The sequence below is a fragment of the Macaca fascicularis genome, chromosome 5 (genome assembly GCF_037993035.2).
Source record: "Macaca fascicularis isolate 582-1 chromosome 5, T2T-MFA8v1.1".
In the NCBI taxonomy this organism is placed as follows: domain Eukaryota; kingdom Metazoa; phylum Chordata; class Mammalia; order Primates; family Cercopithecidae; genus Macaca; species Macaca fascicularis.
In genome coordinates, this window is record NC_088379.1 from 135,307,862 (window position 1) to 135,452,040 (window position 144,179).

Sequence of the window (144,179 nt, forward strand, 5' to 3'; positions counted from 1 at the left end):
CACTCTCTCAAGTTTCTTAAATGGCTGCTGGTGATTCTCACAACTGTAAATTGTCTGGTGCAGAATTTGGTGGTTAATAGCTATGCTTTGACTGCTTTCTAATTCCCCTTTGTTTAAAAAAATTAGTTTCCTATATTACAATGACAATGGGACAAAGACTAAAGGTAAGAAGTTTAATACTTATTGCATAAGACTTGAAAGTACATAGGTCCTTAAAGCTATTGAAACTTAAAGTGTTTTAATTCCTTATGAGTACATTGGAGTCACTTATTGATGGAAGTAAATGGTGACAGCTGTGCCCGTTCAGTTTTACAGTTTCTTGCGTTTGGACTGTCACCTAGCTAATTTCTTATTCTAGACTACATATGATTACTAAAAAGAAATCATTTAGAAACAAAATGACAAGAACTACTCTATTATTTGTAAGGCTGTGCTAAATCAAAAACAAAAGCATGTACTCTTCATTTTGTTCTTGTTTGCATTGGTGCTTTGATTTTCTTCAAAATAACTCTTGAAGTTTTATGTCACTATCCTCTGATATGACATGACAATTTATGGAAGCTAATTTAAATAAATAAATGACATGTCTTTACACCATGAATGCAGTTTATAAATAATTACTTATAGGCTTAGAAAGTAACACTACAAATTTCCATATTTTCATTGCCAGGAATTTTTATTCCTTCAGGATCTCTTTTTTTTTTCCCTTTGTGAAAGCACTGCTAATACATCAGTGATTTTTAAATATTCCAGACCCCGAGGAAAAAATTTCATTTTAAATAGAAGTGATCTAAATGAAGATTTTCAGGAAAGACAGTGTCTATGAATATTCTCTGATGATCTATAATCCAGGAAAATATCAATATTCTACTTTGCCATTCTTTTCAATATGAACTTGCAATGTTTCTGGAAACTCCCCATTTAAAGCATTCTTCATCTGGGACTTTGAAGATGTCAGTGAGTTGCACTGTTCATGTGGATTTTTACTGGAAATGTTTCACAGGAAATAAGGCATCATGAAGTTAGGTCTGATGACAACACATACTTGAGAAAGGGAGGAATACGTCTAATCACAATGCTCCATAGCAAATGTGAGGGATGAAAATCAAGGAGGAGTTGACAAGGAAAAGTAATATTAAAAACATTATTATTTTCAACCCAAAACAAATTATAATTCTACCTATAGTAATAACTGAACTTCTTTGTAAAAGCAAAGAAAAGCAAAAACTTAGAAAATAGTTTTGTGCACTCCATTCTCATTTACAGATTCTACACACAGCTGAGGAGTCCTGTCTTTAATGTTAAAAAGTATCTATGTACCTGGCATAAGAATACGGGGATTTTGATGATTGCTGGTTGCCATCCTTGACTTCTTTTTTCAAGGAGGAAAAAAATCAGTGGCTTCAGAAAGAGGTGACAGGGTTTTTGTTCTTCCATTGAAATGAGGCTACTATATAGTCAAAAAATAACCAGAGAATAAAAGGGTCAGGACTACTTTGAATTCCCATGGCAAGAAAAATTTTGCTATTCTTGGTTGAAACACATCAAAAGAAAGAGTATAAAATTTTAAAGTAACATTATTTTTCCATATTATTTATGCATCATTAGTCTACTTTAAAACTTGATGAAGATAATCCATATACACTAACTCAAGGCAACAATACAGAGTAGTTTTTAAATATATATTTTATTCTTATAAAGTTTTTGTCCAGCCAATACCAGAACTTGAAACAAACACAAGAAGTAGTTCTTAGCAGTATTAGAGTATTATAGAGAGAGATTAAGGATGATTTCAGTTAAAATCACTGTGCCAATAATAGGTACTTATTGCATTTTGCAAGGAATCATCTTCATATTTGGGCTCCTTATCTACATTTAATAAAAGTATACCTTGATTTCTGAAATTTTAGAGAGAGGAGCAACACCAAGGGAAGCTTATATGAAAATGGAGATTGCTTTTAATTGTACCCTGAGTATCACAATAAAATTATTTAATTCTAATTTAAAACTTTGAAAACTAATAAAAATATTGTAATTTCTCCCTTGCCTTCTATAAGTAATAAATATTACTTTTCACTTAGTTTCTCATTGTAACTTGTCTCACAATAAATAGCATTTACCTCTTTATCAAAAGAAATCATTGTATGAATTACAACTGAGCACTAACAAAAAAATTGCTTCATAAAATGTATATTCTACATCTCCTATAAGGAGAAGTGAATCTTGTAGCTGTGGATGAGCCATTTAAGATTATAAATGCAATTTAAATTGCAAATGTAAACTATCAGAAGAAAACACCTGTAAGTTTTCAACCAGGCATCCACTGATTTTTAACCGAATCAATAAATTCTAGCAGGACAATGAATTTGCACCACCCAATCAGAACAAATAAGGACTATCTTCTTATTATCATAAAAGCAATAAAAACCGCTTGCACAGCATTCTTCCCTTAATTTGTCTTTCACTCTGCACCATAAAGATAACAAAGTGCTCCATTTCGGAAGAACATATTGTTTCACTATGTATATTTTTCATCACTGAAGTCTAGAGAGTATTGTTTTTTAATTTGTTGATGGAATCCATCAATTCGAATGAGTCTAAATGTTTTGGGAGGATAATGACAATGGATATGAAGAAGAGAAATGTGTAACATGAATTAATGTTGCTTTTATGGTACTTCTCATTGGATTCACAGCTGAATTTATCTGATGAGTAAATAATTTGTGGATATGTCAGAGTTGGGGAAGGAGAATGTGGTTAAAGTCATCTGATTAGAAACATTCATATAAAGAAAGATGGAATCAACCTCTGTGTTTAATGCTTATTAAAAATTCTCGGCCGGGCGCGGTGGCTCAAGCCTGTAATCCCAGCACTTTGGGAGGCCGAGGCGGGCGGATCACAAGGTCAGGAGATCGAGACCACAGTGAAACCCCGTCTCTACTAAAAATACAAAAAATTAGCCGGGCGCGGTGGCGGGCGCCTGTAGTCCTAGCTACTCAGGAGGCTGAGGCAGGAGAATGGCGTGAACCCAGGAGGCGGAGCTTGCAGTGAGCCGAGATCGCGCCACTGCACTCCAGCCTGGGCAACAGCGTGAGACTCCGTCTCAAAAAAAAAAAAAAAAAAAAAAAAAAAAAAATTCTCATATATGAATGTTGTTTTTAAGTAGCCATATTATCTTGAGATCCTTGGCCTGAGTGTTAGTTGAGCAAAGCTTTAATTATTGTCTTCCACTAACAAACTACATAACAAGGAGACATTCACTGAAGTGAAATTTATGAATCTTTATGTTATCTACCATGAGAAAAAAATCTGTATTTTCATCCATCTTTAAGGCTCTGGGATTCTAGATATTCTAATAGATGGTTTATATAACCAAAGGTGACCAAAGTTCACTACATGCAAGTCCTGATTACAAGTATTGACTGTCCTGTCTATCATCGTAGAGATGTGCTGACGTAAAAGTAGAAATAATTCCAATGTGGTTCTCTAAACTGGAGAGTTTAGAGAGGTGCCTATGATAGAGTTTGGAGTGAAACTCATTACTACCAAATTTAAAATATTTTCCCATTGCCCTATGTTCTGAAAACTTACCAGTATTAATGAACATTATCAAATAATTATTTCATACATTACATAATTGATGTAAGTTTTGAGCAGTCTAGAATATCTTGGGTATTTTGTCCTTGAAACAAGAGTTATATATAAAAAGGTAAAATTGGTGAGCAAATAACAAAACTCTGAAAGTAAGCATAACACACACACACCTTTAAATGCTTGGTAAACTCATATAAGGTCCAAACTAAGATCAACTGTCTGTGCAGATTCTTTCAGCATGGCCAACAAATTAATATAAACAAGATGAATATAAACAAAATCTTGACCAAATTTGAAAAAGTAATTATTGTGTGCAAACAATGGTATTCTTCATTCATTATGTCTTAGCATACACCTTTTCTGGACCACAAATAGTTCTTAATTTAGAGCACAGAAAAAATTGTTCATAAATATAAATGAAATATATAGTTGAATTTAGCAAACAAATTAGACCATCATTTTGCATTTTTACACATTATGTCAGTAATCTGTGGATTGTGCCATTATTTCAGAAAAGAATAGTAAGTTTTGCATATTTTAAATTTATCAAAAGAATAAAAATTTCTATTTCAACCCAGTATAACAGTATAATTAAGTCAGTCAGATTGAATTAAAACAGCTAAATTAACATAAAGCTTTTCCTGCCATCCTCTGTAAGTCTGAGATTTTTAATTAATGTTTAAAATGTAGTTTGCTTGTAGTTGATATTTTATTCACAGCTATAAACAAAATGTGTTATATTCTGGTAATTTGAATATTTTCCCCATGAAAGATTCTTTTGGTCTTAAAATGTTAGAAAATGAATACAAATATGATTTAGTTCTTTTGTAATTAAAATAAATGTTTCCCTTTCTTGTCGCTTTACTTTTAAGTAAATTAAAACTTAATATACCATAAACTCAAATAACTGGGTATTAATTATCTTTAAAATAAAGTTCAGAAATTATGAAGTCTGAGAGAAATGGTTTCCAATTTCCCAAGCATCCTATTTGATATTTTAGAGCCATTTGATGTCATAGTCATAATAAATTATGAATAAAATCATGGACCCTCTGGGAATTATAAATTTATCAGTATACATATAGTGTACAATATGGGCCTTGTTTCTTTGGAAAAGGCCTAAAGTTATTTATGGGTATATTGTAAAATCTTCATTGTAAGTGAATTATAATATTGAATATTATATCCACATTTGGTTCACATAATGTAAGGAACATATAGCTTATCTTATCATATCATGATTTGTATATGAATATGCTTAATTTCCTTATATATGTAGGTATAAAGAATGCTTTTGAAGAAAATAATTTTTTTTTTTTTTGAGGCAGAGTCCTGTTCTGTCACCCAAGATTAACTGCAGTGGTACCATCTTGGCTCACTGCAACCTCCGCTTCCTGAATTCAAGTGATTCTCTTGCCTCAGCCTTCCAAGTAGCTGGGATTACAGGTGTCTGCCACCACACCCGGCTTTTTTTTTTTTTTTTTTTTTTTGTACTTTTAGTAGAGATGGGATTTTACCATGTTGGCCAAGCCGGTCTCGAACTCCTAATCTCAAGTAATCCGCCTGCCTTGGACTCCCAAAATGCTAGGATTACAGACGTCAGACACTGTGCCCGGCCAACAAATATATCTTAAATTGGAAAAAAAAAAAAAAAAAACTACAGAAATGTCAAAAGCCTCAAATCAAACTAAAAATTAGCTTATGATTATTTTATTCATTTGTTGTGCTATTGGAATCTGTGAGACGTAAAAAAAAAAGAAAGAAAGAAAGAAAGAAAGAAAGAAAGAGAAAGAAAGAAAGAAAGAAAGAAAGAAAGAAAGAAAGAAAGAAAGAAAGAAAGAAAGAAAGAAAGAAAGACACAGTCTTCATTATTTTGGCCTAATAAACTTTAGAACATGTCACACAAACATATAAAGTATGTTTATATTAAAGGCATATATATATATATTCTTTATCTATTTTTTTAATTTCTTAAAAAAATTATAGATTTAGCAAGTACAAGTGAAGTTTTGATGCATGGCTATATTAGAGGAAGTCTGGGTTTTCAGTGTAGCCATTACTTGAATAGTGTACATTGTACCCATTATGTAATTTTTCATCCTTGGCTCCCTCCTACCCTCCCACTCTTCTGAGTCTCCAGTGTCTATTGTCCCTCTCTCTATGTCCATGTGTATACTTATTTTGTTTCCACTTATATGTGAGAACATGAGGTATTTGACTTTATGCTTCTGAGTTATTTCTCTTAGGATAGTGACCTCCAGTTCCATCCATGTGGCTGCAAAACAGATGTTTTCACTCTTTTTAGATCTGATTAGTATTCCATTGTGTTTGTGTCTGTGTGTGTTTGTACACCACATTTTCTACATCCAATTATTCATTGATGGACACTTATGTTAATTTCATATCTTGGCTATTGTGAATAGTGCTGTGATAAACATATGAGTGAGGCACCTTTTTGACATACTGATTTAGTATCTTTTGGGTAGTGGGATTGCTGGATCAAATAGAAGATTTATTTTTTGTTCTCTGAGAAACAACCATACTGTTTTCCATAGAGGTGGTGCTAATTTACATTTTCACCAACAGTGTGTAAGCACTTCCTTTTATCCATACCCTTGCCAACATCTGTTTTGACATTTTAAATAACACCCAATCTGACTAATGTAAGATGGTATCTCGTTATGATTCTAATTTGCATTTCTCTGTTGATTGGTGATGTCTAGTATGTTTTTTCATATGCTTGTTGGTCATTTGTATGTCTTCTCTTGCAAAATTTTTGTTCATGTCCTCTGCTTACTTTTTAATGGGCTTATTTTATTTGTTTTTTGTTGTTATTGAGCTGTTTGAATTTTTTGCCAATCTCAAATTGTTAGAAACATGAATGTCATATAGAGATCCAGTGGAATCCCTACTGCTGAATAGGCACAGCTGCCTATATTTTAAGAAACTTAAATTTTAATGAAGTGTTAACACAACAATTTCTATGCCAGGTACAGATGGAATGTGTATCTTTTTCAATAATTTTAATATTTTGACCCTATTGGAAGGTAAGTATATTTAAAAATTAAATATCTCCTAAGCTAACATGTAAAACTCTCACTAAAGTTAGAATACAACTAAAGTTGTTGCCTTTGAAATTAAGAAAATATTTTTATATTTGAAAATGAGTTTTGAATATTCAAGAATTTTAACATTAGAAATGTTTTAGGAGTCACCTTGGTCATACATGGTGGCACGTGCCTATAATCCCAGTACTCTGGGAGGCGGGCGGATCACTTGAGGTCAGGAGTTTGAGACCAGCCTGACCAACATGGTAAAACACCATTTCTACTAAAAATACAAAAAGAAAAAAAACACACACACACAAAAAATAGCCCTGCATGGTGGCACACTCTTGTAGTCCCAGCTGCTCAGGAGGCTGATGCAGGAGAATTGCTTGAATCCAGGAGGCAGAAGCTTCAGTGAGCCGAGATTGTGCCATGTACTCTAGCCTGGGTGACAGAGCAAGACTCTGTCTCAAAAATAAATAAATAAATAAATAAATAAATAAATAAATAAAATCACTTATTATCTTCTACCTACGACTTGTTTTTTTTTTTTTAACTCTTTTACTTATGACGTTATAGTTGAATAAAATGCTTCCAAATAGCAACAAAAAATTGTTTATGTGTAGATTGAAGTATTTATATTATCTTCTCAAATAAATTTTGAATAGTGGTCCTTTAAAACTTTCTATGATGAGAAACCTATTCCGAGTATGATGGTATACTTTAAAAGTACAACTCACTAAAAGTTATTTAATCTTTCTTTGATTGCTGAGAATTTCAAGATGCTCAAGAGTCATCACTGTGAATTGTAGAGTAGCATAACTGAAGATGTAGGAGGAAATAGACCTGTACACAGACTGCCAAATTTATTTAGCTCAACACTTTTTATATTACATATGGTTCTCTTCATGATTCCACAAACATGTCTTGATTATTTCTACTACAACTAATTCCCTGGAAGTGACACAGGATCTCACTTCCTCATCACCCATTCAGATCCTACATATTCTTTTTCAGTTATTTCAAGTATCTTCTTCTCAGAAAAAGTTCTCTCCATGATCATAGCAGTCAACGCTTCTTAGAAACTCTGTATTTTTAGGCACTTCTTTGAAACCTTGTATTTTTCCTTCAAAAACGTGCTCCAATATCTTCATAATTTATAATCTATTTACAAAATAACATTTTTAAGCTAACAGAATGTATTTAAAATAAATGGAAGAGATATTGGTTCATGTATACTTGTGATAGGGTGATAACAATACCGAATCTCCCGGGCTCATATGAACACATTTTTCTAATAGGGACATGGTGAGAAAAGAAATGAATCTTCCCTTATTTAATTTTATAAGTAGAACTGATTACTCACATTTATCTGCAAGAAATTTTTTACATTTTATATTTAAATTAAGACTAAATCCATTGAATTTTAAATGAATGACATTAAATAATATACTGGCAATATGTTCAAGATTATTTTATAAAGCAACTAAGAATGTTGTTAAAGTGGAAACGTTTTAGGTTTCACTGTATTTTCCTCCTTTTAGTTAGTCAACCCTCTATAACTATGTTGTATTGAATATTAAGTATTACTGAAGCAGTTCTTCAGTAGATGATATAGTATGCATCATCAGGTATGGTTATTCTGTATACTGTTTTTTAAAAATTTTATACAGACTTAATTTACTCTTAGGCCTTTTGAAGTAGAAGTCAAGCTTATCAGTTATCATTTAAACTTGAGTACCTCTTCTATAGTTTTCTGGGTCTAAATATTTTATTTATAACTAAATGCATATATGTATGCCTATATATGATACAATTGATTAATATATTGTATACTAAAACATGTTTATGTTAACAAACTATACGGTACCTGTCAAATGCAGGAGAGGAGAACTTTAAATATGTTGGTCAGTGGAGGACCTTATACAAAGGCAGCACTTGAGTTGCATCCGCAGGATAGTATTAGGTTAGAGGAAATATAATTGCAGTTTTTGCATTGTTGAAATTTGCCATTTGATATTGGAATACTTTCTTTTAAAAATATGGTTATGTTATACATTATTTTAATGTGCATTTCTTGCTTTATTTTTTGTTAATTATTACTTGCTGTTTATTTTATATTTATTTTAGACTACGGAAATCATGTTAAACAAAAAGCAAATTTGAGTGATTTTCTTATTTGAGTTGAATATGAGTGGTAAAGCAGAGGAGACAACTTGCAACATCAACAACTCATTTGGCCCAGGAACTGCTAGTGAACATACAGTGCAGTGATGGTTCAAGAAGTTTTGCAAAGGAGAGGAGAACCTTGAAGATGAGGAGTGTAGTGGCCAGCCATTAGAAGTTGACAATGACCAATTGTGAGCAATCATCGAAGGGGATCCGTTTACAACTACAGAAGAAGTCGCTGAAGAACTCAATGTCAACCATTCTACAGTCATTTAGCATTTGAAGCAAATTGAAAAGGTGAAAAATCTTGATAAGTGGGTGCCTCCTGAGTTGATTGGAAAAAAAAATCGTCATTTTGAAGTGTCGTTTTCTCTTATTCTACAGAACAAAAACGAATCATTTCTCTATCAGACTGTGACATGCAACAGAAAGTGGATTTTATACGACAACCAGAGATGCCCAGTGGTTGGACCAAGAAGCAGCTCCAAAGCACTTACAAAAGCCAAAGCACTTACCAAAGCCAAGCCAAATAAAGGTCATGGTCACAGTTTGGTGGTCTCCTACTGGTCTAATCCACTACAGCTTTCTGAATCCCAGCGAAACCATTATATCTGAGAAGTATGCTCAGCAAATGGATGAGATGCACTGAAAACTGCAATGCCTGCAGCCGACATTGGTCAACAGAAATGGCCCAGTTCTTCTCCATGAAAACACTCGAAGGCATGTAGCACAACCAAGCTTTAAAAGTTGAATGAATTGGGCAATGAAATTTTGCCTCATCCGCCATATTCACCTGACTTTTCACCAACAGGGTGGGTGGTCACTAGTTATTGCACTTACATTTTCAAAAGATCTATTGGATAGACGGACCATAGTAAAGCTTAAGATGAAAGAGCTATTAAAATTAGAAATGGTAGAGTAATATCTTAAGACAGTCAATATTTTGTTCAAATGCTATAATAACATCAAATATTTTGTGGTACTATGCATGAGACCCTATTGTCAATAATTCCCAGGTATTAACTCATCTAATTTTTACAACAGTATGTCAGGAGGGTACTATAATCATCCGCAATTTACAGATTAAAAAAATTAGGCACAGAGAGGTTAAGAAAGTTGTCTAAGAATGTAGTAGAACCATGAATTGAACATATAATATTTAATTTCCTAATTTTAATTTTCTAAATTAGGAAATTAAATTAAAATTAGAATATTAATTGTAAGATTGTTAAATAATTACCTTCTTTCTAAGCATGTTAGATTCTAAACTATTAGTAGGTAAAGACTCGCTTTCCATTCTTTCCATACACGCTATCAGAACTCTGCCATATTGAAGGTACTAGACTAGCTACCCTACATGAAGAGCAAGGACTTTGACATTTTCTTTACTCACACACCGCACCAAAATTTGGGAACCAAAATAAAGAACTCATTAACTATTGTTAATTGACTGGTTCAATATGCAGTAAGCCAAAATATCTCAGAAGTGCCTTATAATATATAGATAATTCAAAATATAATTTAGATATTTATTTTCAATTAATTTTTCTCTCAATATTAAATGAGAAAGTTAAATACATTTGATTTTAGATTATCGTTTTACTTATAAGTGATTCCTACAGCTAAGAATATACAAATTTTACAGATGAAAAAACTGGAAAACAGTGACTAAGGGACCTGCCTAAGTTTTTGTAGGCACAGCAACACAGTCAAAAGCAACAGATTAAAAGTGTGAATGGACTATGGAGAAAAAGAAACTTTTATGCACATGGGCATGTGAATTTGTACAATCACTTAGAAGAGAAATGTGGAAATTATTGTTAAGTTGAAAATATTATAGTTAAAAGCAATTCTGCCCACATATATTAAAAATATATTGTCCAGGTGCGGTGGCGCAAGGCTGTAATCCCAGCACTTTGGGACGCCGAGACGGGCGGATCACGAGGTCAGGAGATCGAGACCATCCTGGCTAACACGGTGAAACCCCGTCTCTACTAAAAAATACAAAAAAAAAAAAAAAAAAAAAAAAAAAAAAACTAGCCGGGCGAGGTGGCGGGCGCCTGTAGTCCCAGCTACTTGGGAGGCTGAGTCAGGAGAACGGCGTGAACCCGGGAGGCGGAGCTTGCAGTGAGCTGAGATCTGGCCACTGCACTCCAGCTCGGGCAAGAGAGCGAGACTCCGTCTCAAAAAAAAAAAAAAAAAAAAAATATATATATATATATATGTGTGTGTGTGTGTGTGTGTGTGTGTGTGTGTGTGTATGTGTGTTTATATATACACATATATGTTTTTATTATATATACAGACATAATAAAAAATATATTCCCTAGAGAAAATTTTGACCATGAAGAAAGGCTATTCATTGAAGAATTGGTGACAATATAAAATAATTAGAAACAATGTAAAGGTCCACCAATATAGGAATGGATACAAAGTTGTGATTAATTTATACAATGGAATAATTTAGAGCTGTTGAAGTGGAAGAACCTTGACCAACTATCTATCAACGTGGATAAATCTGGAAAGAATAATGTTGCATAAAATAAGATTGTTACAAAAGATGTATAAATCAAGATAACCTTTATTTAGTATCAAAATACATCAAATAATAAAACATGAAATTAAGTAAATACTTTAAAATGAACCAAAAGTATAGATATCAGCTTTAAGATAATGATTACTTCTGAGAAGTTAGAAGTGGATGAGATAAGAGATTTAAATACATCTGTATTATTTTCTTTGTTTACCAAAAAAATACAATATCTATACAATATCTACAACAAGTATGAGAAAAATACTAACATGTTTACATGGGTGTATTTATAGGCCTCAACTTGTTTTACTGCAGTTTGAAATGTATCACAAATAAAAATCCTTTCACCATTTTCAAATTAACTGAAAATGTCAATTGAATGATTCAATAAATATATTTGAAGGGGTGCAAGCAGTCCTAATACTAAAATCTGTTTTTGATTTTTGTAAAATGTATTTTTCTTTTTCAAAATTAATACAAATTGCTGTTTTATATGTGGATTTATAGATAGCCTCTGATTCAGAAATTTATACTAGAAAGCATGTCACTACTCTAAGTGACAATTTAGAAAGAATGTCAGAGACTGTTTAAGGAGAACATTATTATGAAGAGAGTTATGCACATAGTATTTAACCAGTCCTAAAAGTCCATGATGCCATAATTACCAACACATACAACATTTCCAGATGGTGTCAAAATACTGTTCAAAATAGGATGCCATTTTCATTGACAAATACCAATTTCAGAGAAGCAGAATTTTCTTCACTTTATTTCTCTTCTGCCTCTGAACTATTTTACTCTAATCAGTGCCAACTTCAACCAGAGAGCTTTTGCCCCTTTCATTGTATTTCCTTCCAAATATGATAAATAGGATACTCAAACATAATAATACTGTAACATCATCATGATAAATGCATATAAAGCAATTAAGTGAAGTATACTCATTTTCCTATAGCAACCCAACAACTTCCCTATAAAGCAAAGAGGTATTTTTAGCACTAATACAGATAAAGAACCTAAGGCTTAGAGAAATTAAGTAATTTGACCACATTCATATATCTAGGAAGCAACAGTGTGCTTCCCAACCTAAGTCCATCAGATTTCATAGTTCCCAAACTAAGCAACTACACCAGACTGCTTCACAAGCAGAAAGCTCCAGGCATTGTTTGGTCCACTTAAATGTATATGGTTAATACATCCTCAGAGTATACTCTTTAGTTCTTTGTATCCGGTGCAACTCAAATCCTGTTTATGTCTATTAACTTAGTAACCCATTCAAAGAGAGTGGCTAAAGCAATTTAAATTTTTCTCAAAAAATCAGATTAATGCAGAAGAAAATTCAATTTTGAGAGAAAATGAAAACTGAGTGGTATATTTGAACATTTGGATTTAATTAATATTCACAGAATATCCATTTCAAAATGAGGAGCCAAATGGAATATAGAATTACACAATATAATTGACATTTAAAAATATGTTTTCTGGTTATATCTGAATAGTTGCAAGATTTAAAAGTGTCTATAATCCTTATAGTAAAATTCACTTTTAAAATTCAACTATTTACATTGCATCATATTAGAGATACTGTGGGGAAGGTTAAAGAAAATAAATGAAAGTTAAAAGTTTATACAAAAATATATATACATACATATGTGTGTGTGTGTGTGTGTGTGTGTGTGTGTGTGTGTATATATATATATTTTTTTTTTTTTTTGAGACGGAGTCTCGCTTTATCGCCCAGGCTGGAGTGCAGTGGCACGATGTCGGCTCACTGCAAACTCCGCCTCCCGGGTTCACGCCATTCTCCTGGCTCAATTTTTTGTATTTTTAGTAGAGACGGGGTTTCACCGTGTTAGCCAGGATGGTCTCGATCTCCTGACCTTGTGATCCACCCGCCTCGGCCTCCCAAAGTGCTGGGATCACAGGCATGAGCCACCGCGCCCGGCCTATACAAAAATAAATATTTATAAAAATTATGAAATGATGATATAGAAATATATATGCACAAATATATTTCAGAAGTTGTAACATTCTGATATTGTTTATTTTCATTCCTTGTTAGAAGCCTCATACTATAAGAATAGGGTATTAATATTACAAATAACACTATTTGTAATTATTTTACTTTCTCATGTATAAATACAAATACTTCTATATTATAATTAACTTGCCATTTATGGTTATATATACTATAATAAATAAAAAAGCATATTTAAAGTGAATCTAATACATATGTACCTTAAATGTGTCATATTTAGATTCATACAACATAATTAAATTATTTAGAAAATTATATGGTGTATAGTCACATAGAATAATAATCTGAAGATAATTTTCATTTGTAATATTATTAAAATTCAGTATAATAAATTTATGCTACTTCCCTGTAGTCAGTCTAATCTGTGTGTTTTGCTTTATGTTTATTTTTAGACCCGTTTTTGCATCAGAAAGAGATTTGTGATGAAACATTACTTATTTCCTCCTGTCTGGCAGCTCAATTTACAAGTAGAACACTTAGATTGGCACATTTCTCTTTCCTTCCCTTGTTCTCATTAGCAGGGAGTCTTAATCTCCTCTTTCTCTGCCTTTATGAATAATCACAGTATATCACTATCCCAGTGGGATCTAAACAAAGATTGAGTAGAAAATTAGTATCACAACCAAGTAGGCTTAAGCATAAGGTCAAAATAATGAAAAATCAATATAACATACAAAGAGGCATTTTAAAATTGGTTTGATGATTGTGCGTGAGGTTTGTGTTACAATTTCCATGATTCCACTACTTTTTGATTTAAATCTTTGACAATATGGTCAATTTTTTCTCTCCATAAAACATATCAAATCGAGCTCTATAGACCCCCTAACATTGATTGGTCTTCATGAACCTGGTCAGTACTATTATTCATGATCACATGGAGTCCTCCTGCATTTATAGATGAATCTATTTGTATACAAATAACTGTAGTGAGTTATGTAATTGCTTCTACATTTTTGCCTTTATTCAGAGACATGGGTAAAATAATAATGCAGGAAAGGTAATGAGTTTTCTTTACTACAATTAGGTTGACATTGAAGGTCTTGGGACATTTTCCTACAGCCATGTAATTGAAAGGATGAAATGCCTAAACAACATCCTGACCTGCTGTCAGAGCAGCTATTGATGATATTGTACTAGAGATACTCAGCTGGGTGCCAGAGAAGTTGAACTCAAGGTTAAAGATAGCAAGTAACAGCATTGTTCAAGTCTTTCATGGATTGGCCATCCAGGAAGACAACAAGGGTTTTAATACACAATTTGGATTATGCAAAGCCTTCCATGAAAATCAAAAAATAAAGTTTTAGTTTTTAAATTAACCAGCCAACTAGCATTTAAGGTTCCACACACTAAGAATATTGCAATAAGAGCCCTCAAATGGGGAGAATAAAAACAAAAGTCCAGACATAAGAAATAAGAGCATTATGGGGCTTGCAGAAGAAGCATCAAATAATTTGAAAGAAGAAAAATGAAATTTTGATTATAATGAAGTGCTGGCAGCATGGTTTTCAGTTTCTTGGGATGAACAGTAAAATATTAACAGATCCAACACTTACGAAACATTTGTTAATATTTGAGTGGATATTAACACTACATCAAGCAGTGAAGTATTTTACTTTCACAATTTTATTTGATTATTTAAATAATCTTATGATAGAATATTGAATCTCTAATTTTAAAAAATGGAAGCATACTCAAAGATAAAAAAGAGCTAACAAATGGTTGAGTCGTGAATCTGTTATCAAAGTAATCAGATTATATTGCCTAAAATTATACTAGTATCAACATCAAATCTCTCTCAACTTACTATGACTTGGACAGTCACTAATATATAATCCTTGTAGCATAAGACTATAGTTATTTTTAACAATTTTTTGTCAGCTTGATAAAATTCTAGATTTAAAAAGCTTTCAGTTAATGTGTGTGTGTGTACTTCCATGCATGTGTGTGTGTGTGTGTGTCTGTCTTAATACTTACAACTTGGCTAATTTTACTTTATCTGGAATTGAGATCCAAAATTCTGTGGACCACAGTAGGAAAACCTGGCAAATAGACTAGTACTCTGATATATTCATTCATTTCACTCACTCCTTTACAAAACATGCTAGTGATGTGAAATGCTGTGAACCATAAAAACATAGTTTCTCTTGTCATAGATACTATAAAATTTTAATAAAATAAAAAAAATCAATTCTGTTTTTGTCTGCAGTAAATCTCAATAACACATTAACATTATCATACAGTTAAAAGCGTAATTCCTTTGCAACAGGCTCTATTCTGTATTTAGCATATCTGTCAATTGCATGTGAGGAAATCAAATATGCAGAGATTGTAGAGCTCAGAGAAAAACTATCAGTCTTATGGACAGAGAACCAAAACCTGCAACTTACTGCCACAAAGAGTCACGAGAGCTATCTGGGGATTAAACTATTGCACATTGCTAAGCACATGTGGGAGAGACCCAGAAAGACAGTACAATGAAAGATTGAGATCTTTTCACTAAGGCCCTCTTATGTTCTTGTTCCCTGCAGCTATTCCTTTCGATCCCCATTCCAACTTTGCACATGATAGTTAATCCCCAGTTGTGGCTTGCTACTCATCTGAACGAAATTCTGATTGTCCAATGAGTGGTACTTACAAGATAATACTCCTGCTTTCCAAACCAGGGTGAACTTGTTTGGGGGAATAGGTGAATTATATTATAATTCATTGGACATTCTGAATTTTGGATAAACTTTGAATCTCCTGCTAGAACCCTATAAATTATCCTGCCCTCGGGCACTAGTTAGAACACTCATTAGGAGCCTTCTCATCTCAGCATTTTAAAATATTTTGCTTGGTTTTCTTCTATTATAACCGTCATGGAGACTCACACATTACCTGAAAAACAAAAATTAACAAAAATTACTGAAATGTTACTCCTGATTCTTATTTCCACGTGAGACTTGGAGTTATTTTCTTGTTAGAGCAAGTATTTTAGGGCCCCTTCTCTTATTTTCCCCATAGTGTTTGGAGAAGTGGTTCTTAAGCAAGTGTGATTCTCCTCCCCTGAGCACACTTGGCAATGTCTGGAGATGTATTTTTGGGTCATATCTGGGCAGGGGCAGTGGTACTGGCATCTGGGGACAGAGTCCAGGGAAGCTGCTAATAATGCTGCTGCTCTTATAATGCAGAGGACAGCTCCCCACAACCAATAATCATTCCCCTTAAAATGTCAGGAGTGCTAAGGCTGGGAAACACTGATTTCAAAGAAGATTCATTCAGTTACTAGATATGAAATAAAATTAATACCAAATATTTAAAACTCAAAGATTTAAAACTTTTATTTAAGACATAAAGTATATCTAAATGTGGTTTGTTGTTTAAATGTCCTTTCCCAGTAATAAACCACAGGTGATCTTCGAAAACATGTATGTTAAAATAGAATCCTAACCTTTAAAGGAATTTTAATATTTTCAGGGTTCTTATATATTTCTATTCCATTTAGCACATCTCTATAATTAGCTCCAATTTTTCCAAATATACAATGAGATTGACACTAGTGGTACGACTTATTTGCACTGATAAAATTGTCTCCTAATTACAAAAGGCCAAAAATAGAACTAAAAATTCATTTTGCATAGTTACAGATTTTTTATGTAATGAAACTGATTTTTTAGTTCAAATTAAAAATATTTGCTTTTCCTTTTGATTGAACATATATATATTTGAGCTTTCAAAATTGTTTGTATTAATGTACATTGGCATTAGAACCTTATGTCACTTATAAAGAATATATGTCTCATTTTCTGATATCTATATTCATGCTTCTGACTAAAAGCATAACTGGCCATTACATATTTTTAAACTGTCAACTTTGTGAAAGTTTAAAAACTAATTAAAAATTTAAAACTAATTTTAAAAACTAGTTTAAAAATGTAGAAATGATGCAGATCTGAATGCTGCATATACTCTAAAAGGTCAATAATATTTTAAACTAAAATTTTATATTAAAATTTGAGAAAATTATCACTAGTTTAAGAACAGAAAATTTAATCAAAGCTAAGAATGGCAAGGCAAGATGTCTGACAACTAAGAACTCTTCTCCAGAATGTAATCCTCATTCTAGATTTTGATAAAAATATAGTTACCAGTCATTCATCTCTGTAGCTATGATGTTTTCTACCAACTAACCAATCCAAGAAATAAAAGTTTATCTCATACAAGAAGGCTCTAGAGAGGAATGAATTAAAATCCCTCTGATGTAATTAGGAAACAATCCCTCTGATGTAATATTTCAAGGATCCCCTCAAAAGATTTTGTGTGTGTGTGTGTGTGTGTGTGTGTGTGTGTGTGTGTGTGAAAGAAGCTACTTCATGTTTTCAAAATGGAGTAGATAATGTGTGTGTGTGTGTGTGTGTGTGTGTGTGTGTGTGTGTCCTCTTAATGTCCATTATTATATTTCAGAGTGACCCTATGTCAACCTACAAAGGAACAGGGTAGGGAAGCAGAGACATGACTCAGAGAAATAAGAGTATGGAAAATTGGATAGACTCAATCTCCACATTTAAAATCTGTTCATAGCTCTTAAACTGAGTTTCTTTGGTGTGGGATAGATAGATGAGTGACATGCATCTTAGTTTTTCATTGAGTCACATGGTTAAGAGTTTTGTGAAGATGTAATTTTCGATAGGGGTCACTACTTTATGGACAATGTTTACCAAGAACAGGGGAGCAATAGTAGCCCATCCATGCTGCAGGGAATAAGAGATGTTTATTATTTGGGGAATATGTGAAAATTTTAAAGCAATAATAAAGCCAACTAAAAGTTGATCTGCTTTCTATTATCATAATGTACTGGCAATTCTGAATGTCAATGATAGAATATTTCTCCCATGAGGCCAACTATTCCCACTGATACTCATCTCCTTTCGTAAGCCACTGCTCATAAACAACTTCCACACTGGGCCAGATACTCATGATCCATTGCCTTACAACTCTAACTTTTATCTTAGTGGGTCCCACAGTTAAAATAAATAGTTAATTATTTGATTAATTATGACATCTTTTTCTCCTCTAGATTATTATCTCCAAGAAAGCAAACCATTTTTCATACTCTCCAATATATCTAGTGTGCCTCATCTTCTGAGACGTACATATGTATTACCTAAATGAATATTTATGAATTGAATGCATGAATGATAAATTGATGAAGAATGGATAAATTAATGAATGAATAAAACACAATGCCTAATTTAAACATTCTTGAAATTTTTCAAGAATTGTGTCTAAATTGTAAAACCCTGAATTGTAACTATCATTTATCTGGGCACCTCTAATGGATTGGATAATTAATTCTCTGCTAAGCCTTTATTTAGCTGAGACACTGTCAAATGAGTATGACTAAGCAACGTTCAAAGATTTCAATGGTCTCTACACTCTTCTCTGAAACTGAAGGTGAAAAAATCTGACCACTATACTTTTTTCTTCTTTAATTTTTCTACTGAGAACATTAAAATAAAATTGCTTATTAATGTTGCTTGATAAACAATTACAATATCACATTTTTTAGAATTTCTAGAATTTCCTTAGCTGAATTCTTATTAACATTTTAAATGATTCATGACTTGCATAGTGCTACTCTATCTCCAACAGCTTCCTTGCTGAGTTAAAACCAGTTATATTCTTAGCTTATCAGCTATCATGTCCTCCATCACAAGTCACAGACACCAGTGATATTATATATTTTTTCATATATGCAAATGTTCCTAGGCATGGGAGGTGGGAAGGTTGATGATACTATGTATTGCATTTACATAGAAATGTTATGTCCATCTCTCTGCTTTGGCCTTTTTGTTTGTTTGTTTGTTTTTGTTTTTTGTTTTGGCTTTGTTTAGAGGATATTTCTCTTCATGCTTGCAAAATGGTTGTGGCACATCCCAACATCACCTCACAGCAATCTTCACAAAACATAGCTTTTCAGAAGCCTCAGTACCAACTTTCTTTCAAATCTTATTGACCAAGATTGGTCACACATCAATCCCTGTCAATCATTGGCAAACGAGAATGTGGTTATTATGACTAGCCTAGGCTGATCAGGATCTCTTTAATCAAATTTGAGATTACCCATCCCTAAGTAGTGTGACAAATGAATAAATTTCTGGAAAGATAAAGTATTTCTTTCCTCAATATAGAAAGGTTGAGGGCTCTCCTAAATAGGCAATAAAAAATTCTGCCATACTAAATACCCAGAAAATCTTTCTTACTGAATGCATTATATAAAGAAGCTTAGAGACCATTATTCATACATTACAAATAAATGATATAAATCTTTATTTGCATCTTGGTTTCTTAATTTTAGAACAATGTCCTTATTCCTACTGTTTAGTTGATATTTATTGTGTTTAACATTATCTAAGTTTATCATAAAAACTTTTGAAAATATGAAATGTGAGTGAAAAACAGAATTAACTTTAAAGACTTTACATATAAAAGAGAAACTATTTGTCATTTTTAAAATGGCCATTGAACCATTTCTTCCTATTTTGATGGGCTTGAATCTCCTTTATTGTGAAATATTTTAAAAGGTTTTTGGTGCTTTCTCACAATTAGTTTTTCAAAAGATAATGTTTTTTATTTTAGAAATGGATTTTTGGAATGAGGTCACGCTTAGTAGAATGATTCACTCTCTGGGCATTGTTTCACTGCATAATTCAGTCCCTTCATGGTAATGGTCCTTGTACTGAATGGGAGACTTCAAATTTCACTAGTGGAGAATTTATTATACTTTTCTTAAAAGCCCCACTTCCTCTGATGTTTAAAATCATCTTGCTTGAAAAATTAAACTAAAATATATTTTGTGTTTACCAGTTATTGAAATGTTGGATGATGTTTAAAGTGTCCACTAATGCATAACAATGTACATTCACATATACAGTGATACTTCTCAGAGCAGAGTAATATTATCCAATACAAATCCATTAAACAGGAGGCTTGCTGAAAAATGTAAAAAGAGGTCTTCTTTGGGAATGCTAGAAGTACCCAGTTTCCTAAAATATCCCAGGATAATAACACTATAGTTTTTTAGGGATAGTAATATAATTACATTCCTTCCTTCCTTCCTTCCTGGTTCTAATCAATGAAGAATAGGTAGGATGCTGAGTGGGTGAAAAGTTTATCTTTAATAATGTAGATAAAAAAAAATAATGTAGATAATAATGTAGATTAAGGTCCAGTAATCCTCCAAATTTGTAGACATGAGATGACAATTTATTTCCACAACTGAAACATCCCATTTGAAAACATCCAAGAACCCACACAGGGACCATGTACTTAATTTAAAACCAAAGACAATGAAACTAGAGGACCTGGGAAAATAGGCCCTGCCTGGTGTGCTTATTCCAAGAAAGCAGATGCTCCTCTCCCCTCCCCTACTCTCCCCTCCCCTCCCCTCCCCTTCCCTCCCCTCCCCTCCCCTTCCCTTCCCTGTCCTTTCCTTTCTGCTTCCCTTCCCTTCTCTTTTCTTCCCTTCCCTTCCCTTTCTTTTCTTTTCTTTTTTCTTTTCTTCTCTTCTCTTCTCCCCCTCCCCCTCCCCCTCCCCTCCCCTCCCCTCCCATCCCCTCCCATCCCCTTCCTTCCCCTCCCTTCCCCTCCCTTCCCCTCCCTTCCCCTCCCTTCCCCTTCCTTCCCCTCCCTTCCCTTCTCTTTCCTTCCCTTCCCTTCCCTTCCTTCCCTCTTTTCTTTCCCCTTGTGAGCTCAGTGAGGAATGGATGCTCTCATGAGGAGAGGGGACACAATCCCACAAAACTGGGTGATTAGTAAGGAACATTGTATAGCTTCAAGATGCAAGAGAAATGAGAGGTGCATTTTAGATTTAAATACAATGCAAAACTAACATTAATTTATTTGAGCGGATTATGATGCTTTTCTATTTATGATGCCTTTCTGCGAAGTGATTGGGAAACAGGAAAACAGACACTGTTCTGAGCTGGTATATTCATTTAGGAAAGACTAACATTATTTTAGGTCAGTGTGGAATAAGATCCAGTGTGAAATGCGTAACAAATGTTTTAAATTTAAAAAGTAAAACATTTTATGAAGCAGCTTTTTTAAAAAACCAGTAGAATTTGACTGTGATTAACTTTCACTCTTATAGCAACATTTATTTGCTTGGCCAAACCCAAGTTAGGCTCTTGAAACTTCTGTGCCCCTCTGTGCACTTCCCTGTAAAATCTAGTTTCAGTAAAGAATCTGCTAAGTCAGTTGAAAAAAAACCTTTCCTGTCTCATTACCTTCCATATATGACAGGTTCCTCATGCTCCACCATCCCCCAGCTGATGTCTGATCACTCTATTCTGTCTTCAGTAAGAATTCTGTTAGGCTAGTTTGCCCAAATTCCCTCTCACCCCTGAAGCTTCGTCTTAGCAATATTCCATCCACTGAACCCACCCTGCCCTTTGGCTATATATTTCTGCTTGTCCAGGCTACATTTGGAATTGAATTCAATCTCCCTCCTGCACTGAAGACCCCTTTACAGGGGTCCCTGTACCTATTGCAATGGTCCTGAATATGGTCTTCCTTACCACACTTAAACAAATATCTTAGAATATTTTTTTATTTAGTACTGAAGTAGAATAATTGAACAATAGAAAATTGGATCCAAAAGAGATTAGAGATTAACACATCTGATTCTCTTATTCAAAAATGAGACAACTTTTTCTTAGGGGCTTTAAATGCTTTGCTTAATGTTGTGACAATCAGACAAATTATACCAAAACTCTCTCTTCTGGGCTGACACCTTATCCACTCTGTACTCCTATTTAGCTTACATCTTTAACACTGGAAAAAGTGTACTTGGAAAAAATGATCATTTTTAACAGATATATCTTATGTGTTAAAATATAATGTCTTATAATAATATAAATTGTCAAGATTGTGTGGCTTTTATGCGTCATGATGATTTATTTATTTTTACAGTGGTCTCTAAAATATTACATAACTAGTGCTTAATTTCCTGCATTTGATTATACATTTTTTAAATTTTTTAATGTTTTTCTGTGATATACAGTAGAAATTGCTTATATTACTGCTTATATTATTTTTTTCCTAGAACATAATATCTGACTTTGATCTGGTGTCAGATGAACATCTCTTTTTGATATTATTACATCAAGTGATAATAGCAATAATGACAAAGATCTGGAAATGTAAATAGCAACCGCCTAATAAATCTGATTGTAGGATAAAGCTGAATGATTGCATATCAAGGAAATTTATTTGGAGTAGCTATTCCATGTCAAGTACAGTTAATTGTGGGGATGCTAAGTTTTAGAGATGCTAGGTATTGGATCACAAAACTAATCTGAATATTTTATTTCTTTATTCATAATCTACATTGTATCTCCCTGGGACTTCCAATGAGATAACAAAATTAAGCTACATGCTTATCCCCTATAGTGTCTCATCATAAATTATAAAATGCTCAAAGTAAAATGAAAGCCCAGATTAAAAATGACAGGGCTGAGTATGCTCTTTTAATATGTAATTTCAAAAAGAGAAATTGGGAATTAGAATAAACAAAAGAAACATTCGTTTCTGTGTCACCCCCTTTTTATTCTTTCTCCTTGTTCTGTGGTCCCATATTCAATCTAAAACCTTGTAAATGGTGTCACTTTTAATAGAAAATAGAAAGTACGAGCAATTGTACAGATGTACTCTGAGGAGTAAAGCCTAAAGTAAAAGAAGACTTTTTAGTGCTGTACTTAGAGTGCTCATTAAAGCAAATAAAGCTGCTTCTATAGATTTGTAACCAACGAAGAAAGATTGTGGCTTGGTGAGAAGGAGTTGTATGTGTCTAGTGTTTCTCATTCAAGAATCAATCTACCATTAATCCTAAGCCATGTTGGAGAAACAGAGAATGCAGTTGGCTTGAACTTTCAGGCCACTAAACAGCAAAATATTGTTTCTCACAATGGGAATGACTGTAATTCAGAATTTTCATTTTTTCTTGTATAAGCCTCAGTTTCCTAACATTACAAAAATGAGAGTAAACATAATATCTATTGGATAGTACCATTGTGAGGGCTAAGTGTACTATGTGAAAATGTTTAATCAATAGCTTTCCACAAAGTAGGCACAAAATATTTTTCATCTACATTATCATTTTCATTGTAACCTATTTAAGATATACTAAACCATCTCTATGAAATAAAATGTTTAAACTGAAATGTAGAACTGTATTTTTCTTCTTGATAAATTATATGCCTTTATCAAAGTTTAATCCTACTTGATTTGGGGAATATTTGGATCTAATATACTAGCTAGGTTATTCCAAACTGTTCTATTTTGCTCATTTGATGTTGTTGCCATGTATGTATCATCCAAGATACAGAAATATCCAAAAGTACAGGAGTAAAATATCTTATTCTACTGATATTAATTAATTGCTTAACACATTTTGGATGTGGCTATAAAATTGGCTACAGATTATTATACCCACATTGTTATTTAGTTAATTCAAATTTTTTGTCTTTTCCAAAGGAAATAGTAAGATTTTTAAAGGGCTTTGTACAATTATATGTTGAGTTCTTACGTAGTTTTTCATGTCCTATTTTTAATGAAGCTGGGATAATTTTTATAATCTCTGCTTGTTTCTTTCTCTTTACAACTGTTCATTTGATAAAATGGCCAGAGAGTAATGTCTCAATAATACATAGTGCATTTTTAAAACAACTTCTTAGAAAAACTAAGACTTCAGGAATGTTATTATAAAGTGATTTAATTTTTGTTTTGCAGGCTTTTCAAACCTAGTTAGTGGGTTTGTGCTTCTCTAACAAAAAATTAGGCCAATTCCTAGTCACTCTCAAATGCTAAGTGTTCCTCTTTAGTAACTAATATGGCATTTCTCTCTTTGAATCTGCTAATGAGTAAAAGGGCTTTGGTTAGATTTTTATTTTTCCCATCCTGTTACTTTTATTTCTTCGAGACTAGCTTGCTTACCAAAGTTTCTGATCTTTCTGGGAAGGGTCAGGGCATATGAAGCATGGCAAAGGACACTGAAGGTTCCTACTTGATTCATGCAGTCTAAGAGAGTCTAAGCAGTTTTGTCCTAGAGAGTTGCCTTTCTCTCCTCATTTGCTTTTGTGGGATCTTTGCAGAATTGCTCTTATCTTTGGAACTTTCAACTGCATTTCCTTTGATGCCAGGGCTGCACTCTCCCTGAGTAGTTGCTGTGGCCTTTATTAGCCCTTAATCATCCATCGGTATTTTTTTGCTGTGCTCCATGTAGCCTTCTAAGGATTTATTACAAATAAATTAGATATGAGATAAGTTCCAAGGCTGAATGAGAATCCATGTGTCCAAATCAAAATTCAACTAAACGTCTAACATAATAAAAGAAAAAAAAAAAAAGATTTAGACCTAAAACATAAGTTTGTAATTTATAACCCTAGCATTCAAAAAAAGATTATAAATATTTACACATAAAAATAGCATTCCACCTACAAAAGAGAAACAGTAAAACTGGCATCAAATGTTTTTTTCAGGATCCCTAGAAAACGTGTTTAAGATGGAGCAGATGTAAGATGAAAGGAGACTTGGTCCCTAAATGACCTTTTGAAGAAGAGCTGCCTACTCTTTACAGGAACAATACACTAACCTGTATTGTGTCATACTTTGAAATACAGACATTTACTTTTTATAGTTAGCCTTACCTAAGTAAGGCTAACAATATAATGTTTTTTTTGTTTTTGTTTCCTACAATGAATTTCCTTTTTCTCCTATGCTCGCTGCATTTTGTGAAAATGTGTCAGTAGCAGCAACCTCTTGGTTTGATTTCCTAAAATTTGGGCCATAGCTTTGCGTGCTCAATTTTCATCTTTAGATGTGATAGCCTGTGGAATGGCAGTTTCTGGTATAGACATAAATAGGTTCACTAGAGTGTGATAGGGTTGTCAGCACTCCCACAGTGGACTAATTATGAATTTTTCTGGAAGTCATTGGAATGGACCCATTCACAATCCTTCTCAGCCTTTTCAACAATGTGCACGTTCTTAAATCCCCATTATTAAATTTTTTCCTGCTTAGTATATATATAATATCTGTATTTTAACTTTCGTCAATGTACCAATCTATATAGTTTCCAACTTTCACAATAAACTTAAGTAATTACAAAGAATAATTAAAGTAACAGAACAGAATATTAGTGTTAGTTATGATTAAAAAGTGAAAGTAGAGCTGATGTCTTGAAAGGTAGAAAAATATGGGCATGAGAAAAAGGAAATATGGAAGATGTGAGTGTATTATAATTTGTTAAAAACAACTCTGGGACTTCAGGTTCTTTACATAACAAAATTTCATTTCTCCTTATATCACAATCTAGCGTGCATTGGTAAGAAAAAAAAAAAAAAAAAAAAAAAAAAAAAAACCTCTGCTTTCTATGGTCATTCATAGACCCCACATTTTCCCCTCATTTTTCTGTACACTCCTCAGTATCCTCAGCAGATTGGTCAGCTATCCCAATTTGCCCAGGCAAGCCGGGACAATTGATCTTGGCAGCCTCAGAATCCTCTCCATTTAATATGTGGATGGAGAAAGATAAATACATTCATGCAAGAATGGTTTTCATGGACCAGACTTGAGAGTGGCATGTGTCACTTCTGTTAACATTTCACTGTACTGAATGCTGTCAGAAGGCTATACCTAATTGCAAGTAAAGCTGAAAAATATAATCCTGTGGTTCCTAGGAAGGCTAGAAAATAATATTGAACAACAGAAGCAATCTCTGAAAAATCTACCCCTCTTTTCATGAAAATAGAGTTCATACTCTACTCCACATAAAAGACCTTCATCCGTCCTTCAGGGAAGATTTTGAAGTTCCATCAAAGTATCTCATTTAGCAAATTATCCAAGATTTTTCGAGGATGAATTTCAGGTCCTAAGATTGTCCCTTGGCAAATTCGTGAACTAAAGAGACAAATTATCTGTTTCACCATTTAAAAAAATCTAGCAGTCATAGGATGACAATAATAGAAATTTACTGTCACTAGGGAGAATAATGATTCAAACAATAGTTACTTATTCATAGTAATGTGGTAACTTTTTGAGCAGCAGTGATAGAGGACCCCTACTAATGGAGCTAACTGGAGTTCCTTGATGAAATTTTGATAAAAGAGGAAGCTGGACGTTGGTATTTTATGTTTGTTTGTTGTTTTATAAGTCATTGTATTAGTTGCCTAAGGATGCTGTAACACAATATCCCAAACTAGATGGCTTAAACAACAACAAATTATTGTCTCACAGTCTGGAGCCTGGAAGTCTGAATCAGGGTGTTGGAAGGACTGGTTCCTTCTTAGGGTGATGAGGGAGAATACGTTCAGTGCCTCTCCCAGCTAGCCTCTGGGGGTTTACTTGCAATCTTTGGCATTCCTTGGTGTGCAGGTTTCTGCTTCCATCTTCACATGGTGTTTCCCTGTATAAATGTTCATCTGTCCAAAGTTTCTTTTTTTATAGAAAATAAATCAGACAGAATTAGGGTTCAATTCTATTCCAGTATGGTCTCATCTTTACCCATTATCTCTGCAATGGCCCTATTTCCAAATAAGATTACATTCTAGGGTGCTGGGGGATAGGACATATGAGTCTTGAGAAGACACAATTCAACTCATACAGGCATAACTAAATAAAGGCTTTTTATTTTAAACTTAGGTTTATAACATATTTGGATATGAATTCCCTTTAAAAGTAATATGGTTCTAGGATCTACATGTTCATTTCCATATGTCAGTAGCCACATCTAGGTTACTCTTCTACACCTAACCCTCAAGCCTGGTTTATGTCTTTGCTTTCTCACCTCCAAGAATCTTTCTTAACTTAGTGAAGTTCACAGTGAAACCATCAGGCTTAGGTGAAAAAGCCAGTCTCCTCAACTGATTTTTGCTGCAATACTTGATTTTAATAGATTTTGTTGCTTGAATGCAATTTTAACTGTTATTTCTTCCATTTTAGATTTAGAAACAGTCAGCTTTTCAAATCCTTTAGAGCTCCAACTGTCTCAGCTCTCTCTGCTTTCTTTCATTTTTGCTTGTAAGCCACCAATCCTTTTCCTGAGTTTACTCCTTTTTAATGATACATTACTAAAGTTGGCCAGTTATAATCAACACACTATTATTATGTCTCTTTCCAATCACTTCCCATTGAGCTGGTAAATACGTGATCTGTCTTCAAAGATGCTGTGGGTTATAGCTTTACCAAACATTTGGCTAATGAGGCTCTCCAATACACCAATATCCCTTGATCCTTTCTTTCCAAATGCTAGCAAATGTTTTTGCTTGGTAGTATTGAGCTTTAAGTTGTGATATTTCTATTGATCAGAGTGGGCTAAGTACTGGCACAATAATTCACCAATTTCAATATTTAAGCAAAATGAAAGTTAGTTTCTTCTTCACATCACAATTTGGTAGAGAAAGGGGCTTCATGAAGTATTCCAAAACAGACTCCCTCTTTTTCCCAAAATCTACACTTGGATTTCTTTCTCTTCAGCCTGTGAGCATCGAAAGAGAACAAAAATATATGGAAAGGTTTTAGAAACCAGATTGAGCCTGGCATCCCCTGTTTGTGGTAACTTTTCGTGGCTAGAAGTAAGGTAGTCACATGGCAACACCTAACTTAAAGGGAGACTGGAAAATGTGATCAAGATGTGTGCACAAGAAAGAAGTGGAAAAAATGGGTGCTGGTGACCACAAGGAGTCTCTCACTCCCAGGACCAGGGCAGGAAGCTAATGTTTGGCAATATTTACAATCTGGGGAACTGGCATAGACAATTGTTGATGGAAAAATAAGTGAATGTTTTAGTATACTATTTGGTGTCCGGTGTTAATGTGCAGCGGAGCTTAGAATCTTGTTATAACAATAGTGTAAGATGGAAGGATGATGAGGGCTTATGTAGATGAATTCAACTCTCATCTAGCATAGCAGGAATGCCTACAGATATTCAATATTAATCAATTAAAGAGCACTATTACTACATTATTCAGAGACGTATCTGTTGCCATAAGAATTAAAATCAGAAATTTTTAAAGCTTATGGCTTTTGGAGATGGGAGTCTAGAGAAAGGAGAGGTTGGGCACGAGAATATTGCTTCTCCTTGTAAACTGTAACATTTGAATTATTGGATGGGACACATATATTATTCTGATAAAATAAAATATTAACTGTACTTTTTTGTACATTCTGTATAATTTAAATTGATAATGTTACTTTATGGTTTTAAATAGTATTTTAATACAAAACGTATACTCATGTTAACAATGCAGGCTGGGCGCGGTGGCTCACGCTTGTAATCCCAGCACTTTGGGAATCCGAGGTGGACGGATCATGAGGTCAGGAGATCGAGACCATCTTGGCTAACATGGTGAAACCCCATTTCTACTAAAAATACAAAAAATTAGCCGGGCGTGGTGGCGGGCACCTGTAGTCTCAGCTACTCGGGAGGCTGAGGCAGGAGAATGGAGTGAACCTGGGAGGCGGAGTGAGTGGAGATGGCACCACTGCACTCCAGCCTGGGCAACAGAGCAAGACTCCATCTCAACAAAACAAAACAAAACAAAACAAAACAAAACAAAACAATGCAGTAGCCCTACCTAATGGATTGTTACTAATAGCTTTGGGCAGAAGCATAAAGCTTTGCCTAGTCATTTACTAGCTAACAACTTCAAGTTTTAACTTCTCACCCTTCTCCAAAAAACCATGTTTCTTTTGCCTATGCTGTGCCTGTGCTTACCAACAACATTCTAGTCATTTTAGCTTGAAACTACTTTGCTTCTCTTTACTCCATTTCTACATTTCATTTATTCATGAGATGAAGTAAATTTTGATTATATTTGTCTGTCTATACTTAACTAACTTTTTACTATTTTCTTAGACTATACTTTTATCTCATAACTAGATGATGTTAGTAACTACTTATGCCATTTTTCTGACATTTACCCCAATACCAACTCATTCTGCATGCTATTGACAGAATAGTCTTTAAAATCTCTGATGATGTCTGGCTCCTAAAACAGCCATGGTATCTATTGCCTTCATGACTTTTAACACACTTTATAATTATGTTTCTAATTAACTTTCCAACCTTTTTCTTATTATATGACTTGAATGCCTGCAACAATCTGAATGTGTTTTCCAAAATTCATGTCAAAACTGAACCACCCAATGTGCTAGCATTAAGAGGTGAGACTTTAAAAGGTTATTAAGTAATGAAGATGGAGTCCTCAAGGATGGGATTAGAGCCCTTATAAAAGGGCTTGAGGGAATGAGTTTGCTCTCTTCTTCTCTTCTGACATGTAAGGACACAGCAAGAAGGTCCTCACCAAACACTAAATGCTGGTGCTTAGATATTGGACTTTCCATCCTGTGTAAGTGTAAGAAATAAATTTTTGTTTTCATTGTTTATAAAGTACTCAGTCTCAGGTACTTTGTGATATCAGCACAAATGATCTAATACAATGCTCACAAAAAATGATTAATGCATAGCTTCTTAATTGTGCTTATTATGCTTTTGATTTATAAATCTTTGTTTTCTTTTCTTTTTTTTTTTTTTTTTAGATGGAGTCTTGCTCTGTCACCCAGGCTGGGGTGCAGTGGTGCGATATCAGCTCACTGCAATCTCTGCCTTCTGGGTTCAAGAAATTATCTTGCCTCAGTCTCCCAAGTACATGGGATTATAGGTGCCTGCCACCATATCTGGCTAATTTTTTTTGAGATGCAGTCTCGCTCTGTAGCTCAGGCTGGAGTGCAGTGGCACTATCTCGGCTCACTGAAACCTATGACTCCCAGCTTCAAGCGATTCTACTCCCTTAGCCTCCCGAGTAGCTGGGATTATAGGTGCACACTGCCATGCCTAGCTAATTTTTTTGTATTTTAGTAGAGATGGGGTTTCACTGTGTTGCCTAGGCTGGTCTCGAACACCTGAGCTCAGGCAATCCATCAGCCTCGGCCTCTCAAAGTGCTGGGATTACAGGCATGAGCCACCATGCCCGTCCTAAGTTTTGTATTCTTAGTAGAGACAGGGTTTCACCATGTTGTCCAGGCTGGTCTTGAACTCCTGACCTCAGGTGATCCACCCGCCTCGGCTTCCCAAAGTGCTGGGATTACAGGCGTGAGCCACTGCTCCTGACATGATTTATACTTATTTTTGCTTATCCTCATTCAGGTTTTTGAACCTGGAAAATGTATACTTACAACCATTCAGTAAAGCCTAGTCTTTCTTAAGAGCCTGACTAAAATACCATGGATTACAATTTTCATTAACTTTAATTGAGATCTTACTGTACGTCAGCCTCAATTTTAAGCAAATAAAGTTTTTACTGGTTGCACCAACCTGTTGTGATGATGTTCTGTATTTATCAGTTACACTTTTATTTGTAGCTAGTTGTGCATACAATCTTAAAGTTCAACATTTTTAATACACTTACTCTCTCATAAAGCTGTAGACTCCTTCATAAGAAGAACATACTCTAAAGACTTTTTATTAAAAACCAAAAATATTTTATGAGTGAATAAAGGTACACAAAAGTATGAAATAAAAGGAATTTAAGATACTGTTCTACTTTGAAACCATTTATACTTTTTCAGAGTTGCAAAAAGTTACCATGATTAATTTTTTTCATTTGTGGTATGTGCATAAAATCACATGGAATGCACCTGGATGATGGCTTTGGATAAGGAATTTTACAGAAAAGAATTAAGTATAACATGAAGCATCATATTGTCCAACATATTATTCAAGTTAGGTAGTTCGAATTTCATGAAGGTAAGTTGTGTATCGTTTGTGAGAAAAATAAGTATTGTTTTTTCTCAATGGTAACTGAAAATCTTTAAAGCAAAACATTCTATTATGAAACAGTTTATTGAATATAATGCAGTTATAATGTACAAAATGCTCCAAAATACATATGGAAAGCCCCACAAGTTTGGTGAAACTACTTGTCTACAAAAGAGTAAGAAACTATAACATATAACATCTAATTGTGTGTATGTTACGTAGAATGAGTACACAATAAATGTTATTCATCATCTCTTTTAATTATGAGTTTTTTGGTTTTTGTTTTTGTTTTTTTGAGATGGAGTCTCGATCTTTCACCCAGGCTGGAGTGCAGTGAGGCCATCTAGGCTCACTGCAACCTCCGCATCCCGAGTTCAAGCGATTCTCCTGCCTCAGCCTCCCGAGTAGCTAAGGTTACTGGCGGCCAGCACCATACCCAGCTAATTTGTATATTTTTAGTAGAGACAGGGTTTTGTCATGTTGGCCAGCCTAGTTTCGAATTCCTTATCCCAGGTGATCCACCCGCCTTGGCCTCCCAAAATGCTGGAATTACAGGCATGAGCTATGACTATTTTTAGAAGTACATTTCATAATGTACACTTGATGTGAGAGGCATTTGTGAAATAATTTGCTGAAACATTTGTTTACTTAATTAATAAATCTTTGATACTTTTGTTGATTGAAGAAATATTTATTAGTCACCCATTTTAGACAATCTATTGCTTCAGTACAGTTTCTAAACCTTGGCATTATTGACATTTGGGGGTGGATCTTTTGTTTTAGGGGGCTGTCCTGTGCATTTTAAGATGCTTAGCAGCATCCCTAGCCTCTACCTACTAGATGGTGGTAGCACCCCCAGGCTGTGACAGCAAAAAGGGCAAAATGATGGATGTGGGGAGGGTGAGAAGAGGTAAGGGTTTGGGAGGAGAAGGCAGGAGACAACACTCCCCTCTCCAGTAATTTAAGGCAGTGGATAATATAACCTTTAAAGTTATAGAAAAGGAGAGTCCTAGAATTTTAAGGGAATTATTCTCCAGCTCCATGACATGGTAATAAAAGTGGAAAAGAATTTGCTTCAAAAAGAGTAGTATGTGAGGTACTTGTGTAATAGAGTAGACTATAAACTGGAAAAGTTGCTAAACGAATTGTACCATCTTAGAATAAAAGGGATTGAGATAGTTCCAAGAAGTAAGAGAACTCTAGGCCCCCAATTTTCCGTAAGAAAGGAGCAGCCTGAAACCACGCAAATATGAGCCATTTCTTAAGAAACAGAATTACTGAGAGTTCAGCCAGCACAGTGGGAAAATCCAAGACCCTCAAAGAATAACAGATTAAGGACCTACGTCTATGGAATAGAATAGACCACTGCTTTATTTGGTTAAGAAAATGTAAAGATAAATGTACATCTTATATAAATTCTTTCAAATAGAACAAATATAGGCGCATATAAGACCTGAGAGGGAATTCTAGTAATGTCATCTCCCATAAGAAAAATCCACTTGCATTTAATTATTTTGCCAATTTATAAAATAGAACTAGAGTGTAAAAACAAAGAATATACTTTATAACTCTACACATGTCTGTTACTTGACTCTGAGGCCTAGTATCTCTGTTAGAAAATTGGCCAACTAGCAATTTATAGGAAATGCTTTGTGAAACAACTAAATTATTGTCCTCAAATTCCAGTTTTTACTAAAGTTTTTCAGATAAAACAGATCCACAGAATAAGAAAGCAGGGAGGAAGTGTGAGAGACTGTATTAAGAGTGGTTTCTTGATTTGTAAGGGCTGTTTTCTACAAGTAAGGATGGGCAAAACTAGCAAATAGTCTGGTGGCCATTCATTTGTGAATAATAGTTCATAAATTTCCTAAATGCCTAATATTTGAGAATGGTCTACTGTGATATGTAGAATCATCCTGTTTCGTACATTTCAAATGATTGTCATAATGATATGACTGTCAAGAGAACAATTGGATTAAGCTTGAAGCTGAATTGAGCTTATCAATTCTGACATTTGTGAAATTCTGACATATATACATATATGTACATATTTTACTTTCATGAGATTTACTTCATTTTGAAAAGTTTCTACAGATTATTATAGCCATTAAAAAGTTAATAAAGAATACTATGAAAAATTTTATGCTTATTAGTTCAACAACCTAGAAGAATTGGATGAATTCCTTGGAAAACACAAATTGCCAAAATTCAGCTAAGATGAAACAGACAATCCAAATAGCTATATAAGCACTAGATACACCAAATTTATAATTTAAAAACTCTCAAAAAAGTTATCTCCAGGGCAAATAGCCTCACTGGAAAACTCCACCATACATTCAAAGAAGAACCAACACTGATTCTACATAACCTTCTTCAGAATACAGACAAAGAGGGAACAACCCCCATCTCATGCCAGGAGGCCAGCACTAACCTGACACCAAATGAGGCAAAGACTATACAAAAACAAAACAAAGTCCCAAAATAAAATCCCCCGTAAACTAGGACAAAAAAATTCGCCCAAATCACCAACAAAGATAATTCAGAAATATCAAAAAAGAGCTATACACCATGACCAAGTGGTTTCCATTCTTATGGACGTTTAAGCATTAGCTGTGCTCATTCAAAGGAGCCAAGAAGAATTAATACACTCTATTGATAATTGCCATGCCTAGCTAAATCTTTCTGATTTCAGGAATGGTTTTACAAAAGAAAGCTTGTTGTTATTTAAAGCCATTAAGTTTGGGGTAGTTTGTTATGAAGCCATAAATAAGTGAAACAGGCACTGATTACAGAAGTAGTTTCTGATATAAAAATATGAAATATTTGGCATTTGTTTTGAGGCCATCAACAGGTAAAGGCTGGAGAGAGAAATCATGGTTCACTCAGGCACTATTAGTAGAAGTGGGGGCAATGGGAGTCTGTGTCATATAATGACAGAAAAATTAGCAAATCTGTCACCTACAGTAAATGCCTCAGTGAACTATTGAATCTTGCTAATAAGATTTTCAGGCAGAATGTTTAAAGTACCAACTGGCTTATTTTAGATGTAAATGATCAGACATTGCAAAAGAGAGGTCAATTAAAGAAGGAAGTGTTCCGTTTCTTAGCAGCATTTAGAGAAAATAAAGTGAGTACAGGATAATATCATCAGCCAGAAAAGCGTTCTAAAAGTAAGAAATGAACTCTGGGTCAAGATCAAATCAAGGGTATGTTACAGAGTAATTTAAGGCAGTGGATAATAGAACCTTTAAGTTATACAAAAGGAGATTCTAAGAATTTTAAGGGAATTATTCTCCAGCTAGCTCCATGACATGGTAATCAAAGTGGAAAGGAGTTCGCCTCAAAAAGAGTAGTATGTGAGGTACTTTTGTGATCGCATAGACTATAAACTGGAAAAGTTGCTAAAGGAATTATACCATCTTAGAATGAAAGAGATTGAGATAGTTCCCAGGAATAAGAGGACCCTAGGCTCCCAATTTTCCGTAAGAAGCAACCTGAAACACACAAATATGAGCCATTTCTTAGGAAACAGGAAGGATTACTGAGAGTTCAGCCAGCCTAGAGGTAAAATTCAAGACCCCGAAAGAATAGTAGATTCAGGAACTACATCTATGGGATACAATCAGGCTCTAACTGAGGAACTGTTCCTGGTCCCAAGAGTCTGAGGATGGCAATGGATTTGTATCTATTCTGGGTAATCTTCCCCACTCCCTTGATTATTTTTGAAGGATAGTAGTATCTATTGAAGTTATGTCCTTATCTTACCATTTTATTTTGTGTTGTGGGATCGGGTAATTTTTCTGTTCCGTTTACAGGTCATTGGATTAATAAGTATATTTGAGAGGCAACACCTGGAAAGTACATTCAATGGGCCTCATCTGCATCTGGAACTGATTTAGAGAATGAGATCCAGAACTCTGAGACTAAAACAGTTGCTGTCTTTGGCTGAAACTTTACAGACCTGAAAAGAAGTTGAGTATATTTTGTATTGGGAGCTGAGTATTAACTTCAGTAGATAATTATAATTCCCCACAATGAATTATGCTTGTCCACACCCCTTTGCAATGTAATATTAAAACAGTCCACTCATCAAAACATGGTGTCATTTTTTTTTTTTTTAGACGAGTCTCACTCTGTCACCCAGGTTGGAGTGCAGTGGCATGATCTTGGCTCACTGTAACCTCCGCCTCAAGGGTTCAAATGATAGTTTTTCCTCAGTCTCCCGAGTAGCTGGGACTACAGGTGCACACCACCACGTCCAGCTAATTTTTGTATTTTTAGTGGAGACGGGGTTTCACCATTTTGGCCAGGCTGATCTTGAATCCTGACCTCGTGATTTGCCCGCCTCGGCCTCCCAAATTGCTGGGATTACAGGCATGAGCCAAGGTGCCCAGCCAGTGTCTATTTTTATCACCCTCTTTAATCTGAACTGGAATTGGGATTTTCTTTTTTCAGTAGAATGTGCTGGAAATGACATTAAGTGAGTTTCAGATCTCAATCTCTGAGAGCCTTGCTTCCTTTCTCTCTCTTTGGAAGTCTTGAGATAACCATAAAGCAAAGAAATTCTGCCAAGCCTACTGGCGGATGAGAAGTCACATGGAGGAAAACAGAGACACCCAAGCAGAGAGCAAACACCAAGGCTTCAGACACGAAAGTGGAGACATCTTGAAACTTCTACCACTGCCCACGTACCAGCTGAGTGAAACAAGCTGCATAAATGAGCCCCAGTGGGACAAGCAGAAGCAATGAGTAAATTGATAACATTTTGAGAGCTAACATTGCTGTTTTAAACCAGTAAGTCTGGGATAGTTTTCCATGCAGTGATAGATAATTAGAATATATTTGAACTTCATAAATTGAGAATAAGTATTGTAATCTAAAGGCAGCCATTAAAGAATACTTAAGAATGTGTAACTACCAACCAGGGTAGACAATCTCAGTGCACAAAACAAACATATAGCACACCCAAGATTTTTTTAAAATGAATATTTATGTAAATTTAATTTAAGGTTCCTTGTATTACTGGCTTGTTATAACAAAAGACTTTTTTAGCATATAATTGTGTTTCATTTACTATTGTGTGAACTAATTCCAAATTCTAAAGTAAGTTTGTCAGAAAATGCAGAAAAATTACAAAGTTTGTACAAGTATCCACTAACCTTAATTTTTCAGGGGACATATTTTATTTCATTAGGAGCAGGCCCTGGATTTGCGGTTTTTTTTTTCTTTTTTTCTTTTTTTTTTTTTTTGATAATAAAACTTGGAATCTCAGAAAATAGAAGGAAAATGTGAGAGTTGGCCATTCAAATTAATGTGTCATTCTTAAATGTTAGTGGATGATGAGGTAAAACAGAGAAGTTTAGAAACTATCAAACATAGTTATAGTAAAAGCAATGACAATCTCATTTAAACATATAATTGACTATTAGTCTGTTTTGTATTGATGTAACAGAATACCTGACTCTGGGTAATTTATTTACAAAAGAGGTTTATTTAGCTCATGGTTCTGCAGGCTGAGAAGTATGAGATACATGACACCTACGTCTGCTCCACTTCTGTTGAGGGCCTCGTGGTAGGCTTGGCTTTGTAGAAACTCACTCTGACAGGAACAAATCAATTTCCTCTGAGAACTAATCCGGTCTTGACAGAGTGAGAACTCAGTATTATGAGAACAGGACCAAGCCATTTATAAGGAATATGGCCCCATAACACAAATTCCTCCCTCTAGGCCCCATCTTTCAACACTACCACACCAGGAATCACGTTTCAATGTGAGTTTTGTTGATGACAAATGAACCATAGCCAAACTATAGACACAATGAAGAAGGAAAACATTTTGTAAATGTAAGATTGATAACCACCTCCTCTACATCCAATTTTCATTGTATTGCCTGAAATTTCATCATATGTTGCTTAAAGCAAGGGTTGGAAATAAGCATGTTAGTAAGCCTTTTTCCACTAGTGCTTTCATGAGCACGGAATGTTGATATATTTTTTTCATGTTGGTTTTTGTTTTGCTTTTGACAGACTTAGGCTCATAAGACTTTAGAATTCTTTGAATTTTATAATTCTAGAGAGATGAGAAAGAATCTTTGTTTAATTTTTGAAGAACGTAATTATGGAAGAATATTTAAATTTGACAGTTAAAGGCATGATATTAAAGAACTCCGACTTTAGTGTAGACTTTTTTTTACATATAAATATGAACATATGCTATGTTTATGTAAACCAAATGCTCTCCATATTCCTCTTCTTTGATTTGTTTACAAAAAGGATCAAAAAAATGACTAAAAACTTTGACAATTACTCGGAATTCTTTGTTATAAAAAATGTCTAAAAATAAAGATGAAATTACTGATTTCAAAATGTATACACAAGGTAAATTGAAAAATGCGTGCAACTACATTATAAGAAAATCATGCAACATCTTAATATAAGATTTAGAAAAATAATTATTTATCTTTGTGTGTTTAGATATAGTAAAAGATTGACACTATTAATACATTAAAAATTGGAGGCCAGGAGTGGTGGCTCATGCCTGTAATCCCAGCACTTCGGGAGGCTGAGGTGAGCAGATCACCCGAGGTCAGGAGTTCGAAACCAGCCTGACCAACATGGTGAAAAAATCATCTCTACTAAAAATACAAAATTAGCTGGGTGTGGTGGCGCATGCCTGTAACCCCTGCTACTTGGGAGGTTGAGACAGGACAATTGCTTGAACCCAAGAGGCAGAGGTTGCAGTGAGCTGAGATTGTTCCACTGTACTCCAGCCTGGGCAAAAAGAGTAAAATTCCATCTCAAAAAAAAAAAAATTGGAAAAGATTTACATTAACAGATTTTCAAGCAGTTGAAATAACTACTATTGGTATTGATTCCTTCAAATTTCAGAAAATGATAGAATCTTGGATTTGGAAGTGTAGTTTAAATCAGAGGTCCACAACCCCAGTCCAGGGATCAGTACTGACCTGTGGCCTATTAGGACCAGTTGAGCAGCAGGTGAGCTAGTGAAGTTGCGTCTGTATCTACAGCTGCTCCCCATCACTCGCATTCCCACCCGAGCTCCACCTCCTGAGCCATGGCATTATGTTCTCATAGGAGCATGAACTCTATTGTGAACTGTGCATGTGAGGGATCTAGGTTGTGCACTCCATATGAGAATGTAATGCCTAATTATCTATCACTGTTTCCCATCACCCCGAGCTGGGACTGTCTAGTTGCAGGAAAATAAGCTCAGGGATCCCAGTGATTCTACATTATGGTGAGTTGTATAATTATTTCATTATATATTACAATGCAATAATAATAGAAATAAGGTGCACAATAAATGTAATAGGCTTGAATCATCTTGAAACCATCCTCTCAACCCTGGTCCATGGAAAAATAGTCCTCCATGAAACCAAGTCCCTGGTGCCAAAAGTTTGGGAATCCCTGGTTTAAATAATCTCTTCTAATCCATGTAATTGAAAAAGTATATAACATGTGTCCTATATGGGGAGATTATGTGACTCATCCTAAATCACAAAGTATTTTATTAGTACCCACCAATTATGTAGTTGCAAATACAGAAATGGCTAGAGGTAGAAGCAAGGTATTAGAAGCTCATCAAACAGCACATAGAACACGCTCTCATGTGACAGATTTCCTAACAGCTATGATATTTGTTAAGGAAACTCTTCTGGTAACTTCAAATAGTGAATTTGAAGTTAGTCAAACATCCCATTCAAAAAAACAATATAAATGTGAATAATTTCCCTGGAGAATAGGACACAGAAGAGAAATTCACTTTTGCCTGCAATTCTTAATATTAGAGTGATGCATAGTCCATTCATAAGGAATATTTCATTTATTAACTTATGTCCCTTGATATTATGTCATTCTTTCAGCAGATAGGACTCATTGCCAAGATAATTCTAAAATAAAAATCATTATGAACTTATTAATTAATTACTGTTGAAATTAAAGAGCTTCATTATCCCTAATTTAGGTTCGTTTCACCTAAGTTTCTAATTGTTTTTACAGACACATTTAAAATGGAAACTTAGATAACTGGATTTCCAGTTTTTTATTACATTCAATTCAAAGAACACTCAGTTTGTGATATTTTGTTTAAATGGTAAATCTTGAATTGATTTCAATAAATAACTTCATTCATTATTAGAGCTTATTCTGTTCTCATCTCCTTTTTGTCAGTTTGATGTCATTCTTTTCCTTATCTATTTTGAGATTCTATAGGAGTTATTCAATTTAGCATCTAGTATTAATCAATATTTTCTCTATCAAACATCCCCATCCAAACTTGAATGTTTTACCTACCAGGTTTGTTTCTTATATTCTCTTTGAAGGGAACTCTTATTTTTACTTCTGCAATACCAGAGGAAAAAAAAATTATTCCTTTCTCTTATTTGCTATTATTTGAAATATATTTATTCATTTCATTAGCAAACATTTATTGAGCAACCAATGTCTTGACACAGGTAGAAACATAAACCATATATTTTTATGTGCTTTATTTATTCAGGTTTGCAGAATTTCAGAGTTCAACTACAAATATGGAAGAATGAAACAAAAGGATACAGACATGTGTCATAATACCTAGCAAGATCTGGCCTTTGGTGGGTGCTAAGGAATCATTTTTCACCACTCTTTCTTGCTTACTTCAGCCTTGTTTCTTGACACCTCCAAGGATTAAATTTATCTGCACAGAGTCCTTCTCTGCAGATTCTGTGAGAGCATTCACCTCCATCATTCTCTCTCCCTTTTTCTGATTTGCTTTTTCTCAGATCACTACTTGACATTATATGATATTATATATTTATTTCTTCTTCCTTTCTACAATGTTAGGCTTACAAAGTAGAAAATTTCCCTGCTGTGTTTATTTCTGTATCACCACTGACTGCTCTTACTCTGTCACCCAGGCTGGAGTGCAGTGGCACAATCATGGCTCACTACAGCCTCCACCTCCTGGGGCTCAAGTGATCCTCCCCTTTCTGCCTCCCAAGTAGCTGGGACTACAGGCACACACCACCACAATTGGCTAATATTTTTGTATTTTTTTAGAGACTGGTTTTTGCCATATTGTCCATGCTGATCTTAAACTCCTGGCTTAGGAAATCCACTCACTTTGGCCTCCCAAAGTGCTGAGATTACAGGCGTGAGTCAATGTGCCTGGCTAAAACAATGATAAATTGTTGTTGATTAAATGAAAGAAAGGTTACTGTTTTCTATTCCAGTCAATAGGTCAAGAAAAACCTTATATTTAAGATAAGGAAAATAAAGAGTTAGACAAATAATGAGGCAAACCAAGAAAAACAAGGATGTAGAGGGCATACACTTTTTTAAAAACTTCAGCATAAAAAAATTGTTCTAACTAAATATTTTCTGCATCATCAATCCTAAAACTGTGGAGTCATCAGTAACATGGGACTACGTTGAGAAAGGTACGACTTGGAAATTCACGAGCAATACAAGTTCATAACTGCTTTTCCACAACTGCAAAGTTCAAAAAGGCATGTAAACCTGGAGTTTGTGGTTATTTGTTTATGTGACACAAAAACTCATTTGGAAGGCCTAGCATGAACACTTTATACATTTTACTTCAGAAGTTAACGTGTTTAGTTATGTGATGCTGGGTGAAGGGAGATGTTTCATTATGTATGATTAAAAATTTTTTCCTAAACTTGGAGAAAATTCTGAATTCTGAAATTTGGTTTTTAAAATATCAAATAAAAGATTGTGTGCTCGTATAAGGTTAAAACACAAATTAAAATATTGATCTATTGTTTAATATACAATTATAAAGAAAACTAAAAATGCTGGAACTCTGACATATAGATAAAATATATTAGGATCATTTAAAGTAAAGGATAAAATCATTATAGCACACAATGGAAATTGAAAGTTAATAAGGAAGGAATTTTAACATATAATATATGTAAATGGAAATTGTCTTGTAAATGTGTAAAAAAGATTCAACTTTACTAATAATTAAAATTAAAGTAAGATGACGTATTTTACCTTTCAACTATCATGTTAATACACATTTTATATAAGGAAAAACTACCAAAAAATTGACAATTAGTTACCATTACAAATAGTTTCTAAGAGTTTTTAGTTAGTGTCTTATAGTCATATAATTTTGAACTTAAAGGGATCTTGGATATAATGTAGTTTGACAGCCTTAATTTATTATATGTAATTCATTATTTATACATAATGATTAATGTTTAATTATTAATAATAATTAATATGTGTAATTATTTATCCTCCTCAAACATCTTTATCTAGAGTCTACTTAGTGTCAGGGGTTAGTTTAAATGTATTTGAAGATTCAAAGGCCAGACAGGTTCTTGAATTACTTGATCCGAAACACAGAGTTAGATAGAAACCATCTATAAGATAGAAGCCAATAATAAGATAATTATAAGTATACAACAAAGGTTACAAAGAAAATGAACAAGAAATTGAGGTAACCAATAATGGTGGTCAACAAAGTCCTTCTCTGAGGAGATGATATTTAAGATAATTAGTTTAAAATCCAAAATCAAGAAGCAGTTTTACAGTGTGATCTGCCACTTAGCAGTTAAATCAAGTTACAAACTCAGTTCCTTGATTCAAATTAATTTATATTTAAAATAACTTTTATTTTCATTTTGTAGTTTAAAAAGCTCAGAGTGGATAATATCAGGATACCTGATGTACTATAATGTTGCTACTAATTCAACTGCAGTCAATATTAAAGTATAAAGATTCAGGGAAATAAACTCTCATCTAATTTTAATTCATTTCTTTTGTGAGTAAATAGAGATTTTAGTAAGTCTGCATAGTGCTATAAGCAATGCAGCTTCTTAGGTGTTTCAGCCCCATGACTAAAAGAGTTTGATGACATATTTGACCAAATGAAAATCTCTTTGGCAATCTTAAGACGTTTAGTCCTTCTTTCTATTTAGGCTACCTTTTTTTTTTCCTTTTTAGATTTCAAATAATACGTTACCAGAGTCCTTAATGTTAGAAAATCTCTTGATATAAAGTTCAAAATGCTAAAATATTTGGTGCCATTATCTTGAAACCAGAAATATATGTCTTTCATTTGGGTTTTCTATAGCCATTTTCTTTTTTAAAAAAAAAACAAAAAAGCTTCAAAGAAATTAAGAAGGAAAAGATTATGAAAAGAATATATCCATTGTCATGTATTTCTCTTTATTTCTCTTCTTGAATAATACTCTCTCTGTACTCCTTTTGCCTTCTCTTTCCTTGTACCAATTAGATCAGAGGCAATTCAATAGGATGTCTTTAAGCCAGGCGGGTTAGGTTTAAAAAAAAAAAAAATCATTCTCTTCTTATAGCAGCTCTGCATCCTGTACAGTTTGTATTCTCACCATAAATTCCCAAGGATGAGCTTCCATCATGCCCATCATGACCATTAACCCACTTGGTGTAGAGTAATTTAGAGAGAAATCAGAAAGCTAACAAAAGATTGGATAAAGTACAAAAGTTCCTTTCATCTTATCATGAAAATAGTACCCTCAGGAAATTTGAAGCCATGCTTTAAGCCAGCATTGTCTACATTTATAGCATACCTTCTTATTTTCTCAAAGGGCACATCAGTTATTTTAATTTTTTTTTCAAAGGAGAAGAGAACTGAAGGCTGGAGAATAAGTTTTGGAATATGAATAACCATAACAAAATAAAATAATACGTATTTTATGACTTAGTGCTTGCTCATATAAATTTTATATAACAATAACGGATGACTGATTTTTTTTTCCTTATGAGTGCTACACTCCCAGAGTGGGATTATTGCTTCATCAAAATATTAGAAGTTTGTTAAATCCCATATAGAATGATAACATAACCAAAAGTATCTCAGTGCTGTAAAGAAGTGGAGGGTAACATTTCTATGATTTATTCTTAGAAATAGGTAATGCACTGAGATGCATCATGCATACATATATTATAGAGGTGGAATTACTCCACATAGAAGAATACAGAACATTTTGAAGAGAAGTGTAATTCTTACCAAACTTTATGGATACGTGGCTAGAGTTAAGATTTGGGTGAGGTTTCCATGATCAACTCTATTTTTTTTGGAGCTTCTATCTCAGCTCTACAAGAAATTTAGAAGAAAACATTATGTCTAGAGAACTTCATGAAGGGTATTAATTAAATCTTAAGTGATTCCCAAGTAGAAATGAATCCATATTTCAATTCCATTTGTGTATGAAAAGGTAGGCCAGATCAAAAATTGTGACTCTGATTCCAAAACTAAACAGATTGATGATTCCTGCTCAGTCTATGGTTGCTTTCTAGTTAGTTTAGTAGTAGACTGGGAAACAGAGTAAAGGATGTAGTCAGGAAAATAACTGTTGTGACTTGGCACAGCTTCTCAGAACTTCTTTATGGACCAATGCACTGAATTTTGGAGATTAGTGCAATCCAAGCAGAGTGAAACAACTTCCAGGCCAGAAGAATTCAGAGTCAAATAGGTAGCGGGGTGGGATGGGACTGAAGCTTCCATCTTCTAACACTATACTCTCCAGTACAGTAGCTTCTAGCCACAAGCCACATGTGGCCAATTAATTTCAATTAGATTAAGATTAAATATAATTAAAGATTCAGTTCCTCAGTTTCACTAGCTGAATTTTAAATGCTCAATAACTATGAGAGGCTAGTAGCTATCACTTGGATAGCACAGATAGAACATTTCCATCATTCCAGGAAGTTCTGTTGGATAGCACTGATCTAACACATGAAGCAGTTATCACTATGCAATGGCAACTTGTTCCTGTGTTCTTTTTCTTATTGAGTCATTACGTCTTCAGTAGGTCTGGCCATTTCCTATGGTGGAGTATTGTGAAACTGTAACACCAAAGAATATATTTATGAATATTGTTTAGATTTTTTGTGGACAGCACATACGTTTCTGTTCCTCGTGAATTAGAAGGCAAAGTAATTCTTCTAATGATCCAGATTAATAAAAATTGTAAAGGACACGAGAGAGTGGCAAAGGTTAAAAGGAGTCAGCAAGGAGAGTGAGAAGGGGACTACCCAAAAAAATTTAGAAAAAAATTCTGAGTACCACAGTGGTTCAAGCACACGGATATAAATCACTTATTTTATACAAATTGGCTCAATTTCTAATAGAAAATTCCCATGTTTTTAGGGATATTACACTCTGATTGATATAAGCCTTTCCACCATAGAGTTTCTTCAAAAATAAATTTTGCTTCCTTTACAGATTCATACATTTGAAGGGATATTTGAATTATGTTAACAAATGCATAGAGATAAGATTATAAAGGACATTAAATATGCAGATTGTGATAGAGTAAGTAATGACTCCTCCAAAGATGCTCACACTCTAATTACTAGACCCTGTGAAAATGTTACAATATGTTACTAAAGGGATTTTTGCTGATGTAATCAATATTACAGACCTAAAATAAGGATTTATCATGGGTTATCTGGATGGTCCTACTCTAATCAAGTTCTTAAAAGCAGTGGCATTTCTCCAGTTGGAGAAAGGAGAGATGCAACAGAAAAGATGAGAAGAAGAGATGAGGCAGAAGTGATCAGAAAGATGAGAAGTGTCACAAGGACTTGATACACCATTGTGATTATGAAGAAGAAAGGGGACCACGAGCCAAAAATTGAGGTTGGCCTCAGTTATAGAAGCAGAGAACACCTGGCCAATATTCAGCAAGGAAACAAGCTGGGCCGTATAAGCAAACGGAGCTAGTCTCTGTCGACAACTTGAATAAGCCTGGAAGTGGATTCTTCCACAGAGCCTCCAGATAAGAGCTTAAATTGGCCAATATATTGATTTTAGCTTGCTGAGACCATGAGCAGTGTACCCAGACAAGCTTAATGGACTTCTCACCTTGAGAACTATGTGATAATTACTGGATACTGTTTTTGTTTGTTTTGGAGATGGAGTCTCCCTCTGTCGCCAGGCTGGAGTGCAGTGATGCGATCTTGGCTCACTGCAACCTCCGCCTTCCAGATTCAGGCGATTCTCATGCCTCAGCCTCCCGAGTAGCTGGGACTACAGGCGGCATGCCACCACACCCGGATAGTTTTTTGTATTTTTGGTAGAGACAGGGTTTCACCATGTTGGCCAGGCTGGTCTCGAACTCCTGACCTCATTTGATCCACCTGCCTCGGCCTCCCAAAGTGCTGGGATTATAGGTGTGAACACTTTAAGCTGCTAAATTTGTAGTAATCTCTAATGGCAGCAACAAAAATCTAATAGAAGTTTACATATGAAAGCACACTTGTCCACTGAACTTATTTTCCATGAGTCCTCTCAAGTATGACAATCTGCTCAATTCATTAAAAGTAAGTCTGTAGAATCATCCTGTTTTTAGTTGTCCATCTTCTTATTTGGAAACCCCTCATCTTTCATAACTACTTTATGTTCTCATAACTTGAAGGACTTAATACTTCTATTTCATTTCTTGTCCACACATAACCTTCCTCACAAACATTAGTGAACAAGTTGAGTTTTCCTAATATTTTACAGGGGAATGTGGCTTTCACACAATCCCCGTAAGAGTATACCCTTAATCAATTCCCTCTCTTCATGTATCCACCCACCAGACTGTCTACAGCCACAATGGCAACCTAAATTCTCCTTCTTTGACTTTCAACACCCCCCTCGCCCTTCCTGGTTCCAGGGCTCCCTGATTTTATATCTTTCCACAGTTCTCTCTGCCTCTCCTTCTTTCTAGCTTGGAGCTATTTATCTGTTTTTTATTTTTAGAATCGCATATTGCAAGAGATACTAAAGAACAAGACACTGAAAAGCTGAGAATTTTCATTTGTGGCCCTCATATGTCCTTGTTTTCCATAGCTTTTTCTTCCCATCCCCACTTGTACATGACTTTAACCTCTAGCTGCTCCTCTCTTCCCCGCTTGATAAAACTCAAATTGGCAAAAAAAAAAAAAATTGGCTGTACATACACAAGCACAATTCCTTGTTTCCTGAATCTTACTTAACCTCCTCTTGCTAAAGCCCCGTAAAATAATTCTGTTTTTCTTCACATTCCCTTTGGAATCTTCTCATACCTGAATTTAGTTTTCTTAGAGTACCAGGTTCTACATGTATGAGCCCCAAGAAGGTCCCACAAACCTCCCATGCCTTAATAACTTAGATTAGTCCTGAGAATGGAAGTAAAAGCTATGGGGAGCAGGTATAAGGTAAGGCATTGTTTAGTAGTGTCTGCATAACGTTCCTCGGAGCCCTTACAGATTGGTTTGCCTCTGTGCTGGTTGATGCAAAATACGTTAATAGGAACCTTGAAAGCAGTAAGTCTAAAAGAAGCAGAAGTGATGTTTATGTCTGCTCTGGGTTTCTACCGAGAGGAATTTCTTATTAAATTTGGTGTCTGTGTATGTTGCAGAGAGCGGCATTTCTACAGTATGGCTGCTTTTTTTTTTTTTTTTTTTTTATCTGCCCACATATATCTCTTATAATTCTGACTTTTTTCACTTCTGGAAAGACACCTGGGAAATAACACAGCTCTCTACTTGGCATAACAAATTGACTTAGAATAAGCCTTAGGTCAGATCTGTGTAACATTTTAGCACAGCCATCTGAGCAATTTTAATGATGTGGGATGCTTGTTGAATAATTGAATTAGCCATAGCAATTAATATTAAGAATCTTGGACCAAATTGAGAGGGTGTGTAACAGTCTTTTCTGATTTAGTGGCCAGATATAGATCTGACATTTATCATAATGATTTTCATGTAGTGTCCTCTACCTCTCAGCTCTGTCTTACTGCATTTGACTCGATAATGCCACTGCCTGTTCCAAGTTATCAGTGTGTGAATATATAACTTGTTATTCAAATTGGGATTCTTATGCAAATAAAAGGAGGCACTATTCATAATTAGGTTGAACAACAAGCATAAATCAGAGTGATACCAGCAACACCAGAATGTATGATGATCTGTCTGCCTACACATTCATTCAAGAATCATGACCAAAACCCTCTATTTGACTAGTTTAATAGGCAGAAACTCCAAGACTGATTTTAACAACTGCAAATGTAATGTCATTAATATGAATTAAAAATAAACTCCTTGCTAGAATATGATAAGTAGGAGGGAGACAAATCCAAGTGCAGATACAATATCAAAAGCTCATCTTGCTATAAGAATATGATTGAAGGATAAACCAATTGGTTGTTGGTGGTAGTTCAGATAAGAAATTTGTGTTGGGTAGGAGTCTCTGCCAGTCAATGATATTTATCTTAAGTGAACGAAACATAAAATGAATGAGGACTGTAGGTATAGTGGTATAGCAATAAACAATTTTGGAAGATTTTGTATATTTCTCAAAAGAAAAGAAATATATAGATAACATTTAAGCATGCAACATTTAAGTATGTCAGATGATCAGAAACCACTATAACATTTTAAACAATATGAAAAAAATAAAAAATAAATGTAGCCTTGGCACCAATAAAAGACTGAAGATAAAGGTAGGTGATGTCCACTCCATTTTTTTACTCATCAAAGCGTAGCTGGAACAACTGTTTCTATAAGAATACTAAAACAGACTTGACAGGTTCCTTAGTTTCCTCTTTTATTTCTATGTTTGCTTCTTTAAAAAAAAAAAAAAAAATTACTATCTACCTCTCCAATCCCATAAACTTTGACTATCCAGAAAAATCGCAAGCATTGCAAAAATAGTTCTTAGAAAATACTGACCTGTTGGTTGTTGGGACCTCAAGCAAGGGGCATGATAACAGGAACAAATCTCAACTTTGAATTTCAGTGTAAATTAAAAATTGCTGCTTAAGCCAGACCTGCAAGGACACGTGCACATTTCTGATCCCTCAGAACCCTGACCCTGCTTCAGTTGGGGAGTCATCTGGTTTTTAGGAGTTCCCTAATGCACATTAGCTTAACAAAGAACTTAACTTCTCTTAATGAATTGCTATAATCATTTCCTTCTGACAGTTCTATGTTTTAAAACAGAATGCTGACAAAGTAGTCTGTCTAAAGTTAAAAAGCTCAGATGGTATAACAACTACTTCGAGGAATGCTAGAAAAAACAAATGTCAATCTTTAGATGAGAAGATTTGTTAAAAAGGAGAGATGTGATTTGTTTATTACTGTAAGGATTGCAGACAATCAAGAGAAACACTATAGGATAAATACACGATAACTATAAAACTGATGGAATATAGAAACTTATTTGCAAAGTTGTGAATTTCCAATTTTTGTGAATGTTCAGAAAGATGTTGGCCAACTAGTTTTCAAATATGCTATTTAATTGTTATATTAGGTAAGAGATAATCTTTGAATAACCACCTATATTCAAATTTCTCCAGTTATGTTCTTCTCATGTGATGAATTCTGGACATTTTTTAAAAATAAGGGCTTACCACTTATTTTCTTTGAAAATTTTAACAGAATTTTTTGTTAAAGAGTATTTGTTTTTTAAAGTGTTTTTTAAACATTTGCATATATATAATTTTGGGGAAAATGATTCTATCCAGGAAATTTCTCTATTTACTACTAAGTACATTTCAAAATGAGATACATACTCACAACTATATTCATCCTCAGGAAATAATTTATGAATGAATATTACTTGAGGCACACAGGGAGTGGTGACTCTGCAAGACATTTTCCATAAAATATATGTATATTTTTCTTGTTTTATGAAAGATGACAAAAAAAATTTTAGAGCTCTATAATGTTAAAAATATATACAAACATTTTTTTCTCAGGGGACACTGATGACAAAATTGGGTTAAAACCCACACTAATTCTCCATTCTGGAATAAATATTTTCTCTCCTTTCAAGCTAGGTGGTAGTCTTCTCTCCATGGACATTTTACTTAGTAAGAAATAATTATGGTGGATAAAACATATTTACCAAGAATATTTGTGTACAGTCATGCATCACTTAATGCCAGGGGATACATTCTTAGAAACGTGTTGTTTGGCGATTTCCTCATTGTGTTAACATTATACGGTGTACCTTCGCAAACCCACTACACAGCTCGGCTATATAGTATAGCTTCTTGATTTTAGGCTACAAACCTGTGCAGCATGTTACTGCATTGAATACTGGGGACAATTGTAACACAATGGTATTTGTGTAATTTTTCATATAAAAACATGGAAAAGTAAATACAGTAAAAATGTGCTATACAAGATTAAAAAAAAGATATTTTTCTGGCAGGGCATGGCAGCTCATACCTGTAATCCCAGCAATTTGGGAGGCCGAGGTGAGAGGATGGCTTGAGCCCAGGAGTTAGAGGCCAGCCTGGGCAAAATAGGGGGACTTTGTGTCTACCAAAATTTTTTAAAATTAGCCAGATGCAGTGGTGCACACCTGTGGTCCCACCTACTCAGGAGGCGGAAGTGGGGGGATCGCTGTAGCCTGGGAGGTCAAGGCTGCAGTGAGACATGATCATGCCACTGCACTCCAGCTTGGGTGACAGAGCAAGATCCTGTCTGAAAAAAAAATCTGATACACACACACACACACACTTTTTTTTCTTTCTTCAATAATCAATTAACCTTAGGTTACTGTAATTTTTTTTTTACTGCATAAACTTTTGAATTTTCTAACTTTTTGACTCTTTTGTAATAAAAGCCTAAAACACAACACACAGGTTTCTATTGTACAATTGTACAAACTATTTTATTTCATTATACCCGTATTGCATAAATGTTTTGTTTATATTTATTTATTTATGAACTTTATTGTTAAAACTAAGACACAAGCATTCCCATTAGCCTAGGCCTACACAGCGTCAGGATCATCAATATCACGGTCTTCCTACTTCCACATCTTGTCCCACTGAAAGGTTTTTGGGGCAATAACACACATGGAGCTGTCATCTCCTGTGGTAACAATGCCTTCTTCTGAAATATCTTCTGAAGAACTTGCCTGAGACTTTTTAATGGTTAACAATTATTTCTAAGAAGTAGAAGGAGTACACTCTAAAATAACATAAGAAGTATAGCATAGTACTTACATGAATCAGTAATATAGCTGTTTATTATCATTTTCAAGTATTACAAACTACACATAATCATGTATATGTGGCATACTTTTATATGATTGGCAGTGCAGTAGGTTTGTTTACATGAGCATCACTAGAAACACATGAGTAATGGGTCATGCTCCAACATTAGGATGTCTATGATGTCACTGGAATATAGGAATTTTTCAACTCCATTACAATTTTGTGGGTGTATCATTGTATATGTGGTCCGTCTTTGATTGAAACAAAATTATATAGCATGTAGCTGCATGCCATTTGAAATCCCATACACATGCCTTTAATTAGTCCTCATCTTAATAGAAAATACATTTGCATACATGTTTTCACTGCATCTACTATTCTCATCATATTTAAATACGGGCTTAAAAGAATATGTGTTATTTTAAATCACAATTTGTTATCCAGCAAGTACGAATTTATTTTTGAATCTAACATGTCTGTCCCTTTGCTCACACTGTTTTCCTCACCCAGAATGTCCGTTGTTACCCTGTGTTTTTCCTTTTCTACTTCAATTCATTTTTTGACCCCTGGAACTTTTTAAAGTATGTCCATGAACTTTTAAATCTGTTTTGCCTGCTTAATGGCATTTCCAATGCTTGCAAGTTAACTTTAGGATTTAGTGTTCTTGTATTATACTTTTTCTCTTTTTAACTGAATTCTGTGTTTGCTTTTTAGTTGTGTTTTTTTTTTTTTTTTTTTTTTTTTTTGCCAAATGGCTTTTCCTTTTAATTTATTGTCTCATAAGAATATATTGCCTTGTTCACAAAGATAATTAGTATTTGAGAATTGATTTTTGTCATTTACACTATTTATTAAACAAAAAGAATAGGAATTTTATTGTGAGAAGCATGTTAAGTTTTAAATGTTTGCAGGAGAGATTGGTTGTCTGGAGAATTTACCGTAGACCAGGCTCAGGACTTCAGCCAGTCTGGGAAAAACCAATCTTGCCTGGCTCCCAGATTTAACTAGAATTCAGTTAATAGATTCACTCTGAATTGAAGAAAAGCAGGAATGTATTAACCAGAATTGAAATAATTAACTGCTACTGAGAAATTACTATGTGAGAATTGGATATTTTATCTTCTTTTTTTTGTGGTATCTTCTCCTCTGGAGTATATTCAGTTCACACAGCATAAGTGTCTTCTACATACGTTACAGTTGCTGAATGAACCTCTGTGTTACTGATACAGTCTATCTTTAGCTAAATCAATATTTTATCTCTTCAATTCTAAATTACTAGAATTGTTAGTAACCCCAAAGATTCAGCATTTTTTTGGTAAAATAAATTTAAAAAGAAAAAGACAAGTAAAAATACATAACACAAAAATTTAAAACATATTCAGGTTATAATAAAAGAAAACTTTTGAAAAAATGTTTGTTTTAGTCTAAGGCAAACATTAATCGTTAATCAGCTTTCTCTCAATTCTTGCTCCTGCTTTGATAGTAATGCTCTTTTTTTAAATAACAGAAGCTGCACCTTGTCTTTTCTGTTGCCCCATGGTTTAACTCGTATAGGACAGTCGTATTTCAAGCTTTTGGGGCCACTTGATTATTGAGCGCTGTTTGTCATCAAACTGTAGCTAATATCATCATAAATAAAATTGTACATAGTTTAAATGATTTATTTTCCCCAGTGGCCCTTTGCTAAAGTTTCTTAATTTTTCTGTGATGTAATTTTATTTTATTTATTTATTTATTTTTATTATTATTCTTTAAGTTCTAGGGTACATGTACACAACGTGCAGGTTTGTTACGTATGTATACATGTGCCATGTTGGTGTGCTGCACCCATTAACTCGTCATTTACATTAGGTGTATCTCCTAATGCTATCCCTCCCCCCTCTCCCCACCCCACAACAGGCCCTGGTGTGTGATGTTCCCCTTCCTGCATCCAAGTGATCTCATTGTTCAATTCCCACTTATGAGTGAGAAGATGCAGTGTTTGGTTTTCTGTCCTTGCGATAGTTTGCTGAGAATGATGGTTTCCAGCTGCATCCATGTCCCTATAAAGGACATGAACTCACCCTTTTTTAAGGCTGCATAGCATTCCATGGTATATATGTGCCACATTTTCTTAATCCAGTCTATCATTGATGGGCATTTGGATTGTTTCCAAGTTTTTGCTATTGTGAATAGTGCCGCAATAAACATATGTGTGCATGTCTCTTTATAGCAGCATGATTTATAATCCTTTGGGTATATACCCAGTAATGGGATGCTGGGTCAAATGGTATTTCTAGTTCTAGATCCTTGAGGAATCGCCACACTGTCTTCCACAATGGTTGAGCTAGTTTACAATCCCACCAACAGTGTAAAAGTGTTCCTATTTCTCTGCATCTTCTCCGGCACCTGTTGTTTCCTGATAAACTTTCTTAATTTTGACTAAAATCATCTGTACTTGCCAGATTTTCTTTTAAAAAAATATTCTGAAAATACGCAATGTTAAATCTACACAGCAGTCCTTTATGTCCAGCAACTATTTTGTTAAGGTTCTGTAATTCTCCATTCATTTAAAAAGAGAAGAGCATTGTTTTATGTCACTATTGTTACTTAATTGTGCCTTTTGAGTACTTCATTTGGATAATCTAGTTTATAATATTTAACTTAATAGATATTTTTAAATAATTCCTTATAGTTTAATAGATATCTTTGTTTGCAACTACTGTATACTGGGTTAAAGAGAGCGCTGGGTTCAGAATCAATTTATTTAAGTGTAAATACTCTGTCAACAATAATGGTACTCTTATATATAAAACCTAAGTAAACAGTCCTGGCCTTGATTGCTAAATACAATAAGAAAATCAATTCCAATATGCATCATGTTTTAATGAACTTATTATTAAACAACATTATCAATGTTTATTTTTCATGTTCTATGGAGTGGTACTAGAATATAAGATTCCTGTCTCCAAAATTTAAAGAACTGGATCATTTGAAAAGAGTTTGACTATATCTCTTTATCTCCTCCTTTGACAATTTGCATTTGCCATTTGATGTACTTTTCCACTTCCTTGCACTTTTAGCACTAATGCTTTTGCAGAGGAAAAAAAAAAAATTTGCAGTTATTTTTAGTGGATGTCTTAGTCCATTTTGTCCTGCTATAACAGAATACCTAAGACTAGGGCATTTAAAAAAGAAAAAATTATTTTCTATTACAGTTCTAGAGTCTGGGAAGTTGAAGATCAAGACCCTGCATTTTGTAAGGGCCTTCTTGCTGCATTCTCACATGACAGACAGTGGAAAGTTGAAAGGCAAAAATGGGACAAATGTTGTTGTTCTCACATGCAAAAGAATGAAAAATAGTGAAATGACTCCTGAAAGCTCTTTTTATAAAGAGATTAATTTATTCATGAAAGTAAAGCTATCATGATCTGAACATTTTCCAAAAAACCTCAGCTCTTAGGACTATTGCACTGGGGGTTAAGTTTCCAACACATGAGTTTTACAGAGGACACATTCAAACCATAGCAGTTGCGTTTCAAAATTACTTTTTAAAAATTTTGCTTTAAAGGGCAGGAGTGCACTGATCTAGTCTTTATCCAATCAGAGAGTTTCTAGTTTTTGTGTTCCAAATTGCATTTTCTGGTTTTTATTCTTCATTTTGTAGTGAAAAAGTTTACACTTATTTAACATACTGCAAATGTTATAACCCATACACTTCTGTGCAACATTTTTCCTGTCTTGTAAACACCATATAATTGTGAAAATTGGAAATATTTTCAACTGTTACATAATGAAACTCTATTATCCATCTATATTTCATATGAATTGAGTAAATAAACCATTTTTATATAAAAAGGAAAATTATCTGAGTATACATGCTATTTATGTGACTTTTTATTATGTGCATGTAGTTAAATCATGTAACCGTGAGAATACATAAATTTGGAAAAAATAATTTATATTTCTCTCAATGATAATTGTCGAAATATTTTACAAATTCTGGAGGTACATGTATTTTCAAAAAAAAATTCTGTTATATATTTCTCTTTTAATCCAGTTCATGCCATTTCTTATCCTTCTAGGAATTTTTTCAATCTGTATATTTATTTTGCATATGTAAGAATTTTGCAATGATATATTACTAAAGCATGTTTTCTGACAGTGCAAGGAAAGCGTGATGTTTGATCATTATCAACTGTGTTCTGAGGATCAATTTAGATTTAGGGTAGTGCTGTAGCAGATAAACAAATGTCGTTCTTATCACTGACTTTATTAACAGAACTATTCTACAGGTTTGTCTCTAACACATTTGGATCCTTCTTTAATCAGCAAAACAAAATATCAATACTCCAGTCATTTGTCAAATAATTCAATATTGGACTGACTTTGAATCATTACTTGCCAAAGGCTTAACTGAGTCACTTGATATTTAACTCTGTCACACAAGCTAACTACACATTTCATTACATTCTGTACTGTCTGAAAGAAGTGAGTAATGTAAAGGAAACACTTGGTTTCAGTTGCATGAGAAATGCTTTCATCATCACCACTCTCTAATACAAATACTAGTCAGATTAAGTCAAGGTCACTCCAGGGGAAAAACAAAGTAGGAAGGAGAGGTATTCTGTGCTTTGCAATTATCTGATTTACTTTGAAAACATCTTTTTGAGTTAGGTATTAGTATTTTCATTTTACAAAAGAGGAAATTAAGACTCTTGAGATATTAAAAATAGTACACACATCACATGAGTTATAATAGAATGAGTGCCCCAAAATATGCATATACCACAATCCCCAGAGTTTTGCAGATATAATTTCGATTATATACCTCCAGAGATCAAGATTATACTCAATTTGGCTGATGAAAACAATCTAATGTGGTGAACTCTGAAATGCAGAAACCATTCTCTCTGGCTGAAGTCAGGAGAGATGAAATATAGGATGAGTCAAATAGATTTGAAGCATGTATCACTATATCATGGCACTCGTATGTGCTTTATTGGCACTCAGCTTATTCTCTAACATACTATAATTATTATGTTTCATAATTTTATCTTTCTCTCTGAAATTAAAATGATTTAGTGGAAAAGGGACTACCTTATTCAAAACTTTATGATCTGCAGTATTAAATAAATTTTCAGACAGAGTAGATACAAATTTTTTTAAGTTGCTCTTTTGCAAAGAATCCCCATAATATCTTTTAGAAGGTCCTAAGAAAGCTTTTGCAATAATTTTAAAATGTTATTATCAAATATGTAATAATAATTTCATATGTGTGTATATATGCATATATACAAATACATACATGTCGTTTTATATATACACATACACACACAAATATATAAAAAGAGCAAGAGAGACAGAGAAAAACGGAGAGAAATGGAGGGAGACAGAGTGAGACCATGAAGCTTCCAGATCAGAGACACAGTTCATTACTCACAGAGTAGAATCTCATGTCAGGTCCCCATGCTATGAATCCCTACAGGGTGACATGAATGAGAATCACATTTTACCTCGCATGCAGTTAGTTTACACCATAGGAAAGCAAATACTAAATTATGAGACTAACAGCTTACACAAGTGCTTATAAGACATCTGCCCAACCTTCTGAAGAGAAACTTAACACTGGAACATAAACAAAGTCTTCCAGGAGAGGAAGGAAGTATTTATCCTTATTTATTATTATCTTGGAATGGAAGCAAATATCTCTGGGAAGACAAATCTCTAAATCTCTACCTTTGCAGGCCTTTGCTATTCAAACATTTTTTAAAAATTATTTTTGAAAGGCTTAGACCATGCAGAATCATGATATTCATGAAATATTCATGGAAAGTTCTGTTTCAGTGCACAATCATCCTGAAAATTAGTAAACATGTCCAGTTAGTGTATGCTGAACTAACTAATCAGATAGATCAACATATCTGTTTTCTACTTCTGTTTTATTTTTTTTATGTTCAAGGACTCTTGTCAAATCTCCATATCTAGGTTTAATGTTCAGTTTAGATTTCTAGCATACATGTTTTATAGACAGCAATCTCATTATTATGCGATAACTGATATAAAAATTAATTACACTAAATAAGAATATGTATCACTGCTGGGCTTAAGAAAAAGCTTCAGAACTACAATGTTGGGAGTTCTGCGGGACTTTCTGCCCTATTCAAGTCCACTTTTGTCTCAGCTACAATTTGGTCCCTATCTGGAAGTGGTATATACTCCAAGTTAAATATTGGCATAAATAACTGTGGGGCAATGGCCAGTCAAGAATTCTAGAGAGTAATTTTAAGACTCTCCCAGGTGGTGGATACCTGTGTTATTATCATTGATTGTGCAGGGCTCAGGACAGGCAGTGTTAATGATAAACAGTCATCTTCAGAATTTCTGAAGTGGTATTTTTCCCTGCCCTTAAAAATCTCCCTTCCGCCTCCAGGATCCCCAAACCTAATATAAGTTAAGAAATGTAATTCACCCATATCAGTTAGAGCTACCAGAGAAACTGAAATTATATATATAATAAATACTGTATATATTATATATATAATAACATAAATATGTGTGTGCACATGCATGTGTGCGTGTGTGTGTATACATATACTGTATAGGAGAGTTAAAAGAAAAACTTTAGCCAAATTTAATTTAAAAGAGTTTAATTGAGCAAAGAACAATTTGCAAATCAGGCAGCCTCCTGAGCCAGAATGGGCTCAGGGACTCCAGTGCAACCACATGGTGGAAATTTATGAACAGAAAAAGGAAAGTGACATACAGAAAACAGAAATGAGGTACAGAAAAACCTACTTTTTTTTACAGCCCAGCATTTGTCTTATTTGAACATGGTTTGAACAGTTGGCCACCTGTGATTGACCAAAACTCAATGATTGGCACAAGAGTAGACTACAGTCTGTTTACAACTCCTTTTAAGTTATAGTTCATGATGTACAGAGAAACCTTTAGGCCGAACTTAAAATGGAGGCAGCTTAAGGTTAAGTTTAATTTAACGCAACTATATACATATTTATAAGTGTGTGCATTTATATTCTATATATGCCCAAATATACATACTGTATATGCATATATGTACTAGAGAAAGAGACATCTATTTCAAGGAATTGGATTGCATGATTGTGGGAGCTGGCAAATCAGAAATTTGCAGGGAAGGCAGTCTTGGCCAGGAGCTGACACCATACTTAGTCTTGAGGCAGAATTACTTCTTCCTCATAGAAATCTGTTTTGTTCTTAAGGCTTGTCAACTGATTCGATGAGGCACACTCACATTATTAAGGATAATCTCCTTTACCTAAAGTCAACTGATTGTAGATCTTAAAACACCTAAACAGTAAGACCCAGGTTAGTGTGTGACTGAAAAACTGAATAGGATAGTCTAGCCAAGTTGACATCTAAAAGCAATCATACCACCCCAGTTTGTGAATGAAGTCTGGGTAGAAGACCTAATTCACAGTCAATTCATTTTATATATAAATTCTCTATATTGTGATGTTATACTATTTTTGTTGTGATTATATAGTTTATGTTGTTCAAAACAGTGGGAGCAGCTGACTCTGTATGCCTCTTCTGTTTTCGTATGCTTTTTTCTACACTTAGGTCTATGCATATCATCCAAAAAATTACACATCTGCCAAACAAGAAACATAACAGGAGGAGATTTAACTCCATTAAAAAGTGAATGTTCTTTATTATTTATGAATCATATATCCATAAATGCAATTCAATGTACATGACAAAAGGTTACAAATGTATACATACCTAATATTCCTGGAGTATAGTCAAGACGAGTAATGATTAGAAGACTAATCCTTATAATAACTCTATGCTATTTATTTAGACAACATTTTACACTTTTTAGAAACATATTACTTTTCTTTCATTGACAAATAACATACTATTTAAAATGGAAAGTTCGGAATTTTTAGAGTCACTCAAAAGCTTTGAACATGCAAACCTCCTATCAGAAAGCACACAATATTTTTCTAGCATAAATTGTTTCATAGTAATTTCAGGATTTGTATATTTGAAATATAATAGTGAGTAATTTTATTAGCATGTACTCTACTTTTACTTAAAATTGTGAATCATAGTATTTATTTCAGGGAAGAGTTGTTAAAACTCAAATTAATACTCTTTTTTGTATAACTCACAGCCTTCCCTTTTCTTTGTACTGCTAATATTAATAGTTCAAATATAATCTCCCCATTTATCACAGTCTCTTATTCCCTTAATATTATTAATTGTTAGAAGTACTCATCCCCAAAGATTTAATTTTTCATTTTATAATTTTATCTAAACCCTGACTGTTAACCACAAAATTAAGCATATATCATCTCTCAGAAATAGTCCACAGCATGGTAAGAATGTGCATATTTAAATTGTGATGCAATACTAATCTATGAAAGTTACAATTGGTAATAATCATACAAAAGCCAATGATATATAGAGACCAATTTTATTTTCCTATATTTTATCAAATAAACAATCAAACTTTATCAGAATTTGGAAAAATAATAAAGAATATGTTTCTCGCTTTGGGGAAAAGCACACCAAGGACAATAGATATGAATGAAATTTTAAATATCAATCACCTTATATACAGTTTCATTGTAAAAAAAAAAAAAAAGCTTTGAAGCATTGTTCTTCTCACTCTCAAAACAAGATTATATTAAAAATGTTGATATAGTGTTTTTTCAAAAATATCGATGAACTCCTGTCATAACAAAAGAGATCTCCAGTGGCATTTAACTCAGTAAAATAACTAAAAACCTCCTATACACTGCAATGATAGCACCTCCTCAGTGGGTGCCTTTTCACCCCTTCTTGAGCTCTGAGAATCCTTCTGTCAAGAAACAAATGACAGACAAACATATACTTGGTTGTTGTAACTGACAACAAATATCTCATTGCCTGTTTTTTTTTTTAATTGCTTTTCCTGTTGTAGAAAACAGCACTTGAGAATACAATAGAAAGATAATCTGTCCTGTCATTATAATGTGTTTTAAATTTCTAAAATTATTAATCTATTTGTAAATATCCAGGCAGAATCTAATCCCCTAATTTACATGCTATTAATAGATAAAGTTGGTAAAAGGAGGATAGGATGGGTACAGCCCACAGAATGGAAAGAAGAACGGAGGCTACAAAATCTACCTGATTCCCCTTATGCTTTTCTCTGAATGCCTTTCTTTTTCAAATTCAGAGTACCTGACACAAGTGCCCATTCTGTAATGTAAATTTATAAGTTTAACATTTATTTTCTCTTCTTAAAATCCAGAGAGTTAACACATTTTTGTCGTGGGTCGTGTTCCCCAGAAGTAAACCCCGAGACAAAGATTCCTATGGAAATAATCTATACAGAATGTACTTTCAGGAGAAACCATAAAAGAGTGTAGGACACAGGACGAGCAAGTTGAAGCAATAGTAGCAAAACAGTAAACATTTGATACAAAAAAGCCACACCAAAATCTAATAATTTTAAATAGAGGTCATTTATTAGTCTATGATTTCGGGGGTTAGCAATTTGGACTGGGTTCAGCTGAGTGGTTGTTTTGCTGGGCTCCATCAGACTTTAGTTAGCTGCAGTGTGGTTAATCTAGGATGGGCTTACTCACATATCTGACCATTGGTCTTGGCTCCTGGTTTAGGTGCTGGGACCATTTGTCTCCAGCAGATTAGTTTAGCCTTAGTCATGAGGTAATGGTTGTAAGGTCTTCAAGAGGATTGAGAGAGGACAGGCCACAAAGTACAAGCACTGTTGAAGCTTCTGTCTGCATCCTGTCTGCTAGTGTCTTCTAGTCAAAGAAAGTTTTGTAACTCCCCAGTTGGTTCACCTTGTCCGCTGGCTAGATAGAGTTGATTTATCAGGAAAGGGAATTATAGTGGAGAAAAAATAATTCACGCAGAGCCGGCTGTGCGGGAGAATTGAAGTTTTATTAGTCCTCAAATCAGTCTCCCCGAGCATTCAGGGATCAGAGTTTTTAATATAATTTGCCAAGCCGGGGCTTGGGAAGTGGGGAGTGCTGATTAGTCAGGTTGGAGATGGAATCATAGGGGGTCGAAGTGAGTTTTTCTTGCCATCTTCTGTTAATGGATGAGATGGCAGAACTGGCTGAGCCACATTACTGATCTGGGTGGTGTCAGCTGATCTATCGAGTTCAGGGTCTGCAAAATATCTCAAGCACTGATCTTAGGTTTTGCAATAGTGATGATATCCCCAGGACCAATTTGGGGAGGTTCAAACTCTTGGAGCCAGGGGCTACATGACCCCTATACAGGAATTTCTAATCTTGTAGCTAATTTGTTAGTCCTGCAAAGGCAGATTGGTCCCTAGGCCAGGAGGGAGTGTTATCAATTTCATTTCAGAATTAAACCATGAACTAAATTCCTTCCCAAAGTTCATTCGGCCTATGCCCAGGAATGAACAAAGACAGCTTAAAGGTTATCAGCAAGATGGAGTCAGTTAGGTCTGATTTCTTTCACTGTCATAAATTCCTCAGTTCTAATTTTGCAAAGACAGTTTCACTTTCATAGTCAAACCATAGTCAATGTATGTAGGGATTATCCAAGGGCATAAATAAGGGAGAAGCAAATCATTTTGGGTCATTATTTCAACAATCTACCACAAGCAAAGAGCTACAAAAGGTAGCACTGACCTGAGCCAAAGGGAAGTCTTAAATTTAAGTAATATATCAGAGATGTACTGTCCTCATGCAAGTGAACTTGGCTTTCAAATTGATGTACTGGGTAAGCACTGGTCCAGGGTACTCTTGTTATAGTAGGTAGTTTGGCTGACATGAGCACGAATGGAGAGGTACCCACCCTTTACAGGAATGTTAGGCAACCGCTAGGTGATGGTCAGGCAGTTGTTAAACTGTCCCTTGAAAATAATAATTTGTTGCAGCCGGTGCTAGGGAAAAGCAGTTTCCCAATAGATAGAAAACATGTGATGAGCAGCTTCTAGATAAGATCTCAGTAGTTGGGCAAGTGGACACAAGCATGAGCAGTAAGAGGCAAAATGGCAGAGTTTAAGTGGTATATGACCTTCCTCTAGGAACACTCGACTGGTAAGGGAAAAATGCCACAGATGAGCACGTGCACAACTTCAGTAAACATACTGTGCATGCAGCCCCTCCAAAGTCCTGGCAGGCCACTGGGTATGTGGCAGCCCATAGCAAGGAAAACTCAAAGGAGGAGTGATGCAAGATCCTGGAAGCATGCCAATGTGTAAGATCCCATGTCAAAGGTAAAACCAGGCACTTGTATCTCTCAAGTTGCCTACTTGGCCCTCCTTCAAGTGTACTTTACTTCCTTTCATTCCTGCTCTAAAAGTTGCCTCGGTCTCTCCTTATTCTTTACGAACTTCAGATGAGTTCTTTCCTCTGAAGGGGCCAGAAATGAGTTGCTGCAGACACATAATGGTTCACTGCTGCTAACACTATCTCCAGGCACTTGCAGCTATCTTCTAGAATGGACAACATGGGTCCTCAGGTGCTGGCTTTTGTAAGTGAAGGCACACATATGCAGAGTGAGCTATTTGATGAAAGAGGGAGGGACTCAAAGAACAACAAGGTATCTGCAGGAATCTGGACTGAGCACCAACATTGTCTGCTACAGTGTCCTCTTGCATTGCTCAGATTCAATGTTTTTGGTTTGAGGATTAGTTGATATGGAATTTTCATGATGGTGATTTTCCAGGAGAAGTATAACAGTAGAAGAATTATTTTTTTTTTTTTAATTTATTTATTATTATTATACTTTAAGTTGTAGGGTACATGTGCATAATGTGCAGGTTTGTTACATATGTATACTTGTGCCATGTTGCTGTGCTGCACCCATCACCTCGTCATTTACATCTGGTATAACTCCCAATGCAATCTCTCCCCCCTCCCCCCTCCCCATGATAGGCCCCGGTGTGTGATGTTCCCCTTCCTGAGTCCAAGTGATCTCATTGTTCAGTTCCCACCTATGAGTGAGAACATGCGGTGTTTGGTTTTCTGTTCTTGTGACAGTTTGCTAAGAATGATGGTTTCCAGCTGCATCCATGTCCCTACAAAGGACACAAACTCATCCTTTTTGATGGCTGCATAGTATTCCATGGTGTATATGTGCCACATTTTCTTAATCCAATCTGTCACCGATGGACATTTGGGTTGATTCCAAGTCTTTGCTATTGTGAATAGTGCCACAATAAACATACGTGTGCATGTGTCTTTATAGCAGCATAATTTATAATCCTTTGGGTATATACCCAGTAATGGGATGGCTGGGTCATATGGTACATCTAGTTCTAGATTCTTGAGGAATCGCCATACTGTTTTCCATAATGGTTGAACTAGTTTACAATCCCACCAACAGTGTAAAAGTGTTCCTGTTTCTCCACATCCTCTCCAGCACCTGTTGTTTCCTGACTTTTTAATGATCGCCATTCTAACTGGTGTGAGATGGTATCTCAATGTGGTTTTGATTTGCATTTCTCTGATGGCCAGTGATGATGAGCATTTTTTCATGTGTCTGTTGGCTGTATGAATGTCTTCTTTTGAGAAATGTCTGTTCATATCCTTTGCCCACTTTTTGATGGGGTTGTTTGTTTTTTTCTTGTAAATTTGTTTGAGTTCTTTGTAGGTTCTGGATATTAGCCCTTTGTCAGATGAGTAGATTGCAAAACTTTTCTCCCATTCTGTAGGTTGCCTGTTCACTCTGATGGTAGTTTCTTTTGCTGTGCAGAAGCTCTTTAGTTTAATGAGATCCCATTTGTCAATTTTGGCTTTTGCTGCCGTTGCTTTTGGTGTTTTGGACATGAAGTCTTTGCCCATCCCTATGTCCTGAATGGTACTACCTAGGTTTTCCTCTAGGATTTTTATGGTATTAGGTCTAACATTTAAGTCTCTAATCCATCTTGAAGAATGAGTTTCACAAACGGTACTTAGCAAAACTTACGTTAAGCATCTCTTTCCTCTACAACCTAGTCTAGATCACTCTTTCCCACAGCTCCTCTTTCTGCAGGTCCACATGACTTACTTGGTGGTAATGATGGCCCAGGCCTTCATTTTTTAGGAATATGGGCTCTTTATTATCTTGCTTAGGTAGATTGTGGTAATTGCTCATACACAGTTAAAACTGGATATGCCAGTACTAAGAAATGTCCTTGAATTATAAACATATTCTCCCTCCCCTCATTATGTAGCAGCGTACCTACCTTCTCAGGAGATTTAGTGTCAATTCTCCCTGCCAGTGTGACAACTCTTTACTTTGCCTATTATTTTCCACAAGATTTAAGTACATACGATAAGGTAGTAGCTGTAGTCTTTGGCTTAGTGGGACCTTTATAGTGTCTCCTGATGAATGTATCTTCTCTCTGGAAACTGAGATCTTTAGACAAAAAGAACTATAAGAATTGAAAGCAGACATCATCTATTTCCCCAGCAGGGTCACCGGGAGTGACAATAAGCAGGACCACTTATTACACTCCTTGCCTCCCAGATTTCTATCTGTCATCAATCATTGTCACAGGTCCTATGATGTTTGGTTCAAAGCATGCATCACGTCTTGAAAGGCAGAACCTCATTCATACACATGATTGTTTCCAAGCTGATGCCTTTAGCTACACTTGTAAGAGTAAATTTCAATACTCTAAAAGGATGCAGCTTCTGGTGATACTATATGTGATAGTACTAACGCGAATCCATAGTAACGTGTCCATGGTTGCTCTCTTCTGTCTTAAATTGAGCCCTTTTGTCTAAATGATGCTATGTAGCGTCTCTGGTTGGTAAATCAGGCAGCCTGTGAGCCCGCAGACAATGATTTGACCAAGACTATGTGAGCAAAACTATTATTGAATTTCCTTAGGAAAACCCAGATCCATTAAGTGTTATCAAGAATCTTGTGGGACAGTTTCTCTAGCTGCCACTCTGAACTGGCTGCAAATTAGAGTAATTAAATCTGTCATTATTTTTGAGACTAGAGAGCCCAGTAGCACAACAGTGTCTCCTACTGTCAGCACCAACTTAGAGAAAACAGCCACTTACTGGGCTGCTCCTTGATGCATTCCTTATCATCTTTGAAAATAAAATGTCCTCTGGCTCTCGTAAGGACCATGATCATCAGGGGAGAAGATTTTGGATTTTATGTAACAGAGTCACTCTATAAAGTCTATTTCTGTGAGCCTTAGGAATCGGAATCCCTTCTCAACATTCTATCAAGGCAAATCTGACATCTCCATTTTATTTAATACATACCATCATTGTTTCCAAGAGTCACAGAGCCTAATATGCCCCCTCAGCATATTAGGATCTAATCCAGATGCCTATTCCAGTGTATTAAATCCTGAGTAGTGTATTTACTCCCATATAAAATCTCTCCCTTTCTCCCTTACTCAGCTTCACAGTCTTCGTTTACTGAACCAGATCTTTCAAGATCTGTACTACATATGATTCACAGTTTCTATTGGTCATAAAAGCTTTGTTTTATAGCTTCTTTGGAGATTAATTCCTTTCAGATCTTTGTAGGAGCAACATTCAATTGGATCACGCTCAGACTTGATGGCAAGGACACTGTCATCTTCTAGCAAAGGCAAAATAGGCTAACCTTTATGTTTGGTTTCCGGAATGTTAAGAGGAAACTTGAGGTTCAACGTTCTTAAGAAAATACATGAAAATGTCCCTATCTCAAGATTCAGGAGACTTACACAGCGTGCAAATTTAGCCTTCCCTAAGGTTCTTCTATTTTTACATTAGTTCTGGGTTTGGTCTTCAAACAGCTTGCTCTCTGGCTCTGAGATAAAGGTGTTCTGACTTCTATATTGTGCCTTAAATTGCTGAGTGATTGCATTGAATTTGCCAGTTTTTTCCTTCAATAGAATCAGCAAAAATCAATTTCTCACTTTTTTATAATTATTATTCCCCCCATGTATCTCAGCTGCTAGAGATATCATAAATCAGTGCATCCTCTTCTACCTGTATTCCATTCTACTTCGCCACAGGTGAAAGTGTTACCAGCACTGTCAGCATGTCAGAGATTATCCATCCTCCATTTATCACCACAATCAGTCTTTGCTACCATCTAGCCTGTGAGTGATTGCACGTCAGAATCCCATCTTTAGGACCTGCTTTTTAGGATCGCTACTGATTTAAGTCAAGTTTCCCAAGCTGACCTAAGACAAATATTCACATGCAAATGATACATTAAGAAAGTGTTCCCAGGGGATGCTGATTAGTAAGATTGGGGAAACAGAAGAGAAAGTGAGAGAATGACCAGCAAGGGTGCAATCTCCGGCAAAATTTAACAAGGATTAGCTTCATCCTGAACTCACAGCGGACCCAGAACTGTGAATATGACTCAGAGTTCCCCACCCCAAGTCAAGGAGGTTGGACTTTTCCACTCCTAAATTAGCATTTCCTGCAAAGGGGGACATAAACTATGAACACTTCCAGCTCTTTCATGTGTGGAGAAAGTTACCAAGGTAACCCAAGGGCAGACCTCCAAAAAAGAGCTTGCAGTTGATAGCTGTTGAAAGCAAAAGTCAACCAAAGCCTAAGTAAGGAGGGTGATGTTGAGTTGCCTGGTGGGCGAGAAGTTCATAATGTGGTGAAAATGGATTCTCATTCCCTAATAATGTCTTAAAGAATACAAGGTCATTTCCTGTATTCCAAGTGGGAATTTACAGTGCACTTGCTCATAGAAATGATATTTTAACTATTTTAAATAAAAAGGGTCTAGTACTACAATTTCACATTTGCATAACATATTTGAAAAATTTGTAAACTCTTAGGAAGTACAAAATGTTATAATAATGCTCATTAATATTTCTTAATTCATTATGAATGTTTCTGATGGTTGGCACAGTTACACAGCCACATTTTAAAACATTGTTTCTAAGGGAAAATGTGTTGCAAATTCTCAACCAATAATTAAGAAAAGTGTATTAACTCAACCCATTCTATGATATTCTCTTGCTGTCAACAGATAATTTATTCTGCTATTAACCTTCACCGGTTCCAGTCAACTAACTTAAAATTGTTGGTACAACAGATTCTGAAACACTAATACAAAATTATTTTCAATAATCCTTTAAAACATAGCTCATATTCTTATATACAAATATCTTTACAAACATTTTAAGAAATTCATAATTTATTTTAAACACCTTAAAAATACACTCATTTGATTATTTCTCCCACATTCAATATTCATATTATCAAGAGGGACTACATCAAAATAGCATCACTTTTGCTTTTGTTTTCTATACAAGTTACTTGCTTACATTTTGAGAGACACAAAAACAGTACCACAACAAGACAGACCATGATTGAGAGTGTAGCATAGGAAAAGATCAGGCTTTAAAAATTAAACAGTAAATTGTCCGCACTTTTTGACCATATTTTCTCTTTTGCAAAGTAAAATAATAATAGATATGCCATACCATTGTGTAGAAGAGTTATTGAGTGTATCCATATAAAAACATAGTATGATAATTGATGCATATGATATACTAAGCATATGAAAGCTCTTGTTATTGATTAAAGGCCTACACAAACTACTCATCACTCCAAGCTGTAGAAATCTGAGTCCATCATCAACAAAAAAAGCTCTATTTTCCCAAGATAAATATTGAATGAAGTGTAGGGTCACATTGACAAAGCTTTTCATCTTAACTGTTGAGATGATGAGAAATACACCACCATTTTTTACCGCATATCTAGGTGATCATATATCTCAGCAGTATTTAGTTTGCAATAATAAGAAAGAGTTCCCGTTCAAACATTGCCTATGACATATAAAACACTTCCTATTATTCATTCCTCTCATCCCCTTATCTCTTTCTCTTATCAAAATCTGTATTAGTTTTCTATTGCTGTGTAATAAATTACCACAAACGTAGTAGCTTAATTAGAAATGCCCATTTATTAGCTCACAGTTCTGTAGCACAGATATCTACACACAGTTCCCCTGGGTTTTCTAATCAGAGACTCATACTATGTTCTCATAATCAGTGTGTCCTTGGCCAGACTGCATTCTTACTGGAAGCTCTAGAAAAGAATCGGCTTGCAAGGTTATTGAGGGTGTTAATATTCACAACCTTTATTTTATTATTCATTTCCTTGTAGTTTTAAGGCTGAGTTTCTCATTTCCTTGAAGGTTGTCAGCCAGGGGCCACTTTTAGCAGATAGAAGCTGACTATATTCCTGACACATGACCCCCTCCATATTGAAAATCAGCAACCAAGAATCTCCCTTGTGTTGAATCCCTGCAAATGTTTCTAATAGCTCTGATTTTGGACCATCATTTATATAATGGGATAAGATTATGCACTATGGGCTTGCTTTCAAGAGATTTGGGAATAGGGTAGATGTATATTATATCAGTTAAAAAATAAGTTTACAGTTATAGAGTCTTGAACTTGAACCTGTCTATGTGAGAGTGATTAAGCCTCTGTGACTCCATTTCCTGGGTCTTAAAAATGTGAAAATACTGTTTCATCAATTCTAATAATTAAGTATATGTTTTGTCACTAAGAAAAATAATGATAAAACTATGACATTGCATAAATGTTAAGATACACCCCAAATTTTAAGATATTAAAATACCAAAAAAAATCATTCCATGAATAAGTGAAATAAAGTAATATCTCTTCCATATGGCTAGCCTAAGGCATAATTTACATAATGTCTGTAGACTCTTTAATTCTGTTTTGGGGGCATAGTATTACATTTTGTGAAATGTAGCTATTAACTGTTTTGTTATGAGCCTGGTTGCTATGTTCTTGGTCTACGACAGATCGTTTTCTCAAGAAGGGAAGGGGAAAACTTCATTTTATCCTCTTTCCCATTTGACAGATACGATTGTGGCTAAGATTTTGAAGTGCAGTAGAGCCATGCTCCTGCCATGATAGAGTAGTAACTAGCCGTGAGAGAAAAAGCATTGATCTGAATGTTGCATTGTAACATTTCCTTCCGCTCTCCAAACTTGCTGCCTCTTTTCTCCTCATCAGAAAGGCATGTGCTTTCTTAATACAGGCTAACAGATAGATGCACTTTCTACAGCTGTGCAGTCGCCTAGTCCTCCTGCCTTATAAAGGGAGAGGGCTGTAGAGTCAGGGCAATTGCTTTAAATGATATATCACCTTAAAATGGTACAAATGGCCATGGGAGCTTTATTATCTAGTAACCACAGAGCAGGCTATGAATTCAAGCATAGGCATGTAATATTCAGTAATCTCTCAGATGACCTGAGATAAGTATGTGAAGCCTTATTTTTAAAAAGCATGCTATAGAACTGGAGGTTTATGTTACTAAAATCATTTGATGTGGAATTATAATATTATATAGCTAGATCAATGCTTAATTCCTCATTGTGTTTGTGTATTAATGAGGAATTAAACATTGATCTAGCTATATATCTAATGTTATAATTTCTTATCCGATAATTTTAGTGTATGTGTGTGCATGTATGTAACACACATGTTGAATGGCAGATTAAAATAAAAATAATTTAACCTATTTTGTTGCATCTGTGCCTTTACAATTAAAAAATTGAAACTTTTAAATTTATGTTCCACTTATGTGATTCTCATTACATCACACAGATGGTATTAAGATAAAATGCAATATTATATTGCACAGAAAAAACAAATTTATTTTAGCTTGTTATACTATAATTTCTACAGTATATAATTTTGCTTTCTACCTAAATATGTAGCCATGAGTATTAAAATAAATGTCCTTATTGTGATTTTAGATGTGTCTTTCCCCCACTGTGGGGGTATTTAGGCAAGTTCTACTCTCATTTTTATCAAAATGACTTGAATTATTTCTTAAAAGTGGGTTCAGACTGATGGCAGGCAGATGGGAGTGCCCACTTTTATCTATATCACATTTGGATGTGGAGGATTTCAGGTACAAATCTGTGACTCATCTTACTCAAGAGAAAGATGATTAAACCAGAGTATTATGGTCTTTTCCATTTTACTGAGCACAATTACTGACTCCAGACCTCAGAAAAGAGAGAAAACCTAATTTCCTGGATTTGCACCTCTTTGTGCTGGGCCATTCTGACACTTCGCTGGCAGCATTTGCTTGAGCTCTTTGGATTTCTAAGGCAAACTTTGGTGATGCTTTCATAAGTGCCACTTATCTTTTTCCCACTCTAGCTTTACTTCTTTTAAAATATTGCATTTTTTTTTATTTATAATCATAAAGTTTAGCACTGAATCAAATGTTAAAGTGTCCTTTAACATTTTTCACAGATACTGGTTATTATATCATTTTGTTCCTACTGGCTTTCAGTAAGACCCAGAACTACTAAGTAAATTTCACATAACTTTGCATTGAAGAAAAGACAGATTTCTTACTTTTGTTGTTTCTGCTTTGATAACTTTTCTACCAAGAAAGACAGCCCACTAAATTCACTTCTGGCAAACTTTGGAAACCATACCTACTCAAGTTGTCCTGAAACAAAGAAAGTATTCTGTGTACGATGAGCTCTTTTAAATGAAGTTGATCACAGAAAATAAACATGACAGGAAAACTTGACAGCAATTACTTTCAGTAAATCAATTACTATTAGAGATCTTACCTGTAGAGCAAGAGCCCTCAACTCCATTAGAAGTGGCTGTTTACACATAGACTGTCATTGATAGGTTATTTCTGCTTTTGATTAGGACTTTTCGTCTTACTCTTAAAATTATATAAATGGTGAAAATACATCACCCCAAATATTAATATAATTTTAGGTAATTTTAAAATAACAGTGGGGATCACTGAATTGAAGTTTATTAAAAATATACCTCCTGCACATTTTACATTTTGAATACTATATATTTTTGACACACACAGAACTAAGAAAATGTACTTTATTTCTGAAGTGTTACAATATTTATCAGCCTACATTTAGGTGGTTTAAAACAAGTAACTGTTACTGAGAAGTGATTTTTATGCATTTAAATCAATTTGGGCTATCAACATGTAATTAACATAATTTCAAAATATTCTACTGTTTCTATAAAATTGCTTTTAGATATGATGGACTTAGGAAAAATGTGTTATGTATCCAAAAGCTTCTGGTAAATGTTGGTAATTGCATATATAGAGAGATTTTATACAGGATCCTGCTACGTCGCCCAGGCTGGAGTAAAGTGGCATGATCACAGCTCACTGCAGCCTTGACTCCCCAGGCACAGCCCACCTCAACCTTCCAATTAGCTGAGACTGTAGATGTATGCCACCACACCTGGATAATTTTTAAATATTTTATAGAGACAGAGTCTCGTTATGTTGCCCAGACTGGTCTCCAGCTCCTTGGCTGAAGTGTTCCGTCTGCCTCCTCAGCCTCCCAAAGTACTGGGATTACAGATGTGAGCCATCATGCTCTGCCCTAGATATATAATTTTAATAACAATCTCTATACTAAGTAAAAATACATCCCTATCAGACTTATTGAAATAATAACCTAAAGCTAATATAAATTTCCTATACTGTACCTAAATATATCTCTAGCTAGAAGAAAAAAAGCAGATTTACATTCTCTATTCATAAACTTTTAAATCATAAATCTTTGGAAGGGTTTACAAAGTACTTTAATGTATATTATCTCATTTGAAATATCTTGAGAATTGTGATTATGTATAAAATGTAACAATCCTGTTATTTGCCCTCATAAATGAATGAGTGCCTACCGTGTCTCAGACTGTTATAAGCACTAGGGAACAGCTGTGAAAAAGACAGTGTTCCTGTTCTAATGAGGCCAACATTGTGGTGACAGATATAAATAATAAGCACATACAAACTACAAAGAAACCCAAAAAACAAAATAATGTCAAGATACAGAATTACTTTTTGTCTGCTTTAGATTGAGTGTTCACCAAATGATGCTCTGGGGAGACATTCAATCATAAATCTTAAAATTTAAACAGAAATTTAGACCTTGAAGAACAAATTTTAACAGACAAAAAATAAAAATAAGATAAAAATAAAGATATTTTATAAATAAATTGTTAACATGAGGCCAAAAAATACTAAAATGTTAGAGCTTAAAATGTCCTTAGAAATCATCCAGTCCATATTCTTCAAGGGGTAGTAACTGAGAAAAGGGAAAAGTGTGCCCAGATCCCAGCTTGGAGCTTGCTAAACCAACAGCCTTCAGAACATTTCTAGCCTGCACATAAATGCCCAGGTGATGTATATCTTCTTCAGGCTACCTAGGCTTTATTCTACTCCTATCTACCTTTTCAATAACATGTTAGAATATAAAGTTAAGAGAAGTGCCCTTTAATGGATAGCCACACTTTTATATTAAACATATAAAAACACAAAAACCCATGCTAATAATAAAACAGGTTTCTTAAATAATGATAACATTAATCATTTAGGAAACATGCTTTATCTAATATTAGAAATAAATTATTGGCAAATGTTATGGCATATCATATTTCAAGCATATCATATTAAAAGCAGAATTTTTTTTCTTTTTGCTATGTCTTGTTCACAGCTGTTTCTCCAGCACCAGAACAGTGTCTGGCACTGAGTAATGGTCCATAAATATTTAGATGAAATTATACATGAAATATGGCATAGCATCACATTGCAACAAGGTTGAGGACCATCGCTCCAAACTAAGCCAGAAACTATGTTAGAGACATTTATTTTGTGAACATGTGAAGATTTCTTGGCAAAATAATTATAAAATACATTGATGATTGCCTCCTTGTTTGCCAAATTATTTTTGAAATGATTGAGGTGTTTTCCGTGGGGACATTACTTTCAGGAAAAGAATTTTTTATGTTTCTGAATATTTAGCATTTTCTGAACAGTTTACTAGACGGAATCAAAGCATAAGCCTTGGAAGTTACTGAATAGGTAGCGAGAGACCGTCTGGAGAAATGTACATATCCAGAGGTATTTGTTTACATTTCAATCAGGAAAGAAACCCAGATCTACAGACATATTTCAGGGCTTATAAACTCTGAGAAGCTCCTCTTATATTCCCTCTGGAGACATTTACTTGTATTGCAAAGGATAATATGCCAGTATTTGTTTCCCTTCTCTTCCAAAGACGAATTTGTTTATATTAGGAAGCAAAGTTTTCTGTCCCTTTCTCAGGAGTGGAGGAGGAATGGGCAGCTCTATCCTCATAAACTCTCCACTTTAGAGTTTCAGGGTTCCTCTCCTATGGTGTGACCTGCACATATACAAGGCTGTCCATCTAGCTCTAATCACATCTCCCGAGAAGTTGAACATTTAGGGCAAGGAGAATGGATGTAGTTCTTGTCTAAGTAATAATCTTTTTCTGTCCCAGAAGTCTTGCATCTACTTTCAGGATGATACAAATAAATATAGATATTAAAAACTTATCAGCTACTGCATTAGCACCAACAATATAACTGTGTTTGACATACATAAGCAACAATATTTAAGACTCTTTTAGAGCTATCTGTCAATGGAATTGAGTATGGGGAGCCTGATCCTCATGCTTTATGCTTCTCCACTTCTGTTTTCCTGCCTCCACTCACATTTTAAAGGAGAAGGAGCAGAAACCAGACAAATAAGTGGAAGAGAACACTGACATCTCACACACTTGGTAAAAGCAAAATTACAGGTGATGCACAGTGGAAAGCAGCATGTTTTTTTCAGTCTGGATGCATTTTGAACATCAATAGAAAGACCCAGGGTTTCCAACTTGCACAGGAATTCCTCCAAACAGAGGTGTGGACTGGGTAGTAATGGTGGCTCCCATTGTAATTTATCCATACACTCAGCACAGAAATACCTCTGTGCTATAGCTATTATAACTGAGAGGTAGTCTCAGTTATAATATTCATGAAGTTAATATTTGGTATAAATCTAAATACTTTTTCTTCATTTCTACTTTCATCTAAAAATATACTATTCAAATTTTGCGCAATGGCTCACCATAATCTATACCAGAATCCAACTGAAAAATTACCTAGGATCTATCACTTTTTTAAAATGAGCAAACCTGAAAACTAAGAATTTTAAAAATTTAAACTATGGTCATAGATAATTTTAAAAATATGCATTATAAGTGAAGCTTCCTTTCCAAAAAAGTGTCTATTTTATAGACATATAATAGATATGTATTTTATATGTGTATAAATATATATACACAAATATATAAATATAAATAATTCTAAATAGAAATATAGGAACAGACTACTTCATCCAGGAGAACTTATTAAAGTGTTCATTACCTAGAAATGAATTTATACATTTAATGAATATCAATTACAATCCCAAAGGAGATTTTTTAATGAGATAAATTGTTTCCAAAGTTACTTTTTTTGTTTTGTTTTGTTTTGAGACAGAGTCTTATTCTGTTTCCCAGGTTGGAGTGCAGTGCCATGATCTTGGGTCACTTCAACCTCTGCCTCCCAGATTCCAGCGATCCTCCTTCCTCAGCCTCCCAAGTATCTGGGAGTACAGGCATGCACCACCACACCTGTCTAATTTTTATATTTTTAGCAGAGTTGATGCTTTGCCATATTGGCCATGCTGGCCTCGAACTCCTTACCTCAGGTGATCTGCCTGCTTCAGTCTCCCAAAGTGCTGGGATTACAGGTATGAGCCAATGTGCCCAGCCCCAAGGTTACTTTTGGGAGTATAAGTGAAAAATGCTCAAATGTAATTTTGTGCAGACTTTGTAGAACTGGTCAAATTAAACACAGATCAATAAAAGTAGCAAGAACAATTATCTTTTTCTCTCATATGTTCCTTGTCTGTTTGTCAAACATTTGTTCATTTGAGACCTAGTCTCAGAGGGCACAATGATGTCGGGCCCTGGGGACATGCTGGGAAGCAGGACCATCAATGACCACTTCCCTCGTGGAGGTCTTATGATGTGGCAGAGACAGATGTTGACCACATAAATAAATAACAACACAAAAAATGAGAAATTACAAAAGAGATACTTAGTGCTTACAGTATGAAGGTTTCAACTATTTTTAAGAAGGTGGTGGTTGCTGAGGAAGTAGTGATTCTACTGAGTCCTGAAATGTTATCAATACCAAAAAAACAGCATATACTTAGGTGTGAATTGCCTTCCTTATTTTGTTCCCAAATAACTGTAAAAGAAATAGGTTTCACTGTCCTCTTCTCTTCATAGAATTTCTCCAAAAAAAGGGAGCATGATAATAATAATAATAAAATTTTTTCCTATTAAGACTTAGCAGAAAGCAGTCGAGAAATGAGTTGTAAATGATTTGTTAGGCAATGCTCTAGAAATTAACATTTACTAAACATCAGTGTTTTTATTCTCTTTCAAATCTCTATTTTTTTTGTTAGCATATAAAACCCATAATTCATTCATTTAGTCATTCTGTACATATTTATGGTATATGCATTATGATCATGACAGTGTTGATTATCGAACAAAAATGGCAATATTATAGTAGTATTATGCACTTAATATGCTTTGTTTCAATTTACTAAATACCTAAATGATCTATATAAAACATGAATCTTAAATTTAATTTCAATGAAAATATATGTAATGAAGCATTGGTCTACTCTTAAAACCCTTTAAGCTTTTATAGATTTTCCTTAAACATGAAAGGTATGTTTCTTATTACTGTACAAAAACAGTTTAACTGCTTATGACCTTTTATAATTGTTTAAGTTAGATTTCTGGTCATCTCTAAGTATAACTAGGCAAAATAAATCATGAAAAACTATACAAGTTGAACCCATGTAGACTTATAGATGTGTTAGAATGGTGTCACATATTAAGACATCAACCTGACTTCCAAATCGACATTTGTTTTCAATTTAACTTTTTAAATGATTTTTTAACTTTGAAAAAAAAATTATACAAAAATATTTTGGAAAAACAGCTGTAAGAGAGAAATCCATCAATAATGTTTAACTGTTACAGGATCTTAGGTGTGTCACTTTTCCAACTGGAAACCTCTGTGGCTGGTGTTGCCTTTTCCTGAATTTTGGAGAACTGGGCTAGTTCTACCACTTGGCTTGGCAGACTGCAGTCAGCTTGAGCTACCAGCCTGGATCCCATGTCTCCAATGACAACTCAAGTGCATTAGCAAGAGAGTGTGGGGTCTGGCCACTGCGCACAGCCAGACACGCTGGCTGTGGCAGGGTGGGTAGCTGCAGGCACCAACATCGTCACTAGGTCCCTGTAAGGCTACAGCTGGACTAGGTGTATCTCAAGCAGCTTCCACAGCTGGCACTGGGGAATGCAGCAACACCTGGAAGCTTGGAGATCCCAGGAACCAGAGAGCCCCAAAGAGGGTGTCACAGCACTGACTCAGGGAGCTCCTAGGTCTGGGCTCCTCAAAGGGTTGAAGCTCTTCTCTCCCTCTCTCTTCTCTCTTTTTCATAGCCCAGTAACCTGGTGAACAAGGTGCATGGTCGAGCCTGTTTGTGTTATAGCTCTTTCAGCCCCACCATTCAGTGGGTCCCAAGGCCTTGTCCCATGTCCAGGAAGAATGAGGACAAGTGGAGGGTGAGCAATGCAAAGAGGTGCTTTATTGAGCCACAGTATGGTTCAGATAATACCCACAGTGGGTAGCTCCTCTCCTCAGACAAGGTGTCCTGACAAGTGTACAGCTGTCAGCAGAAAGGAGACCCACAGTAAGTAGTTTGTCTTTGCAGGCAGAGTGTCTCATCATCTCCCAGATTCTGGCTGAGTCCAGGGTTTTTATGGGCTTCAGATAGGAGGAAGTGTGAGCTGATTGGTCCACGGGTGGCCATGCGTGGGCTCAGAAAAAACACCATAAATTCTTACTCCAGGCCATGGCACTGGCAACCCAAGTCCCAGGCCATTTTTGGACGGAAAAGGGTGTTTCACTGGGAACCCAGCCCTTTCTGTCCAGCAGCCGGTCTGTCCCCTGCCATCTGCCACCTATGGTGCCCACAGCTCGCAGGCTATTCATGCCGAGAGGCACCTGCAGGCTTGCACTGAGCTGCCCTTAGCCACTCCCTGACCTCCCTCCACTGCTCACTGGTGCCCAAAGTCCAGAAAAGGCCAAGGCATCATGGGACTGGTGTGTCAGTGCTGTCCCAAGTGTGTGCACACCTGTCCAGTTTGCAACAGTGCCTAGGCTCGGCCTCAGCTTTGCTCAGAAATTGGAGTGGGCACCAAGAGTGGGGAGAGGCCAGGCAGTGAGAGCAAGCACTTCTGAGCCTGTGCTTCTCTGGGGCAGAGGGGCTTCTTGGCTTCCGAGAGTGTAGAGATCCCTGGGTCTACACAGGGATGTCCAGTTCCACAACCATGGCTGGGAGGCTGAGGCTGTGCCTGGGGAGCCTGAGGCTCCCACCCTATAAACTCAAAAGGGGTGGGACTCTGGCTGGCTCCATGGAGTGCAAAGCTCTGGCTGCATCTCCAGACTGCAGCTGGTGTCTTTGCAGTGGTCGGCAAGACTGGCCGCCACTGCCATCTTAACTATACATTATATGACTCTCTCTCTCCCATCTGCAGTTTTGCTAATAAAGGACCTAGTTTGGGATATTTTCCCTCCCTCCTTCCTTCCCTCCCTCCCTCCCTCCCTCCCTCCCTCCATTCCTTCCTTCCTTCCTTCCTTTATTCCTTCCTTCCTTTATTCCTTCCTTCCTTCCTTCATTCCTTCCTTCCTTCCTTCTTTCCTTCCTTCCTTCTTTCATTCCTTCCCTCCCTTCCTCCCTCCCTCCCTCCCTCCCTCCTTTTTCCTTCTTCTCTTGCTTTCTTCCCTCCTATCTTCCTTCTTTTTCTCTTTTCTTTCTTTTTGACACTGCCTTGAGTTTACCAGGCCATCTGAACCTAAACACCAGTGTCTTTCTTTATGAACATCCTCTGCCCTCTTTCCTCCCTTTTCTCCTTCTGACACTCAGAATAAATATATGCTAGACATTCTCTATTCTGTCATGTCTTTAAAGCTCTGTTTCATATTACACATTTTTTCCTTTTGTATGTTCATGTTAGCCAGGCCATGTCTATCAAAGTCATTTTTAGAAAACATGAGCTCATCACAGAGAAAAAAAAAAAAAAAAAGAAAGAAAGAAAAAAAAGTGAAGTCATGGTGAAAACATCAGCATCAGTAATTATCTTCCCTGTTACTTTTCCTGTGAAAGAACGTGATTCTCTTGGCCACTGAATCTACTTATTACTAAATTTGAAACAAAAACATGTCAAGTTACGTCAAAATCCTGGCCAGTCTAGAGTTTGTTAATTAATGTGTTCCATCCAAAAATGGGGTCTTCAAAATGCCAAAAGAGAGTTTCCAGGGAAGTCACAGCATGTAGCAGATATTTGCATTCTGGATTTAAATTGTAGGGGCAGTTGGGTGAATGGCAGGACTCTAGTCCCACCCCTAGTCTTCTTCATGAGAACCTGCTGGTTGGAGATAAGATGCAGGAGCTGGAAACACACTGTTATTTAATGTCTGACCTCTCAATTATTTCATATCCCCAGTGTGGTTCTTCTCTATGTTTCCTCTCTCATAGGAAAAGTAAGACAATTTAAGTGTGCGGTAAGCCTTTACTGGAAACTCTGCTGCACTGTCTCAATTCAGGAATGTCTACTTCTTCAAAGTGCTCTTTGTAAACCCTCTTAGATTGTTACCTGGAAAAATTCTCTTCTAGACGGACTATTTTTTACAAATGGTTATCAGGCTATTGTATGAACCCTCTATTAGTCAGAGTAACTAATACAAGTAGGCATAGTAAACAAGTCCTGAAATCTCTTCAACTTAAGGCATTTATACAGTCAAAAAATCAGATATGGTCCTTCATCAGGTGCATCAGCTGGAATATCTGGCTTCTAAATTTCTGTGGAACTGTAAGAATGAGATGGAGTTTGCCCACCAGTTCTTAATTTTTTTTGGCCAGGAGTGAAATACATGACTTATGTTTTGGGCAGCCAAAATCCATCTCACATGAGTCCTACCTAACTGCAAAGGAGGTTAGGAAAGTAAAGCATCACAGGCCAGATTTGCTGAACTGTAAGTGTCCCTGCTCCAAATCTTATCATGCTACATCCTGACACATGCTTCTTGTTGTAGTTGTTATTTTGTACATCAATCAAGGTTTCTATAAAAACAACACCAGAAGATACTTCTTATACTTTGGGATCAATGGGTAATTTTCAGTGACAGATACTGTAGAGTCTCTTTTAAACAATCGCCTGTCTCAAACTCTGTGGACTTCCAACTTTATAACTTTTTTTTTTTTTTTTTTGAGATGGTGTCTCACTCTGTCACTCAGGCTGGGGGAACAGTGGCACAATCTTGGCTCACTACAACCTCTACCCACCAGGTTCCAGGAATTCTCCTGCCTCAGCCTCCTAAGTAGCTGGGATTACCAACTGTACCAACATACCCGGCAAATTGTTTTGTATATTTCATAGAGGCAGGGGTTCACCACGTTGGCCAGTCTGGTCTTGAACTCCTGATATCAGGTGATCCGCCTGTCTCAGCCTCCCAAAGTGCTGGGATTGCAGGCATGAGCCACCGTGCCTGGCCCAACATTTTTATAGCTCAATTTTTCTGTGGTCTTCTCTATTTTCAGAAAAGAAATGTCTTCTTAATTTCAAATATTTCTTCACAATGTATTGAACGACAGAAATACAGTATCTTAGAGATCTATTTAGAATTTTTGGATCAGGGAAAAATCTCAGAAATACAAACATACCCATCATCAAACTTCTTTAACTTCTAAACAAGACTATAGATTCATTGCAGAATATCATTTCCTGAAATTATGGTTTTCTAGAGTTCCTTAATTTAGTGAACTCACATAATTAAAAGCTTAAATTCTGGTATGACATCTACTTCTATACTATACTTTTCTTACCTGTTATAATTTTGATTTGAATGCCCCTTTAATTTTAATATGGTATTATTTGAACTCTGATGAATAATGCTTTGAAATTCGTGGCGCCTAGAAAAAATGTCTAGCAAGGTAACTTTGTCACAGTGCAGTTGGATATTCTCGCTGGAATCACTGTCATGGCCTGGTGTTTGCTCATCACTGGAGTGGCCACTGTGCACATCCACAGTTCTACTAGTGGGGATAAAGAGAAAAGGGTTGCCCATTTTTCCTGTATGTAATATTGCTACATCATAGTCATATGTCCCTGAGTGCTTTCTAAAGCTGGTTGCTCATCAGTTTCCTCATCTGTAAAATGAGGGGGACAGCAGTTTCTACATTAAGGGCTTTTAAAAGATTAAGTGAGTTAAAATATGTTGAGCTATTTAGTATTATCGAGTGGAGTTTGATGGAGAGACTCAGCTTGATCTTTGTGTTTTATCATTACTGTATATTGAAGAGTTTGGAGAGGATTGACTAAGGAAGCATTTTTACTCATTGATGAAAAAAACAACAACAACAAAACTTGGTTATGCTCACTTACCCTGATAGAAGATTATGCAGTGTCTTAATAGCATTTGGTATCTTATGTAGTACTTAATTAATGAAATAAAAAGTAAAGCTTTTAAAAATCTAGATATTCATCACAAATGTTGAGAAAAATGTTTAAAACCAACATCTTTTTATTTCAAATGCTCAGGAAATAAGACTTCCACATATCTGCTTAATGATTATTCATATTATTGATGATTAATACAAAGTGATATAAATTAGTAATTAAAAACAAACATTAAAAAAAAAAAAAACATAAATAGGCCAGGTGTGGTGGCTCATGCTTATAATCTAGAGTTTTGCGAGGCCAAGGCAGGAGGATCACTTGAGGCCAGGAGTATGAGACCAGCCTGGGCAACATAGCAAGTCCCCATCTATACAAAAATTTTAAAAATCAGGTAAGCATATTGACACACATCTGTGGTTCTAGTTATTTGGGAGACTGAGTTGGGAGGAGAGCAAGAACTTGGGTCTCTTTAAAAATAAAAACAACAAAAATCCCCACACAAAAAGGTTTCAATGCCATATTCTGCATTCAGAATGCCTGGGATGTTAACTATCTTTGAATAACAATGCATTATATACTTCAAAGTAAATAGAAGAGAGAACTTGAAATGTTCCTAATACACGGCAATGATAAATACTTAAGATGACATGTACCTTAAATACTCTGACTTAATCACTACACATTCTATTCATGTAAAAGAACATCACATCATTCTCATAAATATGTAAGAAAATTATGTATCAGTAAAAAAATTTTTTAGAAGAATACCTGGGATGTAAACTTTGGTGCTGCTACTTAATAGTCATATGTCCCTAAATAGCGCTTTTTTAAAGTTTTTTGCTCCTCAATTTCCTCCTCTGTAAAATGAGGGTGGTGATAATATCTACCTTATAGGGTTGTTTAAAAATTAATTAAGTTAGCATATGTTAAGATATTTAGTACTATGATTGGCATATTATAAGTAAAAGTATCTGCTTGTTATAATTCAGACAAAATATGAAGTGTCAATTTTTATTAAGCATTTATTTTTCCAATTAACAGTTTTTAAAAATTACTTTTAACATACATTAATTATTGTTAATACAACAACAGCCATAAAGCATCTGTAATTCCAATTTTTACCAAGTCGTTTCTATACTTAACAATGAGATTGTTTTTGATGGTACTGTTCTGTTAGCCAAACCAGATTACTGTGTTTCTGCATGTATTAATATGTAAAGATAACATTTTACTCAAAATTTCCTGTTTTTCACAAACAGATTCTGCTATATATTTGATTATTCAGTGATATCAATGAGTAAGATTCCTTACTAACCCAGGGTACACACATTTCTTAATAAGAAAAAAATAGTGTAGTTTATGAGAAAATCTTTCTTTGTATTCACAAAGTAAGGGGAAAGTGTATCTCCACAAATTAGATGAGCAGACACATATTTACAAGAATAAGTTTATGTGTCTCTTCGGTTGATGCCTGTAAATTATATTCTTAATCATCATTAGAAATAATAAATTTATTATTAGACACTGACCTCCAAATATGTGCTACTTTAAAAATTAATGAGCATTGCATCTAAAATGAATTTTTTAATTTGAAAAAAATTAATGACTTCATACAACAAGGGTAGGCAAACTATAGCCTACTCACCTACAAACCTGGCCTGCAGCTTATTTTTGTAAATAGTTTTATTGCAACAAAGTAAGTTTCTTCATTTGCAACTTAGTTTTGCTACTTTTATGCTACAATATCAGAATTAAGTAATTGTAGCAGTGACTATGTGGCACATTCTACGGAAAATACTTATTCTCTTAGCTTTTACAGAAAACATTTGCTGTACTATATTAAGGAAAACATATACACTTTACAAGATGAGATTTAGGAGCAGAACTTTAGTAAGTTTTCAAATATTTAATGTAAATGCTCATTTGAAATAATAAATAATATATTTTTACTGCCAAAGTAATGTGGTATTTTGATAATTTTTCAAGAATAAGAGTTGTTGCTATAAGGCATTGACAGAAAAATTTGCTTTGTATGGATGTATGGGTGGTATGCTATGAAATTGTACAAAAATATATACATCAAAGTTAAAAACAGTATTTTTGGACACCCTAATTAATATTAGTATAAGGCTCTTTATCTAAATATCAAAGTTTAAGATATGCATATATGCCTGAAATTATAGGTATATGTAGGTATATGGTACTCTTCAGGTTTCTTTGGCATGTATATGTGTGTGTGTATGTGTGTGTGTGCATGTGTGTGTGTGTATTAGCACCACTTCCTTCCCTATGTGACATTACACTAATACGAATCAGGTTTCCTTGATTCTTCTTATGAACCCTTTTTTATTTAAAAAAATTATGTAATATTAACAAAAGCAATGAGGAGACAAGCTATATTTTGGGTAGGTTGTTTGTGACAATCTAGTTGTCTTCTTAACATTCCTTTCACCATATTCACCAGCAATATTTGTGGATTCTCACTTTAACTTCAGTGAGAGAAGCGCCCCACCCCAACCCCCACACCCTCTCCCTCTTGCCACAGTGATAAGCTCAGGTAACCTATGCCAACTGCAGCCAACACATGACATATTCCTGGAGAAAAAATACATTAAAAAATGGACATTTGAGTCTATTTGAATCAATAAAACATGATGACAGGTTTTCTGGAAAAGATGGGAAAGAAAATGTCTTCCCAAAATGTGGTATGCAGATGGAAGCCAGGAACTAATATTGTTACCAAGAGGAAAGCTTCAGGTGAAATAGAGTCTTTGCAAAAATAAGTAGATTCCTGCATCAAACAAAAATTGAACATTTTTCTGCCTCATCTTAAAGTTGTGAGCCAAAAATGATGTGCTTTTGACAGTTTGATTTGTTACTTCTATATCAAAACTCTTAAAATACATAAATAGATTATATTTCAATTCTCCAGAATAACTCAGAATTCATTATCTCATTCATTAATTTCTTTAAAGAATTATTCACAAACTATATATCATAGACACAAGCAAATAGATTATTAAAGTTTCAAACATAATTTTTATAACTCTTGTTTTACATTCAGGTGTCACAAAATAGTGCCTGTTATGTGTACAAAGTGGCCATGTTATGATGAATAGGAAATATTTTCCAAAACTGTATCATCGTTTCAGTTTATGAATTCTCAAACTTTGATAATAAACTTAAAATAAATATAGTCCTCAAGAGGTACATAGACTGAAATGCAATTCTATGAAATGGAAACAAACTATAAATATATATAAAGAAGCATTTAGTATTTCTTAATCCTGTATTTTAGTAAATCAATACATCATAGAATGATTTGTTTTTGAAAATGAAATAAGATTGTATTAATCTATGGACACTGCACCATAACAATTGGTCTGTAGCATGTTTGAGGAGGAGGCATGTCATTTCTGTCTCAGAGTGGCAGGGAGTTTAATCTGATTGGTTTGATTTTGCTCCTTCCTGAACTTTGTGGAAATGAGAGAAAAAATCCTCACCTCCATGTAATAAATAAAAGATAGACAAAAGATACATGATTAAATACAACAAATATGTAACGTATTTAAGCTGTAGAGAAGCAACATTGGAGATTACAGGTAGTTGCCCTGGCCTTCTCCTATTTGTCTTCTCTTCTTCATCAACAGCTATCAGTGACTTCTAGTTAGAGGTCACCGCGCCCTCCTGCTTCTTAAAGTGGTAAATACTTTTGAGTAAAGAGCTTTCCAATCTTAGAGTATTTGCATTTTAATAAGAAACTATTGAAGATTGAAAAACCTTTAGGACTTAAAGGAAAACACTTCTAATATTGCAAGGCAAGTCACTTGCAAGTTAATTCACAGTAAAAACAAAACTCATGATGTGTTTGGATGCATAATTTAACCTTGTGCAATGCCATTCCTGTTTGACTAAAAGCAAAATGAGGGACTTGATAATACTTCAAAGTTGCTTTTATTTCAGTCTTCTTATAAATGGCTTAGATCAAGTATCAGAAAAATTTTTTTCCTCAAACCAGTTTATTAAAATTTTACTGCAGACAACTTCTCTGTAATAAATTATATATTTGTAAACACAGGAACTAACGATCATGTATCTACACAGAGCAAATAATGCTCTCATTTTCTCTCTGATGTCTGAGTGCATAGACTGTTTGTTGCCCTGTCAGTAATCTGTCCAAACATCACAATAAGTAAACTGGCAATATGCACCTTGGTGCAGACTTGTCTTTCAAATAGAGCTTACTAATTTTCTGGAAGAAGCAATACCTGCTATTTTCTTCCCTGAAAAATATTTCAAGCACTAAATGGTTCAAATATAAATGCCTCTGAGTATGCTTGGTCTAGTCTTCAAAAATGATATGCTTTTATAAATTCCACGAAGGTGCAGAGGGATGAAACAGATGACACATAATGAGGAACTAAAAACATCATAGGAGGAGAAAGATAATTTAAGTGAGTATTGTAAATTAGAGAAGTAGACTTTTAAAAGACTGAAGATGAATGGCAATAATAAAAAGGGATTTAAGCAGATAAAACAAACTACATAATGTTTTGTAAAGACTAAAAACATAAAAACTAAACAGGAAAATATTTAAGAATAGAATGGAACAATTGTATTTAATATTAATTTAATCTCGTTCTTTAAACAATTAAAAATAACTCTGAATGTGCTTAAATTAGACAGATCCCACTATTTTTTTAGGCAGTGGATTTCATGAAGATAATATCCAGGTAAGAACCCAATCTGAGAGTAATTCCTTTGGAAAAACCACTTGATATTTACATGCTCTAAATCCAGGATTGTTTAATACTGTAAATAGTATAAGGCTCTGCTTCTTAGAGATATTTAAATAAACTGTTTACATGTAAAGAAAGGCACAATTTTTCTCAGTAACTAACCAGGACTAACCAGAAAAACACAGTGGGGGAGCTCTGGTAAGAATGGCCTGATCCAAGGTACAAGGGTACAAGGTGGCTTCAGAAACTATTAGATACTTTACTTTCTATTACCTTCTAATGAACTCGGATGAGACATTTCTTATTTTTATCGAAGCCTATACAAATTATTTTTGATTTGTCATTTTATTTTACTTAAGACAATAAATAAAACATCATACCATAACTGTATATGATTTTAAGAATTATTATGTAGAGCTGGAAGAGCATAAAACTAAGATCTCTGGTCATTTTCCAAACTTAACCCATGTTACTACTGAACTTGCAGACACTTATTTTCTTTACTACATTGTTTAATTTTATATCCATCAGTTACATCTTTTTTTTTTTTTTTTTTTTTTTTTTGAGACGGAGTCTCACGCTGTTGCCCAGGCTGGAGTGCAGTGGCGCGATCTCGGCTCACTGCAAGCTCTGCCTCCCGGGTTCCCGCCATTCTCCTGCCTCAGCCTCCTGAGTAGCTGGGACTACAGGCGCCCGCCACCGCGCCCGGCTAATTTTTTGTATTTTTTTTTTTTTAGTAGAGACGGGGTTTCACTGTGGTCTCGATCTCCTGACCTTGTGATCCGCCCGCCTCGGCCTCCCAAAGTGCTGGGATTACAGGCTTGAGCCACCGCGCCCGGCCCTACATCTATGTTTTTAAATATAGTTTAGTATTTCTTAGCAATTTCAACAGTGAAAATAAGTTATTTCAAGTAACATTAGTATCAATTAATGTTCTATGAAAAGCTTTTTAACTTTGAATTATTTTCTTTTTTTTTTTTTTTTTTTTTTGTAGATGGAGTCTCACGAGACTTGCTCTGTTGCCCAGGCTGGAGTGCAGTGGTGCAATCTCAACTCACTGTAACCTCCGCTTCTGGGTTCAAGTGATTCTCCTGCTTCAGCTGCCCGAGTAACTGGGACTACAGGCGCCCACCACCATGCCTGGCTAATTTTTGTATTTTTAGTACAGATGGGGTTTCATCATATTAGCTAGGATTGTCTCAAACTCCTGACCTAGCAATTCACCCTCCTCGGCCTCCCAAAGTTCTGGGATTACAGTTGTGAGCCACCGCACCCAGTCTGAAAATATTTTTATTATGTAAAGGAGCTTACAGTATGATTTATTTTACTTTAAAATTCGAAGAAAAATTCTGATAAACAATAACAAGCCACAATTTTTACTTTGGACATCTATATAAGCAAACTTCTTTTAATCTCCACCTTTAAAATTTGTCTTTTCTTGTTAAAGGAATCCGATACCATTTTTATCTATATTCATTCTAGGTTTTTTTTTTTTTTTTTTTTTTTAATGAATCTTATATCCAATAACATTTGCCAGCTCTACTAGGGGAATAGTATTGTGTTTTATATGAAATCTATTACTTAAGTGAAATGTGAAAAAAATTTCACAATGTATTTGAATTTAAAATCTTCAGTCAGTTCAATCATATTAGTGACTCAAGGACAGTGTCCTGAGCCAATCCATTATTTAATTAAGATTATCTGCTTTCCAGAGCTTCTCTCAGTGTCTTCAGTACCTTCAGGTTCTTGAAAATCAACCAGATTTAGAAAGAAAACTTTTCATTAATTTTACTATGTTATTAATCCAACTAGATTTTAATTATTTGTTTGTTTTTTCCCCTAAAATTTTTAAAATAAAACTTCTGGTGGGCACTCAATGATATCATCTTGTTGTCCATTAGATCCATTATATTTGGCATTACTGGACATGTAGTGTTTTCCAATAAATGTTTGTTAAATAAATGTACTAATTTCCCCCTCCTCCCCCAACACAGTAAAAGATAAAGGAGAAAGGTAATCTTTCTATGACAACACAACAGGCATTTTCAAACACATACATGCTAGCTAGGGCAGGGGAAACACGGAACTGAGGAAATACTAAAGCAACAAGTCACAAAACATGGCCTGAATGGTCACTCTAACGGTATCAGTAAAAATACAAACAAAAAACCAACAAACCGAAAGTCTCCACATTTTCGGAGTTAGAACTTAAATTTATTCAGGATTGGGGAGGTGCATGTAGTCAGCTTCGACATTGTCGATACTGTTTAATTCTTAATTTGGATGATAGGTTCATGGTTAGTTTCATATATGCTCTTTTATTTTGTATGTGCCATATAGTACAGACGATAAACTTTTTAAAGAAAGAAGCCAAAATACTCTAATCTTTTGTTATTTAAAGGCATATAAGTAATTAATATATACCCCAATTTAGGCCTGAAATTTTTCTCATTAAGGAGAAAGTCACTGTCAGAAGGTGGCAGTGTAGTACTTTCCTTCCCAAATGTACTAAAATAGTTTAAAAATTACCAAAATGTAGCCCTTTCCAGATGTAGGCCTCAGGGCCACATTCAGTTCTGCAACTCTCTCCTCATTGCTGGGGATGTCTCATTAGGAGATTAACTGTTTAAAATGCAATGCTAATGTGAAAGTTTTAATTGGGAAATTCTGTGCATGTTAAATTAATCTTAGGTACTTTTATCTAGAATTCGTTTATTTTCTACAATGTTTAGGCTTTCTGAATGCTGCACATTATTTATCCGTGGAAAATAAATTGTATACAGAATAATAATGCCCTTTAATATTTTAGATATATATTAAAATGCTGTTTAAGTTTCTTCTGTAATCACTTAACGCATAGCTTTAGCATAAACAAAATCTACATCTTATCCACTTATAAACTAACAATCCTTGAAAAATGTAAAAAAAAAAAAGTTGATTATGGGACTATGGAAGAGAAAGAAGAAGTCAAATTTGGATCTCTGTTAGGTAGGGAATGAGAGATACCTGGTTGTAACATTTATTAGAAAAAATATGACGTATGCCTTTATCTTAAGAATTAACTTCATATTGATATTAACAGAAAATAATCAGAAAAAAACATAATTTTGAAATGAGTGATATTATGTCATAATTATTTAAATGATTGGCTTTGTTGAAAATATATAAGGGCACGAATACATGAATATGATTGTATTTTCTAACTTCTAGTTAAAACAATCTTCATACTGTATTTAATTGTCATATAAATATATATATATACACACACACATGCACACGGATTTGAATAACTTATGATGACTCTTCAACCAACAGACAATTAAATTTTAAAACTGTAAAAGCACATTTTGTTTTAAGATGACTTTAGCTACTCTGATCTCAAGAATATACAATTTATAATTATATAACTGTAATTTATTGGCATTAGGAATATAAAACATTGCAGGAGATTGAGACCATCCTGGCTAACACGTGAAACCCTGTCTGTACTAAAAATACAAAAAATTAGCCGGGCGTGGTGGCGGGTGCCTGTAGTCCCAGCTACTTGGGAGGCTGAGGCAGGAGAATGACGTAAATCTGGGAGATGGAGCTTGCAGTCAGCCAAGATCATACCACTGCACTCCAACCAGGGCAACACAGTGAGACTCCATCTCAAAAAGAATAAATAAAGAAAGAAAAGAAAAGAATATAAAACATTGCATGAAATAATAATCATTCATATTTGTGTTTGTTAAAAATTGCAGTCACAGGGATTTTTATTTAAATTTTTCTTAAGGTAAATAATAAACTTTTTATAAAATACAAATTTCACAGAGCCCAAAACTTAATCTGAAAATTATTCATACTCATCAGATACTGAAAATTCTTGTCTAATAGTTTTACAATAGATGGGAATAAATGAATACTATTTTTTTGTGTGTGTGCTATTTTATTTCTTATTATAAATCTACTAATGAACCATTTTTATGGATGTAGTCAAAGATAATATTGTTTATGCCTTTTGAGAGTGAAGTCATCAGCAAAGAGAATAAAACAAGTAATTATGCACTTGTCTTCATGCTTCCTATAGGACATATTAGGAGAAGTAGGAACAATAGAAAAATGAATCAGAAGCAGCATATATGTGAAGTACGAATCTTCAGTTTCAGCATTAGGAAGGTCCCTCTTACTAATGTAAAATAAATCTCTTATGTAGCTGCAAGTCTCCTTTATACCATTCTGCATTTGATTAGTTTCTTGAACATGCATTAATAGCTTGGTTTGTAGTTATTCCTCTGGAGTCTGAGACTCAAAAAAGTAAAGTTAATTCCTAGAGTTGATGATAGCACTTGAACTAAAGGAGATCAGCACCTTGGCTTTCAGCTCTACTCTGCCAATGTCTCTTGTCAATGTGGAGCTCTTCATTTTTTCTCGCCTAGCAGGACACACTGCATCAACCATGGCAACATTGATATGCAAGGCGTAGCCTAGCATCTAGTGATACATGCCATACAAGACAGCAAAGTTTATCTTTTAAGAGATTTTCTAAATTGGCCCATGAGAATTTCAAGTCTGAGATAGACTTCTCTACTCTAAACCAGAAAGCATGCAAAAAACTTCTAACTTCTCTGTTACACCACCTGCCACCTGCCAGTAATCATTCAAGGGTTTCAAAAGTTATTTTTTCCACTCATAGAGATTTGTAAAATCATTTTGCAGAAACACATGTAACTACATCACAGGATAATTGATAGTTTAAAGGGATATGCAATGCTCATTTTCAGTAGTGATGTGATGTTAGTTTTTTTTTTCCTTGAAATTTTGAATATTAGTCTAGAGAAAATGGAGGACGGGATGTTCTTTTAGAAACATAAGCAATGTCAGATAAGTATTTTATTCTTTAGCAAAAAAAAATACATTCATGACTAATGCCATCTGTTCACGGGCTTATTGACTCAGAACAATCCAAAGGCGATCATATATCTACAAAATCCCCCTGAATGCTAGATTTGTCAACTGTTTCCGTTGCCAGATTTGAGGAAGCACCGTGTACTACACTGCCTCTCTGGTAGCATAGCTGCAGCCACTGAGGAGCATGAATTAGTCTAGATAAGGTCAATATTGCCTTATACTTATTTCAACCCATAAGTATTATGTCCAAAATATAGTCTATAGCTATACCTTAAGAATTATATTTATAATAAATGTTATGGACTGAATATTTGTGTCCCACCCATTCCAGATTTGTATGTTGACATATTAACCTCCAATGTGATAATATTAAGAGGTGGAGCCTTTGGAAGCTAGTTAGGTCATGAGGATGGAGTGCTCGTGAATGGAATTAATGACCTGATGAAAGATATCCCAAAGAGGCTTCTTATTTTCTTTCTGCCAAGTGTGGGTACAATGATAAGTTGGCAGTCATCAACTAGAAGAGAGCCATCTCCAGAACCTGACTACGGTGGCATGCTGACCTTGGACTTCCAGCCTCAAGAATGGTGAGAAATACATTTCTTTTGTTTAGAAGTCAGCCAGTCTCTGGTACTTTGTTATAGAATCCCATCCTAAAACAATAACGTTTCCTCAGATTTTGAGTTTTCCTTCTAATAGAATGCACAGATAGATAGCTGAAAAATCATAATAAATTTTTTAAGAGACAAGGTCTCTTTTTTTTTAAGAGACATAGTGAACCATGTTACCCAGGCTGGAGTGCAGTGGTGTGATCATAGCTCTCTGCAACTTCAAACTCCTGAGCTCCAGTGATCCTCCCATATCAGCCCCATATCCCAAGAAGCTGAGACTGCAGTTGTGCATTACCACACTTAGCTAAGTTTTATTTTTCAATTTTTTTCTGGAGACGAGATTTCACTATGTTGACCAGGCTAGTTTCCAAATCCTGGCCCCAAGCAACCTTCCCACTTCAGCCTTCTGAAGTGCTGGGATTATAGGCATGAGTTACTGTGCCTAGCCAGAAAACTTCCTAATAAAATGTTTGTGTCGTAATGTAGTTCATTCTTATGGGATCAGTTATACTTTTTTTTCTTTTCTCCAATGAATTTGAATTGTAAGTAGAGAATTAGGCCACAGTGAACTTTTAAGGGGCATTGTTATACTTTTATAATAGCTAGCATAATGATGCTTTTCACTAATTGTGTTGTTAAAATGGTTCATGTAAAAAAGCCACAATTTCAGGAGACGATTTATTAATAGTTGTTAAATAAACTCTTTGAAAAAAGCACAATTGACCCTTGACCAACATGGGTTTGAATTGCTTGGGTCCACTTATACGTGGATTTTTTTCAATAAATGTATTAGAATTTTTTTTAAATGTACAACAATTTGAAAACTCTTACAAATAAACCGTGTAGCCTACAAACATAAAAACATAAAGAAAACTGTTTGTCATTAATGCATAAAATTCATGTAGATGCTCATCTTTTTATGTGTTAATCAACTGTTAATGTTATCGGTAAGGTTTCCAGTCAGTAGTAGGCTATTAGTAGTTACATTTTGGGGGAGTAAAGATGTATACACTGATTTTTCACTGCCCAGGTCAGTGAAACTTTCAGTGTCCTAATCCCTGTATTGTTCATGGGTCAACTGTACATTTTCTTATTATTTATTTCACAGGCATCTGAAGATAAAATTAAATCTTATATAATAGGTAAACTAGTATTATGCATACATACATCTTTCCCCTTTCTCAAATACTAAGTTTTTCTTTATGATTAAACATATTCTACCTTCTGGCTTTAAAAGATTAAAAAATGAGTGAGACTTATATCCTTTTCCACATATTTTAGATATGTAATGATGTTTGTTTAAATACTATTTAATTTACATGATTAAAAAATTGATTTAATATTAGAAAATGATATCTTTGCACCATTTGGGAATACATTTAAATTTGCTGAGGATTTCTAAATGCTTAGTTTGATTAAATTATTGCTGAAATCATTTATAATCACAGAGTATTTTAAATCAATTTTTAAATTTTGGAATGATTTTGGTTTTAGCTGTATTTGTGTCAGATTTCCATCTTTTTTCAAGAATATCAAGGAAGGTGAAATTTTTCTGAACTCAAGCAGAGTCATGAGTCCAAACTAAGGCTTAATGATCCCTGTGGGAGGTTGAATAATGGCCTTGCAAAGATGTCCAAGTCCTAATTTTCAGAGTCTGTAATTATTTTGCTTGACATGGCAAAAGGGACTTTACCAATGTGATTAAATTAAAAACCATGAGAAAGGGAGACTATCTTGGACTATCCAGTTACCCTCAATTTAATTAGAGGTCCCTTGTAAGAAAACGTAAGAGAGTCAGAATCAGAAAAGGAGATGTGATGAGGGAAACAGTTTCACAGTGATGCTACTAGAAACCAAGGAATGGAGGTGGTCTCTAGAAATTGGAAATGAATTCTTTCCTAGAGCCTCCAGAGGGAACACAGACTTGCTGATACCTAGATTTTAGCCAATGAGACTCATCACAGAGTTTAGACCTCTGAAACCAAAAGATAATACCTTTCTCTTGCTTTAAACCATTATCACATTGTGGTTTGTTACAGCAGCAATAGGAAACTAATACAATATTTTCAAATTCAACTTACAAGCAATTCATGGATAATATCTAGCCACATATTTCCCTTCCGCTTTTGGACATATTTTATTCTAATATCAAGCCCTGAGAATAAATTGTTCTGCAATTGATATGACTGACAGAGTACTACATATGGAACCCTATTAGCAGGCTGCTTGTCCATCAGCAGCAAAGTGATCAGGAAATGAAAATGTCAATAGTCACTAATAGCCATGTGATTTTATCATTCCATTTACAGATGAATTTCCCTTAGTTGCCCATGTCATATTAAAGATATTGCATATTAACAGAGAAGGGAATGTGGCTAAATACGTTTTTAATCTGTGGAATACATTGAGTCTTCCAAAAGGTAATAAAGACATAGACAGCTCACCTAGTACTCTTATATTAGTTTTGTCTCTAAAAGGAGAGAAGAAGTTGAAAACTTCTTCAAACATATAAAGTCAAATATTAATCCTATCCAGGTACTATTTCTCCACCTTGACTTCTCCTTATCAACTGACTGTTTCTATTGTTTCCTCTCAACTGCAGGGTCCATTCCTCTTTCTACATGATTACAGCAGAGGTTCAAGAATGTTCCTTTCATAAAGGCAGCCCACCAAAGTAAAATAAAAATTATGTAAAATCATAAATATAATTATATAATTTGAATTGAAAGAACATATAATAACAGAAGATGTGCAAGTGAATCGGTAATATTGAGAAGGAGGAAATATCTTTGAATCACTTTCAAAGGGATTTCTTGCTGTTTTGTGGCTTATTTTATATGTTTTATTTTTGTTTTTCCCCCCATTTCTAATACAGACATAAACAATATTTTAGGGACATCACAAGGTAAGATTAATCTAGTTCAGATATTACCTGTTTTTGCCCTTTTGGCTATTCCCAGTCTGAACTTTCATACTTATAAATTAGAAACAATATTTTCAGGACTATAGCCTCAGTTATTTCAACAACTTATTCTGGAGCTCTGTCATCTCTGTGAAAATGCCCCCCCAACCCCTAGAACAACAAAAGCAAAATAACCTAAAATATATAAGTAAAAAGACAAATCTACTTTTCACCTTTTGTGGTATATTTAAGCTCCAGAATTTATGCCTGCTCTATGGATGAATTCCAAATCTACATATATGCCCATAATATTCTACCTACAGTGTTCTATTCTCAGATGCCTTTGGGATGACAATCTTGTGTCTTTATTTGTGTCCTAGGTAATTCTATTAAGTCCCATAGCTTAAGGTAAATTCTATATACTGGTGATACTTATAGTTTATGTCAAGACCTTATTGCTCTGATGAATTCATGTATTCAACTACCTACTTGCCATCTCCATTTGGATTTTTAATAAATATCTCAAAGTAAATATGATAAAACAGAGCATTTGATTTTCCTCTCAGAACTGCAAGCCCCTCATCATCATCATCTCAGTAAATGTCACCACTATTCACCTGGTTACTGAGGCCCAAATCCTAAAATTTGTTATTTATTCACCCTTTTGCTATAGTTTGCATCCTATACATCACCAAGTTTTCTTCACTGAACCTAGTAATGTGATTACATTTCATCACCTCTCACTGTCCCTCTGGTTAAAGCCATTTGTATCTCCCCTAGACTATAATAATAACCTCCCCTTCTGTATTCCCTCTTTCACTTTGCTTTCTTACGATGATTAGTCAATACAGCAGTCAGTGCTATACAAAAAATTTCAATTATATCATACTACATCACGGTTTGCAACTCTTCAATACATTCCAGTAATTCAAAATCAAATTCAAAATGCCAAACATGTCCTAATGGGCCTATATGATCTTGTTTCCATGTACTTCTCTAACATCACTCTCTAGCTCACTCATTTTTACTTCCTTCACTTATCTCTGTCTCTTTCTATTCCTCATTTTCTCCTCTGATTCTGCTACTAGGAATCCTCTTCCTCATGATACTTACATGACATTTCCTCATACTTCTAGCTTGTTGAATAATGGACATCTCATCGCTTATCTCAACAGAGAATTTTTTCTCTACAACCCAATCTTATTTATATGGACACACAGACACACGCATAAATATGAATATATAAAATGTGTTTATATATTTAATTAAATCATTAAATTATCAAATTTGTGTGATAATCCTGATATTGAACTATAGTTTAATTTTATTCTAAGTTTCTTTCCGACTCAGGAATGTGTTCTTTGAGTAGAATTATACAATAGAAGTGAGTGTCATGAACGAAACTACTCATTTATTATGCTGGAAATATGCCCCATTTTGAATAAATGCATAGATATAAGAATTAGTATCTTGAAAACCTGATCATTCATAGGCTAACTGATAACATTGAGGGTCTAGAGTTGCAAAGTTGATTATTAGACCTAAATTCTCTATTAAAGGGCCAGTCTGAATAGTCCATTGTTTTTCCAACACAAGACATTTGAACTGAGAGAAAATAATGTAGTTGCAAAAATGGATGCTATGTATTTCACTTTTCAAAATCAGTAAATCTGTATGTCATCATAAACTTAATGACTATCTTAAATAGCCACAACAAGATAGGAAGTCTGGTCATAGAAAAATACCCATTTTTAATCATCAATATAAAAAGATCTGACAGCTCTGTCTGTAATACAAACATTAAAAATTATTTTAGAGAAAATAGTTGGCTTAGTCAGTTGCACTAAAGCTTGCATTTTTTGAATTTTTTTTGGCTTAGTTCTAATTCAATTGAACTTCAAATTATCAACTATTATATTGATATTTTCAGTTACTTAATTAAAATAACAAGTGCAGAAAATTGCAATTAATGTCTCAAATCAATGAATGTTAAATGCCCCCAAAGTAAAAATATTCATAAATTCAAAACCAAGACTTATGAATAATAAATCAACTCTATACAAATAAGTTGGGCATTAAAGTTTTCATGATCCTTAAAAATACACTTGGCATATATACATTGTGAATATCTAAAATTAACTCTTATTTATTTCTTAGCCACATTACTATGGCATGTTAGCAAGATTTAAGATTCAATCAAACAAACATGCTTTACCATAAATGATGTGTAGGTTATTAGGGCAATTTTCCATTTAGTTTATCCTTTTTGACAGGAATCAGCCTGAGTTCAGTCCAGAATAGATATCCATTTGATTGCCATGATTTTATTTCATACCACTCATTCTACTGTCTGTCATTCAGGCATATTTTCTTCCTGGAAAATATCCAGTTTCAGAGTCATTTAATGATTTAAAGCAGCTGACCCTCAATGTAATAAGATGCATTTTACTGGGCATCAGGGTAAAGCACTTGCGGAGTGATGAAGAGGCAAAACAAGATGCTCCATATAAAGAGAGAATGGGATCTGAGAATCTCCAAAATTTGTCACAAATAGATACAGAAACATAACTGATTCACAACACTTGCTTTTAAATAAACCAACATCTTTACTTCTTGCTGCACTCTATGAAAGGCAGTATCTTATATCAACAAAAAGCCCAGGTTGTAAAGCCAGAACAACCAGAACTCAACAGAGTTCAAATCCTAACTCTACTAAATAATATTGTGGGTTAATGGATCCTTTGTGCTTCAGTTTTCTCATCAATAAAATGAAGAGGATAACCATACCTGTCTTACAAAACTATTTTAATTAAATAAGTTAGCACATACATTTGTTAGAAAAATGCCTGGTATGTAACATGTATGTGCTTTAAAGTCTTCTGCAAACTGTATATATTTCTTCCAGTATATTAGAAAAACATTTTATCTTAAAAAATCATTGTAAAGTTTTATATTCCTATGTTTTTTTCTTGTCTGTATTTTCTCTTTTTGTATTCCCAATAATTTTCCTGAAACTAGAGCTGCAAAAAATAATAAGAAGAAGAATAACTGATTGTTCTGAAATTGTACTGAAAGATCTTGATTGCTTTCACAAGGAAGGGAACCTAATAACACACATATTTACCACTTAGTGAATACTATAGTATTTACTTAGTAAATTTACTTATTGATTGAATATGTGACTGTGCATAAGGTTCTCTCCAAAGACATCCATTTCCCAAAACCTAAGTGTTTAAAATTCAAGAAATATATATGTAGGCCTGGATCAACATATTGGTTGAAGGGAAATCTAGAGAAAAAGATCTCAATTCTATATAGAATTATATATATACATTATATATGTATGCATGTGTGTGTGTGTGTGTAATTTTTTTTTCAGCAACATGAAGTAAAGTACAATATAGGACTTGGTTAAATTCAGTTAAGTTTAAAATATACAGTCAAAAGATTATAGTCAAAAATCAAGTATTATATGCTTTAACCTCCTTTGAATATTTTATATTCTAAGTACAAGTTAGCTTTCTTAACAGTTACTTCTCAAGTTTCAGATTAATTCTTTGCATTAGGTTTTGGATCATTCATTTTATTCCCATTATTTCTTGAATGCATATTTTCTGAAGCATGACTATGTGCTCTGCATTACGTCAGAGTCTGGCCTATATCTCAAGGTGGAAATTTCGATGTCCTTTTACATTTTCTCTTTATTTATGTCATCATATTAATGTATAAGCTCTTCTAGTAGTTTTAAATGACTCTGCATTGCGGCATTGTTATTTTATATTGAGTCAAATTAATCACACTTGAACAACTTTTAAAAATTTTGCCTCAAGAGGTATCAAACCATTAAATATTTTCTATTATAAGGACTGAGAATTGTTCACTGAAGAGAATAAAGTACCACTTTTGCATATATTACACAAACATTTTATGCTTCATGAAACCACAATAAATTTTCTTGCTGATTACTCGTGTAATCTAAGAATCTCCTGCTGTTTTATAGAGAGTCTTATTAATTTCATTCAAGTAGTAAAATTAGCACCTGTAGAGAACTCCTTATGATTTCTTAACTTTTATCATATTAGTAATAACCTACTTCGTTTATCATGGAACAGCTGCTTTTCTTTGTCTCATTATCTATTTAGCTTTGGTGTTCTTTGAATCTAAAATGTTTTTGAAAAATAAAACAGTATTGGATACAGAAAAATATAGCAAGAAGCCTTAGCTTTCAATTCAATCAGATTTAAGTAAATCGAGCCATGAAAGAAAGAATTTTACCTTCACTTTAATGGATAGAAGATTTGGATGCAACTTCATGAAATTATAGAATGATTTACTAAAGTGTATAATGTTGGCCTGAACAAATTAACAAAGGCTCTTTTAGCTACCACGTGAAAGAAACCAAGGCAATAAAACACATTATTTAGTGTCTGCTTTAGAAGCATTGCACTTTCAATAAATTTATATTCGTTCAGCTGTGTACATTTTGAAATGAGTCGAAATATTCTTTGAGGCATCTTTGTTCCTCCTTATTTTGTGCTGCCTTCTAACTAAGGATCAGCAGCAGAGGCAGCAGGATAAATTCAGCTTTGTAACCATGAGTCTATGGGGGGCATTGAAGGAAGGATCTGGCATCACTGAATTTGAGTTAAGATGGTTTCCAGGGTAGAGAAAAAAAAAATATACTCCTAGTAAATTTCTAATGCAAGACCTATGCTGGGAAATTTCTGTAAAATTTTTCATTCACCTTTATGCTGAATATCATGGAGTTTAAGGAAACGTTCCTTAGTTTGTTTAGTGTGTCTTTTTCAAAGGCTGTATTTAAACCCAAGCTAGCCTGACCCTAAGCTCATATTCTTTCTCATACAACAACATATTGTGTCTAGAGGAGGAAACTGCCTCAGAGAAACCTAATAGGAAATTTCATTTTATATAGTCTCCCAAATAAAAATTTGGCTTCTTTTCTTTCTTTCATCTTCGCTTCCACCCTTATATCCCTTATTTTTATTTTTAATTTTTATTTGATTTCAGTCAAACTGCCTCATTTCTTTATCCTGGAATGGTAAATGGTATGTAGACAGAATATGTCCAAAAGTTTTGCTAAAAAGAAACAAAAATTATTCTGACCCTTGTTAAAATGTTGAGAAAGACTTTATTCAAGACTATTGTGACAGATGTCAACTATACTATAATAGGGGAGAGAGATCGAGCAGAACGCCAAATACAACAAGGACGAGTGGTGATTTACAGCCAAGGAGCAGTGTGTGTGTGTGTGTGTGTGTGTGTGTGAGAGAGAGAGAGAGAGAGAGACAGAGAGAGAGACAGAGAGAGAGTGGTGGGGTTGGAGGGGTTGGTGGATGGAAAACTATTAAGAGAAGACTTCGGCCTGGCGTGGTGGTTCGTGCCTGTGATCCAGCACTTTGGGAGGCTGAGGCCGGTAGACCACCTGAGGCCAGGAGTTCAAGACCAGCCTGACCAAAATGGTGAAACCCTGTCTCTACTAAAAATACAAAAATTAGCCGGGCATGATGGTGCATGCCTATAATCCCAGCTACTCGGAGGCTGAGGAAGGAGAATTGCTTGAACTCGAGAGGTGGAAGTTGCAGTGAGCCGAGATGGCACCACTGCACTCCAGCCTGGGCGACAGAGTGAGACTGATAACAAAAAACAAACAAAACAAACAAACAAACAAACAAAAAAGGCCGGGCCTGGTGGCTCGCATCTGTAATCCCAGCACTTTGGGAGGCTGAGGAGGGCAGATCATGAGGTCAGGAGATCGAGACCTTCCTGGCTAACACAGTGAAACTCCATCCCTACTAAAAACACAAAAAATTAGCACGGCGTGGTGGCGGGCGTTTGTAGCCCCAGCTGCTGAGGCTGAGGCAGGAGAACCATGTGAACCCGGGAATCGGAGTTTGCAGTGAGCTGTGATCACGCCACTGCACTCCAGCCTGGGAGACAGAGCGAGACTCTGTCTCAAAAAAAACAAACAAAAACAAAACAAAACAAACAACAAACAAACAAAAATGAGGAGACTTCAAGGTTGAGAGGATTTTTGCTGAACCTACTTAACAGGATTCTTGCTAAAGACAGGCCAGAGTGAACAGATATCAAAAGTGAAAAACAGGAAATTTAATCAGATATGAAGAGTTATCAGGTATCAAGCGTGAGGAACTCTGTCTAAACTGACTTAACAGGATTCTTGCTGCAATTTGCTATGCATGTATAGAAAGGGCAGGAGCCAAAGTCAAGACCTAGTTGAACAGAGGGCTCAGAGGAGCCTGACTAAAGTTTGGTCAAGGAGATAGTCTTTGTCAGTTGCTCCTCTTGTTCAAGAAAAGAAGAGACATTCATTTGTTTATTTAATTGCCTTTTGTTCATTAAAGACCAGCTGAGCTATCGAGTGAGCCTAGGTAGAAGGGCAGCCGGTTGGGAAGAATTCTAGATGTTTGTTTTAAAGAATGCTGAGTCATCCACACAATAGTAGCTCCAGACAAAAGGTTGCCTATGACTCAGCTTCAACTTGCAGGGCCTCTTTGGATCCTGTGGGGAAAGTCAGCTATAGATAACTAGCATTCCAATAAGAATCTGGGCATTCAGGTTTTAGTTCTTGGCCACACCAAAACAGGAAAGTAGGGGAAAATTGGAAATGTTAATTTGGAGAGTTTTAGTGAGATATTGGAGAACGTTAGAAGAGTTTCGAATTTTGTAAGAAATGGTAAAGCATTTAAGATATCAGGATCCAGTCCAATTTACAGGTAGATAACAAAACCTTGGAAACAGTAGATAGCACTGGAATCTAATAACCAAGGTTATGCTATAGTTTTCCACTGAAACATAAAATTTCTCCCTCCAGACACTCCCCCTTATTGATAATATATTTTAAAACGTAAGTATGATCTCATTAGAGTTGGCCTGATTATTTACATAAGTGATGCAAAAATGGTAATTGACCACATAAGCCATTGTTAAGTTTGCTTTGCTTGAACCTTTTATAACAAATCTTAGCTTCTGCTTGTAAAAGCCTCTTGAGACTAGAAAATCAAGCCAAGATCTTGCCATCAGACTTCACCTGTAATACTTACAGATTTGAGTGAATTCTTCTCTTCTTGAGTGCCTCAAAATAGCCAAGTTTCCTGGGCTTGATGGGAAGTAACCATTCTTATTCACATGTAAGGCTAGTAAGTTTGTATGCCAAGTAACAAGCCAGTTTTTCCAAGAGGGCTTTGTAAGCATTGTCTCCATAAAGTTCACCCTAGTTCCACAAAACAGTCTGATTATATCTGATTCTATGCACATCAGTCTCAAATATGACATTCCAATCTAAGCCTTGGTTATATAACTAATGTTTCCAAATATATACTGTTACTTGCTAGGAAGATTATTTCTAAATTTAGGCAAATAATTATGTTGCCATAAATTAGGAATACTTAATAAGAGTTTCTAAATTTTGGGAGGATCAAACAGGGAGAAAAGCTAAATGATTTAATGATAATAAATTTTTATAAATTATACATAACTTAAAAGTAGAAAGAAGTTCCTTAAACATAGAACACAGAACATTAAAAAACCAGCAATACTCCAAACAGAAGTCATAAAAAATAACAATTACTTTTCATAAGTTTATTCACTTCTACGTAATAAATTATTGCGCTGCTTTAGTTAGGGTTAGCAGCTTTATAAACCTGTCATCTTCTCCACTATAGTGGAGTATAGTTTCAAAGTTACTTAAGCAATTCCACCAAAATTCTGTGCCCCAGATACTTGTCATAGTACTTTTCATGAATCTCTGAGACAGTTCCTTAGACTGAAGATGAAGCACTCTGGCCTACGGTTAAGTGAAAGTGCTTTCACAGAAAAATCAGAGTAAACCAAAAATTACCTGTGAATGGCAAAAACTTGAAACGGCTGTGGTTAAAGATATGATGAAAGTCATTTGCCAAGAAAATGTAATTTATGTGCTACACAACATTTTACAACTAGAATTGTGACTAATAACATTAAACCAGGAGATGGTAACACTAAACCATGGACAGCAAGAGTATTGTCAAATTTCAAAGTAGTTTTTAAAAATTTACATAATACTTATATGAGCAATATTTAACCATATGTATATAAATTATGAAAGATTAAAGCATCTCTTATTTGACACTTTCATGCAATTGAACATAACAAACAAACCTAATTATTTTTTAACATTTCTCTTTTAAAAAAAGTGAAAAACTAAATTCCTTGAAAATTCCCATGTGTGCTACAGAAAGTCTCAAGGTGAGTTCAATATCAAGATTTCATTTATCCTTTGATTTTAGGAAGACAAAATTGTCAAAATTGTCAAAAGGTTTGAATATTTGACTAAAGAGGATCCTGAGTTACTGTGAAACAATACTTTGTAACTTTGTACCTGTTTAGCCAAAGTGGCAATAAAAAGATTCAAAAGTAGTTATATGAAGTATAATAAATATATAAAAAAAAGCTCTTTCAAAAAATAAAAAGATTAATTTCGCTTGAATAATCAAATTCATAAAGGTTAACATAAAACATAGGAAATTATTCTGATAAGACATTATCTTTGTTTATTTTTAGGCAGGTTACTTAAAAGGTAAAGAAAGCCTTTTACAAGCTCTTAAGAGCAAACTAATCATGCAAGAAAAAATTGTAATTGTAACCAAGAGAAAACCAAACTCTAGTTTTATATGTGTGTATTTTTATATTAAAGTTGATTTAAAAATATATATATATATTCATTCAATGCTGGCCATCTTTGGACACACAAGATAAGATACCTTTTCCAAGATACCTTTTTCACAAACCTTTAAAAACTTTTATTTATTTGATTTTCCTTTATTTTCCTCTTTCTCTTCTGGAGAAATCAGTCATTTTACCTTAGGACAAAAGTACTCACTTTCTCTTAACAAAACCAAATCCTTATACTTTACATGCAAAATGCTTTACCTTATATCCTTATTACTTTAGTAGTTTCATTTACATATATTAATGACAATTTTTAATCATTAGTAAACTTTATTTTACAGAAAAAACTAAGAAGAAGACAATTGTGAATTGTCTGTTATATATTAGAATTCTACAGCAGGCTGGCTAGGAAATTTAATGAATATCACATCTAACAATTTTAATAGTTATATGTGTTTTCATAGTGCAACTTTTCACTATGGCAAAAAGAACCTATTAATTAACATACTCAAATATATTTAGCCTCTCCGTACTATTTAAAAATAAGAACTCAAAAGGATACAAAGTAAAACACATTCTTTGTAATCAGTAGTTCATCTTACTTAGAAATGATTTAAATATTTAATGAATATCTATTATTTAATTTAAGTTAGCATAACTCTAAAGTCATAAGTTACCAAAAATATTTTGGAGACTATTTTCTGACTGAAGCATTATAACATTTAACAAAACTAGCCATCATCCCAAGTTATTTCCTGTTAACTATTTTTACAGCACATTCATGTTAAGCATGTGTTACAAAAGCAAAACAAAGTTAAAAAAGGTGAATTCAGGAGTTTTCTGTCTTATCACTGCACTTAATTTCCATTAAGTAATTCATTTTTAATTTCATCTTAATTTGTACATTTGTTCTTAAGTTGAATTTGTAATTTTTACAATCTTAAACATCTCATATTTACCCAATTCCCATGAACTTAGAAAGCATTTGGGTTAGTTTCTATATTTCTGGAAATTTTTTCAATATCTAATTTATATAGACATACTTATCACTAAAGCAATTTGAATAGTGCTTCTGTGTAGGATTTTACAAGTTAATTTGGTAATACTATACCGAAATAGAAAAATTCACCTGTATATACATAAATATACAAATAGATGAAAACAAGGACCTTATAGCTTCCGTTCTAAAATCTTAGCCATGAGTCAGGTAAACAAAATAATACAAACTTACTGGTTTGTATAAAACAGTTGTCTCTTATCTTTACTACATTTTATATTTTTGTATGAACAGTGTGTCTGACATGGAACAAGTTTATGTTATCTGTTCGATACGAGGACTAATGCATTTTGCCAAGATTTGTGGAGGATCCTTTTTAAGGTTTTCTTTTACCCTGATATGTAGTTGATTTTAGAGCCCCTGAGTCCTTTGAGAGTTCCCAGTGGGAGATTAGAGGTCCTAAACTTTCAGTAACTATGTGGAGTTGAAAGGAGGGAGTGAAAGGGAAAGTCTGACGGGGTGAACAGAGGGATTGAAGACATAGGAGTTTGAAGATCAACTTATCAAAGGATTCAAGGAAACTGAAGGAAAAATTGAAGGTGGTAAATGAGGAAGGAGGAGTGAGAGCTATGAGAAGAGAGAAGTTTTAGAAGAGACTGTTTTGCGGAGCCACTGAAGTTCAAAATTGCTATAGCCTGAAAGTATTTGTTCCACCCAAATTTGTATGCTGATATTCTGATCACCAAGGCTATGATATTAAGAGACAGACTGGGGGGGGAGGTCAATAGATCATGAGTATGGTGCCCCCTTGAATGGGATAGGTGCTTATAAAAGAGGACTGAGGTAGCTTTTTTGCCACTTTTTTCATGTGAAAATACAGCTCAAAAGTACTATCGGTGAGGAAAGGTCCCTCACCAGACATTGAATCTTCCGGTAACTTGATTTTGGACTTTCCAATCTTCAGAACTGTGAGAAATACATTTCTTTTGTTTACAATATAATCAATGTGTGGTATTTTGTTAAAGGAGACTGAACAGGATAGGATACATTATCCTTAATGTAATCATTCCAACAAGAGAAGAAGCCAACAGAATTGGTAGAGCATATAGTCAGTGGGGGTTCAGCAACCATAAGAATCAAAGTATATCCTTACTGTACTTCAATGGATTATCATTTGGAGCATTGGCTCAGGAGTCAGATCACCAATAAATCTATTATCAATCAGTCAGGAGTGAAGGCAAAGATTTCAGAAATGAACATTTGGGATCCAGGCCAAAAGGTCCAGAGGTCCAATGATTAATCTGACCCTATTCAAATCATGACTTCATTAACTGTTAAAGGAAATTTATTCTGATACTTCTTAAAAGAGTAAGGAAGACTTCATTATCATTGTTTAACTTCAAAAATGTTCATCATTATATTTCATATTTTGAAAGTTAAATATGCTCACTGCAAAAAAATGTACAAATAAAACATATAAAAGTAGATATCACCCATTATTCAATTACCATTACATTGTCACCACTGACATTCTGATCTATTTATGTCCTTTTTAAAAGTAACATAATATCATAGACATTTTTCATATATTAAGAACTTAAAGATGCTTTATTATAGTCCATCTTGTGGATAATACATGATTCCCACCAACATATCTTTAATGTTAAACATTTATGTTCTCTCTCGTGAAACACAACAAAATTTGCCAACGTATATGAACTACTTTAAAGTTACCAGTACTTTCACCTATTTATTTCTTCTAAAAAATAAATTTAGCTTATATTTTAGATTCAGGGGTTACATGTGCAAGTGTGTCAAATGGGAGCACTGCATGATGGTTAGGTTTTGTGTATGGATGATCCCATCATCCAGGCAATGAGCACAGCACCCAATAGGCAGTCTCTCACTCCTTTCCTCCCTCCCCCTTCCATCAGTCCCCAGTGTCTATTGCTCCAATGTTTATGTCTATGTGTACTCAGTGTTTAGCTTCCACTTAGAAGTCAGAACATGCTGCATCTGCTTTTCTGTTCCTGTGTTAAGTCACTTAGACTAACAGCCTCCAGGTGCATTCTTGTGACTGTAAAGGACATAATATCACTATTTCCTACGGCTGCATAGTATTCCATGGTGTATATGTACCACATTTTCCGTATCCAGTTAGCCATTGATGAGCACCTAGGTTGACTCCATGTCTTTGCTATTGTGGATAGTACTGCGATTAATGTGTAAGTGCATATGTGTTTTTGGTAGAATGAGTGGTTTTCTTTTGGACATATAACCAGTAATGGGATTGCTTGATCAAATTGTAGTTCTGTGTTAAGTTATTTTAGAAATCTCCAAATTACTTTGCACAGTGACTGAACTAATTTACATTTCCACCAGCATTGTATAAGTATCCCCTTTCTCCACAGCTTTGCTGGCATATTATTTTTTGATCATTTATTAATATCCCTTCTGACTGGTAAGAGATGGTGTCTTGTTGTGGTTTTGATTTACATTTCTTTGATGACTGCTGAAGATGATGAGTACTTTTTTATATCTGGGTTGGCTACCTGTACATCTTCTTTTGAGAAGTGTCTGTTCATGTTTTTTGCCCATTTTTAAAATGGGGTTGTTTATTTTATACTTCTTGATTTCAGTTCCTTATAGATTCTGTATATGAGACCTTTGTCAGAGGCATAGTTTATGAATATATTCTCCCATTCTGTAGGTTGTTGATATACTCCATTGATAGTTTTTGTAGCTGTGCAAAAGCTTTTTAGTTCATTTAGGTCCCACTTGTCAATTTTTGTTTTTGTTGCAATTGCTTTTGAAGACTTAGCCATAAATTATTTTCCAAGGTTGATGACGAGATGGGTATTTCCTAGGTTTTCTTCTAGGATTTTTATACTTTGAAGTCTTACACTAAATATTTAATCCATCTTGAGTTACTTTTTGTTTATGGTGAAAGGCAGGTGTCTAGTTTCATTCTTCTGCATATGGCTAGCCATTTGTCTCAGCACCACTTATTGAACAGGAGTCATTTCCTCGTTTCTTATTTGTGTTGACTTTGGAGATAGTTATAGGTGTGCAGTCTTATATATGGGGTTTCAATTTGGTTCCATTGGTCTATGTGCCCATTTTTGTACCAGTACCATGCTGTTTTGGTTACTGTAGTCTTATAGTATAATTTGAAATAGAGGAATGTGATGCCTCTGGCTTGTTCTTTTTGCTTAAGACTACTTTGGCTATTTGGGCTTTTTTTTGGTTACATTTGAATTTTAGAATACCCTTTTTTATATTTCTGTGATAAATGACATTAGTAGTTTCATAGGAACAACATTCAATCTCTAGATTGCTTTGGAAGAAATGGTCATTTTAATTATCCACAAGTATGGAATGTTTTTCCATCTCTACAAATTCTTGTAGAGTTTTGACCTTCTTGGTTAGATATAGTTCTAGGTTTTTTTTTTTTTTTTTTTTTTTTTTTTTTTTGTAGCTATTGTAAATGTGACTGCATTCAAGGTTTGCCTGTCAGCTTGAATGCTACTGGTGTATAGAAATGCTACTGGTTTTTGTACCTTGATTTTGTATTCTGAAACTTTACTAAATAGTTTTAGTTGTAAAAGACTTCTGTCAGAGTCTCCAGAGTTTTCTAAGGTATAGAATCATATCCTTAGTGAAGTGAGATAATTTGACTTCCTCTTTTCCTATGTAATGCCTTTTATTTCTTTCTCTTGTCTGATTACTCTGGCTAAGACTTACAGTTTTATGTTGAATAGGAGTCTTGAGAGTTGGCATCCCCATCTTCTTCCAGTTCTTAAGGGAAATCCTTCCAACTTTTTTTCCATTTGGTATGATGTTTGCTGTGGGTTTGTCATAGATGGCTCTTATTATTTTGAGGTATGCTCCTTCGGGGCATAGTTTGTTGAGGAGGAATACTATTTAGCACTATTGTGATAGGCATAAAATCTACTGCAATTGGGTAGTGAAATAGCTCTCAACTCTGAGTATAGCAAAGACAGTGGAAATATACAGTCAACCAGCAGAATTAGAGGAATCAATAGAAAAATTACTCAGAGGAAACATCAGGGTGGGGGAATTCTGTCTAAGAATACTTAATAGAATTCTTGCTGAAGATAGGCTGGGGGATAAGCTATCAAAGTTAAGGGATGATGAATTTGCTTATATATAAAGAGTGATTAGATATCAAGGGTGGGAAATTTTTGTTAAACTGACTTAGCAGAATTTTTGCTACAACTAGGCCATGCATCCATAGCAAGGATGGGGGCTAAGGTTAAGGCCAAGTCAAGAGAAGGGCTCAGAGAAACCTGACTAAAGTTCGTTTAAAGAAAGAGGTTTTTCTTGTTTGTTTGGTTTGGTTTGCTTTGGTTTTTTTAGCTTTAAAACTGCGACAAATGCCGTAAAGCATGAACTCAAGTCAGTATAGCTGGGAGTATATCTTAGCTTTACTTCTTATTTATCTTCCTGAACTTGGGCAAGATATACAACTCTTCACACACCCTTCATCTGAAATATTGGGATAATAAGAATCTCTACTTAATAACAATTTTGCAGGGATATACTCAAAGTTTTCATTATAGAGTCCAGCACTTAATAAATGCTATACAATAAATAATATTGCATAAAACAATTTCTTATTACTTTTTCTACTCCCGAGTAAATAGGCCTCTATCATATCTCTTAGCCTTGTTCAGTTTTTAATAGTACTACAGATATCCTGGATCAACCTCCTTGCATAATAATCTCAGGAACTTGACCTCCATACTTATTTTCCGCCATTTCAATTTGTTCCCTCACCGGAAATAATATGCATTGTACTTATTATATTAACATTATTGTTCCGACACTGCAGTTCATTCTCATTTGGGAACCTTCTATGTCACATACCATGTATATTCTTTTAAATGCTCTTCCTTCTTTTTCTCTATTTTCTAATCCTGTTACTTCTGCTAAAATCTTCTCTTCTGCTTTCATTTGCCTATAAGGCATTAAAATGTACATATTCAGGAGACAATTGATTATATATTTTTGAAATTTTGAAACCAGATCTTCAATGAAGATACAGTTTTGTGAGATGGAAGTATATAATTGGTAACTGAAGCTATGCGGATGCATAGAGTAAACATAGTGGAGAAATAAGAATGCTAGAGTGAATGAAACTAATCAAAAACATAAAGCCTAAGAAATTAGAGTGGTACGAGAAATTTATGGCAGCTTTTTTTTTTCAAATATGTGCTTTCTTTTTTCATATGTGCCTTTGTTTTCCATTTTAAAAATATTTTTGCATACATTTTAGGTGTACAACTATTTGGTATACGCACCTATATAGTGTGATGGTTAATATTGAGTGTCGACTTGATTGGATTGAAGGATGCAAAGTATTATTCCTAGGTGTGTCTGTGAGGGTGCTGGCAAAGGAAATTAACATTTGAATCAGTGGACTAGGAGCAACAGATCCACCCTCAATCAGGGTGGGGACCATCTGATAAGCTGCCAGTGTGGCTAGGATAAAAGCAAGCAGAGGAATGTGGAAGGACTAGATTGGCTAAGTCTTCTGGCCTCCATCTTTCTCCTATGTTGGATGCTTTCTGCCCTTGAACATCAGACTCTAAGTTCTTCAGCTTTTGGACTCTTGGCCCTACACCAGTGGTTTTCCAGAAGCTCTCGGGCCATTGACCACAGACTGAAAACTGCACTGTTGGCTTCCCTACCTTTGAGGTTTGGGGACTCAGACTGGCTTCATCTTTTCTCTGCTTGCAGACCACCTGTTGTAGGACATCATCTTGTGATTGTGTGAGTCAATACTCTGTAGTAAACTCCCTTTTATATATATATCTATCCTATCAGTTCTGTAACTCTAGCGAACACTGACTAACATAGATTTTGGTACCAGGAGTGGAGTGCTGCTGCAAAAATACCCTAAAATGTGGAAGTGACTTTGGAACTGGGTAACAGGCAGAGGTTGGAATAGTTTGGAGGGCCCAGAGGAAGACAGAAAAATACAGGACAGTTTCAAACTTCCTAGAGATCTTGAGGGCTCAGAATACAGGAAGATGTGGGAAAGTCTGGAACTTCCTAGAGACTTGTCTAATGGTTTTGATCAAAATGCAGATAGTGATATGGACAATAAAGTCCAGGTTGAGGTAGTCTCCAATGGAGATGAGGAACTTGCTGGGAACTGGAGTAAAGGTCACTCTTGCTGTGCAAAGAGACTGACTACATTTTTCCCTTGCCCTAGAGATCTGTGGAACTTTGAACTTGACAGAGATGATTTAGGGTATTTGGGGGAAGAAATTTCTAGGCAGCAAAACATTCAAAAGGAAGCAGAGCTTGAAAGTTTGGAATATTTGCAGCCTGACAATACTATAGAAAAGAAAAATCCATTTTCTGGGGAGAAATTGAAGCCTGCTGCAGAAATTTGCATAAGTACCAAGGAGTCAAATGTTAATTACCAAGACAATGGGGGAAAATGCTTCCAGATATGTCAGAGACCTTCAGAGCAGCCCCTCCCATCACAGGCCATGAGACCAAGGATGAAAAATTTGTTTTCTTGGCCAGGTCCAGGGCCCCCCTGCCTCATACTGCCTAGGGACTTGGTGTCCTGCATCTCAGCTGCTCCAGCCATGGCTAAAAGGGGCCAAGGTAAATTCAGGCTCATGGCTTCAGAGGGTGCAAGCACCAAGCCTTGACAGCTTTCATGTGTATTGAGCCTGCAGGTACACAGAAGTCAAGTAATGAGGTTTGAGAACCTCCACCTAGATTTCAAAGGATGTATGGAAATGCCTGGAAGTTTAGTCAGAAGTTAGCTGCAGGGGTGGGGTCCTCGTGGAGAACCTCTGCTAGGGCAGTGACAAAGGAAAATGTGGAGTGGTACCCTCTACACAGAGTCCCACTGGTCACTGCCTAATGAAGCTGTGAGAAGAAGGTCACCATCTTCCAGACCCCAGAATGATAGATCCAATGACAGCTTGCACTGTGTACCTGGAAAAGTTGCAGACACTCCACACCAGCCCATGAAAACAGCCAGGAAGGGAGTTGTACCCTGCAAAGTCACAAAAGCATTAGCTGCCCAAGATCATGGGAACCCGCCTCTTGCATCAGTATGACCTGGATATGAGTCATGCAGTCAAAGGAGATCATTTTGGAGCTTTAAGATTTGAGTGCCTTGCTGGATTTCGGATTTGCATGGAACTTGTAGCCCCTTCATTTTGGCCAATGTCTCCCATTTAAAATGGGTGTATTTACCCAATACCTCCCATTGCTTTTGATTTACAAGCTCATAGCCAGAAGGACTTGCCTTGTTTCAGATGGGACTTTGCACTGTGGACTTTTAGGTTAACGCTGGACTCAGTTAAGATTTTGGGCCGGGCGCAGTGGCTCAAGCCTGTAATCCCAGCGCTTTGGGAGGCCGAGACGGGCGGATCACGAGGTCAGGAGTTCGAGACCATCCTGGCTAACACGGTGAAACCCCGTCTCTACTAAAAAATACAAAAAAAAAAAAAATAGCCGGGCGAGGTGGCAGGCGCCTGTAGTCCCGGCTACTCGGGAGGCTGAGGCAGGAGAATGGCGTAAAAACCCGGGAGGCAGAGCTTGCAGTGAGCTGAGATCCGGCCACTGCACTCCAGCCTGGGCGACACAGCGAGACTCCGTCTCAAAAAAAAAAAAAAAAAAAAAAATTGGGGGGACTATTGGAAAGGCATGAAATGTGAGGACATAAGATTTGGGAAGGACAAGGGGTGGAATTATGTGGTTTAGCTCTGTGCCCCCACTCAAATCTCACCTTGAATTGTAATAATCCCTACTTCTTGTGGGAGGGTAATTGTGGTAGGAGGTGACTAAAAACATGGGGGCAGGTTTTTCCTGTGCTATTGTCATCAAATTGAATAAGTCTCTTGAGATCTGATGGTTTTATAAAAGGGAGTTCCCCTGCACACTCTCTTTGTTGCCTGCTACCATGTAAGATGTCCCTTTGCTCTTTCTTCATCTTCTGCCATGATTATGAGGCTTCCCCAGCCATATGGAACTGTAAGTCCATTAAACTTCGTTCCTTTATAAATTACCTAGTCTTGAGTACGTTTTTATTAGCAGCCCAGGGAGAGCTAATTGAATGATTAGGCAGGTGTTTCCCAGGCCATTCTGGTGATAGTGAGTAAGTCTCAAAAGATACGATGGTTTTATAAAGGAGAGTTCCCCTGCACACATTCTCTTGCCTGCTGCCATGTAAGATGTCCCTATTCTCTTCCTTCATCTTTTCTGCCATGACTGTGAGGACTCCCAAGCCATGTGGAACTGTGTCCATTTAACCTCTTTCTCAGATGAATTACCTACTCTCAGGAATATCTTTATCATCAGCTTGAAAACAAACTAATATATATAGTGAAATGACAACTACAGTCAAGCAAATTATTCTATCCATCACCTTTTATAATTACCTTTTCCCCCAAAACAACAATGCCTAAAAATCTACTCTCTTAGTGAATTTTCAGTATTCAATACAATATTGTTAACTATAACCCTCATAATCTACATTAGAGCTCTAGACCTATTCATTCTACATGGCTGCAAGTTCATAACCTTTGACTCACTTCACTTCCTTCTATCTATTTCCCCTGATTTCCCCAGTAATCGCTGTTCTATTCTCTGTTTGCTAAGTATAAGTGAAATTGTGCGATATTTTTCTTTCTGTGTCTGGCTTATTTCTCTTAGCCTAATGTCCTCTGGGTTACTAACATGAATGTTGTGGCAGATTTATGTTTTCAGAAATGGCAGTATCTCTTTCATATATATATATGAAATATATATATATATAAATATATATTTATATGTATATAAAATCTCATTTATATTAATATGTCCTTTTTAATCAATTTATCTATCAATGGATACATAGGTTGTTTTCATATCTTGAACATTATGAGTAATGCTGCAATGAACATGGGAGTAAAGCTTGTTTTACTAGGTCCTATTTGTATTTCTTTTATATCTAGCAGAAGGATTGTTAAATCATACAGTGGTTCTATTTTTAATTGTTGGAGGAACCTCCACAATGTTTTCCAGAATTGCTGTACCAATTTATATTACCATCAAGAATGTACAAGGTTTCCTTTTACTCCACAGCTTCGCCAACAATGATTATCTTTTGTCTTTTTCGTAATTGTCATCTTAACAGGTGTGAGGTGATATCACGCTTTGGTTTTTTGATTTGCATTCCACTGTTAATCAGTAATGTTGAGCACCGTCTTACATATCTGTTGGCCATTTGTATGTCTTCTTTGGAAAAATATCTATTCAAGTTCTTTCCTCATTTCTTAATTAGGTTATTTGTGTTCTTTTTTCTATGGAGTTGTGTGAATTCTTTATATAATTTGGATGCTAACACCTGATCAAATACATGGTTTGCAATTCTTCTTTCCCAATCCTTAGATTCTCGCCAGTCTTCACTCTGTTGAATTTGTTTTCTTTTTGTTGTGTGTGTGTGTATGTGTGTGCAGGAGCTTTTTAGTTTTATGTAGTCTCACTTGTTTATTTTTACTTTTGTTGCCTGAGCTTTGGGTTTGCAGATGTACATTCTCAAATGCTGCTGAGAAGTCAAGCAATATGAAAGTGAAAAAAATTGTTATATTTACGAACAAAATGTCTATGGAAATTTTGACGTCTATTATTGCCTGCCTCTATGGTGAGGTTCCTACTGAGAATGTGGCAGGTGTTGAAATTTAAAGTGTAGTTGATGGAACCGGCATAAGACAGAAGGAGTGGTATCTCATTTACTAAAACAAACAAACAAAAGTAATAGAAATAGATGAGTCTACACTATAATTGGTTTCATGGCTTCTGTTTACACTGATGAGTGAAAGAGTGTTGAACAAAAAAACATATGAGGAGAGTAGAGAAGGTTTAAACTTCCAATTGACAAAGGAAGATTATGATTAGGGTAAAATAGAATTGATAGCAGTGATTAACACTTGAGGTTAATAGTAGTGACAAGGGATGAATGGTGAATCTAACCTTGATCATGAGCATTGTCTGACAGCAGTCATCAGTCCAATTGTTGGTTAAGAGAAGGTGAACGATTTCCTCCATTCCAGCATGAATTGTGCTAGGTTTCTGTGACAAAGGTTAAAAAAATATATAATTGTGGTATATTTGAGAAAAGGATCAATTAAAATTCTTAATTTTCCCATTTTTTCTTCTAATTACTTGCATTAAAATAGTACTGTTCTCTCATATTTTTAGTTTATATACAATTTCAACTATATATTGCAGTGATTTTTTTTTTCAGGATAGACTGTGTTCTAACTACTATTTTTGCATAGTAAAATAACCCTAAACTTAATGACAGAAAAACTTTTAAAATGCACATGAATTCTGTAGGTTAAAAGTTCAACCAGGAACTATAAAAGAAACAAAATGCTCTGGACACTTGTTAAAAATGGCAAGGAAACTGTAGTCCCAGCTACTCCAGAGGCTGAAGCAGGAGGATCACTTGAAGTCAGAGTTTGAAGCCAGCCTAGGCAACATAAGAAGACCCCATTTCTAGAAAAAGTAAAAAAGGTAAGGAAGACTTCACTCAAGACTTCTGCAATATAGATCAAGACTATTTCAATAAAGGAGAGCAATTATATTCAACTTCACTGAAAGAAAAGGTGGGAGAATTTTTAAATGTTGGAGTAAGCTAATGGAAAAATATTAGCAAAGATATTAGCAGATGACATTAGCAAAGAATTGGTCAAAGTGACTAGGTCATCTATCTTTGCTTGAAGTTAGACTCCTAACCTCCCACAGAGATTCAAAATTAGGGACAATATCTCCTTAAATGAATATACATTTCAAAGTGATGGTTCCTAAAACTTTGATGAAGACATTCCTTGTAAAACTGGTGAGAAGTGGGAAGAAACTTTATATCTCATAGAGGCAGAGAAAAAGTTTCTAATTGCAAGTTTTCTTAAGTAAATGCTCTATAAAAGAAAGGTCATGGATTTGCAGTCAGAAAGAAACCTGTCTGAGATTAGTCAAGTTGAGGGGAATTTTAAGGCCTTCTTGTTCAGTACAGGGATGAGCTTAGTTGTTTTCCACAGAGTATGGGTTTCAGCTGGAAAGACATGAAGGTTAGAGGTGATTCTATGGCTGGGGAAAGGGATGACTTTTCTCATATAAATAAGGGTTGATGCTAAATGTCAGCTGGAACCTCTGCTGGGATGTCAGCTGAAACATCCACTCTCCATGAGGGCTAATTTTAGTTTGCTTGCAACGTAGTGACTGTATTCCAAGTGGGAGCATCCTTAGAAACAAAACAGAGGTGTATGGCATTAATATAATTCAAGAAGAGTTGTGGAGTCACTTTCACCATGTTTCCAGGTTCAAGGAGATGATTACGTGAGTTGGAAGGCATCATTGTGGCTATCTATGGAAAGCACACTCTGCCATGGTCAGAAATACTATTGGCCAAGTATAATATTTATTAGGAAAAAATAGATTTATATCTCTAATAAGATGGGATCATTGTATACTTTGTTATCATTTATTTAGAATCATAACAGAGTGCCTATAGAATAAATTAGTGGAGAAAGTTATTTTGAATTTACATTATTTTCAATATGAATTTTGGAGTAGAATCCACTTATAATTTAGTTGAATTGAAAGAGGGAATAGCTTTACTCTTATTACTATCTTGTAATTGTCAGTTGTAATTGTAAATTATAATTACAGCCTGTACTGTACTGAAATTCTTAGAGAATATTTTTCTGAAAGAGCCATAAGACAAGGGTGTGTTCTGATTCTTAATTGCAAGTAATTTAAAAGGCTCATAATCCTTGTTTAACCAAAATCATTATGAACTTTCCCCTAGGGAAAAGGTGGCATTATTTATTTATGCCTATACTATAATTCATATATATACATTTATAATCTCCATACCAGACTGCAGAATCAGAATTAGTGTATAGAAAAACTAGTTATCATCCTGGAAACTAATAGCTGAAATTTACTTTTTTTCATGGAATATTTATTGAGTCTCTACTTTGTCAGGCATTGGAATGGGCACTGTGGTAATAATTTGATGAGCAAGACATGGTACCTACTTGGAAAGCCCATAGTATCCATAAGTAAGCATGCAATAATTTTCACATATTAAAAATAAATATTTTACTCCGAGTTGTTATTGAATACTGCAGAAAAAAACACAATGTATTTTCCAAATTAGTTTCAGATTTCTTTGGAGAAATAAAAATGTGAATAAGTAGAACTTAATTATTTGATTTGCAGAAATAATATGAATACAAATCTTCAGATATAAGTATTCATTGATACTTGCTTTGGGGAAAGCAGAAGACAAGATGCTATATACATGTGAGTAGCCCTTAGTAGGGAGAAACCCCACTTCTCTTAGATGGTATGTATAATCCATATTGTAAAAGAGATAATCTATTAAAATATATATTGTTTTATACTTTATTTCCTTTTCCATTGCATAGGTTTTATATATTATGCTGTTACACGGTAGGGAAATCTAAATTTCTGATCTGAGCAAACCCTAGTTTAGGAGAAGCCATAAACTTCTGATAAACTGGGGTTTGCTGCTTTGAAGGTTACATTGGTATACACCCAACAGATATAATAGTAATTCACATTTTGTATATTTTGATACCTCTTTAAAATATTCTGAATGTAAAAGTAATAACAATTTTTATTTATTTTCAGAAATGTTGGTTCACTTGTTCTTAGAAATTGGCGTATGAGTTTAAATTTATTCAATTCAATTTAATTTTTATTTTTCAAAAATTATTTATTTTTATGGATTTAGGGGTACAAGTTCAGTTGCGATACATGAATATATTGCATAGCGGTGAAATTTGGGCTTTTAGTGTATCCGTCACCTGAATAGTGTGCATTGTACCCAATAGGTAGGATGTTATCCCTTGCCTCCCTCCCACCCTCCAGCATTTTGGAGTCTCCAATGTCTATTATTCCACTCTATATGTCTGTATGTATCCACTGTTTCGTTCTCACTTCTAGTTGGGAACACACATTTTTCAAACTCTTTCTTTCTCAGTCATTTCACTAAAGGTAATGGCTTCCTGTTCCATCCCTGTTGCTGTGAAAGACATAATTGTATTCTTTTTTATGACCGAGTAATAGTATATTGTATATAAAGTCAGTATTATGGTCAGCTTTTGCGTCAGGTTAGATTTAGTCACAAATAATCCAGTCTCCAGTGAAATTATAACGTAAAGTGTGAATCACTGCACAGCGTAAGTGACCTGAAAACTTTATTATCATCTTCCCCAGATTTTGTAGTGTCATGGTGGAATGGATGTTTATAATTGCCTTTGATGAAAGCCATGGCTAACCAATGCACATGTCAGAAGTTGTAATAGGAAGAACAACTAATAGAAACTTAAAATGTTGGTAGATTATTATTTTTATTGTTGTTCAATTTGTTGCATTTGAAGTTTTACTTGGTCTAGATAACCTAACAAGCCACATGTTTTGTTACTTTTGGCAAAAAACGGAGTTCAAATATGGTGTCTTAAAAGCTCAAAATGAGAAAACAATAAAAGCTTTACCTATGATTCAAATATACTTGAGTAGGAGCTTTCTCCAGAAAAATCTCAAAGTTGTGGGAAGTCATGAAATAGTGACACAGTAGGGAAGAAAATGAATCTTGGTAATTTTTTAAGAACACATATCATCTTCCATGTTATTTTTCAAAGTGTTCAGTTTTATTTCTGGATTGAGTATGCACGTTAGGCAGTCTATCTTTATTATTCGGCAGGATAAAAACCTTCATAGGACTCACACAGTCTATAATGTAAAATAATCTCATTGACTTGTTATTTGAATTATTTTGACACTTATCACAAAAAAGTTGAAAAGTAAGAATGATCTCAATTTTGAATAAATAATAATACAAATGTTCATATATCAATGTAACTAAATATATGCATTTATATTTTTCTAAGTATGCACCACATATATTACTATAACATTTTATATAGGTCCTGCAAAAATATTTATATCAAGTTCCCTCTCTAGTGATATAGATATAATATTACATTTGCTTACGACAAGTGAATTAGAGATGAAAACTCTGGAACATTTAAAAATAACATAGTCAAATTAAATTATGAAAATAGTTTGGAAATAAATTAGCTTAACAATTTACTAGTTTTTTGCTTCCATTGCATATACATGTGTAAACTGGATCGCTAAGACAGAACTTCTGTAGATAACCTAAACATTTGCTGAACTAAAAACAAATCATAGCTAAGTGAAATAAGCCAGTCACAGAAAGACAAATACTGTTAATTCCACTTACATAAGATATTTAGAATAGTCAAAATCATACAGAAAGAAAGTGGAATGGTGGGTACCAGGGTCCAGGGGAGGAGAGAATGAGGAGTTATTGATTCAAGGGTACAGAGTTTCCACTTTACACGACGAAGAGTTATGGAGATATATAGTGGTGGTGGGTGCACAACATTATGGATGTATTTAATACCACCAAGCTGTATACTTAAAAGTGGGTAAGATGGCAAATTTTTTATATGGATTTTTCCACAACAAAAAAACATGGAAAAATATTTTTAAAGCCCCACAAACTAGAAAATCTTAAGTGTCAAAATAGCCATTGCAGGTGTCAATCGAGAACAACCCTCTATACATTAAAATTAACTTTCTAATCTTAATGTACAACTTACTGCCATGTTGTATAGGCTTAGTATTAGTGACGAATTAATAGCTAATTTATGTATTTTAAACCGTAACAATGCCTTCTTTCAGTTCTTTCTCCTCTTTCTGCTCCCTACTAACCTCCTTTGTCTCTTCATCCTGCCTTTCTTGCTCATCCTTTCTCCTCATTTTTCTATTCGTATTCCAAAAGTAAATATTAAAATTATGTCCATATGATAAGAAAAACTAATCATCTTGGCAGTGGTCAAATCAGATGCAATTAACATTTTCAATTTTGCTTAAACTTGCCTCAGAAATGGTGAATAAATACCACTTTACTTATCTCGGCATTGCATATTCAATATTAAGGGGCATTAAGTAGTTTAAAATGAAATTCATTTTATTTCAAGGTAAAGTAAAGCATGCTTATTCTGATGATTTCTTATCATGAATGGTTTTAAATAAACTAATCAATAAGCATTCAATTAACACTTTTTTTCCCATCCAGGAATACTTCAAACTCTTCTATCCCCAAACAACAATATTGCATGATAAATTTTCAAATTTTAATCAAAAGTAAAAATATAAAAGTCAATATATCCCTACTATACAATGTTGGATTTTGTGTCATAGTGAGTCAGATAAGAGTTTGAGCGGTTGCCAACTTGTTAATTGGAAGATCAAGAGGAAAGAAAGCTCAGAGAGCTCAATTTACTACATTGCTTATTCAGTATATTGAGTAATAAATTAGTAGCTGGAAAGAATGAATACATTTCTCTTGTAGTTTATTATGCAGTAGTAATTTCAGCCTTACATGTAATATGCCTCTAGGTTCCATCCACATATATCACAGGTGGAATTAAAGTCTATCTAGTTTATGAAAGGGTTACCTTCAAAAATAAAAGCAAATCTGTATTCAGCTGAACTATTCAGAAAATGGATGCAAGACTTTCTGTTTTTGGATTATGTAGAATCTTGTGCCTTTTCCATATCAGAATATATTTGCAAACATGGCAGTGCTCTCTAATTTCCAGCTGTATTCAAGAATACAAAAACATATTTTCAGAAAGCTAAATTAGAACTTAAAATATAATGTACATATATAGACAATAAATTAATTATATAAGAAATAATCGTAATTTTATATTTAAATCTTTGAATTTGGTTTTCTTTAATTATTTCCACATTAATTATTTTGTGTTACACTTTGGGTTTCATGAGTTAGGTAATTTATTTTATTTTTTGGGAGAAAGTTTCTGGTTGTCTCTGCTTTTAATACAATTGACCATTTATGCCTCAACGAAAAAATGTAAACATTATTTAATATATTTATGGTCCTGAATCTTTGGGTATGCAAATTTATTCTACAAAGTAAATTACCCCTGTACTTTATAGAATTATATGTGTAGAGAGTAAAGTAAGACCTCCATAAAATGTCTTATTTGTGGTGCTGTTTTCTGCTCTAAGAGCTTCCATTTTGTCAAAGGAGAGAATGAGGTCATCGTCCTTTGCACACTGGCTAACACCCTAGTAAAGAACAATCATTCAAGATGTCATTTTAGAGGCTGATTTCAGTCTTCTATAAGGAAAATGGTAATCTGTTTGGATAATGCTATTATGACTGAATTAAAACAAGAAAACTGTACAGGTCTTTTTTTATGGTATATGTTTCTCAAGTTTTACTAATTAATCCTCCCCAGCAGGAAAAATGCTATTAACACAGAGTTGGGATGTTATGCTGAATTAATGTAAATGTTATAAATAATATTTGCTTGTTGAATTAAACACAAACCACAACATTAAAAAATGAATATATTAACATTTTCTTTTGTATTTCTGGATATTCATATAAATAAAATATTTAATTTCTTTGCAAACATTAAAGCAGAAGTCAGAATTAACATAGCCTTTAAGATATCACCCTCTCTGAATGAACTCATTAATGAATTTTTCTTAATATTCTTTTAAATTGGTGAAAAATGCATATTAGTCCATAAAACATAATTAATTCATCATAACACTATTTCATTCAAAGCAGTAACACATTGATATGTTGAAATAAATTTTCTTTATTTTTAAAATTAGTATTTAGTACATATGTAAGAATATTAATGGCATCACACTTTTGGAATCACTGAAAATATATAAATTTGGGTACATAAAATAATATCATAAAATTAAAAAACCTTCTGATATCTATCAATGCCCTAATTTAATATCCTGTTAACATTGATGTAAAACAGGGGTGTCCAATCTTTTGGGGTCCCTGGTCACAGCTGAAGAAGAATTGTCCTGGGTCATACATAAAATACATTAACACTAACTATAGCTGATGAGCTAAAAAATAATAATAAAAATAAAATAAACTGCAAACAATTTCATAATGTTTTAAGAAATTTTACAAATTTGTGTTGGATGACATTCAGAGGCGTCCTGGGCCACATTGAGTCACAGGTTTTACAAGCTTGGTGTAAAAGAAAGACATTTCATTAATTTAAAATACTTGCCCTTTGGATCTGACCTCGTGCCTAGACTTCTCTGGCACTAAGCGTATTTTCAGTCATATTGAGGAAGATTTCTTCACCCCTGAACTATTGCGCACATTCTCCCATATAATCATGGTCGCCTATTTTATGTTTGACTAAAAAGTGTTGGTAGGCCAGACCTTCCAAATGTGTCTCCAATTTACTTAGATGCTAATTTGGAAAGTTCTTTTTTTCTTTGGAAAAAAGGGAACAAAATAAATTCATTATTTGTTGAGTTATTTGAGAACTAAAAAGTCACCTTGTAAATGCCCTAGATAAATTATAGAGTCTAGACAAGTGGGATTAGTATTTCAGCCAAAGTTAGAAATCAGAGTTGGGTTTTGATTTTTAACGACATGTAGCACAGAAACACCCACAACTTCTCTGAAAAATACACATTCCGAATAGGACTCTTGAGGAAGATACAGGCAAGAAAGAAAAAACTAATGGGAAATAGGATACTGCTTTATTATCTTTGAGAAGCCATTATGTTTGTTGGAAGAATTGTGGGACTTTATAAAGCTGAGTTTGGCATGAGCCTTAAGCCAAAAGCTTAAGTGGAGTCTTAACCACAAAAGCCACAGTCCACATTTAAAGTCAGCAGTAAAGACATCTCTTTAAATTTATTTATCCTGCCCAGCTTTACCTTCTCCCTTTCTTGGTGTTTCAGGTTAATTGTAACAAGGTTCCTAATTTTCCATTACTTCTATCTATGCCCTTTGCATTATAAGTTTGCAGTGCCTCCATTAAGAGGCAAAGTCTATTTCTTCATCCTTGAATCTGGGATGGCCTGGCCTGGTCAGTAGAATGCAGTAGATATGACAAGCAATTTCCGAACCTAGACCTGAAAGGCTTCTGTTTTTTGCCACTCTCTGCTTTGAAACCCTTTCTCCGCCATGAGAACAAGTCTACATTCTTCTGTCGCAGAATGAGATAGAATTTGGAGCACAGCCGAGTCATAACAGCCAAGGTCATCTTATGTGATCCAGGTCCACTCAACCCACAACAGAAAACTGCAGACATAAGAACAAGCACAGTTAATATAGGTTGAATCCAACTATCAGTAGAATCACCCAGATGACTATAGACTTAACACAAATAATAAATGTTCATTGTTTTAAACTAACTAGTTTTAGAATATTTCATTATGCAGAAATAGCTAAATAATACTATTCAATGCTTGACTCCTCATTCCTTTGTACTTCTATCTCATGTGATATGCCTGTTTATCTACATGATCTTTAGTGAAATGGTGAAATAAAATATGGGCATGGTCAACTAGAATAGTCCAAACTCCAATCTGTTTCAGAAATTGACCAAAACTGGGTCAACATTTTACCAGAGACATGTTACCACGGTTTTCATTATTTTATTTTATTTTTTGAGACAGTCTTACTCTGTCGCTTAGGCTGGAGTGTGGTGGTGGGATCTCAGATCACTGCAACCTCTGCCTCCCGGGTTCAAACGATTCTTGTGCCTCAGCCTTCCAAGTACCACAGTTTTTAGAAAAGTATGTATCGCCTTGATGAGCTGATAAACCAAGCTGAGAATGACAATATAAGAACCCTCAGAACATCATTGGGAATTTAGTCTTTCTGAAACCAGCATTTTTGGTTATATGTCAATAAATTATTTAAAAAAATATTAACTGAAGCAAGTACGATTTGGGTTTCCATCAAAACCAAACATTTCTAAGTAATACAAGTAATATGGGGTTTTATAATTGTCTAGTCACAAGGGAGAAAGAATTTCAAAATACTACAAGAGAGATACTGTGGTCAGCAAGTTGCTCAATATCAAGTAACAGAGAACATTAAAGAGAGAACAAAGAACATAAACATGCATCTTTTAATACACAGTACCTAATTTCCAAATAAACATGCCCCAAAGCATTGTTTTGAATATATATTATTATATGGTAAATCCATTTTCCTTTGAGCCGGAGGTGGGATTTTTAGTAGAATAAAAATACATTCTGTTATAACAAATTTAGGCCAGGCATGGTGGCTCAGGCCTGTAATACCAGCACTTTGGGAGGCTGAGGTAATTGGATCACTTGAGGCCAGGAGTTTGAGACCAGCTTGGCCAACATGGTGAAACCCTGTCTCTACTAAAAAAAATATTAGCTGGGTGTGGTGACACACGCCTGTAATCCCAGCTATTCGAGAGGCTAAGACACGAGAATCCCTTGAACCCCAAAGGCTGGGCTGCAGTGAGCCAAGATTTCACCACAGCACTTCAGCCTGGGTGACAGAGTGAGGTAAGACTCTATCTCAAAAAAAAAAAGAAAAGAAAAAAAATTTTAAAAAGACTACAGGTATTACTTCCTACTACCCGCCTTAACACCTCCCACACCCATTACTAGGCACTGAAGTTGAAATAATTAAATTATATAAATCTTTCACTGGCAAACACTGCAACTGCTAAAAATCGAGCAATTCTCTCTTCAAAGCTCAAAGTATATCTCAGAATTTCATTTTCAACTATGGTACATTCTGGAATGGAATGAGAAGAAACATCAGACTGATAACTTTCTCTATTGCTTACAATTATAAATATACTGCTCTGTTTTCCCATGTGCCTTTGAGTGTGTATGCATTCAGCAATAGCATCTTATATTCAAAACTGCTAGATGAATCAAGCAACCTTGTCAACTGTCCCGTAACAGACTCACAGTAAATACCTCAATTTAAATATTATTTGACAAAACTTGCCTATGTAAAGTGGCTTTAAAAATATGATGCTCAACTTATGAACTCACAAGTAGAATATACTGTGCTTTATTTGAATTTGTTGGCAAAAAGATTGCTGTAAAAGAAGTCAGGAAACAGGAAACACAGGGAAATGTTAATTTTCAAAGTGTTTTTGGTTATAATAGCTATTACAAACTCACAATTGTGACAGATGTGAAGTTTAGCATGAATAACGATATTAGAAAAACATGTTTTGGCCATGATATATCCTATATATTCAGAAAGGAAACACACAAACTATTAAACTTAGTCATGAAGAAATAGGACATAAAGTGGACTCACCACTAGCAGTGATTGCTTTAGTGTATATCTGGAATCCCAGCAATTCAGTCAATATAAACAAATGCTAGAAAAGTAAGCTGTTTGTCCAGAAATATTTTTTTATCAACAAAGAACAAAATACCACATGCTCTGGAATTCATCCATGCTGAACATACTCTTTAAATAAATAAATCGTGTTGAGGATAGTTGGCCTCTAAACTTGTGTTGAAATGTAGGAGGAGTCTGGATCTGTCTTTATTTAGTATGCATTGCCTCTGAATGTCATGTACACACAAAAAAGTAGAAACCAGGAGTAGGGTAGAATTAATCAATGACTGTGGTGAAATATATTCGGTTTGGTCAATACTAACTGAAATGGTATTAAGTAGGGGTTAATTTTGCCTTATCTACCTCCCTTTAATACCCACAATATTTAGCACCCATACATTCTTAGGAACAATTGCAAGGAATAAAACACATGAAAATGGGTTAAATGAAGATGTATTAATTTTATACTTGTTAGTTTTTCATTTGATCTTCCTCATTGTAAGTTTTTTCTCCTAATTTTTACTTTGATTTGTAACGTCTACTTAAACAATATCCTTAAGAAGATAGAGACTCTTGCCTTTCTTTTTTTTTTAAGCAATGGCTGATAGATTTAATTTGATAATGTTTGATTTCTCTTTAATTTATATTTTGTGTTACCTCCTATTTCATAATGAATGAAAATGGCTGTCAATTTATATTAATGACATTAAAGTTTTCTTCTTTTTTAGCTTTTATTTTAAGTTCAGGGGTAGACATGTAGGTTTGTTGCACAGGTAAACTTGTGTCATGGGGGTTCGTTGCACAGATTATTTCATCACCCAATTGTTAATCATAGTACCCATTAGTTGTTTTCCCTGACCGTCTCCCTCCTCCCATCCTCCACCATCTAATAGGCCCCAGTGTCTGTCGTTTCCCTCTATGTGTCCATGAGTTCTCATCATTTAGCTCCCACTTGTAAGTGAGAAGATGTGGTATTTGGTTTTCTGTTCCTGCCTTAGTCTGCTAAGGATAATGACCTCCATCTCCATCCATGTTTCTGCTAAGGACATATCTTGTTCTTTTTTATGACTACATAGTATTATTCCATGGTGTGTATATACCACATTTTCTTCATCCATTCTACAATTGATGGGCATTTAGGTTGACTCCGTCTTCACTGTTGTGAATGGCGCTACAGTGAACATATACGTGTATGTGTCCTTATGATAGAACAACTTATATTTATATTTATGTTTCTTTGGGTATATTCCAGTAATGGGATTGCAGGTTCAAATGGTAGTTCTGTTTTAAAGTCTCTAAGGAATCACCACATTGTTTTCCAAAATAGTTTAACTAATTTACGCTCCCATCAGCAGTGTGTAAGTGTTCACTTTTCTCCACAACCTCGTCAACACCTGTTATTTTCTGAGTTTTTATTAATGGCCATTCTGACTGGTGTGAGATGGTATCTCATTGTGGCTTTGATTTGCATTTATCTAATGATCAGTGATCAGTGATGTTGAGCTTTTCTTCGTATGGTTGTTGGCTGCATGTATATTTTTCTTTTGAAAAGTGTTCATGTCCTTTGCCTATTTTCTAATGTGGCTGTATGTTTTATTTTTCTTGTAAATCTGTTTAAGTTCCTAATACATGCTGGATATTAGAACTTCGTCAGATGCACAGTTTGCAAAAATTTTTTCTTCCATTCTCTAGGTTGTTGATCGTATCTTTTGCTGTGTGGAAGCTCTGTAGTTGAATTAGATCCCATTTGTCAATATTTTCTTTTGTAGCAATTGCTTTTGGCATCTTCATCATGAAACGTTTACCTATTTCTATGGTCCAGAATAGTATTGCCTAGGTTCTCTTCCACTGTTTTTACAATTTTGGGTTTTACATTTAAGTCTTTAATTCATCTTGAGTTGATTTTTGTATATGGTATAAGAACAGTGTCAAGGTTTAACATATGGCTAGCCAGTTACCCTAGCACCATTTATTGAACAGGGACCCTGTTCTCCATTGCTTGTTTGTGTTAGCTTTGTTAAATATCAGATAGTTGTAGGTGTAAAGCCTTATTTCTGGGCTCTCTATTTTGCTCCATATGTCTACATTTCTGTGTCTGTTTTTATACAAGTATCATGCTGTTTTGGTTACTATAGCCCTGTAGTTGGCTAGCATGGCACCTCCAGCTTTGTACTTTTTGCTTAGGGTTACCTTGATCATTTTGATTCCATATGAATTTTAAATATTTTTTTCTATTTCTGTGAAGAATCTCTTTGACAGTTTGATAGGAATAACATTGAATCCATAAATTGCTTTGGGCAGTTTTGCCATTTTAATGATATTGATTCTTCTCATCCATAAGCATATTTTTCCGTTTGTTTGTGTCACCTCTGATTTCTTTGAGCAGTGTTTTATAGGTCTCCTAGTAGAAATCTTTCACTTTCTTGGTTAATTGTATTATTTGGTATTTTATTCATTTATTTTTTGTGGCAATTATGAATGGAATTGCATTTCTGATTTGGCTCTCTATCTGACTGTTATTGGTGTATAGGGATGCTGGTAATTTTTGTACGTTGATTTTGTATCCGGAGACTTTGCTGAGTTGTCTATCAGCTTTAGGATCTTTTGAGATGAGACCGTGGGGTTTACTAAATATAGGATCATGTCGTCTGCAAACAGGGATAGTTTGACTTCCTCTGTTGCTATTTGGATGCCCTTTATTTATTTATGTTGCCAGGACTTTATTTATTTATGCCTTTTATTTATTAATGTTGCCAGGACTGGCAATACTATGTTGAATAGAAGTGGTGAGAGGGGGAATCCTGTCTTGTGCCAATTTTCAAGAGGAATGTTTGGAGATGTTGCCCATTCAGTATGTTGGCTATGGGTTTGTCACAGATGGCTCTTAATATTTAAGATATGTTCCTTCAATACATAGTTACTTGAAAGTTTATAACATGAAGCAGTGTTGAATTTTATTGAAAACCTTTTCTGCACCTACTGAGATAATCATAATATGGTTTTTGTCTTTAGTCCTGTTTATATAATGAGTCACATTTATTGATTTGCATGTAATCAACAAAACTTTCATTCCAGAGATAAAACATATTTGAAGTGGTGGGTAAACTTTTTGATGTGCTGCTAAATTTGGTTTGCCAGTATTTTGTTGTGGATTTTTGCATCAATGTTCACCAAAGATACTGGCCAGAAGTTTCCTTTTTTGTGTTGTGTCTTTGCCAGGTTTTGCTATCAATATGATAGTAACCTCGTTGAACCATTTACTCCTGAATTGTTTCAGTAGAAATGATACCAGCTCTTCTTTGTGTATTCGATAGAATTTGACTGTGTATCTCTCTGGTCCTGGGCTTTGTTGTTGTTATTGTTGTTGTTAGGCTATTTATTACTTTTAATGGGCTATTTTTATAGTTTTGGTGCTTATTACTGTCAGTTCAGGGATTCACTTTCTTCCTGGTTCAGTCTTGCAAAAGTGTATGTTTCTGCAAATTTATCCACTTTTTTTTCCTAGATTTTCTAGTTTGTGTGCACGAGGTGTTCATAATATTATCTGATGGTTATGTATATTTCTGCGGGATCAGTGGTAATATTCCCTTTGTTGTTTCTAATTGTGTTTATTTGAATCTTCTCTCTTTTCTTTCTTAGTAGTCTAGCTATCAGTCTATGTATTTTAGTGATTAAAAAAACAATTCCTGAATTTGTCAATCTTTTGAATGATCTTTTGTGTCTTAATTTCTTTGTGTTTAGCTCTGCTTTTGGCATTTCTTAGATCCTGCCGGCTTTGGGGTTGGTTTCCACTTGATTTTCTACATCTTTTAGTTGTGGTGTTAGGTTGTTGATTTGAAATCTTTCTCACTTTCTGATGTGGGCCTTTAGTGCTATACATTTCTCTCTTAACAGTGTCTTCCTTGTGTGCCAGAGATTCTGTTATGTCGCATCTTTGTTCTCATTGTTTTAAAGAACTTACTGTTTTCTGCTTTAATTTCATTATTTACCCAAAAGTCTCTCAGGCACAGGTTATTCAGTTTCTCTGTAATTGTATAGTTTTGAGTGATTTTTCTTAGTTTTTATCACTAATTTTATTGTGGTGTTGTCCAAGAGAGTGGTTGTTATAATTTCAGTTATTTTACATTTGCTGAGGAGGGTTTTGTGTCTGATTATGTAGTTCATTTCAGAATATGTACCATGTGGTGATGAGAAGAACGTATATACTTTTGTTTATCGGTGGAGATTTCTGTAGATGTCTATCAGGCCTATTTGTTCCAATGCTGAGTTTAGAGTCTGCATATCCTTGTCAATATTCCTCCTCAATGATCTGTCTAATACTGTCAGTGCAGAGTTGAAGTCTCCCAATATTATTGTTTGGGAATCTAAGTCTCTTTGAAGGTCTCTAGAGTTTGCTACATGAACCTGAGTGGTTCTGTGTTAGGTACACATATATTTAGAATAATTAGGTCTTCTTGTTGAATTGAACCCTTTAACATGATGTAGTGTTGTCCTTTTTCTTTTTCAGTTTTTGTTGATTGGAAGTCTCTTTTGTCTGAAATTAGGATTGCAATCCCTGCTTTTTTCTGTTTGCTGTTTGCTTGGTAGATTTTTCACCATCCCTTTATTTTGAGCCCAGGGCTGTCATCACATGTAAGATGGGTCTCTTAGAGACAGCTTATCAGTGGGTCTTGGATCTTTATCCAGCCTGCCACTCTGTACCTTTTAACAGGGGGCATTTAGCCCATTTACATTCAAGGTGAGTATTGGTATGAGTGGATTTGATCCTGTCATCATGCTGTGAACTGGTTATTATGCTGACTTGTTTTGTGTGGTTGCTTTATAGTATCACTGGTCTGTGTACTTAAGTGTGTTTCTTTGATGGCTGGTACTGGTCCTTCCTTTTCATTTAGTGCTTCCTTCAGGAGCTCTTGTAAGGCAGGTTTGGTGGTAATGGATTCCCTCAGATTTGCCTGTCTAAAAGACACCTTATTTCTCCTTCGCTTATGAAGGTTAGTTTGGCTGGATATGAATTCTGTGTTAGAATTTCTTTTTCTTTAACCCTTTTTCATTTAGAAAAAGAAGGTACAGCTTGTTGCCAGCACTCATTTGCTCTCTGAGGCTGAAGCAAATTTGATTTTCAATTTGAAAATAAAATATAAAAAAATTAAATATAAAAACTTTTCTCAGAGCTATTTCTAAACATAATTAACATCAAAATTGTATGAATCATCACAATCATCTATTCTGGAAAAATCAGATTCATAAATGAATCTTTGACCAACAACTGTTCATAAACAATGTTAACATTGCATGTAAGAATGCTATGTTTTCTAGGTTTTAAAATTTTCAGCCATCAAGAATTATCATATTTTGTCAATGAAAATACCACTATTAAAAACAGAATGCTATAAATAGAATGATATATTTTATTTCCAAAGTCAATATACTAGACATAGATTTTGTCTCTTCACATAATCCCATATTTCTTGGACGTTTTGTTCATTTTTAATAGTTTTTCTCTATTCTTCTATGTCTTATTACAGAAAGCCAGTCTCCAAACTCTGAGATTCTTTTCTCAGCTTGCTCTAGTCTGTTATTAATACTTGTGATTCCATTAATAAATTATTGTACTGTGTTTTTCAACTCTATCAGGTAGTTACATTTTTTTCTATACTGGCTATTTTATCTGTCAGCCTCTGTATTGTTTTATTGTGATTCTTAGTTTCTTTGGATTGGATTTCAATGTACTTCTGAATCTCAATGATCTCCATTCCTATCCATGTTCTGAATTCTATTTCAGTCTTTTGAGCCATCTCAGCCCAGTTCAGAACCCTTTCAGGAGGGATACTGTTGTTGTTTGGAAGAAAGAAGGCACTCTGGCTTTTGAAGTTGCCAGAGTTTTTGCACTGGTTCTTTCTCATTTGTGTGGGCTAATGTTTCTTCAATTTTTGTAGTTGCTGATCTTTGGATGGGATTTTTTTCTTTTTTCCTGTTTGCTGACCTTGGGGGTTTGATTTTGGTATAAGGTGGTCATCAGTCAACTGTCTTCACTTCTGGAAGATTTCAGGGAGCCAATATTCAACTCCCAATTCCTGGACTGCATGCTCTAGCTCTGTGGGACTTGAATTGGGCCCCAACTTTGTTCTCTCACTCTTCACGGTTAGGAATCCACTGCTTTAAGAGAGCCAAGGTGCTCCCAGACCACTGGTCACTGCACTGTGACGGGTGGGGTCAGCCAGAGCCTTTCATAGTGTGGTGGTAGAGGAATCCAACCTCGTTTGCACATGCCAGCTGAAGTGGCAGTGGTAATGCTGCATGATAGTGGGTGCTGGGGTGCCTGTCTCCATGCAGGTGTTCACAACAGTGGCAGATGCAGCACAGCTCAGGGAGTCAGGAGGCCCCAGTGCACAATTGCATTGGTTCTGGTGGTTGCATGGGGGCAAGGCATGGGTGGGTGCCAGTCTGTGTGTGCTCTCTGTGCACCACAGGCAGGGGTGGTTGTTCAGAGCAGAGGATGACCTGCTGTTCTCTGGGCTTAGTTTCACTCCCACTGACAGGTTGGGGTTGTCTGGCTCTATGTGAGTGCCTTATCACACAGCTATAAATGACTGCCTGAGACTTGGTGATTTATAAAGAAAGGAGGTTTAATTGACTCACTGTTCCACATGTCTGGGGAGGCCTCAAGAAACTTACAATAATGGAGGAAGGTGAAGGGGAAGCAAGGGACATCTCATATGGCGGCAGGAGAGAGAGAGTGCAAGGGAAACTGCCACTTTTTTTTTTTTTTTGACAATTTAAGCATGAAAACATTTTAATTTTTTATTTTTTTTTCGTTTTCTTTTTTTATTATACTTCATGTTCTAGGGTACATGTGCCACTTTTTAAACTAGCAGATCTCCTGAGAACTCCCTCACTGTCAGGAGAACACCATGGGGGAAACCATCCCCATGATCCAGTCACCTTCCACCAGATCCCACCTCCACACATGGATATTACAATTCAAGATAATATTTGGATGAGAACACAGAGCCAAACAATATCAGGCTCTGTGCCTGCCAAGGCTCTGACTGCTATATCGGTACAGCAGGAAGTGGGGTGCATTCATTCTACAGTAGTGACATGGCAGGATGAACACACAAATGCATGTTGATGGAAAAGGGAAGGCAAAACTCACCCATGTGCACACACACCAGCAAAGCAATGATGGTGGATGGGAGAAGTTGTGGGCCCAGGAAAAACCGCAGTGTTGGAAGGTAGCAGGCACACTGGTGCTTGGCTAGTGGGGTTGTCTTGTTAGTGTTCTCCACCTGCCAGTCAGGCAAGGTCCACCAGCACAGGAGCTACGATGCAGGACCTGAGTGCATCCTAGGCTGCCCTGCAAGCAGGCACAGCCAGGCTGGAGTCCTGTGAGAGGCCAGCAAACTAAGGGGAGCTCAGGTCAGACTAGCCCCATCTGTTGGCAAGACAGCCCTGCAAAGTTCAGATTCAATAGCTCCCATAGGACTTAAGTCTCCTATGGGAGCATGTTAACCAAGAGAGATGGGCATCTCTGGTCAGCCTCCAATAGAAACGCTCCTGCACTAACCCCTCTGGGCTCCACATCAGCTGACGTTGTGCTCCTACCACTTCTCTAAGCAGCTCTTCTTGCCAACTCAGTGTCTGAATGTCCATAGTGGGCAAAGGATCTCCTCTTGCTGGGATTCCAGAGGGCTGTGGTGAGAGTATGTTACTTCATGCCAGTTCAACTCACCTGTTCTCCCAGAGTCACTGGGGGCCAGGAAGGAGTCCTGGTGTGTGGTAATCATATGCAGGGATCCCAGCGTTCTGCTTTTTCAGCCCAGGTCCCATATCTTCCCTCTATCCACTCTGAGACCTTCAGTCTGAATATTTGTTAGGAGTGCACCATTAGTCCCAGCCCCTTAGTGGCAGCTTTTCACCTGGATGCACCTAGTCAGGCCATCTTCCCAACACCTCTCAGAAACTTGGCTTTCTTAAAGTCAAACGGGGAAGGATTATTTTAAAATGAAATTAAACTGATGTTTAGCGTATTGCCACTTCCATTTTAGCGTTAATTATTGATACATATACTTGTCAGAGGTCAAAAGTGAAAAATAGGGTACAATATAGTATTGAAATTAAAACTGACAGAAAAAAATGGAATGAAAATACCACATCAACAGAAAGAAAAAAAGGAAAGAAAGAGAAACAGAGGGAGGGAAGAAAGATGTGGTGGTGATCCAGACAGATACTCTTCTTTGGTTATGTGAGTATTTGTTCTCTGAAAATAAGTAATGGAGCAGATTATTTTCTGGATTAAATTATGCTGCAGTGAATTTAGGTTTTTCTTCAATATGTATTTTTTTCCATTGTTTTGATCTGATGTGTCTCATGGTATGTTAAATGTGGAAATGTTTGATTATAATAGGATAACATTGCTTAACTTTTAAAAGCACTTTAATATTTCCAAAATATCTATTTTTAGTGTATTTTGTTTCTTTTACTATACCATAATAACAATTTTCTGTAATATGAATTTTCAATAGGCTTTACAAAAGCCAAATGATGGTTTTGAGAAATCTAATGATAGAAGTAGAAAACTTTCTTTTTCCTTCATTGGTGCAGAATTTATTATATCTCATGATCTTCCTAGCAGTTGTCCAGCTCATATTCTCACAGAGCTTTGTAGAAGTTTTTAAAAATTGGACCAATGAAAGTTCAAAGCAAGATATTCAAATCATTAAAATATTAGTTTAAAGGTTTGGAGTCAAAAGCAATTGACTGTAATCTTTGCTAGTTTATGAATTCTATCCAAAATTATCAGATAATTTTGGGTAAAAAGTACACAGAATAGTGTTGAGTTACAATCACCTCAGTCTTGATAAAACTTGTGTAAACTTAGTGATAAGTAATATAATCCATATATGGACAGTGGTTTCCATGAGTTGTATAAAATACAGACTGTGCATGTGCTTACACTGATGTGTGCAAGTTTGGAGACATGTAGTAAATCACAATTATTCCTATCAATGAATTAAACTGTACCTAAACATGTATTTGTTTCATACATTGTTACCATATTAAGATATTAATTATTGATTATACATAAAAATTAAACACCTATAAGAATCAAACCAAGATACAAAAAAGTTAAACCAGAAAAATATTCTTTTTAATAATGATTTAAATAGCATTTATTAAAAGTTAAAATTATTAGCACAACATAATAATAATTACAATCATTGTAATTAATTTTTGATATAAATCATTTTATAAAATTAATATATTGATTACAACAGTTAAGCATAATTATTCCATCTGTTCAAGATTTTTTATTACTACTTTTTAACATCAATGTAAACTCAATGGAGGATAATCATCATAACAATAACTCAGCATACATTTTCCAGTCTGTTTGGTAATACAGTATGTTCGCCACAGAGTCCCCACTTGCACATTAATCATGAACCTACCTCCCTGTCCAGTGAGCCCTTCTAGAAGTAATTTAAAGAACATATACATATATATATATACACATATTTTATATATATTTCAAAAGGAATTGGCAGAGGAGAGGTCCTCGTGCTGATTTCTCTTTGGGTTTTAATAAAGACATTGCATAAATTAAGAAAAAAATAAAGAAGCAAGATAAAAAGTTTAACATATAATCCTGGATATCAAACATTTACACACAAAATAAAAATCAAACATTTATATTAGAAAAGACTCAGAAATCACATACCTTCCTGAGTAGTAAGCCTCAAGGCAAAGCTAGATACCTTTATTACACACCTTTTCCCCCAAACTTCAATGCACCACTAAGACCATCACATCCAATTAACACTGCACTGAGCACCCTGTTATCACATTCAGTGATCCATTAAATGAGAAATAGGAAAGCACATTATGTTGATCTTTTTGCTACAGGCGATATCTAATCAAAGTTACATCGGAGCTTGTAGACAGTCTAGCACATTCAAAATCACTCTTCTATGTCTTATACTTCTGTCCCAATTGTATATCTTTTCTTTTTCTTTCTTTCTTTTCTTTTTTTTTTTTTTTAAGGCAGAGTCTTGCTCTGTCGCCAGGCTGGAGTGCAGTGGTGCGATTCAGCTCACTGCAACCTCCACCTGCCAGGTTCAAGCAATTCTCCTGCCTCAGCCTCCCGAGTAACTGGGACCACAGGTGCGTGCCACCACACCCAGCTAATCTTTGTATTTTTAGTAGAGGCGGGGTTTCACCATGTTGCCCAGGATGGTCTCAATCTCTTGACCTCATTATCTGCCCACCTCAGCTTCCCCAAGTGCTGGGATTGCAGGTGTGAGCCACTGCTCCCAGCCTCAACTGCATTTTTGATAAAGAAAATCCAATTGTACCAGCTTTGTTTTAGAGGCAGTGTAAGTTAATATGTACTCATATTAAACAAATATAATTCTAGATAGGATTGATTTTTACCTTAGGAGGCTATAACTATCCCAAAATTTGGTGCATAAAATGAGTATCAGTCCCATGAAAATGTTAGTGTTTAAAACAAACAAAATTAACAAGTCATAATTGTATGCTTTCATAGGGTACAATGTAACGGTAGGTTATTTGTATACAATATGGCATGATTAAATCAAGCTAATTAACATATCCATTAGCTTACTTACCTATGATTTTTTATGATGAGACATTTGAAATCTTTTCCTATAGTTATTTTAAAATATACAATACATTATTATTGACTATGTCCACCATGATGTGCACTAAATCTGAAAACTTATTTCTCCCATCTATGGGAAACCTCATAAACGCTCCATTCATTTCCTCCCTATATCCCCAGCCTCTGGTAACAATCATTCTACTCTTTACTTCTATCAGTTCAACTTTACTAGATACCACTTACTAGTGAGAATTTGTGATATTTGTCTCTCTGTGCCTGGTTTATTTCATTTAGCATAATGTCCTGAAGATTTTATTCATGCTGTCACAAATGACGGGATTTTCCTCTTTTTTAAAGGCTGAATAGTATTCCATTGTGTGCGTATACCATATCTCCTTTATCCATTCTCCTTTACCCATCTCTTGACAGACTTTTAGGTTGTTTCCATCTCTTGACTACTGTGAGTAGTGCAGCAATAAACAAAGGAATGCAGATAAGCTTTCCATATACTGATTGCAGTTTCTTTGGAAACATACACAGGAGTGGGATTACTAAATGGTATGGTAGTTCTATTTTTAGTTTTTGAGGAATTGCCACATTATTTTTCCTAATGGCTGTACTAAGTTACATGGCTACCAACAATATATTAAAGAGTTTCCTTTTCTCCTCATCCTCTCCAACACATGTTATTTTTGATCTTTTAGATAAAAACCATTCTTATAGGTGTGAGGTGATATCCCTTTGTGGTTTTAACTTTATTTTCCTGTTGATTACTGATGCTAAGCATTTTTCATGTATCTTTTGGGTATATGTATGTCTCCTTTTGAGAAATATCTGTTCAAGTCCCTGGCTGATTTCAAAATCAAGTTATTTTTGTATTTTTTTGCTATTGAATTAAGTTTTTTGTATATTTTGGATAATAACTTATTTTCAAATGAATGGTTTGCAAATTTTTTCTCTCTTCATTTTGTTAATTGTTTTCTCTTCACTTTGTTAATTGTTTCTTTGTGTGCCAAAGCATTTTAGCTTAATGTGATCCTATTTGTTTTTGCTCTTGTTGCTGTGCTTTTGGGGTCATATCCAAAATATCATTATTCAAACCAATGTTGTAGAGCATTTCTCCTATATTTTCTTCTAGTATTTTACAGCATCAGGTCTTCTATTTAACTATTTAATCTTTTTTAAGTTGATTTTTGTATATGTGTAAGATAAAGTTCCATTTTCATTCTTCTTTATGTGGATACCCGGTTTTCTCAGCACTGTTTATTGAAAACACTATCCTTTTCCCAGCGTGTGCTCTCAGCATCTTTGTCAAAAATCAATTGACTACAAATTTGTGGGCTTATTTCTGCCTTTTCTATCTTGTTCCATTCCTCAGTCTGTCCTTTTTTTTTTTTTTTTTTTTTTTTTTAAATACCAGTATCATGCTGTTTGTAATACAATTGCTTTGGAATAAATTGTGAAATCAGGGAGGTGAATCCAGTTATGTTCTTTTTGCTCAACTTTGCCCATTCAGGGTCTTTTGTGATCCTATAAGAATGCAAAGATTTTTTTTTTTAATTTCTGTGATAAATGAATTTGAAATTTTGGTAGAGATTATATTGAAGCTATAGATTGCTTTGGGTAGTATGGGCATTTTAACAACATTAACTCTTTCAATCCATTAACATAGGATATCTTTCCATTTATTTTTACTTTCTCCAATTACTTTAATCAGTATTTCATAGTTTTTAATATACATGTATTTTATATCCTTGGTTAAATTTATAGCTAAGTTTTAACTTTTTAGATGCCATTGTAAATTAGATTGTTTTCTTGATTTTCTTTTTAGGTAGTTAAATATTGTCACATAGAAATTTTTGTATGCTGTTTTTGTATACAATAACTTTACTGAATTTGTTGATCAGCTCTGTTTTTACTCATGGAGACTTTTGGGTTTTTATGTATAAGATCATGTTTTCTACATATAGGAACTATTTTATTTCATATTTTCTCATTGAGATGCATTTTGTTTTCTTCTCTTGCCTAACTGCTCTGGCTAGGACTTTCAGGACCACGCTGAAAAGAAACAGTGAGACTGGGTATTCTTACCTTGTCCCTGATCTTAGAGGAAAAGCTTTCTTTTATAACATAGGAGTTTATTGCTATAAATTTCCTTCTTAGGGTTGCTTTTGCTGCATCCTATATGTTTTTGTATGTTGTGTTTCCATTTACATTTGTTTCAAGGTGTTTTTTTTTTTTTAATTTTCTTTTTTTCTCTGTGATTCTCTCAAATGATGGCAAATACTTCTTACTTTCATCATAATAGAAATAATAACTCTAACTATTTTGTGTTTATTTGTTACTCAATTTCTTTGTGATTTATTAGGTTTTGTTCCTCTTTATCTTGATCTCAAAACTCAGTTCACGTATTTTGCACTTTTTATATTACTACAATTATTGAAACTGATTTTTTTTCTGAACTTGAGTCACAACTGAACATTTACACATTATTTTTATTAGGCTTGCTTGTTATTCTTTAGAACATCAGAAATGGAAAATAGTGACAACTAGAAGAGCTACCTAGGAATCAGGGAGCTATATGTTGAAAAATACAGCTTCTCTGCTTTCTTTTATTGCTTATTTCTAGAATGTTACATAAGAGACAAATAGATATCTTTGGTTTAAGCTTCTGTACTTAGAGGTCCCTTTGTTACCCAAGCTCATGCAAGTCTTGCTATATTAGTTTATCTATTCAAATACCTGTCTCTACTCTCAGTACATCGAAGCACTGAGGACATAAAGTTGATTTAATATTCGTTTTTTCTATATCTTTTAACATAACATATTATATAAAAAGTTATCATAGATAATTTATTTTGGCTGAACATATATTCATATTATTTTGTGGAGATGAAATAAATCTATGCGTGTGTGTGTAATTATTAGTCTTTAGTTATGGAAGTAGATATTGATATATACAGAGGTATAGAAATATAGATTTCATATTAGAAGACAAAGTAGATATTTTGAGGGCTGGTTGAATTAGTTTTGAAAATAGAAAAGCAAACTATTATCAGTAGTAATATTAAAACGGTTATTTCTGTAAACTATGTTTAGTATTATAACATTAAAACAAATGCAGTTTAACAAATATAATTGAAAGCCGATACACTCAACACAACGAATAAATGTACAATTAAAGTTAAATAGAAATTTACATTGTAAGGATAATTAAATTACTATACCACATAGAAATAAGAGATATTTTTGTAAATCATGAATTAGTAATTCTAGTAACAATTGAGATGATTTGAAAAATTAGAATACATGGCTGGGCGTGGTGGCTCACGCCTATAATCCCAGAACTTTGGGAGGCCAGGGGATGGGGGTGGATACTTGAAGTCAGGATTTCAAGACCTGGCCAACATGGTGAAACCCTGTCTCTACTAAAAATACAAAAATTAGCTGGGCATGGTGGCATCTGCCTATAATCGCAGCTACTTGGGAGTCTGAAACATAAGAATCGCTTGAACCCAGGAGGCAGAGGCTGCAGTGAGCTGAGTAACACTCCAGCCAGTGAGATTCCATTCTCTCTCTCTCTCTCTCTCTCTCTCTCTCTGTGTGTGTGTATATATATATATATATTTATATATATACCTTTGTCAAAATTTTTGAGTGACTCTGTGTATTTGGTGGCTACATTGTCCTCTGTGTCACCATAGTAAGACATCTCTGCAATTTGTTTAGTAAAATATACAAAAATAGGATTAAATTATAGTAGTTTACATTCTGAAGGTGTGCACTAACTCTGTTTTCCTGATAGTCAACAGAAGTATATGCTAATCATAATGCACTAATCATTTTACGCCCAAAAAGTGAAGCTGTGAAAAAATTTGAAATTACATCAAAAAAAGTTTCATTTGCACTGGATTTTTACCCAAGAAATGTGATAGTATTATGTCTTCTAGGCAATCAATCATGGTTGTCTACAATGGTATTAATCACTTCATGGGCCAGGTTGTTTGTCTCCTCATCATCTTTGAGGCTTAGATATTTTTAAATGATCTGCCACAATTCTCTTCATGTAAATGAGCCATATGTTAGATGTTTACAATGTTGCCAAGGTGTTGTTAAGACTTGCTCAAATAGAAAGTTTTGCTCATTATGCTTATATTTACTACTGAGAAAAAATTCACTGTAAATAAGTTCTTTACAGGACAATCCAAATGCTAAAAGTTTGAAAAGTGAAAACGCCATTAATATTTTGTCACTGCAGCTTATTTCTTATATTTGGTTTGTCAGAGCAGAGATTTACCAAAAAATAATTTTATGGGGATTTATTTTCCAATTCTCAGAGGTGATAGTTATACCTAATGCATACTGTCTTAATTGAATTTTATTTCTGGGCAAATCTAATACCTACTCAGTATTTGTCATTAGTCAACTTATTATTTTTATTATTAACAAGTGATTGTTTTCATTCACAACCTGTTTTTAAATGTTTTATTATTCATTTTTAATTTAAATACTATTATTTTCTTAGAAAATGATTTGTTATCATTATTCAGCTTTGGTGATATTAAACAATATGGATATTAACATATCTCAGAAAGCAAACTGACTGAAAATCAACAGTTACTCATGCATTCATCATATTTAGAATTGTAGGAATATAAATGCAAGACTGATAACATAAAGAGTCTGGTTCAGTTCACAGTAAATGAAATTAGTACAATTTAGACCTGAATTATAAATAATTGTGAAACAAAATGAACTCATTAAATATGACTTCTGAAAAAGTATTACATGGGAGGATATTTTCAGTATTTTTAAGGAAAATAAATTCTTACGAAGAATTTTATACCTGGCCAAACTAAGTTCCATAAGTGAAGGAGAAATAAAATAATTTCCAGATAAGCAATCATTAAAGGAATTGTTAACAATTATACAGCATCATACAGCATGTTTACAAAAATATACTTAAATGAGTTCCAAATATAGAAACAAAAAACAATACCTGTTACTACCAAGACAGTCTTAAGTATATAGTCCATGGACCCTATAAAGCAACCACACAATAGATACTACAAACAACCAGGTAACAACTTGATAACAGGAACAAAAGACCATGTATCAATATTAATCTGAAATGTCAATGGTCAAAATGTTTCACTTAAAAGGCACTGATGGGCAAGTTGGATTTAAAAAAAAAAAAAAGACCATTTTTTTCCTGTTACCAAAAGATCCATCTGACCTGTAATGACACCAATAGGCTTAAAGGGTTGGAGAAAGATCTATCACGCACAAAGGAAACAAAACAAAAACAAAAAACAAGTAAACTATTCTTACAATAGATAAAATAGACTTTAAACCAAAACAGTAAAAAAGGACAAAGAAGAGCACCACATAAACTGTTTAAATCAACAAGGAGATTTAACTATCCTAAATAAATATGCACCCAACATTAGAGTATCTAGATTAACAACACAAGTACTTCTGGACCCACAAAATGACTTAGACAGCCACACAATAATAGTGAGAAACTTCAATACTCCACTGACAGAGTTAGATAAATAAATGAAGAAGAAAATTAACACAGAAATAATGAACTTAAATTTGACACGTGGCCAATTGGACCTAATAAACATATATAGAATACTCCACCCATCACTATAGATTATATACTCTTCTCATCTACCCATGGAATATACTCTAAGATCAACCACATGCTTAGCCATAAAGCAACTCTTGATAAAATAAAATAAAAAATTGAAATCATACCAACCATACTCTCAGATCACAATGGAATAAAAAGAAATCAACACCAAAAAGATTTCTCATATTCACACAATTACATGGAGATTAAACAACTTGCTCTTGAATGGCTTTTGAGTAAGCAACAAAATTAGGAGATAAATTAAAAAAAATATTTTAAATAAAGGAAAATAAGCACAACATATAAAAATCTCTGAGATAAAACAAAAGCAGCATTAAGAGAAAACATTATAGTTCTAAACATCTACATCAAGAAGTTAAAAAGATTCTCAAATTAATGATTTAACAGTATACCAAGAGGAATTAGAAAAATAGGAACAAAATAACTCCAAAGGAGATGAAGAAAATAAATAAATTAGATCAGAACAGAACTGAATAAATTTGAAACCCAAAACTCCATGCAAAGGATCCACAAAACCAACAGTCATTTCTATGAAATAATAAATAAGATCAGTAAACCACTAACTAAATTAAGCAAGAAAAAAAGAGAGAAGATCCAAATAAGCACAATCATAAATGTCAAAGGTGGCATTCCAACCAATCCCACAGAAATACAAAAGATTTTCAGGGATTATTATGTATTCCTTTCCATATACAAACTAGAAAATCTAGAGGACATGGATAAATTCCTGGAAACACAGAACCTTCCAAGATTGAATGAGGAAGAAATTAAAACCCTGAACAGAACAATGTCAAATTATGAAATCCAATCATTAATTAAAAAAAAAAAAGAAACATACAAAATAATAAAAGTTTGGGACCAGATGAATACACAGCCAAATTCTACCATATGGACAAAGAAGAGATGGTACCAATTCAACTGGAACTATTCCAAAATTCGAGGAGTGGAGACTTGTTCCTAACTCATTCTATGAAGCCAACATCAACTTGATACCAAAATCTGTGCCGCAATAAACATACGTGTGCATGTGTCTTTATAGCAGCATGATTTATAATCCCTTGGGTATATACCCAGTAATGGGATGGCTGGGTCATATGGTACATCTAGTTCTAGACCCTTGAGGAATCGCCATACTGTTTTCCATAATGGTTGAACTAGTTTACAATCCCACCAACAGTGTAAAAGTGTTCCTATTTCTCCACATCCTCTCCAGCACCTGTTGTTTCCTGACTTTTTAGTGATCGCCATTCTAACTGGTGTGAGATGGTATCTCATTGTGGTTTTGATTTGCATTTCTCTGATGGCCAGTGATGATGAGCATTTTTTCATGTGTCTGTTGGCTGTATGAATGTCCTCTTTTGAGAAATGTCTGTTCATATCTTTTGCCCACTTTTTGATGGGGTTGTTTGTTTTTTTCTTGTAAATTGGTTTGAGTTCTTTGTAGGTTCTGGATATTAGCCCTTTGTCAGATGAGTAGATTGCAAAACTTTTCTCCCATTCTATAGGTTGCCTGTTCACTCTGATGGTAGTTTCTTTTGCTGTGCAGAAGCTCTTTAGTTTATTTAGATCCCATTTGTCAATTTTGGCTTTTGTTGCCATTGCTTTTGGTGTTTTAGACATGAAGTCCTTGCCCATGCCTGTGTCCTGAATGGTATTACCTAGGTTTTCTTCTTGGGTTTTTATGATATTACGTCTGACATTTAAGTCTCTAATCCATCTTGAATTAATTTTCGTATAAGGAGTAAGGAAAGGATCCAGTTTCAGCTTTCTACTTATGGCTAGCCAATTTTCCCAGCACCATTTTTAAAATAGGGAATCCTTTCCCCATTTCTTGTTTTTCTCAGGTTTGTCAAAGATGTAGATGTGTAGTATTATTTCTGAGGGCTCTGTTCTCTTCCGTTGGTCTAGATCTCTATCTTGGTTCCAGTACCATGCTGTTTTGGTTACTGTAGCCTTGTAGTATACTTTGAAGTCAGGTAGCATGATGCCTCCAGCTTTGTTCTTTTGACTTAGGATTGTCTTGGCAATGCGGACTCTTTTTTGGTTCCATATGAACGTTTAAGCAGTTTTTTCCAATTCTGTGAAGAAACTCATTGGTAGCTTGATGGGGATGGCATTGAATCTATAAATTACTTTGGGCAGTATGGCCATTTTCACGATATTGATTCTTCCTATCCATGAGCATGGTATGTTCTTCCATTTGTGTACTCTTTTATTTCACTGAGCAGTGGTTCTTTTGTAATTTTTTATAATTTTTGTCTATTAAGCAATTTAAATTTTTCATATGTATTTATGGGCATAGCATTGTTCAACATATCTCCATATTAACTTTTTAACATCTGTGGAATCAGCAGTTATAGCTCATTTTTCATTTCTAATTTTGGTAATTGCTGATTTTTCTCTTTTATCTTTATTATTATATCCAGATGTTTATTAATTTTAGATCTTATTTTAAAACTTTATTTTACTGATCTTCTCTAATATTAATCTGTTTTCTCTAGAAAAAAATATTTTTTATTATTTCCATTGTCTTACCTGGGAGATGAAATCATATCAAATTTGGTAAGTTTTGACTGTGATTTATCCAAATATTTTATGCTTCTCTCTCTTGGACTTGCTGTAAGACTTGCTGTTTGAAGAATGGATTAGCAGATTTTTTTAAAAGCTAATAGTTTTCTAGCACTCATAATATACATAGATGAGTTGGGCTGCTCTAACAGTAATTTCAAAGGTGAATAAATAATTCCTGATAATAAAGGAATGTTAGTGGAATTAGAGCATTGTGGTGAGTTATAGAATATGATAATGGCAATGACTTTTTGCTTATGCAATTGTGTAGCTTTTGGTGTTATTGTGTGATTTATATTATTTTTGAAGAGAAACTGTGAGTTTATAAGTGTATTTTCTTAGTAAACTGCTTAGGAAGTAAAAAGTGTATATTTTAGAACCTAAGAAGTATGTAAAGATGGTGGTGAGATGGAACAAAGGATTCCTGAACAGTCTGGGTCAGGTAGGTTGATGAACTTTCATCAAAATTTTTATCTTGGCCTGGCGCGGTGGCTCACGCCTGTAATCCCAGCACTTTGGAAGGCTGAGATGGGCGGATCACGAGGTAAGGAGATCCAGACTATCCTGGCTAACACTGTGAAACCCCCTCTCACCTAAAAATACAAAAAACTAGCCGGGCGTGGTGGCGGGTGCTGGTAGTCCCACGACTCGGGAGGCTGAGGCAGGAGAATGGCGTGAACCTGGGAGGTGGAGCTTGCAGTGAGCCTAGATGGCGCCACTGCACTCCAGCCTGGGCGACAGAGCGAGACTCCGTCTAAAAAAAAAATTATCTTATTTTCCATTTCACTTACATTAATTTATCTTAAAGTTTGCTATTTTCTAAGAATGAATAATATTTTGAGCATATGATCTTTGCATTGCCAATCTATAAAACATAATTTATGGAGATATGAGTATAAAATATATTTTATTACATACAGTGAAGAAGAAACAGGTAATTCTAACCTAAAAAAAAAAATACACATAAAAGTTATCTACTCTGCTTGCCTTGTTGGTTTTATTCTGGGTCTTTATCATATTCTCTTTTATCTCCACCTCTTTCTGTTTCCCTTATATGCTCAAATATACTTTTTAGTTGAATAGATTTGTCAAGAATTTGTTTGTTTCCGTTGCGTTTATTGCTTGGAGAAAAGCTGAGATTTCGGAAAAAAATAAAAAATAAACTTTTTCAACCTAGTTTAACAGGTCTATTGCATTTTACATTTAGAAGAAATGATTCATAAGGTTTCTCTCATTCTCAGAACTAGAATACCTGTTTATCAGAAACAGCTAAACAGCTTCAGGGCATCAATTTGGTACTTGAATTTTTATCTGTACAAATAACAGAATTTTTGTATAGTAAAATTTTAAGTTATCAAAATAATAGGTACAACCTGCTACTATTTCTACTGCTATTGCCACATAATAATAAAATCAATTAACATGCATTGAGAGCTTATTACATACTAAGCAAGGTTGTAACTATTTTTCATGTATTAACTGTAGTAATTATCACATAAACAATATGAATAACATAACATACACATTCTATTTTATAAATGATGAAAGTCAGGTGCCTCAGATGCATCTTGACAAAGGTTATACAGTAAGTGGCAGTGTTCAGGTTTCAACTCAATTGCTTGAGCTCTAAAGTTCACTCTGTACAGAAATATTTTGGTCAGTTTTATTCTTCAATGAATAAGTACCATCATTAAAGGCTTAGTGGCTGCCTGAATTAATTATGGCAGCGTTTCTATGGATAGCATTTGCTCTTTCAAATTACCTCTATATATCATGTATAAATTTTCAAGCCTATAAAATAGAAATATTAATTAATATCAGTGATAGTACTCAAAATTTCAGTCCATATTTCTGATTAATCTAAATGAAGTGAATTATTAACATTCACAACGATTGTTTGAACCAGCGAAGTCTGATTTCTGATCTAGCTTCAACTGACTTCATGGGTAATGTTTTATATAACTTTGTGCATGACTTCTTACATAACTTCTTTTACAATTTGTGTAAATTGTGTAACTGACTTGTATAACTGCAAATTAATCAGTTTATTTGTGGTTTAGTTTGTGGAGGATATAGATTTTCTGAGGAAGCATTTTCTCATGTTTTGAGGTTACAAAACTGATACCTTATAGTTTATTAGTAAATAATTAACATTAAATTGCTTTATCCGTTAAGTGGTTGCAATAAGCGAGACATTACTTTTATATCACATCATTGTATCAAACTTTGATATCTAGGATAAAGAGCTGTAACTCATTTGTCTTATATTGAGAGGGGCATAAAATAAAGTACTCACCTTGCTTTAAAAAGTTATTTTAGCACACTTTTACATATATTTAGGAGAAAAATATTTTTGAGAAGTGCAATATTTTATATTAAAACATTAATTGTTTCCAACATGAATATTGTTAAATTCTGTTTTATTCTAGGAAACCATGAAAAGGTGTTAACAAAATAATTTAAAAAATTGTATCCTGCAAGCTTAATTTTTAGTGAGGCTAAGTGAGAGGTATTATTTACAAACACGAAAATAAATGTGTCTTTTATGTCCCTGCTCACAGGCAACACCATTTCTGAATTTTCTATGCTTTCTTTGTATCACAGAGGTTGGAAGTCTGTAAACTATGTTTCTTAGAATACCCTATTATTTTTGTTTCAGTGGAAACTCTTCTAGTGAGAGGCCTTCATGTGAGATATGGAAGGCAGAGCAGAATTGTTCCAG